At 37.4% G+C, this 144,179-nt stretch overlaps 8 protein-coding genes and 2 long non-coding RNA genes across 17 annotated transcripts in view; 9 read left to right on the top strand and 1 right to left on the bottom strand.

Annotated features, from left to right (window-relative positions):
- CYP97B3 (cytochrome P450, family 97, subfamily B, polypeptide 3) overlaps nt 1-4,111 on the top strand; it is a 10,917-nt gene extending 6,806 nt beyond the window's left edge. Inside the window, exons 11-14 of the mRNA XM_086649906.1 lie at nt 466-557; nt 2,134-2,195; nt 3,528-3,677; nt 3,785-4,111. Coding sequence (XP_086506032.1) covers nt 466-557; nt 2,134-2,195; nt 3,528-3,677; nt 3,785-4,009 — 529 coding nt within the window. The 3' untranslated portion in view covers nt 4,010-4,111. The remainder of the gene's footprint in view (nt 1-465; nt 558-2,133; nt 2,196-3,527; nt 3,678-3,784) is intronic.
- Nucleotides 4,112-6,826: 2,715 nt separating this feature from the next.
- Nucleotides 6,827-15,138, top strand: AAH (allantoate amidohydrolase). 8 transcript variants are annotated; one of them, XM_086649895.1, is made up of 14 exons: nt 6,979-7,239; nt 8,087-8,169; nt 8,521-8,644; nt 10,022-10,068; nt 10,608-10,711; nt 10,786-10,870; nt 10,964-11,080; nt 12,273-12,382; nt 12,468-12,573; nt 12,679-12,765; nt 13,493-13,735; nt 13,987-14,112; nt 14,191-14,352; nt 14,922-15,138. In XM_086649895.1, exons 5-14 carry the CDS (start codon nt 10,689-10,691, stop codon nt 15,042-15,044), a joined length of 1,182 nt encoding a protein of 393 aa, XP_086506021.1. In that variant the 5' UTR covers nt 6,979-7,239; nt 8,087-8,169; nt 8,521-8,644; nt 10,022-10,068; nt 10,608-10,688; the 3' UTR covers nt 15,045-15,138. The 8 variants fall into 8 exon arrangements, with proteins under 8 accessions (XP_086506009.1, XP_086506027.1, XP_086506007.1 ...); XM_086649896.1 differs by having other exon boundaries at nt 8,087-8,177; XM_086649901.1 differs by lacking the exon at nt 8,521-8,644 and having other exon boundaries at nt 6,958-7,239; nt 8,084-8,169.
- Nucleotides 15,139-23,069: 7,931 nt separating this feature from the next.
- LOC147564768 (zinc transporter 1-like) lies at nt 23,070-25,648 on the top strand. The gene is made up of 3 exons (XM_086649875.1): nt 23,070-23,971; nt 24,803-24,952; nt 25,033-25,648. The coding sequence occupies exons 1-3, from the start codon at nt 23,084-23,086 to the stop codon at nt 25,336-25,338; spliced, it is 1,344 nt and encodes a 447-aa protein (XP_086506001.1). The 5' UTR covers nt 23,070-23,083; the 3' UTR covers nt 25,339-25,648.
- Nucleotides 25,649-32,261: 6,613 nt separating this feature from the next.
- On the top strand, nt 32,262-33,655 carry LOC147564767 (subtilisin-like protease SBT3.10). Its single transcript, XM_086666184.1, has 3 exons — nt 32,262-32,509; nt 32,590-32,687; nt 33,411-33,655. The coding sequence occupies exons 1-3, from the start codon at nt 32,325-32,327 to the stop codon at nt 33,482-33,484; spliced, it is 357 nt and encodes a 118-aa protein (XP_086522310.1). The 5' UTR covers nt 32,262-32,324; the 3' UTR covers nt 33,485-33,655.
- Nucleotides 33,656-39,774: 6,119 nt separating this feature from the next.
- On the top strand, nt 39,775-139,319 carry LOC147564761 (uncharacterized). Its single transcript, XR_015228104.1, has 2 exons — nt 39,775-39,809; nt 138,413-139,319. It is a non-coding gene; the product is annotated as an uncharacterized LOC147564761 (long non-coding RNA).
- On the top strand, nt 86,461-91,494 carry LOC147564766 (uncharacterized). Its single transcript, XM_086649869.1, has 2 exons — nt 86,461-87,936; nt 91,413-91,494. The coding sequence occupies exon 1, from the start codon at nt 86,506-86,508 to the stop codon at nt 87,706-87,708; it is 1,203 nt and encodes a 400-aa protein (XP_086505995.1). The 5' UTR covers nt 86,461-86,505; the 3' UTR covers nt 87,709-87,936; nt 91,413-91,494.
- On the bottom strand, nt 102,491-105,675 carry LOC147564765 (peroxidase 7-like). The gene is made up of 3 exons (XM_086666171.1): nt 103,914-105,675; nt 103,388-103,730; nt 102,491-103,190 (listed from the first exon to the last, which is right to left on the bottom strand). The coding sequence occupies exons 1-3, from the start codon at nt 104,304-104,306 to the stop codon at nt 102,787-102,789; spliced, it is 1,140 nt and encodes a 379-aa protein (XP_086522297.1). The 5' UTR covers nt 104,307-105,675; the 3' UTR covers nt 102,491-102,786.
- LOC147564764 (uncharacterized) lies at nt 112,668-116,175 on the top strand. The gene is made up of 2 exons (XM_086649757.1): nt 112,668-113,114; nt 115,533-116,175. Exons 1-2 carry the CDS (start codon nt 112,798-112,800, stop codon nt 116,017-116,019), a joined length of 804 nt encoding a protein of 267 aa, XP_086505883.1. The 5' UTR covers nt 112,668-112,797; the 3' UTR covers nt 116,020-116,175.
- Nucleotides 124,288-127,059, top strand: LOC147564763 (uncharacterized). The gene is made up of 3 exons (XR_015236964.1): nt 124,288-125,746; nt 125,880-126,075; nt 126,258-127,059. It is a non-coding gene; the product is annotated as an uncharacterized LOC147564763 (long non-coding RNA).
- LOC147564762 (putative prolyl 4-hydroxylase 9) lies at nt 130,072-136,431 on the top strand. The gene is made up of 9 exons (XM_086651301.1): nt 130,072-130,098; nt 130,198-130,254; nt 133,932-134,042; nt 134,162-134,319; nt 134,540-134,642; nt 135,171-135,266; nt 135,628-135,693; nt 135,768-135,887; nt 136,327-136,431. Exons 1-9 carry the CDS (start codon nt 130,072-130,074, stop codon nt 136,429-136,431), a joined length of 843 nt encoding a protein of 280 aa, XP_086507427.1.
- Nucleotides 139,320-144,179: the final 4,860 nt, after the last annotated feature.

Raw genomic sequence — 144,179 nt, 5'->3', positions numbered from 1 at the left:
GTAAGGTGTTAAAAGAGTTAAAAATGCACGATGGTAATAAGAACTTGTTAGGACCATCCTGTGAGTCCAGTTTTACTAGAATATTATTAACTTGCCTGGTATGGTGTGTAGAAAGACCACTGCGATTTCTTCTTGAATTCACCTCTTACATGTTTACATAGTTATTTCGTGTGATATGAATTACACTAAAGGAACACTAACATAGATACAATACTGAGCCACATATGTAAGATCACCGTGTTTGCGTGTATGCGTCATCCTAACAATCTTAAAGCCTCCTACTTTACCTCTGAGGCACAATATATATTATATATATACACATACACGCACAATATATGTAAAGCGTTTTTAAATAGTTTTACCCCTGGGTCTCTACCTGATCTAAATTGTTCTGTTTGATATACCCCGCGATACAATCAAAATTTGCAGGGTAAAGTACTTACCTATGATTCCGTTTGGCCTCAGGTACATTAGACTTATTGTTGTTGAATCTCTCCGTCTATATCCTCAACCCCCACTCCTTATAAGGCGTTCTCTCAAATCAGATGTATTGCCAGGTATTGTTTCTCCTACATGTATGAAACTATTTAACTTTGGAAAACTCAGTTTCATGAACTTTTCTTTAAAATAATGGGTGTAAGATAGATTTCGATTCCAATGCCATGTCATATGAATTGAAAATAGTATTGTCAAAATCTCAATTCTTTGTTTATTTTCAAAGTCGGTATGCTAGATCTGGGCATCTCTAACAAAACTGAGAATCTAGGACTCTTCTTCGTTGGTAAAGATGAATAGCAATAACAACCAGTAAAGTTGTACCGGATACGTCAAAAAAGAGTTTAAGGCGAAATTCTGATTTAACATGTCCTACATGAAGGGCCCAAAATCTGATTTATGGGTGTGGACTTTGGAAACATAGAATTCAATAACATCACAAAATGGGTTTTGGGAACTAGCAAGAGCATTATGTCACGGCCATAAATTTTTGGCTAAGTAATGGGCTAGGCCATGGGCACATGTGACATCCCCTTCCTTGGTGGGGGCCTTTGAAATTGGCTAGAGAACTCAAAGACATCATCTTGGGCCTAACAAATGGACTTGGACTTACACACTAACATAGTACAAGTCATGCAGTTGTGGGTGTTGCGGTCCAACAACGTTTGCGACGTGGGGTCATTAGGTGTATAACGTGTTGGCCTAGCTCTGCTGCCATGTTAAGTTTGTGGTCATCCGACTCAAAACCAAATGGCAATAAGTGAAGAGGACCTAGATATTATATTCTTGGTTACTGGAGTGCTCTTTTCCCATACGGAACTATTCTCACAAGAATAATCATATAATATTCATAGCATAAGTTTGTTATGCCCATCTGTTGTTATACTCAAGGAATGAAATTTCGGTTTCGGTGGAAATTTCGGTCGGTCCAAAAGTGGAAACGTTTCGTAGAAATGTTTCGGTCAGTGTGGAAATCTTATAAATCTACAGAAATGATAGAAATATGATGCAATTATGTATAACAAGATTATTAAACCATAATGAAGCATAAAAATGATTTTTAACATTATCTATTAGTTTGAGGGAGTATTAACAATTACACTTCCGGTGGGTAAATTGAATAATTTATTGGCTATAACACCCAAAAGATAACATTCTTACTGATAATAGTTAATAGTTAACAAACAATGTTAGTTTGAGAAGGTATCGTCAATTACACAGTTATATCAGGGGTGTTACTAAGATAAAATCAATTTAGGCAGTTAATCAAAGCGTAAATCATTCAAATAGATTGAAAAATCATTAAAAACGTAATGTAAAAATCAAGAGAGATCTAAGAGAAATAAAGATGAAAAAGACGAAGGAAGGGGATATGTTTCTAGTAGTAGTTTCTCCGGTCTTTTTGCTAGATTTCTACTATGTCGGTCAAAATTTCCATCATGTCGGTGGAAATTTCGATATTTCCAACAATTTCGGTGGAAATTTCGATCATGTCGGTGGAAACTATGCAGGAAATAGTTGTAAGTGTTATTTCGTGCACCTAATCTCATTTTAGGAAACGTTTCGCGAAATTTCGGGAAGTTTCATTCCTTGGTTATACTTATATATATAAATCCTTGAATTAGCTCAATTTTGCAGGAGGATACAAGGGGGAAAAAGATGGATATGTGATACCTGCTGGGACTGACATCTTTATTTCTGTAAGTAACACTTTCCTATACCATGTGTGAATTTTAGGATATTAGTTGACCATATATGCCATATACTTTCTTCATAGAGAAATTTGGTCACATCTCCATCTGAATTTTTTTTTCTTGGTTAAAAAGGATCCATCAAAATTTTCTTCTCTTCAGCTCCCCATCGCATTTTTGTAATTATACACATAAGGGTAAAGAGAAAAGTGCTACTGAATGTGAAAACTCAGATTCATCAGGAATTAGTCATTGAGTTCGGATACAAAGCAGATCAATTAGAACATTAGTAGAAACAAAGATAGAAAAAGAGAGAGGGAGAGAAATATCAATCAATCGATAAGAGAGAGATTAAACCTTTACCCTTTACTGATATATCTATATTATCAACACAAGTTTCTGAATCATCAGGAAGAACAGGAAGATCATACGATGAAGAACCACTTATTCTACTTGCTCTTGTTAAAGCTGTGTCCGAATAAGCTGAGTAAAGCCAAACAGCTAAAACATGGCAACATTTTGATTTTGATAAATAAACTTCTTTGTTGTTTTTATCACAAGCTTGATTGGTATTTCGAAGTAGTTCATTAGGTAGGTCTAAAGGAAAACCAACGAGGTTAGATTGTTCTGGGAAAGATAGGATTATGGTGGGGTGTGGTTGGGGTTGGGAGAAATAATTGGATTGGAGCATGATCTGATTGGGGAAATATGGTAGAGAAGTAATTGGAACAGAGTGGTGGTGGTGGAAGAAGAAAGAAAACATTATCACGGTGAAGATCCGATTGGGAGTCAGAGATGAGGACGTAGAACATTTCTCTGTTTGGGATAGTGGAGGAGGGAGGTCAGGGGTTGCTTTAATACGGCGAAAGGGTCCTCACAGGCCAATGAAGTTAGGGTGGAGTTGGGTCGTCGAGTTGAAACTTTAGGGGTCAGGGAATTCTTGATTAGTCAATTTTATAAAGTTTTTGCGTTGGGTTTGCAAAGGTTGTCGTGGATTTGTAGAAGGATTGCATTGTATTGGGGGGGGGGGGGGGGGTATAATGGTCCATCAAAAAGATATGTGGGTTGCATTTGTAGAAGGATTGCATTGTAACAAGTTTCTATCCTCGAGGATCATTCTCATGAGAGATGGTTGTGGGAGTTTGTGTTCACTCCATCCTGAAATCATTACACTACGTAGTTTCCTCCACCTACTTGTTTGCATCACAATGCCATCATTTTGCCTTTTGGGCCTAGGAAAAATCATCATATGCTGTTCATACCTTTCTTCGGGAGATATCCATTATTTTTTTGCTTGAGAAGCGCACAAAATATGTGTTTTGAATCATACATTCCATCCAGGTCTACAATCTTCATCGATCCCCATATTTTTGGGATCGACCAAATGAATTTGAACCAGAAAGGTTCTTAGTGCCTAAGCAAAGCGAAGGAATCGACGGTTGGGCAGGTTTTGATCCTTCAAGAAGTCCTGGAGCAATGTACCCGAATGAGGTCTACCCATTACTAAATCCTTTTATAACTCCGAAAATTTTCTCGCCATGAGAGAACGGTATCTTCAGTATATGTTTAATTGTTGTATTTGTTATACTAATTTTCAGATAGTATCGGATTTTGCCTTCTTACCTTTTGGAGGAGGGCCACGAAAGTGTGTAGGAGATCAATTTGCTCTAATGGAGTCAACAGTAGCATTGGCGATGTTGTTAAAGAAGTTTGATGTGGAGCTTAAAGGATCTCCAGAGTCTGTAGAATTGGTCACAGGAGCTACAATACATACAAAGAATGGTTTGTGGTGCAAATTGAGGAAAAGATTCAGCAATCACTGAATTTAGATTCTTAGTGGAATTTCGCTTCTGTCTGCTAAAATATACAGTACAAGCTATGTAAATCAAGACAACGTTATTTAATGAGAGGTTGGTTCTTTCGAATTGGGAGCGTATTGTCTGAAATAACCTAAAATGACTACCCTGAACAAAGCAGATACCACCTAGGGCAACTAAAGCTTCTTTAACAAGATCCGTAGTGGAAGCTTACTATTTTTGCAGCTAAACAAAAATCAGATCGATTTGATCGGTCCTATTGGTTTGAGTGTAAAAAAAGAATATGAAAGAAACAACTAATTTAACATTATCCCTAAATTTGTTGAAAAGAAAATACCTTCAGTTGATCTATTGGTGGACCTGAATCATGATCGCTTTATCAGGTTTAAGTAAACCAGTGTTTATGGAACGATGGTCATAATAAAAAAAAGCAGCAGTTGTTCATCCCTAGTGGTCTCCTGCTGGACTTCATTACACTCCTGGTCCATGTCCCACTCTTGATCTTTCTTTGCTTTGTATATTATTGGGTTGACAAGAGATCCAATAAGAACAACAAAAGCATAATTGTGTAGTTTCGCAGTCGGTTTCTCCTTTCGTTTTTGCAAGAGTAGATGATACCTGTTCTAGTTGATACGTTCTCATGATTCTGCTTAACTTTTGCCTTGTGGTTTGTCTCCATCCAAGTAGGAAGGTTTAATGGTGGTGTAACAACGGTTCTTTGGTGTGCTTATTCTTATTTCCAATTTCATATCCTCCTATTTGACTCTGAACCCTACGAGCCCTCATGCTCCCAGTAGAACGCACACGTTTAACCATGAGCGAAATAGAAACTATTAGGAAAAGGAAAAAAGATTTGTAAGAAAAAACAAGAAAAATAAACCGTACTTATAGTTTTGGACGGGAGTGGAGAGTATGAGAGGTTCTGAACTTGACTTAGCCGGAGAGTTATCTTAAAGACATGAACTGGACGATTCGAGACCATTCTGATCGTCCACTCCGAAAGAGCTCAATCTATTTCACTTTCGTCTCTCCTACTGAGAATCGACTGGTTATCCATTCTGAATGATGTCGAATTTAAACTAATGTGTGTGTTGTGGCATCATGACGGGCTGACCACTGTGGGATTGATTGGACTGGAACAAACCCGAAATCAATCAGAAATTGATCGAACTCAGTCTAGTGCGTTGATAGTATTAAATGACTCAACAATACTCGATAAACACTAAAAAGATAAAAAGACTCAATCAGATTAACATTATGTATACATTTAAAGCACTATATTAAACCAACTTAAAAAAATAAATCATCAATAAGGGTAGGACTTGTAAATCTGACCTTTAAGAAGGAAAAGAGGTAGTTCAACAGAAAAAAGGAAGAAAAGAGGTATTTTTAGCTATTTCTTCATTTTCTTTCTTCTAATAATGCACTAAGACAGTACTTACACCCTCAACAAGTTTTATAGGCCACGCCCAAACTTGTTGAAGACAACGTGTCAAATTAGTTAAAAAGAAGTTGACAGTAACGTCAAGAGTCAATTCATTTTCTAAAGGTGTTTATCAGCATTGTCTTTAACAAGTTTGGGCGTTGCTTATAAAACCTCTTGAAGGTTTTTGAAAAGAAAGAGAAAGGAAGAAGAATACTGAAGGAAGAAGGGAAGAGAAGTGACAGAAACTTTGGTGCTGTTTGTTTTTTCATTTTTTTCAGATCTGAAATCTGAATTGGATTCCAATTCAGATTTCAGATGTTTGTTTTTAAATTTAAGAAAATCTGAAAATTGAGCTGAACTGGAACTTTGTCTGAACGAGCTGAAAAATAGCCCATTAATTTCAGACTTCAAACAAGTCTGAAAAAATATCCAACTTCTGAATTGCTATGAAATGACGTTTATACCCTCTAAGAAAATCTTCTGTCCGATTCTAGACATTTTACCACTACCGTCGCCGCCGCCGCCGCCGCCGCCGCCGCCGCCGCCACACCACAAGTCACGCCCCGCCATCACCACCACAAGTCACGCCCCGTCATCACCACCACCACCACCACCACAAATCACAAACAGTACACCACCACCACCACCACCACCACCACCACCACCACCACCACCACCACCACTACAGCACCAGTACACCACCACAGCACCAGTACACCACCACAGCACCAGTACACCACCACCACGAGTACACCACCACCACCACCACCACCACCACCACGAGTACACCACCACCACCACCACGAGCCACACAAAAAATAAGACCACATAACACCGATTACAAGCACATCATAACACACCACCACCGCCACTTGAAGGGTTCGAAATCCTTGCCAGATCCGGCGTCGATCTAACTCTGACTAACATCTAGAGAGAGAGAGGAAACAGAATAGAAGTAGCTACTGTTACCCCACTCCATTAATGGCAACATCATTGCCAGATCTGGATATTATTGTCTTCTTTTACTAAAAATCACTCTCCCCCTCTACGTTGATCATCTCTCAACTTGTTGTCGCCATGATGATTTTGGATGAGAGGATCACCAGCCGTTTGGAGAAAAAGAGGGCAGGAGAGAGAAGGAGAAAGAGAGAAAGTAAAAAGTTAAAAGCTAGGGTTTTCTTCTATTTTCCCTTATAAATATCAATGAGGGCATAAATGTAAAAAGAGCAATTCAGACCTAATGTTTAAGATGTTGAAAACAAACATCTTAGTTCTAAGATAATTCACCCAATTCAGATTCAACCAATTCAGCTCAACCAATTCAGATTCAGCCAATTCAGATTCAGATGCACAAAAAAAAAAACAAACAGCACCGAAGTTGAATAAGGAAACTGAAGGAGAGATCAACTTATGACTTCGGGCGCCAATGAAAAAAATGGGTGAAAGCACGGGGCGCCTAATGATTAACATGCTAAAAGCAAAAACAAGGGGGGTCTATAGAGGCACCCTATAGTGTATTAATGCAACCATCTCTTCAGATTCCAACAATGAGTGGTAGGCGAATTTGGAAGTTTGTGAATATTCATTCATTCACTCTCTCTCTCTCTCTCTCCTTTCATCCCCTTCTTTCAGAGTTTCTTCTGTCAATAATCAGCCATGGCGTTTCCTCTCCATCAACCTAAAATTTATTCCAGAAGAAGCTCAAAATCAACTCAACTCATTGTATTTCTCAGAGTTTCATTGATCTTCTCTCTACTTCGATTCTTTACTCTACATGTTCCTTCTATCGCCTTTGCTTACTCTTTTACTGGTAATAAGCATAATCTCTCGCTCTCTCTCTGGATTTACTTTTTTTTTCTCGATTCTGATTGATTTGATATTAATTTCCTGTTTGCATATTGATTTCTTCTAGTTATAGAGATAAAACTATTACTCACAATTTTGATAAAAAGAAAATGAATCAACACATCACTTTTGTTGATTATTTGAATACTCTCTGGATAATCTATTTGGTTTATTATTAGGGATTGTTACTTCTAGATGTGAATTAATAGAAAGGAAATTGTTCATTCTTATGGGAGACCAGATTAAATTGCCTAGTAATAAGTTTGTAGTCATCCAACTGAAAACTAATCGGTGATGAGTCTAAGATTCCCCCTCATGTGTGATGAGTATCAGATGTCCCCTCACATGTGACGTTCTTTGAGCCTAACACATGTCTTTTTTATTTTCGGGTGACGTGGAGCACATGCGGCTTTTATGCCTATTACGTGTGGGGCTAGCTCTGATACCATGTTAAGTTTGTGGTCATTCAACTCAAAACCAATTGGCAATGAGCCAACAAGTGAAGAGGACCGAGACATTATATTCTTGGTCTAGATCCCCCTTATCCCATGTGGGACTATTCTTACACTCAGAGATGAAGCGAGTTTGACCCTTGTATGCTTCAGTAATAGTAAGTTTCCAAGTTAGCAAGAAAGCTTCATCAGCGAGAGATTGTTGAAACTTGGTCAAGAAATCTGTAGAAGCAATAATGGCTCTTCTTTTTGCTGTTGTTTTACTGTCTCATGTGAAGTTCACTGTTTCAAAAATCAAAAAGAAAAAGTAGCAGGATTTCTGATGAGTTTTTAAATATTGTTTAAATACATTTCAAGTAGGGATGGATGAAGGAAGGAGAAGTGATTTGTTTCAAGATATCCTCAAAAAAGAGGCAGTATCCAGACTGAACGAGTTAGGGAAGGTATGAAGGTGGATTTACCCCTTTAATTTCAAATAACAGTATAAATTTGTTCGGGTAATTTTGTATACTAACTGTGCTTAACCAAGTAAAGTATGATAGTCTAGTTCATTTGAGAAATCAATATCTGGCTTTTTAATAACCATGACAGAGTTCTTACTTCTTAGTAATATTTCCTCCCTTACGCATTAATCTTATTCAGAAAATCAATATCATTTTGTATATTTTCTCGTCATTATTCAGCAGATACAGAGCATTGTTGTCATTAACATGGTATGGATACATTCAACTGAGTTCTTTATAGAAATAGTATGCTCTTTTAAGGCAAGTTTGTCAACTGTGTTGATGTCGCAGATCCACTGCATTCTATAAATTACCATCATTCTACTGCATCATCTTCCTTCCTATGGCAACCATAGGCTCCCTTCTTTTGGGACATAACACCTCAGTGGTTTCCTATAACTTTTCAGTTTTAGGGGTAAGAAAAGTTCCCCATGTGTAATGTTTAAAAAAGCATTTTTTTGCCTCAAGGCAGTGCACTCTTAAGATGCGAAGCGGTGCCTTAAGGTGTATGCCTCGATGCGTGAAAGGCATTAATTATTTTTTAAAAGGAAAATTCCTCAAATTCATATAAAAAGAAAATTCATGTTATACTTATTTGTTACTTTGTTATAATACTAATATCTAAAGTTTTAAGTGTGTGATAGGCAAAAATATCAACATTATTACTGTTGCATGATGATAGACAAGTATGTTATATGTTAATTATTAGAAAAAAGAGAACTGCATACAGTGATACAAGTGTAGCAAGTATTATCTTTCCCTGGAATTTACATCCAAAAATTCACAAGATGTTGAAAAGAACATTAGATGTAAAGTTGGGAAGAGTGTGAGACAACAAAAGCTGAAAATATTATTTTTCTCCTCGTTTGTCCATTAAAAACTTGCATTAAAATCATCTAACCAGAACCCACACAGAGAGGAGCAGAGAAATCTGGAAAAAAGATCAGAAAACAACGAAAAAAAAGTAGCGTTTTTGGAAGCATTGACCAAGACTCGAAGAAGAAACAATTAGGCAAACAAACAATGAAACGAAACCAATTTTTGTTTGTTGAAAGAATTCCTAGTTTTATTCCTTGAGAAGAAGAAAACTTTTTCAGATTTGAAGAAAAGGAAGAAACTTTTAGTTTTGTTGTTTCAGATTTGCAAACCGAGTTGGGAAAATGTGCAAATTGAGTTTGTATTCTGCAAACTTAGTTTGCAAGATCTGCAAATTGGGTTTGCGTTCTGTAAACGGACTTTTCAAGAGCGACAAATCGAGTTTGCAAGATCAGCGGGCCGGGTCTGCAAGATATGCAGATTGACTTTGCATTATGCAAACCGAGTTTGCGAGATTTGCAAAGTTTGCTGTTTTTTCTAGATTTCTTTGAGAAAAATTTATTATAAGTGGATCTTATTGAAAAGATAATGATAAATCATTGCTAATATAAATTTTATCGAAATCCGACATGTAATGAAAAAGTTATATGTATTTAGAGTTTAAAGAAAAAATTAACCTGAATTTGAAGTCCAACGGAAGTATTTACTTCTTACTTGGTTTCCTTCAACTGTCCATTTGTGGAGCTAATAGAATTCTTGGTTTTGAGAGTTGGAACTTGGAATCTGTTGTTGCCAGATGACCCCGTATTCTAAAATTCTTCACTTAGATTTGTGTAGCTTGAATTAACTTTTTATGTAGAAAAAAGTTTTGACCCAGTAGCTCTTAGTTATAGTGAAAGAATCTTCATCTAATTGTTCTCGTCGACTTTGTTATGCTGTATCGGTGACATGTCAATGCCTGCCTAACTATTTGTAGGATTGAAGAGCATGAGTTCAGTCAGGAAGTAGTATTGTTGGTTCCAGGTATACACTTTTATTTTATTTTGACAAGAATTTGACTAAGGTGGCATTTTTAATAAATTAATATGGACATAAAAATGACTAATATTTACGCGTATCATTATGTGTTCTGCATGAGTGATATGCCTATTTTATCCTAACCAAATCAGATCTTAATTTTTTTTTCCCAAATTCAGATGTAATTTTAACTGAGAACTTGTGTAGTTGAAATAAGAACTTGTTCTAAGATCCAACTTTATATGATAGGTGAAAGAATATAAAAGGTTATCACCTTTAGCAGAAAAAAATCTATTCAAATTTCAAGTTCATAAATTAGAAAAAGAAACACTACCTAAGTTCTTGGTCGTCAGTTGCCCATCGACAAGTTTTCATATCTTTCACCTTTATAATGAGATTTATCAAATGGTAAACCTATATTTTCTTTTACGTTTGTTTGTACTTCCAAAAGAAAAATGTAGTTCTCCCTAGTTTAGTAATTGTTTATTGATATAAAGATAGCATTTGCCCCCTCTTTTTTTACTATTCAGTTGTCTTTGTATTAGGTAAGTGATACTGATGGTCATCTTGAGCGGACATTCTTGAGTCCAGCATCTATAAGAGCTATTAATCTCGTTAGCAGTTGGATGGAGGATGCTGGTTTGAGAACGTCAGCTTTCTGTACCTCTTAGATTTCCTGCATTGCATTTTGGGTACTTGTCTCATATTGATGTTGACTTTCAGATGGATGGACCAGATGGGCAATATACATGGTCGAGTAGAAGGAATGAATCCACAGGCTGAGGCTCTATTGATTGGTTCACATTTGGTGATGCCCAACATCTTTCCTTTTTTATTAGGCAAACTCACATGGATTGCGTGTAAATTCTAGTTGTTGACAGATATTATCTTCTTCAAACAGGACACTGTCATTGATGCAGGAATTTTTGATGGACCTTTGGGAATAATTTGTGCAGTGTCAGCCGTGAAGGTGTTGAAGATCAGCGGTAAGCTTGGAAATCTAAAAAGACCAATTGAGGTTAGTAATTCACTCTGACACATACCGTTATATTATTGGCTCAAACAAGTGGTGATCATATTAAATATATCTTTATATGGATTGACTTTATGTAACCTACTGCGTCAAATGAGGAGATGAACTATACTAATGATTTAGAGAGAGGAAGGGCTACTTGAACTTATGCACTTAAAGAGTTGATTTGTTAATCTGGAATTCTAAAAAAGGAACTACAAATAAGTCTCAATTCCAAGACTCGTATATAAAGTCAATCTATACATCTATAATGAGTCGCTAGTGCACTGAATCAATCCTATAAACTTGTCTGGTCACAGATATAGTCTAAGCGCATAATAGAAAGCAGGCCAGATCTTAACTACTGTTATGGTTACTACTTATCTTACCACACCCCTTTAACATTTTGGCTACTACATTTAGAGGGCTCACTTTCACCCTGGGTCAGGCATGGGTCTTGGTGTTCACCTTCTTTGCTTGGTCGGTGGCATCCATTGTATGAGAGCAATCTGATTCTATTTTTCTGTTCGAAATTAATTGCCCTCTCTGGGAATATTTACTGAAAAGTTAATCACGAGTCATGTAATTTCGGTGAAACTAAACAAACTGGATATATCTTCAAAGAACAGATACAGTATATCGAATAGGGAGTATCGGATGAAGTCTTAACACAATAGCACCTGTTATCATTCTGTCACTCCACGAGTGAAGAATCTTCAGAGAGTGGACTTGTTGAGATAAAAAAAAACGTGCTACTACGATCATATGAGGGTAGGGGCATAACTCGATTAGTTGGGATTTCTTAATTAAGTTGTTTCTCATCCAGTACTAGGCGTTTTTATGTATGATAAGTTTCTATATCTTGATAGATTATTTATTTATTTATTTCCATAGTCTGGTATGCTATAAGAATTACAAGCATCATTTCTCTAGTACCTTGGTTTGTTAGTTATATTCTCTCTACCACCTTATCCACTACATATTGCAGAGTTAACAAAATGCTACTGAAAAATTCTGTTTGGGAATAATGTTTAGTAGAATCATATATTATATAGCAGAAAAGCTTGGTTACCCTAAAAAGAATGCGTATTATATGACTTGTTCTTACTTTACCAGGGTTAATGTCATTATGTTGTAATTCATTACTATCTACCGAGAATTTCTCAAAAAACTTAACAACTTCGCGGTTAACTTGCAGGTGATCGCCTTTTCAGATGAGGAGGGTGTTAGGTTCCAGACAACCTTTTTAGGAAGTGCTGCTGTAGCTGGAACTCGACCAGCCTCAGCATTGCAAATATCAGACAAGAGGTATAGTTTAGTAACTATATTCTTTACATCTAATTTAACTTACCTTGTTTTCCTCAAATTTCTGTTATACGTATACCATATTCAGTGGTGTAACCGTAGAACATGTTCTTAAGGAGAACTCTCTTGATGCTACCGAGGAAAGTTATCTTCAGCTCAAGTACGATCCAAAATCAGTCTGGGGTTATGTTGAGGTACTCTGACTTACCATAGTCATTTGCGTCGTTTAGTTACCGAAGTTAAATATCTATTCTTTAGTGTTTCTCTTCTTACTTCTTACATGTCTCTGACAACTAAAGGTCCATATAGAACAAGGCCCTGTACTGGAATCTCTTGGTCTTCCTCTTGGAGTGGTAAAAGGGATTGCTGGACAGACACGGCTAAAGGTATTTGATCAACAATTCGAGATTCCATAAATTCTTGTTTCAGCTATCCTTTCCAAGAGGTATTGCAACATAAATACTCAATGATAAACGAGAGGGGTCTTAAACAACTTGAAATATGTTTATGCTAATTCTTGACAGATACTTTTGGCTTAGAAACTGCGTAGTTGAGTTTTTTCTCCTGACGAAATGGACAACTAATCGCTGTCCCCCTGAAAATGATGTAAAACTGTAAAACAAATAAAAAAAGACTTTCCATCCACTTCTTGCCAAAACATTTCAATGTATATGTAAACTTGATAAGGCGATAGAGCAATTTTTGGAATGGAGGTAATGTGTAAGTAAATGTAGTGTACTAGAAGGATATTAAAATAGCAAGGTTAAGTTAGATTTCTGGTTTCTCTGATACAGAGCTTAATTCGATTAGCAGTGATATCCGAAATGGGAACTTCAAGAAGCTTGAATGCACATATGTTGGTTAATTTGTGGTGAAAGGTGAAAGAAGTTTGGGACTTTTCAGTTTTAACTTGAGTACCAGATGACATACAACTTGCAAGTAATAAAAGCTTTATTCACTCCCCTTAAGGTTTATCCTTGAAGAAGGGCTAAACCTATGGACTAAACACCTTTCAGGGATAAACTGTTAAACCCTTGGGCCAAAAACTATCAATCTTTTCCTTCTTTTGTTAAAAAGAGTGAAGCTCATGTTTCCTTTTAATTATTTTTATAGGTGACTGTTAGAGGCTCCCAAGGACATGCTGGAACAGTCCCAATGTCTATGCGTCGGGATCCAATGGCTGCGGCCGCTGAACTGATTGTATTGTTGGAAAGTGTTTGTAAACATCCTGAGAATGTCATATCATATGACGACCATTGCAATGGGTTTGCCGCTGAATCTCTTGCAGGATCTCTTGTCTGTACAGTAGGAGAAATATCCAGCTGGCCAGGTGCAAGTAATGTCATTCCGGGCCAGGCAAGAACCAATATTCACAGCACTTCTCTCTCTCTCTCTCTCTCTCTCTCTCTCTCTCTCTCTCTCTCTATATATATATATATATATATATATATATATATATATATATATATATACCAATGTATATACATAGGGATGTAATGTATTATGTATGTATATATATATTGATCTAGGACAAGGATGCTTTCTTATTGTTCTGGTGGTTCTTTCTTTCATCTACCATACCGTTAACACACAATTACTGGTTGCAGGTAACCTTTACAGTTGATGTACGTGCAATGGATGACACGTCACGTGAGGCTATTATTTTTGAACTCTCTAACCGGATGTATCAAGTATGCGAGCGGCGTTCTGTCTCTTGCTCAATTGATCGCAAGGTCTGAAGACTTTTATTTAATTTTGTCATTTACTGCTTGAAAGCTTGAGTTGTCATTGACTAGGTTTAGCTGTTTCAGCATGATGCTGGAGCAGTAATCTGTGATTCAGGACTAACTTCAATGCTGAAATCGGCAGCTGATTCAGCATTAAAGAGAGTTGCAGGTGAAATTCAAGATGAAGTACCAGTGCTTATGAGTGGGGCAGGACATGACGCAATGGCTATGTCCCATTTAACCAAGGTTGGTTTTCTTTTACTTGTTTGGATGTAAAACGCAGAAGTTTCAAGTCCTGCTGTAATGCTGTTAATGCCAGTTAATAGCAAATAATCACAACCCAAGTGTTCTTCAGTATTGATGCTGAACTGCAACTAGTTTATTCAATTTTGGTTTGTGCCCGTGAATTTGGGAGAAGAGGGTGTTAATATTGCAATTCTTTTGGAATTGCTGATACTCAAACTTCTTCTAGATTCATCTTAATGGACTATCAAGTCGGTTAATAAGGTTGGACGGAAACACGTGATGAACAAAGTAAACTTGGGTTGTACGGTTATAACGAAGTCGGCGTTGGAGCATATCAGTATTCAGTAGGCCTTCAAGGCTTTCTGACGTGCCAAAGTCTTTGTTATGAAATGAGGAGCAACCACCCTTTATCCAAATGGCACATTTGATTGAAATTTTTGGTATATTCAATACTCCAAGTGGACGAGGATGGTTGTTCCTCAGATCCACAGCTTTGACGTTATTGAGCAAAACAGTACAATTTTTTCTTCCCTACTTGCTTAGTAATGGAAATGCTATTAATGGAGCAGGTTGGCATGTTGTTTGTTCGCTGTCGCGGAGGTATTAGCCACTCACCTGAAGAGCATGTTATGGATGATGATGTTTGGGTTGCAGGTTTAGCAATACTGTCGCTTCTAGAAACAAACTTGTAAGTCAACTTGTACAATTCACCTTGTTCAACAAAACTCCTATCAATTGTACAATACATATTTTAAGTGCGCAAATAAAATCCATTTAACAACGAAATGATTAATCTATCGGTTGATATATGTTCAAATAGATGACAAGATATCAGTCCTTGATACGAACTCTTGAGTATTAAAATGTCTATAGATCTGTAATAAGTAGAATTACGGAGCCATTTTAGTGTTTCTCTGCTATAGATGATGTCAAACTAGGTCAGCACTGTCTGGATAATTCAGAGATACATCAAGATCCATTAATTGAATAAACACTATAGCTGTCTGATTTAGGTCCTAAAGGCAATATATATTTGGCTTCAAAGGTCATCATCCTAAGGGGTCTAACGTCCATCTAATCTACCTCTCCTCTACTTTATTTATCTCCGAGTTCAATAAATCTTGGATTTACACTTCTGTGAGATCAAACCAAAGGAATACACCAAGCGGTCCCCCAACCATTTTTGCCCTATAATTTCATCATCATTTGACAGCAACATGTGAATTACCATTGTCAATTTCCAAAACCCAAAAGTCTAAAGGGGAAAATATCACAATGCCCCAAAAGAACAAAGGAATCAAAAGTTGAAAGCACTTTGTATCCAATTGACCTTTTGGGAGAAGTTTCTATAGGAAATGACAATGAGAATAATTTTCAGAAAAACAAAAGACGACGAAAAATATATGTCGACACCAGAACTTAAAAACCTAGAGAAAGAGGGGAGAGAGTGTGTGTAATGTTTGTTTAGAAAATGCAAGGACCAAAATTATTCTGTATCCTCGTCCCTTCTTTTTCTTTCAAATTCTATATCTTTTTGTTTGACAGTCAAATTAGCAGAGCATATTGAGGTGTTCCCACCATATCAATTCTTTCTTAGTTTAATCTTCTCTCAAAAAAAGCAGATTTGGATTCTATCTTTAACCAAAGTTCTTCATCTCATGGTAGACCTCATGTATCAGTTGCCATCAGTCTTTTTTTTTTCTCTTTTTGTTATTACCCTTTGAACATGCACTTCCAATGGTTGAAATTGATCAATACCCTTTCTCAACACAAGTTGTATTACTTTGTCATTTTCTTTCTCTTTTGAGGTCATATGATTCTAATTCGAGTTATGTGACAACTCGAACAAGGTGCAATATATCATCTATTTCACATATACTACAGTTCACTTTCAAAGAAGTTTGGTCTTCTCCCTCGAGGTCTCGAGAAAAACACATGGTCTCTTCCAATCAAAACTGGCTTCAGGGGCGTGAGGGTCGTGGTGGGGGTGAGGGTCGTGGTGGGGGTGTGGGTCGTGCGCCTATCGATAAGGATCTGACACTTTTGGGGTTCCATTCTCAAGAGCTTGACTTGCTTCTAGGCTTACGAAAAAGGCAAAAACTCTTGGATTCTTTCTAGCGCCTACCGAACTAACCTAGCACGAAGGAACCGCTGGTGATTTCTATTCAAGAAAGGCACCTTTTGGAATCATCTTAAAGTTATTATTTATAAAAAGCGAGGTTGATTTTGCTTCAATTGATCCAACAAGTTGTTCCGCTGTTGCACGAAATGTTCAGGGAGATTTCTTTGCAAGTTCTAAATTCTTACCTTCTAATATATCGGACCAGATTTGGTCCAAGCTCATGTTGTTCTTTTCAGAATGGATTTGACAATTACAAGAAGATAGGGTAAAGTTATAATAGAAATGTATGCAAAAGATCTCATCCACAACATTCCTTCTATAATAGAAACCATTTCTCCTCTATATCTGAAACGAAGAAGCAACGTTCAATTCCATTCCATTTATTTTCTGCACCCGATCGTAAATAAGGTGGCGCACCAACTTGCAGCCTTAGCTGATACATTAACAAATAGAATGCTATTTATTAGTCTACTTGTACTCTTCTTGATGTTACTCATATACTTGTATACTTTCTGTTATGAACTAATGAATGAATAGTTCAACAAAAAAAATAAAAAAACTAATTAATGAAATGAAAAGTTCTCTTACAAGAAAAAGCTACCATATAGGTTAGCTAGATAACTGAAATGTAATTAATTAATATTTAGTGGGTTAAATTTTTTTAATGGAGATGATCTTTGTAAACATCATCAAACTAATCATATCACATCTACAAATAATTTACCACATCAAAAGCTCTTAGGGCATGTCGAACGTGATGGGGTTGGGTCTCCCACATTCAAGTTTGGGAGCCGCAACTCCCATCCAACGTGGGAGCCCTGGGGCTGGGTTTCCGGTGGGTGCTGGGAGTTCCACTTTCCCGGACTCCCAGTTCAAATAATGACTTTTCATAAAAAGGGATCCACCCAATAGTTTCCCATTTTTTTGGAACTTTTTTTAATTATTTTTTTTTTAAATGTTAATTGTTTGAAATCATTTCTTTTTCAATTCTTTCTCCATTTTTTTTAATCATTTCGTAATTCTCCCTCCTTCTGTCTCTTGCTCTCTAGAATAATATCAAATTTTATTTTGTATTTGAAACTAATAATTTATAGCCGAAAATTAAAATTAAAATTCCGCACACGTACATAATTTAGACTTGGGAGCCCGACATTGGAGTTGAAAAAATTCGAAGGCTCACAAAATTGGGAGCCCAAACCTCTACATTGACTTGCCCTTACCAACCTAGAAAACGGATGGGTTTACAATCTCCACGTTAAAACTTTAGATTTAAGGGTCCACGGGTTTTAGGCCAAAAATAAAATTCAAAAAGGGATTAATGTTCAATCTTCCCAGAGAATAGGATTTTAGTCTTTTTCCCTTTTGGAAGAAACATCGTTGATACATAATGTGTTATGTATGACACATATAAAAAAATGAAATAAAGTATGAAACTTTAACAATAAATAACACGTTATTTATGAAACAAAACAAGAATGAATAAACAAAAATACACTGTAACTTTGACATCTAGACATACTTTAACTATAGTAAATGTGTTTTGTTGTAGAAATGTACGTAATTGATACTAAATAACGTGTGTATTGCGAAACAGATAGTAAGTTTGAAATCAATCGAAAAAATCTGAGAAAAAAAAAGAAATAGAATTTTGGGGATTAGTTTTCAAAAGTGGGTTTTTTTCTTATATAAAAGGTTATAATGGGTATTATGATCAAATAGAAATGATAGAGATATGTTTTTTCTATAGAGATGGGTCAATTTGGACTAAATATTCATTATAATTATTGTTTTGGCTTAAAATCTTATATTAATATTAGGGTGGGCTAAATGTGTGTTTAGGTGTAGATTTTTGGATTAGGAACCCAAAAATTATAGATCATCTATGACCGTTTAGTCAATTTTTAAAGACTTTGCTCAAAATATTGTCTTTCTTTTTTTCCTTTTTGCAAATAGAAAGGTTCCATTGGTTTGGAAGCTCACAACTGAGAGCGTTTAATAGCAAAAGCACCTTATTGATGAGCTGTGCATTACAATCGCAAGTTCAAAATGAAAAATGAACCGAGTTGATCTCATGCATGAGTGAGATGGTGTCCAACATGAAATTGCGGATGCAACATGATACTTCTCCCTTCGGATTTCGAAGATGGCCCACTAGTTTCCAAGAGTCCCCCTCGATAATGATGTCTCGAAGTTCCATTAGTATTATCTTTCCACTGCCAATGGGAAGGCTTCATCTTTACTCTCTTCCGGTGATTAGGATTATAAAACTTTTCCCACCCCATCATGAATCGACCTTTGGTGGCTTGAACCATTGAGAGGTTTTGTATGCCCCATCCACTTTAATCTTTTACTCATCCCTTTGGTGGTGTTGTCCAACCCCATTGTTGTCGAGCAACAATTGTAGGCGGTACACTTTCGACGTTTGTCTATATCGTTCCTAAGTTCTGATAGTCATGTTGGACTTGAAGAATTACTGTTTCCTAAATTGCTTCCCATTTAAATGCTTCGCATTCATTCCTTGGCAAATATTTCGCAGTAGACATGTCATTTTGTTAAAGCTCATAAATTGTCCCCCTCGCCAGGTTTCAGTTGACAAAGAGAGATTACCATTTGTGATTCATGTAATCCCGCAAAACTCCTTTGATGATCCAAAAAATGGTCATCAGTTGACTATAGTCAATAAGTTAAGAAAAGATCAAAAGCCCGACGGGTTAACACGTATTAAGTCAACTAGAAGGTTGAATCTGAAAGAGGTATGTCAAGAAAAGAAAAAAAGCCCTACGGGTTAACCCGTAGTCAATTAGGAGGTTGAATTTGAAAGAGGTATGTCTATCAAGCCCAGAATTGGGGGATTGGTCCAATCATCTTAGGCGCCTAAGTCCTGCCTTGGCTCAAATACAATTAGGTCTGCCCTGGATTTAAGAGAAGACTATGGATTCTGCTTAAGTGGGGTCGATACCTCAATCCCGAAACATGTGGGTGAAAGCGTGTCTAACGCTTTACCGACTTAATCGCGAAATCCTATTAACGATCCCAACAGTGAGGATCTTAAGTATTTATCAAACTTGGACCTCAAAAGTCTTGCAAGGAAGAAATTTCTACTACAGAATCTACAAGATCGAGAACACGATCTATTAACGTCTTTGAATATGGTAACTTGTATTTATCAAATATGAGATAATTCTTAAGAGGAATCTTAATATCTCACAACTACGAAATGGTAGTTTCAATCCAACAGAGTGGATCTCAACCTCCTCATCAACACCGCCTGTCAACAGTCGGTCAAAGAACTCCATAAAAAGTAATCAACTCCTCTCAAAGCGGACAGAACCAAATCTGCGAGTAAGTCACAACTCCATAAACTCAAATCAACTCAACATTCACTATTTTAACTACACAATCTGATTGTCTTGAGCGTCGGAGAAGTTTCCGAGTTCCTTGTAGCCCCTTAGATCATAAAGAGCGTAGACGCAACTGTCTCGATATCTTAACCGATTTCAGGAAGAAATTTTTTGACATCAACAACTCAAAACAGAATGTGTACCACATTCTTCTAGTCAATAAGATACTACACCTTCATAAACTCGCAAACCAAGTGCAAATTCATAATTCAGGTCATCAGATTATGAACCAACCAACCATTCTTGAACAAGTATGAACAACAGTGTGGCGCGCTTGGAAAGACAAATGTAATATAATCTTAAAAAACAAACAGATTCACAGTCTAGCACTAAAATCCCAAGTAGATGATTATATATACTTCAATCCAAAGCCTTCCGCCTACGCTTAGCACACACACACTACAATGGAGGCATCTCACTGGAATCCTTCACCTCATCCATACATAAAATCAACTTTGATTCTGCTTTTATACATCGATTATAAAAGCGTCACCTATTACCATTATGGTACATGACTTTGCAATACAAAAATTACAAAAGGACAATATCCCACTTCGAGAAAGTGGATGAAGTAAGCATAGCAGAATGTATAAGACTTTTTTGGGCAACAGACATGGACTGCTAATGGTCACATTAGAGACATAATTCAAGCACCCACTTCTTTTGAATCTTCAACTTTTGTACGTGTAAAAGGAAAACTCAACTCTAGTGCTCAAAATCTTGCCTCCATGATGAGAAAAAATAAAACACCTCACTTCTTTTAGTTTCCCATCTTGTCACATTTCACACCACAACAGGGGTCTAACAAACTTTGAACATGAATGAATAGATGTTCTAGTGTCAAAAAGAAAAAAAACCTAGAAAAATGGATAACCTTTATTTAGAAAAAGTGAAAGGATTTTATACTACTCCATTTCTTAAGTTAACTCTAAAGAAATCTAAAAAGGTGGAAGTATTAAGTGTCACTAGATACATGATGTCGAAATATTGCCTATTAAGTGGGGAGTTTGGAGGTAAAAAGACCTATAAAGCCACTCTGTATATAGGTTTCATAACAACATAATGACAACATAATGTCAACACACTTAAACACCTTCAACAAGTACAATTTCCCACGCTAATTATTAGTACCAAAATCTAAAATTTCTGGAAACCACTAACTTCATCTCAAAAATATCCTCATTATTACTCTTATCATCTAAACTCTCTCTCATATTGACAGATTTACCCTTCACCCGTTTACTTAGATTTCGGGTTAGGGTATTTGGTCCAAAACCAAACAAAGATTCTGCTTGCATCCTGATTCTCAAGTTCAACTAAAAAAAACTTTCTTTTGTTCTCTTTCAACAAAAAAAGGAAATTCTGTAGTTCTCTTTTATATATTATGATTATGATGATATGTGGGTTTTCTTAATCATTAGAAGTTGCTTAAAATTGTTAATGGGCAGCAGAACATACTTTTCTTTGATGAAAACCAACTGACATTAGGTTGAAAAGCTTCCTTCATTCTACTAGGTCTAGTTTTGTTACTTGTGTTCGATGATTTTGGACTTCTCTCACTCAAAAAATTGGATTTGGAGGTGAAAAAAATTCTGACACTTATAAACTCACTTCATGTCCCTTCCACAATTAATATGAGATTATCCTGACAATTTCCTCCTCACATAGGTCATGTTTGGCGCGCGGGAATACAATGTGATTCCTATAAATCACATTCCTGTGTAACGTGATTCTTGGGAATCAGATTACTGAAGTTTGATGTTTGGTTTGACTAGGAATGGAAATTTGGTTCCTGACACATTCCTAATGTTTGGTTCGTAAAGGAATAAGAATGTAAATATTTGTAAAAGTTCACTTTTACCCTTACTTCAACTACATAAAATACACTTGAACTTTGTTATATAATAAAATCAGTATTATTTATTCAAATTGGTAGATATGAAATAATAACACGATACATCAAAGGGATAGAATTTAAAGATAATAAATAAAAGTCTTAATAAAAATTTATCTAAAATAAAATTATGTTCGTAAACCTAAATAGAAGTTTATCTAAATTTATATTTTGTTCATAAACCTTAGTTTAATCATGATTTATATATCACATGGTAATTTAAAAATTGGTAATTCAATATTATGTTAAGGATATATTTGTCAATAAATATTAATATATGTGATTCCGAGGGAATGGGAATCACAAACCCATCTCCCCTTGGGTTTGCTATTACCCTTTTTTGAGGGAATCACATTCCCGGACCCACGCTATTCCCACAAGCTAAACAATGATCTAGAATGTGATTATCGGGAATCAAATTCCATTCCCAAGCCATTCCCACACGCCAAACATGGTCATAGTGTCTTTTAACTTTAATAGTTATTGGGAAACTTTTTATATCCCGACTCTGATATTAGTGATGGGTGATTTTGAGCCTCTCTCACTCCAAAAACTAACTCAAGAGATAAGGTTTTTCTCATACTTATAAACTCACCCCATGCCCCTTCCACAAAGAATGTGAGATTATCCAAAGGATTTCTCTCTCGCACATTGATTATTAACTTCAACAGTTATTGGACTGACACTTGTACTCTGATACTCCCTCCATCTCATATTCATAGTCCATTATCCACCCGATTTATTTTCGTTTTGTGTGTTCCCGTATTTTCCTTATTAAATAAGAATGCTAGCATTTATTGTAATTCAATCTAATGAATTTTATTGGACAAAAGTGGTGCATGCATTATCTTTCTTAATAAATGCTCTTGATATTGATAGAATTAAGGAGGGTAAATTTGTCAAAATATTGGATAATATAGGTTATATATGGTATGGGACTTTCATTTTGAGACAACCCAAAAAGGAATAATGGACTTTCATTGTGAGACGGAGGTTAGTGTTTGGTGATTCTTAGTCTCTCTCTTCTAAAAAGCTAGTTCAAGAGTTAAGCTTTTCACCACAATTATATACTCATAATAAGAAAATAGAAGAAAAACGATTAAGATTACACAGACATTATGTTTCCACTTTATAACAAAATAGGAACATTGCTTTAATATCACAAATAAAACTCATTTTCAAATTTCAACCCGACACGACCCGGATCCATTTCATGCCCCAGAACAAAATTCCATAATTTCCACTAATAAAGCACAAAAACAAACAATTACTCTTTTAGTAACTTTCCAACTTCGAATGTTGCTTTTATTAATTATGGGTTGCCGATTGTCATCCATATTTGGTTCTTCTTTTTCAATCAAGCAGAAAAATTCTAACAAGTCTTCCTCTCTTCTACTATATATGAAGTCCAAACAAACAAACAACACACTCTTCCTTCACTCATCCCAATCCTCTCTCCCTCATCTTTCTCTCACTACAATTTTGTTGTTTACTCTTTTTTTTTTCTCTCAAGACAAATATTTCACAATGATCAATCTTCATCCCTACCCATCATCATGCAAACTCCAATTAACAACTAGTATTTCCTCTAAATCAAAACCCAAATTACTAATTTTAATGATCTTATTTATCAGCATCCCAATTGATTTTGTAAGTGGGGAATGTTCATGTGATCAAGAAATCAGTCAAGGAAGAAACAAAAATGAAGCTTTGAAGTATAAATTAGGAGCAATAGGATCAATTCTAACAGCAAGTTTCATAGGAATTTGTATACCAATAATGGGTAAGAGAATATCAGTATTAAGACCAGAGAATGATATATTTTTCATGATAAAAGCATTTGCAGCTGGTGTTATATTAGCAACTGGATTTATACATATATTACCAGATGCATTTAAGAATTTAACATCACCATGTTTGAATGAAAATCCATGGGGGTTTCCATTTAGTGGGTTTATAGCAATGATGTCTGCTATTGGTACATTAATGGTTGATACATTTGCAACTAGTTATTTTAAAAGATCACATTTTGATAAAACTTTACCAGTAAATAGAGATGAAGAACAGAGTGGTGAACATTCTGGTCATGTCCATGTTCATACTCATGCAACTCATGGTCATGCTCATGGATCTGCTTTTGTTTCTCATGATGATGATTCTTCTCCTTCTTCTGATCTCATTCGCAATCGAGTTATTTCCCAAGTAAGATTTTCTTTCTTTAGCTTTTTTCCTTCTCTTTGGGTAGAATAGATGTAATTCAATATCAAGAACAAGAAAAACTAGGCAGACTCTTCACATAAATTTTAGGTTGTTTGTTGTGATTCATGGTTAGAACAATTTTGATCTATTAAATCGCGAATCACGGCAAGACACATAGGATGTCTATCTGTCTGTCCAGTTTTTCTTGTTCCCTAACATTACTCGTAATTCTGTTTCTATATAATATACATTATTCATCAATGGTTAAGATTACACCTCCAAAGGTTGAGATTAGGTCCCCAAAATTTATCTCTGAGAGTTGAGATTATACTTGTCGAATTTTTCTTCATTTAACCTTATGAAACTTATCTCTAACATTTGATTGAAATAATTGCTCTTTCAATTGTGCTTTAGGTATATCCAAAAGAGGACTATTCCTTTCTACAAAGACTGCTATTCTGTTTGTTTGTGTTTTAGTCTCTCTTAAATATATACATACTTGCAATGAAACAAAAAGAATAGGGCCAACGAAATTCAAACCCTAGTCCAGAGAGAAACTGAAATCATCGGACTAATTTCAGGCTTAACACTCTAAATTTGTGTATTAGACCTCGAGGAAATTTTGTTTTCTCTCCAACGTTAGTCTAAAGATTTCTCTCTCCACGTGAATGAACATGTGAGAGGAGAAAGAGACTTCGCAGGCAGTTCAAGTGGGAGGCTCAGGAGCCTATTTGAGTATACTTTTTGCTACTCTGAAACCAAAACCTGGCTTTGTACCTTAGAGTTTGAGTCGGATAGTGGTTGATGTTGATGGGGATGGGGATGGTGATGTAGGTTTTGGAGTTGGGAATAGTGGTTCATTCAGTAATTATAGGGATAGCCTTGGGTGCTTCTCAAAGCCGATCAACAGTAAAACCACTGGTAGCCGCCTTGACTTTCCATCAATTTTTTGAAGGCATGGGACTTGGTGGTTGCATCTCTCAGGTAAAATATAATGTGTTTTATGTGGTATAAAGTTGACATTGTAATGGATTAATTAAAAATATAGTAAATGTATTTTGCAGGCAAAATTTAAGAATCGAGCCGTTCTGATTATGACATTTTTCTTCTCCCTAACTACCCCAATTGGAATCGGAGTTGGTTTAGGAATATCAAATGTATATAAAGAGAATAGCCCAACTGCGCTTATAGTCGAAGGAGTTTTCAATTCAGCATCGGCCGGGATTCTAATATATATGGCACTAGTTGATCTACTTGCAGAAGATTTTATGAACCCAAGAATACAAAGCAATGGTAGGCTTCAATTAGGTGCTTATATTTCACTTCTTTTAGGAGCAGGTTGTATGTCACTTTTGGCTAAATGGGCTTAAACACTTCTGCTTAAAGTTCATAAAATATTTACTTGTACTACTTCAATATGAGCCAGTACGGGTAAAAAGGGTTTATATTAAGGTGCCGTTTAACATCACAAAAATAAGCAATTTTTTTGCTTATTTAAGTCTAAAAGTAAAAATGTTAGTTCAGTAGTTCAAAAAATTTTGACTGTGTCTGAATTAAAATGCGACCTTTTTTCCGTTTATATTTTTTTGCTTTTGACTTTAAACTTCAATTATTTAAGTTGACAACATATATGTATATCTACGAATTTTAGTTGACTGATTTTTTGAGTGCTTGTGGTGATAGTGGTGGTTGCATTTTGATGGTAATTGTGGTCGTGGAGAGTAGTTTGATGACGGATGGTTACGGAGCCCCTATTTTTTTTTCTGAGCAAAATTTAATCAAATTAAAATGCAGCCAGATTATGGGGTACCCATAATGCAGTCAGATTATGGACGGTATGAATGCAAACTCTGAATCAGTAGAAAGTTGACACATTTAGATTACTAGAGCTCCTAGTTTAATAAGTGACCCAAACAAACATAAAATTTTGTAGGCTTGTGGGATATCATCCAAGCACCCGACTCCTCTACAACTCATGTTAATGTCGGCCTGCCCCTTTGATTTTCTCTTTATCCCGTGCCTCATCTTCGGTTACCCATTTATCTCTTCTCTTATTTTCCAGCACTTCTTTCTTCACTTATTTTTATCCTCCTCTCTTTTTTTTTCCCTCGTATTGTCTCTTCTAATATGAACTCGGAGTCACCTAGACCTAGGCACCTAGTTAGTTGAGTAATAGACCAGGAAAGACACATACAAGTACACAACCCCCATTTGCTTGTTAAAGATTGATTTAGAAATCCGTTATTTCTAAGTAATTTCCCCTTTATATGGTGTATGAATGCTTTAGGACGTGAATAATATCTTATAAACTATCACTTATGCTTTTTGGTTTTTTTTTTAAGGAAACTGCAATATCATTAAACGTCACCAAAGTTAGACATGAGATTGTTGCAGCTGAAAATTAAAGACTTGCTTGAACAACTATAATCTAGACATTTTATGCGGACCACTTAGCAAGTTTGTCCGCTTTTATATTAGGGTTATTTTGCGAAAGGGTCGTACATAAGTACTGGGTTTTGCGAAAGGGGCATGACCGTTTATTATTTTGCAAAGGGGTCGTGGACTAGGATTGACCAGTTAAGTTTTAACGCCGTTAAGCTTTAACACCGTTAAATTTTAACCCCGTTAATTCTATCTACATTACTTAAAAATTTATGGTTATATTTAAGTAAACTTTATACAATTTTGACACTAATTCGCAAAAGTAACAAATTAAGACATTCACTATTATTTTTATTAAGAACATTTACTTCTATTAAGAACTTAAGTAACTTCGAATTTCTTCTAAATTATTAGATCAAGTCAAACAAAATGATCCCATTAAAATGGCTGATAAATTGGTCATTTTAGTGCACTGACAGTAATGTTGTGCCACTACAATGCATTGTAGTCCCTTCCAGTGCAATCATCTAAAGGGTTAAACAAGTTATATCAATCGGCAACACCTATTCATTATCCGGTGAAAATCAAAAGTTAGAAGAAATAAAAAGGAAGAAAATGAACTGAACAAGTTATTTTCTTATAAAACAAATGTGAGATTAGACAAGTTTTATCAATAGATTTTAGCCATCTATGTGGAGGAAGAGATTCCATCGGATTTAATTGAAGTAACACCGTTACATTTACATAACAGCGTTAACTTTTCATCTAATGTGAAGTTAAATCTAACATTTATTTAACAGTCAATCCTAGTCCACGACCCCTTTACAAAATAATAAACGATCATGCCCCTTTCGCAAAACCCGGTACTCACGTACGACCCTTTCGCAAAATAACCCTTTATATTAACGGAACGATTTACATACATAAACTTTACATTAACAAAAGTAGTAATAAGACTCTTAATATTATCCAAAACATGAACCAATGTCCAGTGTAAGTGATATGTTCTTCGATCCTTTTGGTTCAACATGCTAATAATATTCTTGGAGTCTCCACAAAAAAGCGCCCTTCACTGTCCCTTATCGACGGCCCATCGTACTGCCCACAAAAGTGCCATCGACTCTCCTTCATCTATTGATCGACATCGGATGGCCTTTAATTCTCCGACAATACTTTTACCTGTATTATCAAATACAACAAAACAATTCCAGCATCTTCAGTAGTCTGTATAAAAGATGCATCAAACTTTATACATATATCGAACAACTAATATTCCGAAGGATGTGAAATCGAAGTCGGACTATATATAGGTTTTTTTTATCATTTGTGTTATCATCCACTTGGCTTGGTTGAGAACTCTTTCAATTGAGGGGTTAGTATTTGAAAGACCTTTGAGCAACTTTCCTTCTAACAATACCATATGACAATCATTAGTTTCGACGTGGGGGATTTATCAGTTGGTGAAACATCACTTTTTACCACTCCTAGTTGAGTAATCCCGTCTTTGAAAGAGCTTCCTTCCATTCTATTTGTATGCAGCCCATTGCTTATCTCATATATGATACCTCTAGTAAAAGAGCATCCTAATACAAAGTGTCGCCATGTTTCGTCCGTTTCGTTGCACAAAGGGCATAGTATAGATGGCAAATTCATAGAAGAACTATCCAGTCGTTAACTTGGAGGGAATATTAGTGATGAAATGAATAGTTCCCTAAAACTTGACCTTTAGATAGGTCCAGTCATTAGCTTGTCCTAAATGGACTATCCAAATCATCAATAAGGGAGAAAGGTCAGACTACCTTGTTTCAAGGGGTTTAAACTCTGGAACTTAAATGTCCATGAGCTAAAGCACTTATATTGGACCAATTTGACTAACAAAACAACCCGAGTTTTTTTTTACAAACTATCGAATATAATAGTCCATGACCTAAGACAACCTTCCGGACTGGTAGTTGTTTGAGACCTACTGGATTAGACAATCTGTGGGTTTTGTGCTTGTCATTTTTGTCGTCTCATATTTTTACCTTTTATTCGAAATAAGCGATTATAGTTGCACGTATTCCTCCTACTGCAGTGAAAATACTCTTTAGCAACAACGCAAAATAGAAGACGATAACCCGAATGAAAGGAAGAAACTCATGTTTCGGTACCATCTCTTGACCTTTCTATTGGAATAGAAAGGAATCGCATACGATAAGGTAATAATTTTTACATGATCTCTCAACCTCTAGAAGCACCTCAGTGGTTACACAAACATAAAAATCGAGAATATCTTCTTTTGCAAGTGAGGACCCTCATTATGGAGGTCTATCTGATTGTTCATTGTTGAAAGGCTTCGACAAACACAGTTCCTTCCAAATATGGACCAGTGAATCTACAACCACTGTTTAATATTTTTGATTTGAAATGTGTTGTGTTAAAATTATAATGAATTAATTAAAAGGTTTAAATCTTAATTTAACTCTGTCTTAGTGGTCAATTGACCAAATATTTTGGGACTCGGCGACTCGCACCACCTACTTTAGTGGCATGCGGTAAGCAATGGGAAAACAATGCTAAAGGAGATATGGTGTTTGAATTCCCTTTCCCATAATTGACTTACTGTTTGGACCCCCTTATTCTAGTGTTCTACTTTGGACTCCCTTTTTAATAAATATCTCAAGAATATTCCTCCTTTAAAGTTATATTTTAAAAAAATCTCATTTTATCCTTACATAATCAATATTATAGTCTGGACCCCCTAGTTTATTTAACTCTTAGTTGCTCACAAAAAATCAAACTCAAATCAATTCTGTTTAAGACATTTCATCAAGGGAGATTTGTTGTTTGGTCTCCCTCTCCTATAATTGACTTGCTGTTTGGACTATCTTTTTCCAGAATTGCATTTTGGACTCCCTTTTTCAAAATAAAAAGTTTAATATAACAGTTCCAAAATAATAATAGGTGAAAATACTGTTTTACCCTCTTCTTGAACTCTTCTTTCTCTCACTAGACTTCTCAAAATTGAATTAGATTGAAGATGTAGAGAAAGATGAAGTTATTGTTTCTAATTAACCAAAACTAATACCATATTAGGAAGTCTGAGATCCCAAAAATGATTTTCTACTTCTGAAATTCCACAACACAAACCCTAGTTTCTTTCTTTTCTCACCTAACCAACAACTACTACTAGTCTCAAATTTCCCCAATTTTAGAGAGAGAAACAGTTCTTGTTCTCCTTCTTGTTCTAGAAAGAGAAAGTGAGTTCATTGCCAAGAATTTAAGATTTGACAAAGCATTAAGATTTGACAAAGCTATGGGTTCACCTGTTCCAGTCTGAACCACTCTTTCATTTCCAAGAATTAGTTTAAGATTTGGCCATCTCAATATCACCTTGTTGATTTGGATTCAAAAGCAATTTTGAAACTAGTAAGTCCCCACAACAATGACTCTAAGTAGTAGGAGTGCTAATTAACTGTTAACAAAGTATAATATCCTACTAACCTAATCAAATTTCAACAAAAAAAAAACTAACCTAATCAAAAGTGATTTTACTTATGACCATGTTCTCAAGGGGGTGTCCAAACTAGATTTCTATTATTATAGTACCATATTATAAAAAGACTCCAGGAGAATGATTTTACTAGCTTTTTCAATTAATAAAAGAAGATCAACCAGAGAACTTCTTGTTCAACAAAAAAAAAAAAAACCAGAAAACTTCCAATTGAGCATTAAATATGGTATTTTAGAGATTTGATTTTTACAGTTAATTTCTTTCTTAATATGGTTTAAGAGAAAGATGAAGTTATTGTTTCTAATTAGCCAAAACTAATACAGTATTATCCATGATAGTTACTCATCTTCTTATTTTTTGGTAATTGAGTGGTTTTGGGTATTAGGGTTTGTGTGGTGTATGTTCTTAAAATGGAAGAAGAACATGAATTAATAAACTAGGGAGTCCAAACTGCAATATTGATAATGTAAGGATAAAGTTGGAATTTTTTTAAGTATAACTTTAGAGACGGAATATTCCTTCATGATTCCGTCAAAAGGGAGTTCAAAATGCAACTCTGGAAAAAAGGAGTCCAAACAGCAAGTCAATTATAGGAAAGGGGGTCCAAACAGCAAATCTCCCTTTCATCAAACAACACATGTAAACACAAAACAATCAAACTCTTACGCGGTTTTAACAATGAATCCATGAATCTTTCTTCCCTTTGAAATCCATCTTTAATAATCCAACTGATTTGAGAACAAAAGGGTAGGTGAAATTATCAAAGGGTAATTTAGAAAGAACTGTTTTTCTTTTTAATCCCTAGAGTTAACTACTTAGGTGGGGTGTGGTCAAGTAAAAAGTAAAATAGTTTTTTTTTATTGTCATTTGTTTTGGAATGATAATATTTAAAATTTTATTTTGAAAAATATAGTCCAAAGTGCACTACTAGAATAAGGAATTTTGAGTCAAAGGTCCAAAATCTGGGGGTTAAACCCAAAAAAAATCCACTCTTACCCAAAAATTAGTTGCAGGTCCAAATGTCAGTTTTTTTATTTTTATCCCCCTCTTGCCCTTGGACGGGACATGCTGACGTTTTCCTTAAATAAAAAACTGACTGGTAAATAAAATAATTTACTAGTACACGAAAAATTCAAATTTTTAAAATTTTTTGAAAATTTGAAAATTTCAAACGAAATTTCAAATTGCCGCCCAGCAAACCATCTCTTCCCGGTAAATAAAATAATTTCTCGTACACAAAAAATTCCAATTTTCAGTTTTTTTTGAAATTTTAATGTTCCGTCTAAAATTTCAAATTTTTTTGGACGAAGTTTCAAATTCTCGCCCAAATTTACAGTAAATAAAATAATTTCCCGGTCACAAAATTTTTTTTTTTGAAATTTTCAAACGAAATTTCAAATTCCCGCCCAAATTTTAAATTTTTTGTACGAAATTTCAAATTCCCGCCCAGCAAAAGTGTCTAGTACAGAAAAAAATTTCCAGTAAATAAAATAATTTCCTGAAAAAAATTTCGTTTCCCGGGAATTTTTCGGTGGCAGATCCGTAAATTTCTGAACAGTACAGATTCTGATGGACGGGTTGTCAGATTCTTTTTCAGAAAAAAAAATCGTTTCCCGAGAAATTTCGATGGCAATTTTGTAATTTTCGATGGCATGAACCGTAAATACTTTGTTTTCCAATGGGGATTTCGTCATTTTTTTTCCCAACCTGACACTTTGGACCTGCTTTTTATTTTTTGCCTACCTAGGATGGGAATCCTATTAAGGGCCTCCTTTTGGACCCTTCACCCAATCCCCCCTAGAATAAGGGGGTCCAAATAGTAAGTCAATTATAAGAAAAAGTCCAAAGAACAAATGTCTGCAATCTGTAGAAGACTCAAGTTGCTGCAATTAATGGAAGAAACCACCGACAATGCTAGAAAAGAACTCATAATTGGCAAGGAACAACTACAATACAAAGAGGAGTTCGTACTTTTCCATTGAGGGAGGCGAGAACTCGTTCTACATGCCGACGGTTGATGACTGACAGCGACGGTTTACGGCGACTATTGACGGCGAGAAGAGAAGAAGGTGGAAGAAGCAGCGGTTAGAAAACCACCCATAGATGGGCGTGGTGACTGCACCAGACAAGCAGCCCACTAGTTGGACCAGACGACTCTAAAGACACCCCAAGTAAACATAACTTGACCTGTTTTTCTGTATTGGTTGTGTCTTTGTTTTTCAACCTCATGATGTAATTCTCATTAGCCTTTTAGGCTTTAAATGAAGTTTGATTAAAAAAAAAAAAATCTGGAAGTCACATTGTGAATAGACAATCCAATTGCTTATAGATCGGACGGTTAAAATCATAGCGTGGACAAATGTCACTCGTACGCCAGTATCACTCTTATAGTAACTCATTTAAATAGTCGGAGATCCCAAAGCGAGAGAATACTTCATGAGAAAGTAATTCTGTGATTTTAAACTGAGAAAACATACTTTCATGCCTAGGGTTTCAATTTCATCATCTTCGTTGATCCTTGTAGTTTTGTTGGTATTAGTTCTTACAATTATGGCAAACTCTGTTGAAAATGAAGAATCTGCTGTTCACATCGTTTTCTGTGAGAAACCTGAGGGTGAAGAAGCTGAAGCTTTTCATATCAAAACCCTAAGTTCTGTCCTCGGAAGGTTAATACTAATATCAGAACCCTAAGTGTTGAATTGAATGTTGTGGATTACTAATTTGATTCGTGTATTTGGGTTTTCAGTGAGGAAGCTGCCAAGGGAGCTATAGTTTACAGTTACAAGACTGCTGCTAGCGGATTCGCTGCCAAGCTTACTCCTGAACAGGTTTCACAAATCTCAAGTACAATCTCTCTCTCTCTCTCGCTCTCTCTCTCTCTCTCTCTCTCTCTCTTTCAAGTTGTTATGATTTCAATTTGTACAGGGAAATTAGATTTGAGTAGGGTATTTTGATAATCCAAGGTTACATTATTAGTTTTCAGTTTAGTAATTGTTTGTTTTGGAACATGTCTCTAGCTGTGAGAATAGTCCCACATGGACAAGGGTAGTCTCGTGATAACCTAAATAATGTCTTGGACTGCGAGACTCATTGCCTCATTGCCTATTGGTTGAGTTCGACGTCGGCAAACTTGATATCTTAGTGGAGGTAGCCCGCACAAGATATAGAGACCCAACCATAACACAAGCTGAATGAAACCCAATGAAAAGAAAAGACATGTGTTAGGCTCAAATAACTCTCTGTTTTAGTCTGAAAATGACAAAAAAAGATGAATGGGGGACTTCATCAGACTTTTAGGTAGATCTCATCTCAAGTAGTTGGGACTATCCATTCGATGATTTCCATCCACTCGTGGACCGCATCGGGGTCAGTGGTAACCTGAGATGATCCTATGCTGACACTCGATATAGTTATGTGTGGAATTTTCACTTTTGGTATGCATCTATGTATATATGTAGATGTATGTATTTGTTTAATGGATCCCAAGATCCTTTAAATTACCGTTCACAAAGTTGGGGGCTATTTGGGAAATAATCCTAAAATAATAAGGTAGTTTGTTATTTGCAGAGGAACCAGGCGTCGTTAAGGTGATACCTAGCAGGACCTACCAGTTGCATGGTGGGGTGAGCCGGATTAACTAGGAGAGAAGAAATAGTGCAGGACCAACTAGCGGCAAGTAATCAGAAACCCACCATTGAAAAGTGCGATGCTTCCTATGAAAAGTGTGTGGTTATATATAAACAACTAAGCATATGGATGAGATTTAGCATGTATGAACTTCTGTTTCTAATATAATAAGGTTTGGGTTGCTCGATTGTGACTTTTACTTCTGTTTTTGTCATGTTTTTTGTTCTTGATCTATTTTCTGTCTTCAAATCTTGGGAGTTATTTCATATCCGCGTGATAAAAATTACTACATTTACGTTTTAGTATTAAGAATACGGAAGAATGTATCGGTTAAAAGAGGTGTAGAGGGTCTAAGTGTCCAGCATGAGAGTGTTACGACTACGAATGGTTCAAATGAATATGTCCGGAAAATGATAGAGTGACTTAGAATTTGGTACTTAGAGGGTGACATGTTTCCTCATTTGGAAACAAAAGCGGTCCACACGGTAATCAAACTCTGAAAATATTGTCTTTATATGTATTCCACGTCATTATGTCACCTTCTAAGTCATTGTAGCATCTCCCCAAATCTATTCTTATAAATAAAGGATTAACGACAAGTCAGTTTCACAACGACGATGATTCAAATGAGTATGTCGAAATAAATGATTAACGACAAGTCAATTTCAGATTGAAAATTTACTTAACTATACAGATTGCATAATCGTCACCGATCCAATATCCCTAATCTCAATTAAAGTCTAAAACCCAGGAACTGCAAACAAACAAGATAAATTTAAGGAACTGCAAACAAACAAGATAAATTTAAGTTCTAGAGAAAGTGTGTGAGAATTGCCATCTTTGTTCCTCTAAATCGTGCCTTGCAAAGAGTCTCTAGAAGCAACCCAAGAAAATCACCTCCAAGGTGCAGCAAAAAAGTGTCCTTGTCATGGCTAAGACACCACCCTGCTTGCGTCCTTGCCCGACTGAGTGGCCGTCTTGGTTGCATCCTTTCCGACACAAAGCCCTGCTCGCATCCTTGCCTTGGCCCAACACTTCCCTAGACAACCACTCCTTGCCCTTGTCCAAGATGCGTCCCTAGTGGTCCGAGTTGTTGTTCGTTCCGGGGGAAAAATATAGTGGTGGCTAACGGGTCGTGCCATTTTATTGTCGTGGCGTGTTCGAAAGGATGCAACCAAGGGGTAGGCACAATTTGAGCCGTGCCGTCTGGGCATAGAAACGCCCCATAGCAACGGCCTAGCCGTTGCCAGGCCGTTTCTGTGGCGGGTCCGTGGCTAATGGATCAGTTGTTGCCGGTCCATTCACAAACAATTTATTTATTTATTTGTAAACTTGGTCAAAGGAGAGTTAATTTAAGAACAAAAAGTTAGTCTCACATCTAAGAGGGATAAAGACGAGACCCTATAAAACAAATATAAGAACAAACTTTGTAGGCGCATTTACTCATAATTGGAAGCATGTAGCTAAAAAATATTTTGGTAAAATTAGTTTCAACTTCGACTAAACTATTTTCTTTTATTAATTAGTAATTACTTTCAACAAGGTGGGTATAATATTTTGTGAACTAAATAACCAGTTGCTAACGGGTGAGCGTGGCGGGTCGTGTTCCCGTTCTTAATGTGTCGTGGTTGTCGGGTCTGGGACCCTGCTTGACCTGTGAGGGGTCGGCACAACACAACCGGCGTCGTTCCATGTCGTCTTGCCTTATAAACGGATTGTGCCGGTCCGTTTCTTAGCCGACACGCCCCATTGGCCACTACTAGAAAAATCCTAACCTTCTTTTTCCAAAGAAGAAAGAACTTAGCATGTACGACAAGCTACTAAACCACTGGATTACTTTTGAATCTGATGGAGATTGTTGCGGAAGCGTAAAAGTAATGGAATCCACCATTGTTATTAAACTAAACTAATGAAATAAAGCTGATGAAATAAAGATAAAAGGGATAAAACGATAAACTTGATTAATAATAAACGATAAACTTGATTAACAATAAACTTGATTCATAATATTCTCTGATCTGGTTAACAAAAACAGACTAGACTTCTCTTATATAGAGATTGTACTTTCCTAGATAGACTCAAATAAGGAAATAAGATAACTACTAATAATACTTTCCTTGATTGCTAAGACTCATAATTATGGAAACCCTAAATACTTAATTATAGAAACTACGCTAATGTAGATTCTTGACTGTGAGGCCCACTATCACCATGGCCGTGAGGCCCAATAAGAAGATGGTCTCCATCATACTCCCCCGCTGCGGAACAACTTGCCCCCAAGTTGGTGTTGTCATAAAGCGGATCGTCCAAGTAATGAGGATATATATCAGCGATGTTGAAGGTAACTTCGGCGACGAGTTTGAAGGCAATCCTTAGTTCCCACTTTTCACGAAAATTGCCGAAAATCCGAAGAAGAAAAATATTGACAATATCACCAATTATAATGTGAAACATATATTGCCAAGATACTCGCGAAAGCAATACCAACGTAGATACGTCTAGTATTGCAACATCGCCTGTCGTCTTTTAGTTTGACGAAAGAGGTCACATATACAACCTGTCTTGTTCTTGGAAAAACAATGGATGGCCATGAAGATTTGTTTGTATGATTCTTTGAAGTTGAAAGCCATGAAGAAATCAATGGAGGAGAAAGTATTTTATGATTTGACACAACTAATTCGTCTCCCGGAATCATATATGGATCAAACAACTTATTCGAGCTTGTGTTAGTCAGTTGAATTTCTTCTTCTTGATCTGTGTCATCGAAATTTTCTTCCTCCAATATTGAAAAACTAGGATTTTTTTTATCAAAAACCTCTCCTTCAATAATATTGACCATGGTAGTCGAAGGAATTTCGGATAATAATTTGTTCGATTGGATTTGAGATTCTATAAAAGATAAGTATTCATGTAAAGGGAGAAAAGCATATCGAAAAATACTTTTCACTTTATTCCAATCATCTACGAACGATTTTCCTTCATTAACGAGTCTCCATTGCATCTCGTTGTATTTTTCATACACTCTTGTAGACAAGTGTTGTTCAAGAATAAAAACCTTATCTTCATCACAAACCTCTTGGTTTATAAACCAATCTTCCATCTGTTGAATCCAAAAATCTATATGATATTGATAATCAAACATAGGAATTTTGGAATCGACATTAATTTTGTTTTGATCTTTTCGATCAACATAGAGTTGTTGTGCATCTCTTAAAAGATCCCAACCTAAACGCGGAAGATTATTTCAACATTCAAGATGAGAAGTATTTAAAAAAAATTATCTGTTCCCAGATCCTTAAAGCTCTGAATACCAGCTGATGTAGATTGTTGCGGAAGCGTAAAAGTAATGGAATCCACCATTGTTATTAAACTAAACTAATGAAATAAAGCTGATGAAATAAAGATAAAAGGGATAAAACGATAAACTTGATTAATAATAAACGATAAACTTGATTAACAATAAACTTGATTCATAATATTCTCTGATCTGGTTAACAAAAACAGACTAGACTTCTCTTATATAGAGATTGTACTTTCCTAGATAGACTCAAATAAGGAAATAAGATAACTACTAATAATACTTTCCTTGATTGCTAAGACTCATAATTATGGAAACCCTAAATACTTAATTATAGAAACTACGCTAATGTAGCTTCTTGACCGTGAGGCCCACTATCACCATGGCCGTGAGGCCCAATAGGAAGATGGTCTCCATCAGAATCAAATATTGGTCAGGACCAGTGAAGTAGTCAACGGATTGACCTAGGTCGTACGTGTCGGTGTCCATGCGCAGATGAGTAAACCTTGACACCAACTCTAACCAGAGAGATTGTTGAGTGGTCGACGTGAGTCTCGTATGCATCTTTAACCTTGTGCTGGTCTAGAGGCAAACAAAGGAGTGAACCGGAGTTAGCTCTGCCCCTGAGCCTAACTGGATCTTCAAACAAAGTAGGGAGGTCTGCAGAGGTCGACTCGACACCTTTAGCTTTGGCCAGTCTCGAGGCAAGTGAAAAGGTGGATCAGAGCCAACTATTCCCCTGAGAGCAGTTTGATTAGAGAGACGAAATTAAGAGGTCTATAGAAGTCAGATCAGCTCCATGAGGTATGCTTTGCCCAAAGAGATGTACTCCAGGACGGAGGAACGAGCAAGAAAAACACAAATTAGTTGAGAGTACTCATGCCCGTCCTTCCAACGCCTACCAAAGGTTTGAGGAAATGCTCGAGGGAACTTAGAACTTTGCGTCCCAGCCACAACATGCTCCCCCCCCCACACCACCATACCAAACTCGGTCTCTACTATGTTTGCCACGATATGAGCTTATTAACCCCTGACTTTTTGGGACTCGGACCAATAAATTTATTTCTTTAAGCTGGATGAGGAGTAGCAAATTCAACTGACACGGAGTATAATAGCCGAAATCAAGTAGGATAAGGTGGGTCAGACCAAGCATGGACACAAAGACCCATCACACCTCTGCTCGGGCTTCTATCGTGTCAGAAAACGACAAATCCAAATACGATAAAAGTAGCACAGACTATTTTGTAGTAAATTATTCATCAATTCAATGTTGGTGAAGATTATTGTTACATGTGAAAGTAGAAATGATTATAATGAAAAGTATATAACTCTAGGGTACAAGAATAACCACACTAAGAAACATAGCACCAACATTAAATAATTGAGAAGTATTATGGTTGATCCGATACTATTCTGGTAAATCAGTTTTTTACACTTTAATGTATTCATCCTGTTAAATAATTCATTATGTTCGTACTTCGATTTCTCCCATGTTTCTCTAACATGTCATCTTCTTCTTTTCTAGCCCGATCCTTATACTTCTTGGTGCTATAAAACACAAACTCCATTAATAACTTATGTTGCAGCTGGACCTTCTTGCTCTTTTGCTCCTTCTCTTGGAGAAGAAAGAAGTTCGTTGATCATGCTTTAGGAGTCGTCCACTTGATATTTTACTTAAACATCTAAATTCAAACTTAGAAACAAGATGTAATTTACCAAATATTTTGGACACCATTTCGTCACAAAATATGGACTGGTAATTTGATCAGCCTCCCTATAATCATTACGTAAGTTCCATTGTAGATCTTTTACATAATTCCATATATTTTTTTTTAAGTAAGTTTCATTAGAAATATTTTAAGAGTAATTTCCTTCTTGGCCTAGTACATCGTGACCAGTTTCCTTTATGACCTCAAGTTTTTCGTAAATTCAAATTTGATCCCTTCTATTAATACCGCAAGTTAATTTTTTTATTTCCACAATTACCCTTATTATAAAAATAATTGCAAATTCAAATTTGGCCCCCTTTTAAATATGGGTTGATTCCCAATTTTTTTTTATCTTATTTGGAAAAAACTAGGATGCCAAAATGAAACTGCTTTAAAAAACATTAAAAAAACTTCTCTCACGTCCATCTCATCACTTCTCTGTTACACGTCATCACTCAACTACCACCTCATCATCTTCTCCGATGATGGTCACCAGCCGGTAAAAATTTCCAGCGACCATCACTGGAGAAGATGATTAAGTGGTAGTTGAGTGATGACGTAGAAGAGAGAGGTGATTAGAGGGAGGTGAGAGAAGTGTTTTTAATGTTTTTTTAAGCAAATTTTATTTTGGCCCCCTAGTTTTTTCTAAATACGTTGAATTTTTTTTGGAATCAACCTATATTTAAAAGGCCACTGTTTTGGGGAAAGCATTAAAGTTTTCGGGGAAGATGGTGGAAAACAAAAAAATTAAACCAAACACTCCTTTAATGTTGCCGGAAAAAGTCGCCGGCCGGATGTTGCCGGCGACTTCAGCATCTTCTCTTCTCTTTCTCTCTCTTTTCTTTCTCTCTCTTCTCCCTCTCTCTTCTCCCTCTCTTTTCTTTCTCTCTCTTCTCCCTCTCTTTTCTTTCTTTCTCTTCTCCCTCTCTCTTCTCCCTCTCTCTTCTCTCTTTCTTCTCTCTTTCTTCTCTTTCTTTCTTTCTCTCCAGCGAAGGGAAGGAGCCCCTTCGCCGAAGCTCGTCTGGTTGTTCAAACCAGGCGAGTGGTTTGAAGATCAAACCAGACGGGATCTGGTTTGAAGAACAAACCAAACCGCCGGCGAAGGGGCTCCTCCCCTTCGCCGGAGATGGAGAGGAGAATAAAAAAAAAAAAAAACTTTGTCGCCGGAGATGATGGAGTCGTCGTAGATGGTGGAGTCGCCGGAGAAAAGAAGAAGAAGCTAAAAAGGATTTAGTTGTTTGGGAAAATAAAAAAATCAATTTTTTGTGTTTCCACCCAAAACTTCAGACCCATATTTACTATTCATCATCTTCATCATTCAACAACCAAGAAGCAAGATAGAGAGAAGAAGGAGGCTAGCAACTTTAGGGTTTTTGGTTCAAGAGCTTGAAGGGTTGAGAGTTAGAAAGAGAGAAGGAAGGAGGAGGGCCGGCCTAGCATAGGCCGGCCAACACACTAGGCCGGCCTAGCCTTGGCCAGCAGCAGTTCGAGCTGCTCGGGAAGCCGGCAGCAACATGCTCGAGCTGGAGCAGCAGGCCGAAACGGGAGCAACCACAAGCAGGCTAGCACGGGTCGTTCTTCATAGCAGCTCCAGACGCAAGGCAGCAGCCCGAGCTCCATTGGAGCAGCTCGGGATTTCTTCTCCCAAGATGGGATGCGACCAGCTCGGGACGGATTCGACGGGACATGTCCACAACTCGAGCTGGAGTTACAAGGGCCGGGAAGGAGCTTTCTTGGCCGGATTTGCTTTTGGCCGGATTTCTTCCAACTTTGGCCGGATTGCAACCTTCTTGATCCGAAATCATGGGGCTTTTACTTCTCATGTCCTTGGCTTGCTTCTCATGTGGTTTGATTTGATTTTGGACTACAATTTCTAGAGAGAGAAAGCTTGGGTTTAGCTTTAATGAAGATTGTGTTCTAAATGGAGAAGATGATAGTGGTCGCTATGGGGAACCCAGAATTTTCTAAGGGGAGATCGGCTGCACCTTAAAGACTCATATTTTCTAACGATCTTAGCCTTGAACCACAACGAAAAAGGGGGATTCTCTCATCATTTCCTTTCCATTTCTTATTCAATCACCATGTTTAGCTAACTTTAGTGTGTCGATTATATGATATGAAATGTGATGAATTCGTGATTATGTTTAATATGATTTGATGTTTTGATTATAAATTGATGTTCATTTATTTCGATTATCGTTTTGATTGTATTCTCATGTGTCTTGTCAAACACTTCGCATAGTTAATAGACGAAACGAAGTATTCGATATCGATCGTAGTCTAAGTCATAATTTCATGTGTCTTGTCAAGCACTTCACATAGTTAGGCGACTAGACAACACTTTTGTTGACTCGGGATTAACCAATTATGACGTTTGTTTGACTAAGTATGATCCCCGGATATACGTAGTGCTTATGGACATCAGCTTAGGAGTTGAACATCGATTATACTTAGGAACATTAGATCGGACCATACATAGTTGTAGATTTATCATTATGGATTTCTGGTTCGACACCTCTCTCATTTATTTATCTCCCGACTCTTGTTGCCTCCCGACTCTTGTTCCCCCGACACTTCTCTCGAATCTCTCTCGCCCGTTTTACTTTGCTAATTTATTTTAATTTTATTTGCTTTAATCTCTTAGTGCTTATTCATCTAACCCCCCATTTATCTTTGTTTTTCTCCTTTTAGTCTAAGTTAGCTTTTAATATCTAGACCGAGGGATAAGACCCTTCGAAATCCAAATTGCCTTCCTATCCTTGGATCGATCCCGGCTTTGCCGGATTACTACTTGATACCTCTGCTTGGGTGTGCAACCTTTTCGGGTGCATCAACGGTGTTAATAAAAGGGAGTCAAATTTGAATTTACGAAAAAACAAGTGACCATAAATGAAGTTGGTCACAAAGGTTGCATAAAACCTTTTACCTAATAATTCAGGGTCATGGTTGGACTCATTTTGGTTTTATCTTTGTAACATTTGGTTTAATTTACTTTTAGTATTTGGTAAGATTTTAATTTAATTTATATATCTTTTTTATCTACAGGATGACTAGTTCTGGCCTGACCCCATAAGCACCACTAATCTCAATTGTCTCATCAACGTCGTCTATCGACAGTCGGCTAAAGAAGCCCTTACAAAAGTTAAGCTTTGTCCTAAACTGGGCAACCAACGAGTAAGTCGCCAACTCCTAAACTCAGGATCACTCAATTATTTAACTGCGCGGACAATTTGACTGTCTAGAGCGTCGGATCGAGAGGAGCAAATAAAGATTCAACATTTCGATCTTAACATCTTAAATGGTACCAGGCGAACAAAATTTGACATCACCAGGTTTTAATAGTTACTCCCAATGTATTAAACCTCTGAATCAAAATATTAATGTATGGTGTTAGAGTATAAATTAAATGAAAAACTTCACCGACATTGAAAAACTACTAATCTCGGTTGAAATGATTTACAAAAACCTTCATCGATCATTATTTGCCTGATTTGAGGTTGATACTTAGGAGGTGTGTTGATCCAAAGTATGGTCAGCTAAAGAAGCCCGTAACAAGGTTAAGATTCGCCCTAAACTGGACAACCAACGAGTAAGTCGTCAAATTCTAAACTCGGGATCACTTAATACTCAATTATTTAACTGCGCGAACAATCTGACTATCTAAAGCGTCGGAGATTTTCAAGTTCTTTACAAATTTCGCTTTCAGATCGAGAGGAGCAAATCGAAATTCAACATTCCGGTCTCTACATCTTGAATGGTACCAGGTGGACAAATTTTGACATCACTAGTTTTTAATAGTCACTTTCAATGTATTAAAATCTGAATCAAAATATTGATGTATGGTGTAAGAGTATAAAATAAATGAAAAACTTTCAAAGACATTGAAAAGCTAATCACAATTGAAATGGTTTACAAAACCTTCATCGATCATTATTTGTCTGATTTCAGGTTGATACTTAAGTGGTGTGTTGTTCCAGAGTATGGCCTGCTTTGACCAAGTCAAGAGAACTCAACAAAAGACTAAGAAGCAAATATGTCAACTCGTGTCCATGTCATCAGGGATGTATCTGAAAGAACTCTACCACTTAACCCCAGAACTGGGGGATCGACATGAGTTTCTTAGGCGCCTTAAGCATGCTCTGGGTCTAAAACTAACCAGGTCAGCCTTGGTTAACCTCTTCTGTGAATCTTGGAGCAGTAAGAGAGGTTTGTAGAAAACAACTCGACCCTTTAGCTTGTCTGGCCTCGAGGCATGGGACGACAAATCGGAGTTAAGGTTTACCCAACCCTTGTCTTGCAAGATCTAAGGTCTAGGGTGGAGATATCAACAATTTTAAGTGAAGTGAAAGGTTATCCAATCCCTGATTGTGGTTCTTTGAATCCTAATTCGATTAAGATTCTGACTTTTGAAGTCTTTATGGAAGAACATGATTTAATAAAAAATTGTGTGAAAAATTCACATAAATTTTATCTGAATACATGACCGATAAACTAAAAGTAAGCTTCACAATTGTTACATATAGGGATTCTTAGTTTTCCAATGAAAATTAAATCTTCAAAGAAACATAAAATTTCTTCAGTTTGAAACATATTTTAACTAAAAATAGATTTGTGGAAAATGAAGATTTATTTTAAACTTCAACCCCAAAAGACATAGAAGTACACATAAACTCATAAACTTAACTGGACACATATCTTATTGATAAATGTTTTCTCAAAAAGTTTTAATCGAGGGAGATTTGCTGTGTCTACCCCCTTTCATATAAGGGTTATTTCCCAAATAGCCCCCAATTTTGTGACTAGTTTTCTGCCTAGCCCTCTATTTTATAAAAAATACCTAGATAGCCCCCTTTTTCAGTTACCGTTATAATTATGTTAACTAGTCATCAGCTCTCTCTCCTCCATCTCATCACCTCTCTCTGCCACCTCATCTTCTCACCACCTCGTCATCTTCACCGGCAGAGGTCGCCGACTGGGAACCTTCAAACACAATTTTTTTTCTCTTTCTCTCTAACACCCTTTGCCGAGGTCTGGTCTGGTCTGTTCGCGAGAACAAACCTTCAAGGTCTGTTCACGAACAGACCAGACCTCCGGTGAAGGTTTTCCTTCGCCGGAGTGTTAGAGAGAGAGGAAGAGTGAATAAAAAATGTGTTTGATGGCTGCCGACCGAAAAATTTGACCGGTCGGCAACCTCTGCCGGGGAAGATGATGAGGTGGCAGAGAGAGGTGATGAGATGGAGGAGAGAGAGCTGATGACGAGTTATAACGGTAACTGAAAAAGGGGGTAATCTGGGTATTTCTAATAAAGTAGGGGCTAGGCAGGAAACTGGCCCACAAAGTTGGGGGCTATTTGGGAAATAACCCTTCATATAACTGACTTGCTGTTTGGACTCCATTTTTCCAGTGTTGTACTTTGGACTCTCGTTTGACAAAAAAAGTTCAATACTCCGCAACAGTTCAAGAGAGGAAAATACTATTTTACCCTCTACTTAACCTACCCCGACCTAAATAGTTAACCCTCGAGTTAACTAACCCCTAGTTTGTGCGTTTAATTCGTCTGGTGCAATTGAAGAATGTAAAACTAAAGGGTATGGATTTTGTTATATTCCAATCCAGAATTGGAGTTGAAAAAGCCCTAAAAGTGTCACTAAAGAAGATCAATAATTGATTAATTTCCTGGCAACTAGCTTCAATTGGCCCTGTCCCACAAGTACAACAACAAGAACAAAATCACCAGGATTTTTTTCTTCCAAATATTTTCATTAGAAATATTAATTTTGATGCTGATCTAGAATTGCTTTGAAATTCCTTTGAGAGATTTGGGGAACTTGAAACAGGGACATTAATGTTTGATGCAGTAACTGGGAATTGGGAAATCATGGTGTTTTGCACTTTTTGTCTACAAATCGGAGGAAGAAGAATCTAAAAATGCACTGAAAGAACCCTACACAATTTCTTTGAAGGCCATCAATTAAATTGCCAGAAAGCTAGTGATTATAAAAACAAGTCTTCTTCATCAATTCAACAGCTTGTTGATCAACCACCTCTTTCTGCTATTGCTTCTGCCAAGAATTTGACAATTTCTAAACGACATACTAATTTAAATCCTATTTATAGTGGGTTAGTTGCTAACCTAAATCATGGGTTATTTCCACGTTCTATTAGCCATTAACGGCAAGAAGTTTGATCCCTATTTTACCTCGATTGCGGTCAGGAAGATATGATGAGATTTCTGGTGTTAACCCTTTGATTTTAGGGAGTCATGCTTCTCCACTGAATCCAGTTTTTCATGGTTGCAAACTTATCTTATACTGGATTTTACCTATGGTGTGTTGTTGAATGGAGGAAGAAGATGAGTTAGAGGAAGAAGATGAGTTAGAAGAATAAGGTGAGGCCAAGCTACTTCAGTTAAATAAATTAGGGGGTCCAAACTGCAATATAGATCATGTCAGGTTAAAGTAGGAATTTTTTAAAGCATAACCTTAGATACGGAATATTCCCGAGTGATTCCGTCAAAAGAGAGTCCAAAATGCAACACGAAAAAAGGGAGTTCCAACAACAAGTCAATTATACGAAAATGGGTCCAAACAGCAAATCTCCCTTTAACAATCAACAAAGAAGTGTTATTAGACTGGTTTCATGGAGAAAAACTCTTATTTTCTGAGGTCCATTTTAGTGTGTCTTCATGGACTAGAAGAAAGAGTTGTGTTTGTTTTTTTTTACTTTTCAAATCCGAAGTTGTTCCTCTAAATGGTGCCTTGCAAAGAGTCTCCAGAAGCCATCGAAGAAAATCTCCTCCAAGGTGCAGCCAAAAAGTGTCATTGTCATGGTCGAGACACCGTCATGCTTGTGTCCTTGCCCGAATGAGTGGTCGTCTTGGTTGCGTCCTTTCCTTGTATGACTCAAAGGCCTGCTCGCATCCTTGCCTTGACCCGACACTTTCCTAGAAGCAGTTCCTTGCTTGGGCCAAGACGCACCCCTAGTAGTCCGAGCTGCTGTTCGTTGTGGTGGGGTGGGGGCGGGGGTGGGGGTGGGGGGAGGGGGGGAGGGATCCTAACCTCCTCTTTCCAAGGAAGAAGAACTTAGCATGTACAACAAGCTATTAAACTACTGGATTACTGTTGAACCAAATATTGGTTGGGACCAGTCAAGTAGTCAACGGATTGACCTAGGTCGTACGTGTTGGTGTCCATGCGCACATGAATAAACCCACGAACAAAGCTATTACGAGGGGTGGACATGATAGAGCTCTAACACTTGGATCCCAATTCTAACCAGAGAGATTGTTAAGTGGTCGGCGTGAGTCTCGTATGCACCTTTAACCTTGCGATGTCTACAAGCTAAGAAAGAGGTGAATCCGAGTTAGCTCTGCCCCCGAGCCTGACTGGGTCTTGAAACAAAGTAGGAAGTCTACAAAAGTCAACTTGACACCTTTAACTATGGCCTGTCTCGAGGCAAGCGAATAGGTGGATTTGAGCCAGCTATTCCCTTGATACCTTCTTGATTAGAAAAACAAAGTAAGAGATATGTAGAAGTCCACTCGGCACCATGATGTATGCTTTGCCCAAAGAGATGTACTCTAGCAAGGAGGAACAAGCAAGAAAAACACAATGAGGTAAGAGTGCTCAAGCCCGCACTTCCAACACCTACAAAAGGTTTGTGGAAATGCTCGAAGGAACTTAGAACTTTGCGTCCCAGCCACAACATGCTCTCCCCATACCAAGCTCGGTCTCTACTATGTTTGCTGGGATATGAGCTTATTAACCCCTGACTTTTTGGGACTCGAATCAATAAATTTATTTCTTTAAGGAGGATGAGGAGTAGAAAATTCAACTGACGCGGAGTATAATAGCCGAAGTCAAGTAGGATAAGACGGGGTCAAACCAAGCATGGACACACAGACCCATCACATCTCTGCTCAGGCTTCTAGAGTGTCAGAAACGACAAATTCAAATACAATAAAAGTAGCATAGACTATTTTGTAGTAAATTATTTATCAACTCAATGTTGGTGAAGATAATTGTTACATGTGAAAGTAGAAATGATATTAATGAAGAATGTAGAAACCACACTAAGAAACCAGGCACATGTTGCAATAAAAAAAAAAAGAAACCAGGCACCAACATGAAATAATTGAAAAGTATTATGGTAAATCGTTGATCCGATACTATTATGGTAAATCAGTTTTTTACACTTTAATGTATTCATCCTGTTAACTAATTCATTATGTTCGAACTTCGATTGCTCTCATGTTTCTCTAAAATGTCATCTTCTTCTTTTCTTTTGCAATTTCATCTTCAGTTCCATTTCCCCCTAGTACATTTAGCCCGATCCTTATACTTCTTGGTGCTATAGAACACAAACTCCATTAATAACTTATGTTTTAGCTAGATCTTCTTGCCTTTTGCTCCTTCTCTTGGAGAAGAAAGAAGTTCATTGATCATGTTCTAGGAGTCGTCCACTTCATGTTTTACTTACACATGGAAAGTCAAACTTAGAAGCTAGAGGTAATTTACCAAATATAATTGAGACAAGATCCTCGTAAAGGTATGGATGGTAATTTGATCAGCCTCCTCCTTGTCCTCCTTCTCCTCCTTGTTAGATGGTGCAACGTGGCTAAAAGTATCCATCCCAGTTAGATCACCTTCAAATCTTCAATGTCACTAGCTTTCCACAATAAACAAAGCCCATAATGTGGCCCTCCGAAACCTGATTTTGGGGCATGGCCAACAATAAGTCATGGGACAAATCTCATTTATGTTATATTGCATTGTCTACAAAAAAATCTCTGTTTGGAGTACTTGTAGTTATGTACATATATAATACATTTAATGAGCAACTCTTGTACCTAAGTAGGTGGCTAAAATACACTCACATTTTTTTTCAACATGAAATTGGGTACAATATCACACGCCTCTCTCTCTGTCTCTTATAAAATCCAGAGATTATAACTTCAAGATCACTATAGAATTATTGGTCAGACAGGATCCCCAATGGTCGGCACCAAAAAGAAATCTTCGCCATTTGGTATTTTCAAATTTTTGAACTGAGTGACAAAATTGTAAGACTCCCACCAAAACAATATTCATCACACTAAATTTCATTTTTATCATTTTTTTATACTCATTTTTTTACATAAAATAAAATAAAAATTAATTTATTAGAATAGTAATTGGAATTATAAGATTTAAATTATAAAAACCATTACGACATTTTATTATTTTGTGGGGACCACACAGAAATATTTTATGAGGATCAAATACAAACATTAAAGTAAATAGAGGGATTAAAAGAAAAAAAATCATTACGACATTTTATCATTTTTTGATACCATTTCAGTGGGTGTCCAACCCCCTCCATAAAGCCAAATAATATCGTTACAGAGGGCAGCTGGAAATGCTCTTGGGGCCTAAAAATTCAATTGGACAAAATAGAGGCCAAAGGGTTGTATCATTAAAATGTTATGGTCCATTAGGGTATTATCCTAAATTAATTGTACATCATCAAAAATATAACAACTAAAAGCAGTTCAAAACCTGGTGAAAGTTAGATCAATCTAGTATAAGTGAAATTTAAACATGTGAAGATAGAAGTTAAAGGTGAATAAATAGAACTTGGAAAGTAATTATACCGACAGTAAGAAAGCACGCCTCAATCTCCAAATGTTAAGTGATAATATGGTAAATCGTTGATCCGATAATGATAAATCATTGATCCGATAATTGATTGTAGCCCTTCCATCTCTTGGATTAATAGAGAGGGAGGTCTGCCCTTCCATCCCTTGGATGGATAGAGAGGGGGGCAGCTCAGGCCTTCCATCTCTTGGGAGATTCAAATTAGGCCTTCTGTTTGACTTAGAAATTTTGACAAAAGAGAAACTAGATCAGCACTTGCATACTTAAAGAAAATCTGCACTTACATCTGTTACTTAAAAAAAAAAGTCCAACAAATTAACCAAGAAAACATGAAACTAAAAATTGTCAAAATAAAGTCATTTCTCAAAATTCTCTAATACCATTTTGTCATCATCTTCTCAATATTTGATACCTTAAAAATTTCGTAAACAAGAAAAACAAAAGAAATTTTTGGTGGAAGGTCTAAAATACGGACCTTAATAACACACAGTAAGTCCACTATCAACATAGAATAGACCAAAAGTCAAAATCAAATACAAATTTTGAAACGTATCAAACAAATTATTATTGCACATACCATTTTTTGAGATTCACCCAATAAATCATTTCTGCAAGACATGTTTCTTCTCTGATAACATGACAACAACAAAGTATAGACTATACAAGGAAATTGAACTGAATGGTAGCGACGGCTGCTCTAAGAGAACTTATAACCTTATATTTATAGTGTCGATTTAGGGCATCACTGATAAAGAAGATTACGTGGTGCACGTTTAAACCACACAAAGCGTTTTTGTAATTTAGGAAACTAAATCCTAGTGAATCATTTTGGTATTAGTTCTTAACAAATCGCGCCTTATCAAAGGAAGGATCCTTCTGTGAAAAACTACAAGATTTCTTTTCTGTCCTGGTATAATAACCAACATATCCGAAAGATATTAGAGCATCTCCATTGCAAAACCCAATCTTAGAAATTTAGAGTCCACATAGGACTTTCTGAGTTTTTATTGAAAAATCATCTCCAATGCAAAATTCAACTAAGATCTCAAATATGATGTGTCGAGGGTGGAATAAATATATCTCAAGAGGACACTATATTTCTAGAGTGACCTCTTGAGATATCTCTTGTTGTCTAACTCATCAATATTTAAACATCAACCGATAAAAATCAAGTCTTCGTATATTTAAAAAATAACTGATTTTTCTTTTTTACAGAAATAACAATGTCACATAAGTAAAAGAACAAGTTTAGAGTTTTGTATTGGAGACATACAAGAATTGAGGATTTATATTTTCGCCACTTCGGAGTCAGAATATCAATTGAAACTCGACTAATAAGACCAACAATTTTTTTTTTAACTTTTGCATTGTAGATGCTCTTAAGCCACCATATTCTAGAGGCCTGACATCGTTAAAGACACCAAAATGAACAAAGATTTCCTGCATAACCATCCACGTATGTGGCTTCTTATCAACAAGAAATCATCGCGAGGGAGGACTGTGAAAGTTCATGTTAGTTGGTAGATTAGAAGACATAAACTGAAATAAGTAACACAATAGTTTACGTGGTTCGGTCGGAGGATCACGACCTACATCCACGGAGAAAGCCCGAACGGCTACATACTTTATTATCCACAATTGTGGAGATTCGTTACAATGATTGGTTAGTAATTGAATGCTTAAACTCCTAGAACCCATCTCTTATTTATAGGGTTTAGGGTTTCCTAGTTTCTCGTAACTAAACTAGGAAACAATATAATCTCTACTCAATATTACTATTAAATAGTTACAAGAGATATCCTAAATATATCTTCGATATCTTTCATATCTTGGACTCATCTTGGTCGTCGGATCTCTTGATGTCGATCCTCCTCATCTTCATATATCTCGGACGGTTGATCTTGGTCCATATATCCTAACACTCCCCCTCAAGTTGGACTGCGGAACATGTGAAGTATCCAACTTGAAGATAGAACTTGGAAAAGATGAACGTTGCTCGTGTACAATCGGATTTTGCTTGCATACGATTGATTCAAAGCTTGAACTTGGAACTTGAACTTAAAGACTTGGCAGCTTGGTAATATGAATAGGCTTGAAGACTTGAAATTCTTCAACTGAAGGAATCTTGGCACATCGTTGGGAAAGATGTTTGGAAATTGTGAAAGTTTGAATGTAGATAAAAATCCAACTTAACGGAGAACTCAACGTACATTGAGATAGAGAAGGAAAAAAAATGAAATTCGTTAATCTCGATCTTGATATTGATAATCACAAGATATCTTGGAAAAGGAATAAAAATCGACCTAGCGATTTGATTAATGATTAAATCATAACGATTTAAAAGACTTCGAAAATAAATGGAGTTTGTTGAAAAACAACGGTGCATACGCCAGAGAATAGAGCATATGTAAAAATTCAACTGACAGGATTTAATCACAACGAGAAAAAGAAATCGTCGGAAATAATAAAGCCGGAACGACAAAAAAAAAATGAAGTTCTCAATCCAATTTCTGGTGAGCTGGAGAGACGAAGTATATCGAGATGAAGCAGAAATTATAGTAGTATATCCTACTAAATATGATTTGAAGGTGGTGTAATTGATGAGATTAGAGAGCGACCATCAATGATGTGTGAAAATTTGTCACTCTTCATTAACAAATCCACGACAGTGATGATTGAACGATAAATACAACAAAAATTGTTGGAACTCGCGGAAGCTTGAATCCGGATGCAAAAGAAACGATCGGCAAAGACTGTTTTGAGAAGAGAGGGAATGACTGAATAAGTCTAATTCATCGCAGCCGATAGAACGACAATATCAAGGCGATTAAAAAAGAAATTGATTAACTTGCTCATACGAAGCAAGTTGAAGATGATTGGACGATTATTAAACGATGAGGAGATGTCATGTGAGCAGTTCCTTTGGATGACCATGTAAGCAGTTCCTTTCAATTTCAACATAAGGCCATTGAGATGGTCTCTCCCATTGAAGTCAATACATTTAGCTAGAGAGAAAAGGAAAGTACCAACCAAGAAGAGGAAAGGGTACTTGAAAGATTAAGCTGAACCATTGGAGCATGTTACTGTCAACACATCACCACCCTCAGTGACAAGGGTATGGTGCCGTGATATCTTGGAGATTTAACAAAGTAACTTCAACTGTCCAAGTGAATAAGGAAGAAGAATGGGAAACACAAGATAATCTTGGATATAATTTCTTCCTGAAAATCCATAAGAAGATGAACCGAAAAACGCAAGAATGGGAAAAATAGACCGAGTGGTCGATTGATAACGGAATCATAACGATTAGAAAAAACGTCGGAAGTGCGGAAGCATGAATAAGGGTTTATTAACCTGCTCAGAGAATCACAAGAATAACTTGGACAAAAAATATCAACAGAGTGATATTGATTACTTAATCACAAAGAAAATATCGTCGATAATAGCGAAGCTAAAAGAATTCGATAAAACAGGATTGATGAACCTGATCAGGAGAATTTAATCTATCAAAAAAAAGTCGAGAATATGAATAAGTTTGATCAGGATTGATTAACCTGCTCTTGATACCATGTTAAAGTTCATGTTAGTTGGTAGATTAGAAGACATAAACTGAAATAAGTAACACAATAGTTTACGTGGTTCGGTCGGAGGATCACGACCTACATCCACGGAGAAAGCCAGAACGGCTACATACTTTATTATCCACAATTGTGGAGATTCGTTACAATGATTGGTTAGTAATCGAATGCTTAAACTCCTAGAACCCATCTCTTATTTATAGGGTTTAGGGTTTCCTAGTTTCTCGTAACTAAACTAGGAAACAATATAATCTCTACTCAATATTACTATTAAATAGTTACAAGAGATATCCTAAATATATCTTCGATATCTTTCATATCTTGGACTCATCTTGGTCGTCGGATCTCTTGATGTCGATCCTCCTCATCTTCATATATCTCGGACGGTTGATCTTGGTCCATATATCCTAACAAGGACTATAAATGAGAGGGAAGAAAGGGTGACACATAGGCTGGTTGAAGAAAATGAAATCCAGCTAGCAAAGTGATTTGATCTTAAAAATAAGTATCCCATTTAGCCTTTCAGGGGGTTTCTACTACTGGGTAGTTAGTTTCAGATAATAGTGTATGCCCCGACAAGAAATTGGAGTCCAAAGACACTGCTTCTTCTGAACAAAGGACCTCGGCCATGAGAAGGTTTGTATATGGAATGACTTATTTTTGCTCTGAACACTGTTAGTAATCAGGTTACGAAGAAACGTTGTTCCAACTTATTAAACGGCTGTTCATTCATGCCCAAGAAAGAGGGGGATTCGCTAGAGTTTCACAGTTGTTGTCCCAACTTTCGCGTATTATTTTAACGTATAAGAAGTTCATAGTAAATATAGATAAAAAAGAACTCTATTTGAGGAAGTATTAATTAATAAATAATAAATGTCTGGGTGTGTTTTCTAGAGAAGAAAATGTATTGAAAAGGAGACAATAATATACTATGCTATGTGTGCCATTTAAAAATCATTAATTGAAGCTTGCATCAGGGTTTTGATGATCCTAAAAATTGTCATAAGTTGGCTACGATCAATATCAATAGAAGGCAAAAATTTTGACGGGTTAACCCATATCTAATTAGAGCGGATGTTAAGTCCGAGAGAGGTTTACCGTTTAAGCCCAGAATTAGGGAGTCAGTACGATTGTCTTAGGCGCCTAAGTCCCACTTTGGCTCAAATACAACCAAGTCTGCTGTAGGATTTAGGAGAAGATGATGAAGGTCCACGTAAGTGGGTTAATACCTCAATCCTGATATATGAGGTCACTGAAGGGTGCCTTATGATTTACCGACTTAATCGTAAATCTTACAAAGATCTCAGTCGATGAGGATCTTAAGTATTTAATGAATTTGGATGCAAGAACCCCGTAAGGAGGAAACTGCCCCTACAAACTTTACAAGATCAGAAACACGATTTATCCTAAATACGAGTATCTTTGAGTAAATAAACTTGCATATATCAAATATAAAGGATAATCGCAAAAAAGAATTTTATATCTTACAACAACGAAATAGTATTTTTAAATCCAACAAGGTGGATCTCAACTAAGTGTGCTTAAGTTCAAACAAAAAAACTAAGTGTGCTTAAAATGCAAGGTCGGGCATGGGACCAACCCGTTTGGTAGAGGCCCGACCCGACCTATATCCATAAAGAAAATGGGCCAGGTCAACCCAGGTCTACTCCCGGTCCCGAGTTGGGCCCGACTTTATTTTTTACTTTTTCTTTTTTACATTTCTTTTTTGAATTTTTTATGTTTTATATTTGTGATCTTTTTCTTCTTTTCAATTTACTTCATGTTACAGGAAATATCTTTCGGTATGTTCCATTAGAAAACTTCTAAATAATTTCCTCCGTATCTTTTTAGGTAAGTTCCATAAATTGTTTTAGATAATTTTCTCAAAATCTTATAGGTAAGCTTCTTTAGAGATCTTTTAGATAAGGGATATTTTGCGAAAGGGGCAAAATAATGTTCCAAGTGATGACTTCGGAGCACAAATTTAATTTCTTTTGAGTTTAGGGCATTGACTAACTTTGACTTAATTTTCCATCCAAAGATAACAAAAACTAACTTTTAACTTAACTTTCCATCCAAAGTTAATAGGCTAAATAAATGTTCTTGTTTAAGTTTCCATTACCGCATCAACGACTCACATTATTTTGCATCAAACGGTCGGAATTAATTCATACTTTTACGACCATAACTTTTTATTATGTAAAAGTAGTCCACTTTTAAACTAATAGAAACTCAATTCTTTTCACAAAAACTTTTATAAACTATTAAGTTTTAATACAAGTTATACAAACCACTAAAAAAATTACATGATTTATCCATTGATTTAGCTTGTATTAAAACTTTTTATTCTGGATAAATAATGTAGTTTTTTTTAGTGTTTTGTATAGGTTGTATTAAAACTTAGTAGTTTATAAAAGTTTTTATGAAAAGAATTGAGTTTCCATTGGTTTTACAAGTGGACTTCTCCTACAAAATAAAAAGTTATGGTTGTAAAAGTATGAGTTAATTCCGACCGTTTGATGCAAAATAATGTGAGCCGTCGATGAGGTAATAGAAAATTAACAGTAATATCTGTTAGTCTATTAACTTTGGATGGAAAGTTAAGCTAAAAGTTCTGTTATCTTTGAATGGAAAATTAAGTCAAAATTAGTCAATGCCCTAAACTCAAAAAAAATCAAATATGTGCTCCAAAATCATCACTTGGAACATTAATTTGCCCCTTTCGCAAAATATCCCTTTAGATAATCTATACAATATCTTTTAGTTAAATTTCATTAGGAATCTTTGAGATAATTTTCATGAAATCTTTTAGATAACTTCCATTACAAATCTTTTAGATAACTTCTCTACAATCTTTTATGTAAGTTCCATTATAAATCTCTTACATACTTTCCATATCTTTTTAAGTAAGTTTCATTAGAAATATTTTAAATAATTTACATAAAATCTTTTACCTAATAATTAAGGGTCATGCTTTGACTCATTTTCGTTTTATGTTTGTAACGTTTCGTTAAATTTAATTTTGTATTGTGGACGGTAGAAAATCACACAATTAGTAGATCGTCGATTGATGGGCCACCGACAACTTGGGCTTTAGACCTCGAGATGGACGAAGTTCCGGTTGGACCTGTAGACAGACAAAAACAAGTAAAACCGTGAAGTCTTGGGGACACCGGGATGGTGTCTTGCCAAGGGCACTCCGACGGTCAAGTCAGCAAACTATAAAAATAAGTATTTAAACGATTGAATGCCGAGGGTGTCACCGTGTTGTATCGTCGGAGGGTGGCTAGACTCGTAGAGTGGTCGGAGCTTCGACTCTACGGGATAGTTGGTCGGATTGATCTCCTGGAGCAGGTCAAGAGGTCGTCTCGATCGGAGATTCTGGATAAGGAAGAAGTGGGATGTAACAGGGACTTGAGAAGGACTTCGAGAGTGATGGAGCTTGAAGATGTAATATCGCCGTCTAGAGTGATCCCCTAGAAGATTATCCTTCAAGTCTTCTGGAATTCGAAGGTCGATTATCGTCGTCTAGAGCACTGAAGATACTAAAGATGAGAGAGAGAAGAGTGTTCAGTCGTTTTCTAGCTGGGATTCGATGTCTTTGGAGTCTGAGCCTCCTTCTATTTATAGGCGACTGATGGACTCGTGGAGTCTGTTAGATCCGAGATAATTGGGGTCGAGGGTGACCCCAAACCCTAAGGGAGACTCGTTCTCGGCCGTCGATCTGTCACCTGGAGTAACTCGATCGTACGATTACGCCGCCTCGACTTTAGGCTCTTCGTAGTCTGAGATCGCCTAACGGTACTTAAGGCGACGTGGGGTTTTAGAGCGACTTCGTCAGATGAGTACGTGGCGAGGTCTCCGGAGTTGAGGTTGACTCGGTGTCCGGCAGGCTCGGTTGAGGGCGACCAAGGGGTGCTTGGAGCATTATAACTTTTAATGGGTTATTGTTCGTCTAGATGGACGTTCACAAGGGCTTAGAGCCATTTGGACCTTTAGTGGGCCGAATTCCACGTTGGAGAGCGTCCAACTAGTAGGCAAGTGGGTCGGGCCCAAATGATATTTGTTCGAAGTAGGCTCGGTCTAGGCGACCTTTAGACGAAGTGGGCCCAACACGATTTTTGACCACAACAAGGAGAGTGTCCTTGAGGCTCGCATTAGTTTGCTTGAGGAAGAAATGTCGAGGTTGAAGGTTTCTCATGAGGAGTTGAAAGTTTCTTCCGAAGGATTCAAGGCGAAGCATAGTGACTGTGCAACAAACCTTCTCAAGATGGGAGAATCCGCGGCACTGCGTGCTCGAGCCGAGATGGCGAAGGAGTACCAGAGCGGTCTCCATACAACCTGGGTCATAAACGACGAGTTGGAGAACTGGAGGGAATGGCGAAGGGAGAACGGGTACGACTCTCATGATGATACTATAGATGGACCAGATGCTTGATCAGGTCTTTGATGTTGGGTGGTTTTTTGTTTAGACGTATTCTCGATGCCTTTGAGGCAAGTCGTGTCGTCTCGGTGCCCATGGGGCTTTGTTTTTGTGTTCCAGACGTGTATTAAACGCCCTCAAGGCATATGCAACTTTAGACGCCCATGGGGCTTTTTGTGATGCCTTGTTGTTCTAACTTTCCTTTACTTGGTTTTTATCAGTAGAATTGTAGTCTTGACATTCAAATATTTGTAAGGGCGATGATCTCTTTAATGAGTTTTATGACTCAAGTCACTTCAATCAAACGCTCAAAAAACCAAAAGGTACTCATAAGAAAATGTAACAAAAATGAGCTGAGTAAGAAGTATTACAAAGTAATTTAGACTTGAGGTTTGTAATCCCGAGCCTAGTGGATGAAAATTTAGGGTGCTCTTTTTGAGCCTGACCTTCGGGATTGCGTTGTTGTCTACAGAGCTGTCCATGGGATAGCATCTTTGAATGCGTTCTTCTGGAATGGTAGAATTCTGAGACTTTGTAGTTGGAGTCGAGCCTTGAGGCGTAGTTCTGTCATGTAGAGCTCGAGGTCGTGTTCTTTCGGGAAAAAGATTGTATCATTTCAAGTCGTTTTATTGCTTTGATGATCTCGATGGACTGAGCTCTTTTGTTGTTTTTAGGTAACATCCGAGGCATTAACATTCCTCGGGTTGTGTTTATCTCGAACCTTCCTTAGGCGGGGTGGAGTCTGGGAGACGTCTCGGCCCACATGAACTGCAATGTGTAAAGAGAGTTAAATAAAAGCAATTAATAGAGGAAGTGAGATAAGTGGCGTCTTGTGTATTGTGTGGCTGAAATGGGGGTGTAAGAAGGTGTATGATGTAGTAGGACAACCTGGAGATCGAGTGTGAACCACGTCGCTTCATTGAAGTGACAGTAAGACTCTAGAAATAATTGTGCTTTCATCGAGGTCTTATGTTCTTCGTCTAGAAGTTTGAGGTTGATTGCTCGGGTCTCTAACACGGCTATACTGGAAGTTCAGCTTGCATTTTGGTGTCACGTTGTCCCTGTGAGGCCAATTAGAGTTCGAGCGTGGACCTTGTTGCCTCGTTGAAGTGACAACAAGATTCTAGGAAGTACTGATTTCCCGTAGAAGTCTTGTGTTCTTCGTTTGAAGTGTAAGATCGAAGCTCTAGTCTTGCTTTGGCTCTGAGGGAATCCGAGGCACCGTTTATCCCCCCAGCCTAAGTGTAGAAAAATAGTTTTTCTGGACTTAGGTTGTTTAACGGTCGGTTAGCGTCAGTGGATGAGTGAAGGTTGTGCTTCTCCTGCTTGTCCCTGAGCCGACCTGTACGCACGCAAAAACGATGGTCGATGGCAGCGCCATCGACCCTCCGACGCTCAAGTTAGCAATATTCTATCAATAGAGGGAAGGATAGAAGTAAGTAGTGAATACATTCAGTACTTCATGGAAGTTGAGATGAACACTGTTTGACCTTATATGGAGTCTTGGATTGTGCAAGACTTGATAATGGTTTGGTCCGTTCGTGCTTCCGAGGGATCATTGATAATTTTTGTGTCCCTGATTGAAGGTGGGGAATGTTTCACGCCTTTTGGTCTAGAAGTTGAATCAACTTTTCCAGACTGTTATCTTTTGAGTCGACTGAAGCTGGTGGATGATGGAGGTTTGGTTTTCTACCCATGCTTGTCCCCCTGTCGTTCGTGGTCGCTCTGCAATTGGGTGGGAGGTCGATGGTGGCGCCATCGACCCTCCAGTACAAAAGTTACTTAGTAGAGTTTTTAAAATATAAACTTTCGAGGTGGAGTTTTGGAAGGTTAGAGATACACCTCTGGCGAGACATCTGTTTGTGTGGGTAAGATGCTCTAACCTGCAAAAAATCAAGCTAGAGGGTTAGTCGGTGGCGTAGCCACCGACTCTCCGATGCTTAAGTCAGTAAGGTATTTGAGGAAAAAATTAAACAAAAAGTTTAGAGTTTAGAAGTGATACGACTTAAGATGTGTCGCATTCCAGCCGTATGCTCTATCAGTTTAAGATGTGTTACATTCCAGCTGTATGCTCTACCCTGCAAAAAGTCGAGCTATAGGGTTAGTCGGTGGCGTAGCCACCGACTCTCCGATGCTTAAGTCAGTAAAGTGTTTGAGATAAAATTTAAACAAAAAGTTTAGAGTTTAGAAATGATACAACTTAAGATGTGTTGCATTCCAGCTATTATTGATGTTGAGTCCATCTTTGGCTTGTAGTTTGTATGCACCTTGCCCTACTATTCTAGTTATTAGGTAGGGTCCTTCCCAAGTTGGTGCTAATTTTCCAGCCCCAATTTCTTTAGTGTTCTGGAATACTTTTCGAAGTACCCAGTCACCCACTTTGAAGGTTCGAGCCCTGATATTTTTGTTGTAGTGGCGAGCTGCCTTCTGTTGGTAGGCTGCATTTCTGATTACTGCCAAGTCTCGTAACTCGTCGATAGTGTCTAAGTTATGGTTGAGTTGTTCCCAGTTCCCTTCTTCACTAGTCCACTGGGATCTAGTTGATGGAAGTCCTGCTTCGGCTGGCAGAACAACTTCTGAACCATATGCAAGGGAGAAAGGTGTTTCACCAGTTGGAGTTCGAGCAGTGGTTCGATACGACCAGAGGACTCCAGGTAGCTCGTCTGCCCATGCTCCTTTAGCCTTTTTGAGCCTTTTCTTCAAAGTTTTTATGATAGTCTTGTTCGAAGCTTCTGCTTGGCCATTCGATTGGGGGTACCTCGGGGTAGAGAAGCTGAGTTTGATCCCCCAATTTTGACAGAAGTCTTGAAAATCAAAACTGATGAACTGAGACCCGTTGTCTGTGACAATCTCTTTCGGGACTCCGAACCTGCAAATAATATTTTTCCAGACAAAAGTTTTTACCTCTCGGTCTCGAACTTGGTGATAGGCTTCGGCCTCGATCCACTTGGTAAAATAGTCAGTAACGACCAGCATGTATACTCGTTGCCCTGGGACTGTTGGAAGTTTGCCTACGATATCCATCCCCCACTTCATGAAGGGCCAAGGTGATAAAATGGAGTTTAGACGTTCAGGTGGCAAATGAGAGGATTGGGCAAATCGTTGGCAACTATCACACCGTTTAGAGAAATTTGAAGCGTCAGTTCTCATGGTTGGCCAGTAATAACCAGCCGTGAGGGCTCGGTTAGCCAGACTGCGACCACCTGCATGATTACCACACTCACCTTCATGTAATTCTGCTAGTACGTACCTGGCTTCGTTAGGAGTGACGCATTTGAGGTATGGGCCAGAGTATAATCTTTTTAGCAACTGGCCTTCAAGTATAGTGAACCGCGCAGCTTTGGCTCGAAGTCTCCTTGCCTCATTTTTATCTTCTGGAAGCTCATCATTCGTTAAGTATCGGAGTATTGGAGTCGTCCAATTATCAGCTAGATCTGTACTGGCCACTTGGGAAGTTGGAGACTTCCATACAGCTGGCCACTCGAGGATGACCAGAGGGATAGTCTGAACTGCTTTAGTCTGGATGGAGGATCCCAAGTTGGCCAGTGCATCGGCGTGCTCATTGTCAAGTCGAGGGACTTGGGTTATACAAATTTCTTCGAATTCGACTTGCATTTCTTTTACATGGGCCAGATAGGCTGTCATTTTGGCGTCTCGGGCTTGGTAAGTTCCTTGAAGCTGGTTCACCACCAGTTGGGAGTCTGACCTGATTTCAAGATGTCGAATACCCATGTCTTTGGCAAGGGCTAGGCCAGCAATAAGGGCCTCGTACTCTGCTTCGTTATTGGTCGCTTTGAAGCTGCATCTAATGGCACGTTGGATCAGGTCTCCTTCTGGAGATTGGAGGACCACGCCTAGACCGACCCCGTTCATGTTGCTTGAGCCGTCTACAGACAAGATCCACTTTTGTTTGCTTCGATCTGTAAGACACAAAAGTTCCTTCTCGGCCTGTGGCAAAGTGTTAGCTGAAAAATCAACGATAAAATCGGCTAATGCTTGGGACTTGATGGCAGTCCTAGGCCGATAGGTTATATCATATTCACTTAATTCTACGGCCCATTTGGTAAGTCTCCCAGACAACTCTGGTTTATGAAGTATGTTTTTCAAGGGAAAGGCTGTGACTACAACTATTGAATGGCATTGGAAGTATGGTCTCAACTTCCTAGCTGCCATGACTAAGGCCAATGCGAGTTTTTCAAGCTGACTATAGCGAGTCTCGGCGTCGAGCAAAGTTTTACTAACGTAATAAACAGGAAATTGCTTACCTTCTTCTTCTCGAATTAACACAGCACTTACAGCAGTCTCAGAGACCGCTAGATATATGTATAAATTTTCACCTTCTTTAGGCTTCGAAAGTAAAGGTGGAGTGGTTAAATACCTTTTCAAATCCTGAAGTGCTTCTTCGCAAGTTGGAGTCCAGTTGAACTCTTTGGACTTGCGTAAGGTGGAAAAGAAGTGATGGCACTTCTCTGACGATCGTGAGATAAAGCGACTTAGAGCAGCTACTCGACCAGCCAGTTTTTGGACGTCCTTGACACAGGAAGGAGAAGGGATATTGATGACCGACTGGATCTGGTCAGGATTTGCTTCAATGCCTCTCTGGGTAACCATATAGCCTAGAAATTTTCCTGATGACACACCGAAAGAACATTTAGTGGGGTTAAGTTTCATGTTATACCTTTTTAGGACATCAAAAGCCTGCTGGAGGTGTTCGAGATGTTGATCAGCGATCAAGGACTTGACCAACATGTCGTCGATGTAGACCTCCATGGTGTCTCCTAACATGTTGGAGAACATCTTGTTGACTAGCCTCTGGTAGGTTGCTCCAGCGTTCTTGAGCCCGAAGGGCATAACCTTGTAGCAGAATATGCCTCTATCAGTGATAAATGCAGTCTTCTCTTGGTCGGCTGGGTGCATCAATATCTGATTATATCCCGAGAAGGCGTCCATAAAACTCAACAACTCATGACCAGCAGTGGCATCAACCAACATGTCGATGTGAGGTAATGGAAACGAGTCCTTAGGGCATGCTTTGTTGAGGTCAGTAAAGTCTATGCAGACTCTCCACTTCCCATTCTTCTTTCTCACTACTACCACGTTGGCCAGCCAGTCTGGATAACTAACTTCTCGAACTGACCCAATGTCAATTAACTTCTGGATTTCTTCATTAATCACCTTATTGCGCTCTGGAGCGAACTTTCTTCGTTTCTGTCTCACTGGAGGGTGGTTAGGGTCCACTTGGAGTTTATGAACTATCACCTCTGGATCGATACCTGTCATGTCAGAATGCGACCAAGCAAAACAATTATGGTTAAGAGATAAGAATTCTATGAGTTTGTTACGCAATATAGGATTGAGCCTTGACCCAATCTGCACTTTGTGGTCTGGAAAGTCAGGGTGTATCTGGACTTCATCCAATTCTTCCATGCTCGGGTGATCAGGGTCGTTAGGAGGCTTCTCGTTCTGTAATTGCTATAATGGAGACTTCGGGGCCTTCAGAGTGTTTTTGTAGCAATTCCTCGAGGTGCTCTGTTCCCCTTTGATATCTCGCACTCCCCAAGGGGTTGGAAATCTGACTACTTGGTGGAAAGTGGAAGGGACAGCCCTCATGCCATGGATCCATGGTCTTCCGAGAATCAAATTGTAGGCTGAAGGGCAGTCCAACACTACAAACGTCGTGCTGAGATTGATTCCTCCTGCGTAGACTGGTAAAGTGACCTCTCCAAGTGTGTATTTCTGTTCACCACTAAAGCCGATGAGGATGGTTGAGCGACGACAGATGCTAGATTCCTCCAGACCCATACCTTTCAAGCCATGTAGAAACAAAACGTTAGTCGAAGACCCATTATCTACAAGTATACGTTTAACTAAACAGTTAGCAATTGTAAGTGAAATAACGAGGGCATCATGATGAGGGTTAATGAGAGTAGAAATTTCATTGTCCAGGAAGCTAATAGTTTGCCCAGTATAGGAGGGCCCTATGGTTGAGCTGACGATTGGGTTGACTGCAGCTCGAGCACTTCTTTTGGCGGCTGAGTGACTGACTCCACTCACTTCTGATCCTCCTGTTATGACTAAGCATGTTTTCGAGGGTGTAGGTTCCTCTGGTTCTCTAGGCAGCACATCTCTTTGAGCTAATGTGTTCTTTCCCTTGTCGGTTAACAAGTCAGTGAGATGACCTCTCTTCAGTAACTCGGCCACCTCGAGTTTGAGGGCGATGCATTCAGCAGTGGTATGTCCATGATCACCATGGAACTCACACCATTTAGAGTTGTCTCGTTTCTCGCTTGGGGTCTTTGTCTTTCCTGGCCATCGAACATTGTTTCCCATGCCCTTCAAGATTGCTACAACTTCAGCTGGTTCCACGTTCAAGTTGTACTCTGGAATTCTGGTGCGAATTGGTCCTTGTGGCCTTTCGCCAGTTCGACCTGGTGGGTCAAGTGGTTTTCTGTTGTCTCGAGGTTGAGGTCTCCTTGAAGTAGTGTAAGGCTCTGAGTATCTACCATCTGATCTACGATCTGTTCGTCTCAAGCGACGTTCTCGGGATCGCTCATCGCTAAGGTAGTGTCTGCTTCGATGGTACTCGTCTTCTTCCCAACGGATCTCTACCCAAGCTCGAGCAAGGACATCCTCCATGGTGGTGCAGTTGAACTTGGTGAGTTCTTTGTAGAGTTCACTGTCTGGAAGTAACCCTTTTCGAAACGCATCCACTGCCGTCTCTTGGTTGCAATAGGGGATCGAGACTTTTTCTCTGTTGAACCTCCCTACATAATCTCTAAGTGGTTCACCTCGCCTCTGGCTAAGTCGATAAAGGTCTCCAGAGAGCTTCTCTAACTTCTTACTACTCGCGAACTGTTCAACGAACGTGTCTGTCAGCTGGGCAAATGAGGCAATGGAGTTGTTCGGCAGGTTGGTGTACCACTGGAGAGCTGGACCAATGAGGCTCGACCCGAAGCTTTTGCACATGCAAGCCTCTCTAAGGTCCCTGGGTATGGCTGCAGTGAACATCCTTTGCTTGTAGGATGCAATATGGTCGTCTGGATCTGAGGTGCCATCATACATTCTCATACTTGGGAATGAAAATTTCTTCGGCATCTCCACTAAGGCGATGGCGTCGACGAAAGGGGAGTCTGCATAACTCTGTGGTAGACTCTTTCTAAGGGGGGTTGGGACTCCTGGAATGCGAGTGATCAGAGCCTCCATCTCTGCCAATTTTTTAGCCATTGCCTGCTCCAAGGGGGTTCCTGCAAAGCCAGAGTTCAGACCGTTAGTCAACAGACCAAAGGGTACATTAGTAGGTACTATAGTAGGAAGAGTAAGGGAGGATGAGAAAAGGGGGGCAGTCATCGACTGCGATTGTTGATTGATTTGAGCTGAGCTTTGGAAAGATGGTAATAACGTAGTTGTCGGAGTCGTAGTATTAGTCACTGGATTCGAAATCGAGACGCCAATGGTGCCAGAGTGGACAGTTGGTTGGCTAGAGGAGTTTCCTGCTTCAGGGGTCACCAAGGATTGCATCGGGTTGACTGGAGTTCGAAACATAGGTCCTGTTGGATACACCATGGCGAGTTCAGTAACTTTTTCTTGAAGTAGTTGATTTGCTGCTCGAACCAGAGCATTCTCCTCCTCCAGGGCTTTAAGCTTTTGGGAGTTTTCTCGCATCTGAGCTGTGAGTTCGGCGATCTGGGTCGAGACATGGTTTGGTGAGGCTACCATTCCTTCTTCCATTGATGAGGTCGTTTGAGATGTTAGTTGAAGGGGCCCCACGGTGGGCGCCAAACTGTGGACGGTAGAAAATCACACAATTAATAGATCGTCGATTGGTGGGCCACCGACAACTTGGGCTTTAGACCTCGAGATGGACGAAGTTCCGGTTGGACCTGTAGACAGACAAAAACAAGTAAAACCGTGAAGTCTTGGGGACACCGGGATGGTGTCTTGCCAAGGGCACTCCGACGGTCAAGTCAGCAAACTATAAAAATAAGTATTTAAACGATTGAATGCCGAGGGCGTCACCGTGTTGTATCGTCGGAGGGTGGCTAGACTCGTAGAGTGGTCGGAGCTTCGACTCTACGGGATAGTTGGTCGGATTGATCTCCTGGAGCAGGTCAAGAGGTCGTCTCGATCGGAGATTCTGGATAAGGAAGAAGTGGGATGTAACAGGGACTTGAGAAGGACTTCGAGAGTGATGGAGCTTGAAGATGTAATATCGCCGTCTAGAGTGATCCCCTAGAAGATTATCCTTCAAGTCTTCTGGAATTCGAAGGTCGATTATCGTCGTCTAGAGCACTGAAGATACTAAAGATGAGAGAGAGAAGAGTGTTCAGTCGTTTTCTAGCTGGGATTCGATGTCTTTGGAGTCTGAGCCTCCTTCTATTTATAGGCGACTGATGGACTCGTGGAGTCTGTTAGATCCGAGATAATTGGGGTCGAGGGTGACCCCAAACCCTAAGGGAGACTCGTTCTCGGCCGTCGATCTGTCACCTGGAGTAACTCGATCGTACGATTACGCCGCCTCGACTTTAGGCTCTTCGTAGTCTGAGATCGCCTAACGGTACTTAAGGCGACGTGGGGTTTTAGAGCGACTTCGTCAGATGAGTACGTGGCGAGGTCTCCGGAGTTGAGGTTGACTCGGTGTCCGGCAGGCTCGGTTGAGGGCGACCAAGGGGTGCTTGGAGCATTATAACTTTTAATGGGTTATTGTTCGTCTAGATGGACGTTCACAAGGGCTTAGAGCCATTTGGACCTTTAGTGGGCCGAATTCCACGTTGGAGAGCGTCCAACTAGTAGGCAAGTGGGTCGGGCCCAAATGATATTTGTTCGAAGTAGGCTCGGTCTAGGCGACCTTTAGACGAAGTGGGCCCAACACGATTTTTGACCACTACATGTATTAAGATTTTAATTTAATTTTTTTTAATTTTTAAATTTATCTACGGGATAGCTAGTCCTGGCCTGGGTCAAGTCCCGGCCTGACCCGATAAGCACCACTAATCTCAACTGTCTCGTCAACGCCGTCTATCGACAGTCAGCTAAAGAAGCCTATAACAAGGTTAAGATTTGCCCTAAACTGGGCAACCAACGAGTAAGTCGTCAAATTCTAAACTCGGGATCACTTAATACTCAATTATTTAACTGCGCGAACAATCTGACTATCTAAAGCGTCGGAGATTTTCAAGTTCTTTACAAATTTCGCTTCCAGATCGGGAGGAGCAAATCGAAATTCAATATTTCGGTCTCTACATCTTGAATGGTACCAGGCTGACAAATTTTGACATCACCAGTTTTTAATAGTTACTTTAATGTATTCAAATCTGAATCAAAATATTGATGTATGGTGTAAGAGTATAAAATTAATGAAAAACTTTTACCGACATTGAAAAGCTAATCACAGTTGAAATGATTTACAAAACCTTCATTGATCATTATTTGTCTGATTTCAGGTTGATACTTAAGTGGTGTGTTGCTCCAAAGTATGGCCTGCTTTGACCAAGTCAAGAGAACTCAACAAAAGACTAAGAAGCAAATATGTCAGCTCGTGTCCATGTCATCAGGGATGTATCTGAAAGAACTCTGGCACTTAAGCCCAGAACTGGGGGATCGACATGAGTTTCTTAAGCGCCTTAAGCATGCTCTGGGTCTAAAACTAACTAGGCCAGTCGTGGTTAACCTCTTATGTGGATCTTGGAGCACTAAGAGAGGTTTGTAGAAAATAACTCGACCCTTAAGCTTGTCTCGCCTCGAGGCATGGGAAGACAAATCGGAGTTAAGGTTTACCCAATCTGTCTTGCCCGATCTAAAGTCTAGGGTGGAGATATCAACAATTCTAAGTGAAGTGAAAGGTTATTCAGTTTCTGATTTTAGTTCTTTGAATCATAATTCGATTAAGATTTTGGCTATTTAAGTCTCTATGAAAGAACATGATTAAATAAAGGGAGATTTGTTGTTTGGACCCCCTTTCCTATAATCGACTTGCAGTTTGGACTCTCTTTTTCCAGTGATGCACTTTGGACTCATTTTTTCAAAAAAAAAAAAAAAAGTTAACTATAGCAATTCAAATGGGCAAGGGATATAAAAATACAATTTTACCCCGACTAGATGGGAAAATACTATTTTACTCTCTACTTAACCTAACCTAATCTAAGTAGTTAACCCACAATTTAACTCAACCCAAATATACAACCCGCGACCCGGCCCTGGAAAATTGATTTTCACCTAAGCCAAACAAAATCCATCGAGCTGGCCCTGGAAAACAAAAATTTATTTTAACCTAACATTGTTCGAGGGAGCTTCATCTTCTTCCTACTTTCTTTCTCTATAGCTTGCAAACCGATTGGGAGGAACCATAAACCAAACAGATAGTATGGCCAACAATATATGACTAAGAGGGTGTTTGATTTTTTAGCACTTATAAGTGCTAGCACTTACTAAGTGATTTATCACTTAGTAAGTGATATCACTTGTAAGTGCTATGGAGTTTGTTTTCCATCATTTCTAAGTGTTTGATTTTTGTTTTTATGTTAATTTTAAATGTTATAAAAATGAGAAATTGTCTATTTTGACCTTAAAGTAGTTACATTTTAGCATTTCATGCTAATTCATTATGCTCGCGAGTTTGGATACAAGATAATTACGATTTATAAATACTTTGTGTTGAAAATATTAACCTCAAATAATTAAGAATTATGAAAGAGAAAAAACTTACGTTGCGTCATGGAGTTTGGGTGATTCCATGATTAAGGAAGGAAGAGATGCGAAAAAAATTAGGAGAAAAGCTTAGGTGAAGGATGAGTGAAGATGGAAAAGAGTCATCGCTAGTCATAAAAAGATTTTTTACTTATCAATTGTTTAAGATTTTCTTTTTAGTTATAATTAAATTGGTAATTATTATATTCGGAGAAGGATAAAAATGTCTTTTTTAACACTTAGAAAGTAAGTGCAAAAAAGTAAGCTCCAACAATTGGAGCTTACTTTTTTGCACTTACTTTGACCCCACTTACAAGTGATATTCACTTATTAAGTGAAAAATGAAACGGCCTAAAATTGTCGGCCCGCACTTATTAAGTGATTTTCACTTAATAAGTGCGAAAATCAAACACCCTCTAAGTCCAACTTTCCCTTCTCAATCGTCTACTTCCTCATAATTTTCAGATTCATGATCAGTGAAGAACACTCAAATGTCACGTAGAAACATGAATAACAAATGATCAAAATTTTGTTCCTGTGTCTTTGTTGTATAGGAATCAAATGATAGGTTAATGTCGAGAAAACAAATTACATAGTTAACAACATATTAGAATGAGTAATAGTAAGTGGGTTAGTAAGTGGGGAAGTTGGAATTGACCTGGTTTGCCCAAGACTCTAATCCACCAAAGATATCCTTTGCTGATGTGAACCCATTTTTGAGAATGGAATATTTATGAATTTGGGCGTAAAAACAATCGGGGAGGACGAACATCGATTAGTATTTTGATGGTAATTGTGGTCGTGGAGTTTAGTAATAGCAGTGGTGTCGTGGTAATAATGGAGGTGGTTGTGGTGTGGTTATAATGGTGGTGATAGTAGAAGTACAGTGACAAAGGTTTAGTAATTTTGGTGGTTGTGGTGTGGTTATAATGGTGTGGATTTACAATGGTGGAGATCCCAGGTTCGATCTCATGGAAGTGCAAATCCATGAATATTGAACTTGGGTATAAATACAGTAGTTTATGCAGGCTTTAGGTCATTTAATTCGTCAGATTATAGGCCATTTAATTCGTCGGACTTTAGACCCAGTAGTATTTTAGCAATTATCGTGCGTATCGCACAGGGGCGGCCCAAGTGTTTCGGGGGCCTAAAGCGAAGTTAAAATCGGGGCCCTTTTATGTGTAATGAGAAATAAAAAAAATTGTAGAGCAAATTGAAGTTTTGACCAACTGAACATGAACCTTATTCTTAATAGCTAAGCTACATTCTAAACTTTGCACAAGTTTTACTCAAAATATTTGATAAAAATAAAGAGTCCACACTAGTCTATAAATATTAGATTATGAATGAAAGTAAGTATTATCAATTAGGGATCAATATAATGCTACAATATTTTCAACTCATATTTGAAATAAATATAAAACTTGTAAATGACATGGAGGAGATTTTTTTGACGCAATAGTTTTTCATTCATGTATTGGAAGTATATTTAAATATGGGCCGGTAATTATAAGGCCCAAAATGGGGAAGTTAAAGAGAATCAGGCCCAATACTAAATAATAATGAGAAAAAAACCCAGTAGGTAAAAATACAATTTTACCCTTCAAAATGAAAATTTCCGCCCAAATCAGCGTTCTGAACATTTCTGAACAATTCTTGGTTTGCTCTCGACAATTTTGTAAATTTCTGAACAAATCTTAGTTTGTCTCAACAATTTGTAAATTTTTGAACAAATTCGTTTTTGCTTAGACATTGTTTTGCCAAAATATTTCGCATTTTTTTCTTTTGCATTTTACATAGACAAACAAACACAAACATTTTGGCTACAACATTTTTCGATTTGTTTTGTGAAAAAATAAATGGTTTTCGCATTTTCTGTTTTGCTTTCGACATAAATATAAAGACTAAAGCATTTTTTATTTGTCCTTTACAAAAATTAAAATGTTATGCATATTATCCTTTGTATTTAACAAATCCGTTAACGAACAAATAATATTTTGACTAATACATTATATATGTTGTTAAGAACATAATTATATATGACGCCAACATTTTATAATAAGTCGGGACATTATTATAGATATTGTCAACATTTTATAACAACACAATGATATATATGTTGTCAACATATAAGGGTAAAAATGGAATTATGAAAAAAATATGTTGCCTTGTTAACAACATAATTACATATGTTGTGAACATTTTGAAAAATGTTAAAAAAAATGGGTTTTTTTGACATTATTATTTTTAAGTGGGTTTTTTTCTTATTAGGGTCTACATTTTTGGGTCTACATTATTATACATACCATATAAGATTATGTGGCTTATATAATGACGCTTTAAAAGATGGCGATACGGTGACAACCTAATATTGCATATCAAAGTATCACATAGAAAGAAGAAATGGTCATATCAATTTGGACGCAAATAATTTTACATAACAATTTTATATAACAAATATGATGGAGAACCAATTTTTTTTTTTTTGGCACTTCTTCTTTCATGTTATTGGGAGATCAATAGAGTTTTGAATGAAACTAAAAGGGACTAAACACTTATGTACTGAAAAAATGAGAGGGCGGTGAGTTGAACTTGGGACCTCTCAAGTCATGTATTGGCATGTAACCAGTTGAGCTAGTTTCTTCAATTGCTATAGTTTGTGTGATTTATTTTTTAAAAACAAAATAGATTTGGGGCCCTTATAATTACCAAAGATAGATGAGGCCCAAAGCCACCGCTTTGGTGGCTTTGGCCCTAGGTCGGCCCTGGTACTATCACATCGTCTCGATGTATCAATGCCTTGTAACGACTAACGTAGATCGTAGTCGATTTCTCACAAAAAAATGGTGGAGGTTTAATCGTGGTGCTGGTAGAAGCGTCAACTAAAATGATTGAAAAAAAATACAATTTAATGGTGGTGGTTGTGGTGTTGAAGTTCAGTCAGGGTGGTGATCGTGGTGGGGATGGTGGTGATCGTGGTGATAGTGGGGGGTACAATGGTAGATGTTTAGTATATGTGGTGGTGGTAGTGGAGGTACAATATGGAAGTTTAGTAATCGTGGTGGTGGTAGAAGTGGCGACTAAAATAATTTAACAAACACAATTTAAGAAGGACGAAATGCTAATGCTTCAGATTGAAATTGGGTTATTCAGACTCTGTAACATGCTTTCTACCAATTGAGCTAAAGTGTGCTACTTACTGCTTTTGGTGACTTTTTTTATAAAGATAAAATAAAAGAGTCACTTCAACAGACCAGATTCCGATGAAGGGAAACCCCCTTCACCGGAATTTTTAGAGAGAGAGAGATGAGTGAAAAAAAAAAAAAAAATTTAAGTTTGAAGGTCGCCGGCCGGCGACCTTCATCGGAGAAGAGAGTGGTGACTTGGAGAGAGAGAGAGAGGTGAGTTGGAGAGAGAGGTGACGTGGAGAGAGATGAGTGGTGGAGAGGGAAGTGAGGTGGAATTTAGGTTTTCTTTTTTGTTTTATTTTGAAAATACATTAGTAAGAGGGGTAGTTATGGCATTTTTGTGAAAATAGGGGGTCATATTTGAATTTACAGAAATTTGGGGGTCATATTTGAAGCTGGTCACAAAGTAGGGGCCAAATAGGAATTAACTCTTTAAACCATTATGTCAAATTCATGGCTCAGAGCCTCAGATTTACCATTAAACTTTAAACGGCCGAATTTATTTCCTTACGTTTTAGTTTGATTCTATGGTCATTAGTATAGAACTAAATATCTAGTAATATACAGTTATTGATTCTCATTTATATATCTTTTTGATTCTCATTATTACCATCTAATTTAAAATATAGGATTCCAGTTTTTTCAGAATCCAATAATATTGCATTTTTAGTCTTTTCATTAATTTTGGATCCTACATATATTTTCAGATATATATCCTCCAAGATCCTGCAAGAAAAATATGTCAAGGCCTTTCTCTTCTTGATTTGCTGCCAAAACTGTACAATTTTAAAGTCTTTTGGCCTAAATCTTTCAAGATTTATTACTATAAAAGCAATAAAGGTTACTTTTTCTGTTTCTATAACTTTATGGAATTAATGGTGGCATTGCAAAGACCTCTCTGTCTATAAAATGGATCAAATTATGCTTTACTTGTGAGAACAAATTACAAATCCTAGAGAGGCAGAGAGAAAGAGATTATGGAATTTTGCAAAATGAAAAGTTTCTGTGTGATGTTATTGATGATTATTAGCATCATGGTTTTGCTTCATAACGACCTTGTCGAAGCAAATAGGTATACGACAGGTGTGGTAGAACTAACCAAAAGCATACCAGCAGGGAGCAACCACCATGAAAGGGATGTTGGGATTTTGCAAAAAACTCCTTATGTACCAGTACCTGCAAACCCATACCATAGAGGATGCTCCAAGATATTGCGTTGCCGTGGCGGTAGTCCACGACCTCCTCGTAAATGAAGATTTTATTCTAGAGACTGAATTATAGGAGGAGGATTAGATGTAGCTCCTAAGTAATAAGTATAAGGGATGATTTTATGGTTAAGAAGTAATGATATATGAGAATTAATGTAAATTACATATGTTTTAATTACATTCTATGCTATGGTTGCAGGAGCCAACTTGGAAGAAATTATGGTAGTTGAATGCATTTTCAATCATCTTTCATAATTTAGTTATCTTTACTTATATGTCTCTGTGTGGATGTTTAGAAAGTTAAACAATTTATCATGATACTAGAAAATTCTACATAGATGCCTTTTCATTTCTTGAGTTTGATCTAGTAATTCTTAATATCGGGTAATCAAAGATTCCATCTCTGTTAGCCGCTACGCTGTAGCCGGTTCGGAGGGGTGTCTCCGCCGCGGATAGGCGGAGTAACTGATAAGCCTAAAGGTCCCTATGTCTCTGGAATCTAAATTTTTATTCTCCAGACCGACCTCCGTGAGTTCTGTAACTTTCTAAAATAGTTGTTCGTTTTGCATTTCAATTTAGGCGTTTTCTTCCTCCCAAATTCTGAGCCTTATGATGTTTTTGTGCATCTAATTTGCTGAGCTAAATAATGGTCAACTTTAATCAAGTTAAGAAGTCAACAGAATGACCCGAGTACAAATGGGTTGACTCAAATTGAAGTAAAAAAGGAGGTGATCCGGAAAGAATTCTGCCACCTAAGCATAGAACTGGGAGGTCAGTATGAGTTTCCTAAGCATCTTAAGTCATGCTCTGACTCTAACGTAATCCAAGTCAGCTATGGTAAGAGCTCCGCTCTGGATCTTGGAGCAGTTAGGGATGTTTGTGGAAATCAGCTCGGCGCCTTAAGCTTGTCTTGTCGAATGGCACATGAAGGTAAATTCAAGTCACTTTTACCGAACCTAAGCCATGACATCATCTGAGGTCTCGGGCAGAGAGATCAACCAAACAAGCATAGTCCACCCGAGCTTCAAGCAAAGTCTAAACTGAGTTAAGTTAACAAGCTGAGCGACTCATCAAGGTCTTATCCATTTTTAGTTCCGATGATCCAAAAATTAGTCATCAGTTAACTGAGGTCAAAAACTCAAGAATAGACTAAAATGTTAGAAAATTTCTAAGTTTTTTTTTATAGAGAAAGTAAGTTTTCATGTGTAAGGCTATTTTGGGAACCAAATAATTAGAAAATGACTTAGTTGCTAATTATCTATATTACTTCAAACTTTATGTATCATTACCAATAATATTTTTGCAATTTATAGTTAATAGAAAAATTACTTGCTTTTATCCGCGACTTGGGGGCAGAAAGAATAATCTCTAGAGAATACATTCTCAATGGAATCCATATTTTTTTGTACATTTTCGGGGGCATATTATTTATCAACCTAAAAACTAACTTGATCAAACATTGCCCCTTAATCTTCATCACCTTCACCACTACAACTTCCCACCACCACCATTGCCACCTGTTCTGTCTCCTCTCCGTTCGTCTCTTACTCACTGTTCCCCTCTCTCAATATCTCCTTCTCTCTCTCACTATCTCTCTCTATTGCTCTCACTACCTATGTCTCTCGATCTCTCACCGTTTCTTGCTTAATCACTCATTGTTTCTTGATCGATCTCTCGTTGTTTTTTTTCTCTCACACACACACACAGACATTGTTCCGGTGAAACCTTTCGGGCATTTCGTGGCTGACCATTTCGAGGCACAAAACGTTCTGTGACCACAAAACTTTTAGTGGCCATGAACTCTGTGATCTCCACAGAGAGATTTTATACAGACCGCAAGAGAGAGAGAGGGAGAGATAAAGACTGAAAGAAAGAGAAACTAATCTACATAAAGATATGTCTACATCGAGAGATGAGAGTGATCTACAATGAAAGAGAAAGAGATTTAGAGTAAGAACTACAGAGAGCGCCAAAAACTTGATGGGCCTAGAAAGTTTCCTAAATAGGTCACCACCCGCAAGTATACGGGTGTCAAGTAGTAAACCCGGTAAGACCGGAGTCGATCCGCGGAGACTAAGTCAAACTCACTCTTAAACCTAAACGGTTATATAAGCCGGTACCGAGGTTAGGGTTAGACAAACCTCTTAAGCATTACGGGCAGGCAAATGTGGTTGAATATGCACTCTCGGTGGAAGACGACGAGCCGGTCACCTTCAAACAAGCTATTACCGCGGCAGAAAGAGAGAGTTGGTTGGTTGCTATACAAGAAGAGATGGAGTCTCTTTACAAGAACAAGACATGGGAGGTTGTCCCATTGCTCGAAGGTAAGTCTGTTATTGGTTGTAAATGGGTGTACAAGAAGAAAGAGGATTCTTCCGAGATCAAGGGTACAAGGTATAAGGCAAGACTAGTGGCCAAGGGTTATGCACAGAAAGAAGGGGTCGACTACAATGAGATTTTCTCCCCGATCGTGAAACATAATTCTATTCGGGTGCTATTGAGTATTGTTGCTCACAGTGATCTTGAGCTGGAACAACTCGATTTTAAAACCGCCTTCTTGCATGGTGATTTAAAAGAAGAAATTTATATGGCTCAACCTGAAGGATACAAGGTTGAGGGCAAAGAAAATCAAGTATGTCGTTTGAGGAAGTCTCTTTACGGATTGAAACAATCTCCTCGCCAATGGTACAAACGATTTTATTTTTTCATGATAAAGCATGGTTTTCGCAGAAGTGGCTATGATTGTTGTGTATACATCAAGAAGCTTCGCTAAGGTGACTTTATTTATCTCCTATTGTATGTGGATGACATGCTTATTGCTTCTCAAAGCATGGTGGAGATAGATAAGTTGAAATCTCAACTCAGTCAAGAGTTTGAGATGAAAAACATGGGCGCTGCAAAGAAGATACTGGGAATAGAGATTAAGAGAGAGCGATCAAGTAAGAAACTGTACTTGAATCAGAAAGGTTACATCGAACGAGTAGTTTCTCGGTTCGGGATGCAGAATTCAAAGGCGGTGTCAACACCTTTGGCACCACACTTCAGGCTCTCGGGAAAACAATCTCCCACTACTACGGTGGAGAAGGATCAAATGGATCGTGTACTGTATGCTAGTGCAGTTGGCAGTTCGATGTACGCTATGGTGTGTACTCGTCCGGATATTTCACAAGCGGTCAGTGTGGTTAGTAGGTTTATGGCAAACCCGGGGAAGACACATTGGGAAGCTGTGAAGTGGTTGTTGAGGTACTTGAAGGGTATCGTTGATACGGGTTTGTGCTTTGGTGGAGACACATGTCAAGTAAGCGGTTATGTTGACTCGGATTATGCTGGCGATCTAGATAGAAGACAATCTACTACTGGTTATGTATTTAGGGTACATGGTGCTCCAGTTAGTTGGAGATCGATGTTACAATCTACAGTTGCGTTATCTACTAAGGAGGCCGAGTATATGGCTATAGTCGAGGGTGTGAAGGAAGCATTGTGGTTGTGGGGTTTTCTGGATGATCTAGGGATTAAGCAGGATTGTGTAGTTGTATGGTTTGATAGTCAAAGTGCAATCCACTTGGCGAAGAATCAGGTTCATCATAGTCGTACTACGCATATCGATGTCAAGTATCACTTTGTACGAGATGTCATAGAGGAAGGTGATGTTTCTCTCATGAAGGTACACACAGATGAGAATCCCGCGGACATGTTGACTAAAGTGGTGACGTGTAGCAAGTTTCAGCATTGCCTGGAATTGCTACAAATCGGCTCGTGTTAAGTTGCCCGAAAGGGCGTAATGGTGACAAGGTAATCTTTATGTGAAGGGTTGGTAGAACTACGGTAGGCTTGATCCTATAAAAGGGTACGTAGGTAACCATGGTCATATGGTGCAGTCGGATGAAGTTACAAGAAGCAGATATATCTTACAAGGAGTATCCTGGTGTTCGTCCAAAATTTGAAGAGTATCAAATTGTGTACGAGGTGGAGAATTGTGAGAGGCAGAATCCAATTTGGAAGGCGGTTTGAGAAGCATAGGCGGTTTGAAATTGAAATTGGTTAGTTTCTAAATTTTAGAAACCAATTCCTATTCTATGTCGGCTTATATTAATTATAAAAGGGGTCTTGAGTGCTTGTATTCAATATCACCAACAACAACTCTTCTTTAGAGAAAGATAGAGAGAGAGAGCAAGTGAGAGAGAAATTTTGTTCATAGTTTTGAGCGGTGTTTAATTTCTCGGTCGTCGAAGATTTAATATAGAAGGTTAATTTCTATACGGTACCATCTTGGGACGAACTTGCGGGTTGTGTGAGTCGTCTTCATCTATCCTTCAATAAAGATTTCTTGTTCGCCCGAGGACGTAGGCTTTAAAGTCGAACCTCGTTAATTCTGTTCACATATGTAGATTTTGGCTTAGCTTTTCGATTAATTTTCATAATCGGATCAATTTCTAGGATAGGTTCGATAGCTTCCGCGACTTTTATTACTAACAGAGATGTACTCTAGCAAGGAGGAACAGGCAAGAAAAACACAATGAGGTAAGAGTGCTCATGCCCGCACTTCCAACACCTACAAAAGGTTTGTGGAAATGCTTGAAGGAACTTAGAACTTTGCGTCCCAGCCACAACATGCTCCCCCCATACCAAGCTTGGTCTCTACTATGTTTGCTGGGATATGAGCTTAAAAACAAAAGAAATTTTTGGTGGAAGGTCTAAAATACGGACCTTAATAACACACAGTAAGTCCACTATCAACATAGAATAGACCAAAAGTCAAAATCAAATACAAATTTTGAAATGGATCAAACAAATTATTATTGCGCATACCATTTTTTGAGATTCACCCAATAAATCATTTCTGCAAGACATGTTTCTTCTCAGATAACATGACAACAACAAAGTATAGACTAGACAAGGAAATTGAACTGAATGGTAGTGACGGCTGCTCTAAGAGAACTTATAACCTTATATTTATAATGTCGATTTAGGGCATCACTGATAAAGAAGATTACGTGGTGCACGTTTAAACCACACAAAGTGTTTTTGTAATTTAGGAAACTAAATCCTAGTGAATCATTTTGGTATTAGTTCTTAACCAATCGCGCCTTATCAAAGGAAGGATCCTTCTGTGAAAAGCTACAAGATTTCTTTTCTGTCCTGGTATAATAACCAACATATCCGAAAGATATTAGAGCATCTCCATTGCAAAACCCAATCTTAGAAATTCAGATTCCACATAGGACTTTCTAAGTTTTTCTTGAAAAATCATCTCCAATGCAAAATTCAACTAAGATCTCAAATATGATGTGTCGAGGGTAGAATAAATATATCTCAAGAGGACACTATATTTCTAGAGTGACCTCTTGAGATATCTCTTAGTGTCTAACTCATCAATATTTAAACATCAACCAATAAAAATCAAGTCTCCGTATATTTAAAAAGTAACTGATATTTTTTTTTTTACAGAAATAACAATGTCACATAAGTAAAAGAACAAGTTTAGATTTTTGTATTGGAGACATACAAGAATTGAGGATTTATATTTTCGCCACTTCGGAGTCAGAATATCAATTGAAACTCGACAAATAAGACCAACAATTTTTTTTTTGACTTTTGCATTGTAGATGCTCTTAAGCCACCATATTCTAGAGGCCTGACATCGTTAAAGACACCAAAATGAACAAAGATTTCCTGCACAACCATCCACGTATGTGGCTTCTTATCAACAAGAAAGCATCGCGAGGGAGGACTATAAATGAGAGGGAAGAAAGGGTGACACATAGGCTGGTTGAAGAAAATGAAATCCAGCTACCAAAGTGATTTGATCTTAAAAATAAGTATTCCATTTAGCCTTTCAAGGGGTTTCTACTACAGGGTAGTTAGTTTCATATAATAGTGTATGCCCTGACAAGAAATTTGAGTCCAAAGACACTGCTTCTTCTGAACAAAGGACCTCGGCCATGAGAAGGTTTGTATATGGAATGACTTATTTTTGCTCTGAACACTGTTAGTAATTAGGTTACGAAGAAATGTTGTTCCAACTTATTAAGCGGTTGTTTATTCATGCCCAAGAAAGAGGGGGATTCGCTAGAGTTTCACAATTGTTGTCCCAACTTTCGCGTATTATTTTAATGTATAAGAAGTTCATAAAAAATATAGATAAAAAAGAACTCGATTTGAGGAAGTATTAATTAATAAATAATAATTGTCTGGGTGTGTTTTCTAGAAAAAAAATGTATTGAAAAGGAGACAATAATATACTATGCTATGTGTGCCATTTAAAAATCATTAATTGAAGCTTGCATCAGGGTTTTGATGATCCTAAAAATTGTCATAAGTTGGCTACGATCAATATCAATAGAACGCAAAAGATTTGACGAGTTAACCCATATCTAGTTAGAGCGGATGTTAAGTCCGAGAGAGGTTTACCGCTCAAGCCCAGAATTAGGGAGTCAGTACTATTGTCTTAGGCGCCTAAGCCCCACTTTGACTCATATACAACAAAGTCTGTTGTAGGATTTAGGAGAAGATGATGAAGGTCCACGTAAGTGGGTTAATACCTCAATCCTGATATACGAGGTCACTGAAGGGTGCCTTATGATTTACCGACTTAATCGTAAATCCTACAAAGATCTCAGTCGATGAGGATCTTAAGTATTTAATGAATTTGGATGAAAGAATCCCGTAAGGAGGAAACTGCCCCTACAAACTTTATAAGATCAGAAACACGATTTATCCAAAATACGAGTATCTTTGAGTAAATAAACTTGCATATATCAAATATACGGGATAATCGTAAAAAAAGAATTTTACATCTTACAACTACGAAATAGTATTTTTAAATCCAACAAGGTGGATCTCAACTAAGTGTGCTTAAGTTCAAACAAAAAAACTAAGTGTGCTTAAAATGCAAGGTCGGGTCTGAGACCAACCCGTTTGGTAGAGGCCCGACCCAACCTATATCCATGCAGAAAATGGGCCAGGTCAACCCAGGTCTACTCTCGGTCCCGAGTTGGGCCCGACTTTATTTTTTTACTTTTTCTTTTTTACATTTTTTTTTTGAACTTTTTATGTTTTATATTTGTGATCTTTTTCTTCGTTTCAATTTACTTCATGTTACAGGAAATATCTTTCGGTATGTTCCATTAGAAAACTTCTAAATAATTTCCTTCATATCTTTTTGGGTAAGTTCCATAAATTGTTTTAGATAATTTTCTCGAAATCTTATAGGTAAGCTCCTTTAGAGATCTTTTAGATAATCTATACAATATCTTTTAGTTAAATTTCATTAGAAATCTTTTGGGTTATTTCCCATATGGCCCCCTACTTTGTGACCAGCTTCCCGCCTGGCCCCCCACTTTACGAGAAATACCCATATGGCCCCCTTCCGTTATAACACCGTTACTCTCTCTCTTCCATTTCTTTTCTCTCTCTTCCAACATGTTTTCTCTCTCTGCCACCTCGTCAAAACCAGCCACCTCATCACCTTCTCCGGCAAGGTCGCCGGCCGGCCAAATTTCCGGCCGGCGACCTTCAAATATAAAAAAAAAAAAAAAATTCCTTTTTTTCTCTCTCTCTCTAAAAAAAAAATTTTTTTTTTTTAAATTCTCTCTCCCCTCTCTCTCTAAATTCTTTCTCTTCTTCTTCTCTTTTCTCTCTCTCTTCTTTTCTTTCTCTCTCTCTTTCCCCCCTCTCTCTCTCTTTCCCCCCTCTCTCTATTCTCTCTCTCGACCTCCGGCGAAGTCGCCGGAGGTCGAACAGAACGGATCTGTTCTGAACAGATGAACAGAACAGAATCTGTTCGACCTCCGGCGACTACGCCGGAGGTCGAGAGAGAGAGAGGGGGGAAAGAGAGAGAGAAAGAAGAAGAAGAGAGAGAAGAGAAGAAGAAGAAGAAGAAGAAGAAGAGAGGGAGGAGAGAGAATTTAAAAAAAAAAAATTTTTTTTTTTTAGAGAGAGAGAGAAAAAAAGAAATTTTTTTTTTTATATTTGAAGGTCGCCGGCCGGAAATTTGGCCGGCCGGCGACCTTGCCGGAGAAGGTGATGAGGTGGCTGGTTTTTACGAGGTGGTAGAGAGAGAAAACATGTTGGAGGAGAGAGAAAAGAAATGGAAGAGAGAGAGTAACGGTGTTATAACGGAAGGGGGCCATATGGGTATTTCTCGTAAAGTGGGGGGCCAGGCGGGAAGCTGGTCACAAAGTAGGGGGCCATATGGGAAATAACCCAAATCTTTTAGATAATTTTCATGAAATCTTTTAGGTAACTTCCATTACAAATCTTTTAGATAACTTCTCTACAGTCTTTCATGTAAGTTCCATTATAAATCTCTTACATACTCTCCATATTTTTTTAAGTAAGTTTCATTAGAAATATTTTAAATAATTTACATAAAGTCTTTTACCTAATAATTAAGGGTCATGCTTTGACTCATTTTCATTTTATGTTTGTAACGTTTCGTTAAATTTAATTTTGTATTAAGATTTTAATTTAATTTTTAAATTTATCTACGGGATAGCTAGTCCGGACCTGGGTCAAGTCCCGACCTGACTCGATAAGCACCACTAATCTCAACTGTCTCGTCAACGTCGTCTGTCGACAGTCAGCTAAAGAAGCCCATAACAAGGTTAAGATTCGCCCTAAATTGGGCAACCAACGAGTAAGTCGTCAAATTCTAAACTCGGGATCACTTAATACTCAATTATTTAACTGTGCGAATAATCTGACTATCTAAAGTGTCGGAGATTTTCAAGTTCTTTACAAATTTCGCTTCCATATCGGGGGAGAAAATCGAAATTCAACATTCCGGTCTCTACATCTTGAATGGTACCAGGCGAACAAATTTTGACATCACCAGTTTTTAATAGTTACTTTCAATGTATTAAAATCTGAATCAAAATATTGATGTATGGTGTAAGAGTATAAAATAAATGAAAAACTTTTACCGACATTGAAAAGCTAATCACAGTTGAAATGATTTACAAAACCTTCATCGATCATTATTTGTCTGATTTCAGGTTGATACTTAAGTGGTGTGTTGCTCCAAAGTATGGCCTGCTTCGACCAAGTCAAGAGAACTCAACAAAAGACTAAGAAGCAAATATGTCAACTCGTGTCCATGTCATCAGGGATGTATCTGAAAGAACTCTGGCACTTAAGCCCAGAACTGGGGGGTCGACATGAGTTTCTTAAGCGCCTTAAGCATGCTCTGGGTGTAAAACTAACCAGGCCAGTCGTGGTTAACCTCTTATGTGGATCTTGGAGCAGTAAGAGAGGTTTGTAGAAAACAACTCGACCCTTAAGCTTGTCTCGCCTCGAGGCATGGGAAGACAAATCGGAGATAAGGTTTACCCAATCTGTCTTGCCCGATCTAAAGTCTAGGGTGGAGATATCAACAATTCTAAGTGAAATGAAAGGTTATTCAGTTTCTGATTTTAGTTCTTTGAATCATAATTCGATTAGGATTTTGGCTATTGAAGTCTCTATGAAAGAGCATGATTAAATAAAGGGAGATTTGTTGTTTGGACCCCCTTTCCTATAATCGACTTGCAGTTTGGACTCTCTTTTTACAGTGTTGCACTTTGGACACCCTTTTTCAAAAAAAAACAAGTTAACTATAACAATTCAAATGGGCAAGGGATATAAAAATACAATTTTACCCCAACTAGATAGGAAAATACTATTTTACTCTCTACTTGACCTAAACTAATCTAAGTAGTTAACCCACAATTTAACTCAACCCAAATATACAACCCGCGACCCGGCCCTGGAAAATTGATTTTCACCTAACCCAAACAAAATCCATCGAGCTGACCCTGGAAAACAAAAATTTATTTTAACCTAACATTTTTCGAGGGAGCTTCATCTTCTTCCTACTTTCTCTCTCTCTATAGCTTGCAAACCGATTGGGAGGAACCATAAACCAAACTGATACTACCTAAGCCAGCCAACAATATATGACTAAGTCCAACTTTCCCTTCTCAATAGTCTACTTCATCATAATTTTCAGATTCATAATCAGTGAAGAACACTCAAATGTCACGTAGAAACATGAATAAAAAATGATCAAAATTTTGTTCCTGTGTCTTTGTTGTATAGGAATCAAATGATAGGTTAATGCCGGGAAAACAAATTACATAGTTAACAACATATTAGAATGAGTATTAGTAAGTGGGGATGTTGGAATTGACCTGGTTTGCCCAAGACTCTAATCCACCAAAGATATCCTTTGCTGATGTGAACCCGTTTTTGAGAATGGAATATTTATGAATTTGGGCGTAGAAACAATCCGGGAGTTAGTATTTGGATGGTAATTGTGGTCGTGGAGTTTAGTAATGGCAGTGGTTGTGGTGTCGTGGGAATAATGGAGGTGGTTGTGGTTGTGGTGTGGTTATGATGGTGGTGATAGTGGAAGTACAGTGACAAAGGTTTAGTAATTGTGGTGGTAGTGGATTTACAATGGTGGAGATCCCAGGTTCTATCTCATAGAAGTGCAAATCCAGGAATATTGAACTTGGGTATAAATACAGTAGTTTATGTAGGCTTTAGGTCATTTAATTCGTCAGACTATAGGCCATTTAATTCGTCGGGCTTTAGACCCAGTAGTATTTTAGCAATTAACGTGCGTATCACATCGTCTCGATGTATCAATGCCTTGTAACGACTAACGTAGATCGTAGTCGATGTCTCACAAAAAAATGGTGGAGGTTTAATCGTGGTGCTGGTAGAAGCGTCAACTAAAATAATTGAAAAAAAAATACAATTTAATGGTGGTGGTTGTGGCGTTGAAGTTCAGTGAGGGTGGTGATCGTGGTGGGGATGGTGGTGATCGTGGTGATAGTGGGGGTACAATGATAGATGTTTAGTATATGTGGTGGTGGTAGTGGAGGTACAATATGGATGTTTAGTAATCGTGGTGGTGGTAGAAGTGTCGACTAAAATAATTTTAAAAACACAATTTAAGAAAGATGAAATTCTAATGCTTCAGATTGAAATTGGGTTATTCAGACTCTGTAACATGCTTTCTACCAATTGAGCTAAAGTGTGCTACTTACTGCTTTTGGTGACTTTTTTTATAAAGATAAAATAAAAGAGTCACTTCAACGGACCAGATTCCGGTGAAGGGAAACCCCCTTCGCCGGAATTTTTAGAGAGAAAGAGAGATGAGTGAAAAAAAAATTTAAGTTCGAAGGTCGCCGGCCGGAAAATTTTCCGGCCGGCGACCCTCATCGGAGAAGAGAATGGTGACATGGAGAGAGAGAGGTGACGTGGAGAGAGATGAGTGGTGGAGAGAGAAGTAAGGTAGAATTTAGGTTTTCTTTTTTGTTTTATTTTGAAAATACATTAGTAAGAGGGGTAGTTATGACATTTCTGTGAAAAATAGAGGGCTATATTTGAATTTACAGAATTTGAAGACCATATTTGAATCTGGTCACAAAGTAGGGGGCCAAATAGAAATTAACTCTTTAAACAATTATGTCAAATTCATGGCTCCGAGTCTCAGATTTACCTTTAAACTTTAAACGGTCGGATTTATTTCCTTACGTTTTAGTTTGATTCTATGGTCATTAGTATTGAATTAAATATCTATTAATATAAAGTTATTGATTCTCATTTATATATCTTTTTGATTCTCATTATTACCATCTAATTTAAAATATAGGATTCCAGTTTTTTCAGAATCCAATAATATTGCATTTTTAGTCTTTTCATTAATTTTGGATCCTACATATATTTTCAGATATATATCCTCCAAGATCCTGCAAGAAAAATATGTCAAGGCCTTTCTCTTCTTGATTTGCTGCCAAAACTGTACAATTTTAAAGTCTTTTGGCCTAAATCTTTCAAGATTTATTACTATAAAAGCAATAAAGGTTACTTTTTCTGTTTCTATAACTTTATGGAATTAATGGTGGCATTGCAAAGACCTCTCTGTCTATAAAATGGATCAAATTATGCTTTACTTGTGAGAACAAATTACAAATCCTAGAGAGGCAGAGAGAAAGAGATTATGGAATTTTGCAAAATGAAAAGTTTCTGCGTGATGTTATTGATGATTATTAGCATCATGGTTTTGCTTCATAACGACCTTGTCGAAGCAAATAGGTATACGACAGGTGTGGTAGAACCAACCAAAAGCATACCAGCAGGGAGCAACCACCATGAAAGGGATGTTGGGATTTTGCAAAAAACTCCTTATGGACCAGTACCTGCAAATCCATACCATAGAGGATGCTCCAAGATATTGCGTTGCCGTAGCGATAGTCCACCACCTCCTCGTAAATGAAGATTTTATTCTAGAGACTGAATTATAGGAGGATTAGATATAGCTCCTAAGTAATAAGTATAAGGGATGATTTTATGGTTAAGAAGTAATGATATATGAGAATTAATGTAAATTACATATGTTTTAATTACATTCTATGCTATGGTTGCAGGAGCCAACTTGGAAGAAATTATGTTAGTTGAATGCATTTTCAATCATCTTTCATAATTTAGTTATCTTTACTTATATGTCTCTGTGTGGATGTTTAGAAAGTTAAACTATGTCAATTTATCATGATACTAGATAATTCTACATAGATGCCTTTTCATTTCTTGAGTTTGATCTAGTAATTCTTAATATCGGGTAATCTAAGATTCCATCTCTGTTAGCCGCTACGCTGTAGCCGGTTCGGAGGGGGTGTCTCCGCCGCGGATGGGCGGAGGAACTGATAAGCCTAAGAGCATCTCCAATGCAACGCTCAAACTCTAAATCTTAGAGTGCCACATAGGATCTTTTTCAGTTTTTCTCTAAAATCCATCTCCAATGCAAAACTTAACATAAATCTCTAAAGTGATGTGTCAAGATTCAATTTAGAGATCCTTAAGAGGAGTTTCTCTTAGTGCCACATAAGCAAATCAATTAGTTTTAAACTAAAATATAAGTTTTTAAAACTCTTGAGTGTTGCATTGGAGATGGTTTTGAAATAGAGTGTCTCTAAATGGCCAAATAGGAAAGAGACCATTTAGAGATCCATTTTTCACACTTGACACATACATAGGATTTTTTAGAGTTTTTCTTGAGTCTTGCATTGGAGATGCTCTAAAGGTCCCTATGTCTCTGGAATCTAAGTTTTTATTCTCGACCTCCGTGAGTTCTGTAACTTTCTAAAATAATTGTTGGTTTTGCATTTCAATTTAGGCATTTTCTTCCTCCCAAATTCTGAGCCTTAGGATGTTTTTGTGCATCTAATTTGCTGAGCTAAATAATGGTCAACTTTAATCAAGTTAAGAAGTCAACAGAACGACCCGAGTACAAATGGGTTGACTCAAATTGAAGTAAAAAAGAAGGTGATTCGGAAAGAATTATGCCACCTAAGCGTAGAATTGGTAGGTCAGTATGAGTTTCCTAAGCATCTTAAGTCATGCTCTGACTCTAAAGTAATCCAAGTCAGCTATGGTAAGAGCTCCGCTCTAGATCTTGGAGCAGTTAGGGATGTCTGTGGAAATCAGCTCGGCGCCTTAAGCTTGTCTTGTCGAATGACACATGAAGGTAAATTCAAGTCACTTTTACCTAACCTAAGCCCTGACATCATCTAAGGTCTAGGGCAAAGAGATCAACTAAACAAGCATAGTCCACCCGAGCTTCAAGCAAAGTCTAAACTGAGCTAAGTTAACAAGCTGAGCGACTCATCAAGGTCTTATCCATTTTAGTTCCGATTATCCAAAAATTAGTCATTAGTTAACTGAGGTCAATAAGTCAAGAATAAACTAAAATGATTAGAAAATTTCCAAGTTTTTTATTATAGAGAAAGTAAGTTTTCATGTGTAAGAGTATTTTTGGGAACCAAATAATTAGAAAAACTTAGTTGCTAATTATCTATATTACTTCAAACTTTATGTATCATTACCAATAATATTTTTGCATTTTATAGTTAATAGAAAAATTACTTGCTTTTACCCGCGGCTTTGGGGCAGAAAGAATAATCTCTAGAGAATACATTCTCAATGGAATCCATATTTTTTTTGTACATTTTCGGGGGGCATATTATTTATTAACCCAAAAATTAACTTGATCAAACATTGCCCCTTAATCTTCATCTTCTCTGTCACCTTCACCACTACAACTTCCCACCACCACCATTGCCACCTCTTCTCTCTCCTCTCTGTTCCTCTCTTACTCACTGTTACCCTATCTCAGTATGTCCTTCTCTCTCTCACTATCTCTCTCTATTGCTCTCACTATCTATGTCTCTCGATCTCTCACTTTTTCTTGCTTAATCTCTTATTGTTTCTTGATCGATCTTTCATTGTTTTTTTTCTCTCTCACACACACACAGACATTGTTCCGGCGAAACACTTCGAGCATCTCGTGGTTGACCATTTCGAGCCACAAAACGTTCTGTGACCACAAAACATTTAGTGGTCATGAACTTTGTGATCTCCACAGAGAGATTTTATACAGACCGCAAGAGAGAGAGGGAGTAAAAGAGACTAAAGAGAGAGAGAAAGAGGAACTAATCTACATAGAGATATGTCTACATCGAGAGATGAGAGTGATCTACAATGAAAGAGAAAGAGATTTAGAGTAAGAACGACAGAGAGATGGTCAGTGAGAGCGAAAGAAATAGTGAGAGAGAGAGAGAGCGGGAGAGTGATAATGCGAGACAGTGGGAGAAATAGTAAGTAAGAGAACTAGAGAGAGAAGAGGAAAATTTGGGGGGGGGGGGGGGGGCAATGTTTGATCAAGTCAATTTTTAGATGAAAAGAAGAATATGCCCTATAAATCAATGTTTATTGACTAATTCTTTAAGCCCCTGAAATTTTTCTTTATCCCCCAAAGTCCCGACCTTGTTTATTTAGTTATTATGAATAATTTTTTGACCTGAACAACTATTTTCCATTTCTTTATTGTACAAACTCTTATTCGTATAAATACATATTGAAGTGAATGGTTTTCCACACCTAAAACCTAATAAACTGATATTTATATTTGTTCACACACAGATTAATGTTTTTCAGTTATTTAAACCTAAAGATACATATTGTGCAATCAATTTTTATTTGAGTGGTGAGTTATTGTATAGCATTTCTTAATAGTCAAACAAAGCATAACATAAAAACAGGAAGTAAACGCCCTTACCCATACCAAATAAACAAGTCTTTATATAGGGTTCCACTTAAAAGGTTATTTTTGATCATGGGGATCACTAAATAAGTTGTTTGAAATCATGGTAGACATGTCTTTCTTTTTCTTCTTTCAATTCTCCAAATAAATATTTCAACAACAGAACAAACTCCAGAATCATTTCATCTGCGTTTATTCGTTATTTGGACGAATACAATAAAAAAAATGTCTGTAGCAATGGCAACTTCAGCAAATCCATCAATTTCTCCCACTCAACAAGAAGAAAAGAGAGGGTTCTTACCGGAGTTTGTAGACGAGAAAGAAGAAAACAACAATACTATACCCGATCACATCAGTTCAAAACCCTTCACGGTTACGAAAGAAATATCAGTTGACCCCATTTCAGTTTTAGAATCAGTTCCAACTACAAAGACAGCTGCAGAAGGCGATATTGCTTCAGTTTATGAACAGAACGCGTCAAATTCAAAACTCGTCTTGAATTATCCACCACTGTTATTGCCTATACGAACTTCGAAAGCTAATAACAAGTTGTTGAGTAGTAGTCTCCCAAGTTCAGCAGCGTCATCGCCTAAATCTGGTCCTCCTCCTTTGGCTGAATGCAACAAAAATTGGAGAAACCAATGTCCTCCTAATCTTCGACATTCAATCAGTTCTCTTGCTCGCCAACGTTCTTCAATTGTTTCTCCTCTCACAATACAACCCGCCAACTTAACTAATAATAGTAATTTGGCTAGAAGTAAGTCATGTGGTGACGGGAGGGCATCTTCGCCAACCGATAAACTCGATATTTATTCTAATACGGTATTGAGTGGTGGGAAAAGTAAGAACCGGAACAAAGTACATGTGGAAGACGGAAGGACTATTAGTGATGAGGCAAATGATCCTAAGCAGAAGAGTAGAGAAATGGTAAATACTTATAATGATAATTTCAAATGTGGTGTATTATGCTTGTACTTGCCTGGATTTCGCAAGGGAAAACGAATTAGACAGGGAAAGAAAGAAGGACAAGAACAAGAAGAGATAATGGCAACAAGAAATGTCATATCAAGGACAGTTTCCTTGGAGCAATTTGAATGTGGGTCATGGTCAACCCCTGGCATAATTACAAGTACCGGTAATCACCATGTCGGTTCTACACGTTATTACGATCTACCGTTAGAGTTGATTCAACCCTCAGGGGATACAGATACACCAGTTGCATCTGCTTTTGTTTTCGAAAGAGAGATAAAGGGAGTTCTGAAGAATAGCGCGTCGAGAAGAGATCAGACAAGGAACTCGTGTGAATCATCGACTACTCCTCGTCATGTTAGGTTTTCAATATCGAACCCACCAGCTTCTTGCATTACGCCTCGATTGCGCAAGGCTAGGGAAGAGTTCAATGCGTTCTTAGAAGCACAAGGGGCCTAGCTATACATACTTTTTTTGAAAGTCAGTATAAGTGGTAGAATCTAGGTGGCCGATTTTAAGTTCTATTGTATTTTATTGATCTTAAGATGTGAAATCTATTTGTTAGAAAATGGGGTGAAGTATGACCGGAGGTCCTTTGAAGGAGCTTTCCTCTTTCGTATACAACCGCACCGCTAAATGCTTACTTTGTTATATATTGAAAGAATTAGATTATTGATGATTTTCAGTGTATGTGAGGCAGGGGCACCCGGCGTGGACGCTTTTTGCCGTGGCCTAACGGCCACGTAGGCCAATCGGCCATAATGATTAGATTTAGGAAACTCCCAGTTTTAGTGTGATTCGTATTGAATCTAGGTTTAGGAAGTTACATTATTTCAGTATTTCCATTAATTGGGAAAGTCTAGTTTGAGTCTATCTAATTAGGAAGTTGCAGTATTTCAGTATATCCATTTTTCAGGAAAGTCCAGTTTGAGTCTAACTAGGAAAGTATGATATCCTATAAAAGGAGGTCTAGTCTGTCTTTTATTTTCATGTTGAAGAGAAAATCCCCTTGAGTTTTATAAAGTTTATCAGTTTTAGAGTTATTTTAATCTTTCTTTTAATCGTTCTTCGTTTATTTTATCGTCTTCTTTATTTCCGCTGCGTTCTACATCATGTGGTATTCAGAGCCACCAAAGTTTTGGGCTAATGATTCCGGTAATTTTTTTCCAGACCAATTAAATCAGCATCAATCGTATTCTATTCCTCAAGAAGATTATAATCAATCGGATTATACTCATCAAGGGATAACGAATCGATGCTTATGCGCATCATGTTTGTATGCGAAAAAAGATTCGTACGATTATCATTGAAATCCGGGAGAAACCGTACGAGAAAACCCATCACAACCCCCATCTTATTATACACCACCACCACCGTATTCACCACCACCGTATTCACCACCACCGCCACCACAACCGTCTTTTTGTCTAGAAACGCTCCAATCGAACTATTATCCAACACAACCGTCTCCTTGTCCATACCAACCGTCACCACCACCACTAGTGTGTTATACACCATCACCTCCATCTTATTACTATCAAACACCGGAAACAACACCACCACCCCCGTACTATTATTATTCACAACCTCTTTTACCATCTTCGGCACCTCCACCACCAATACCACCATCTTCTCTTTACTATTCTACACCACCAACACAACCAACTCTCCATCAACATCAAATTGATGCACTTCAGTTGGATACAAGTAATCCAAACGGTTTACCTCCATACACGATTAACCTCTCATCTCAATACTTGGATAATGATGATTGGACGCTTCAATCTAGTCAATCTTTGGCTGGATTGGAGAAGCCTCTTATTTCCATCAACCATGAAGAACTAATAAAAGAAGAAGAAGATTCGGAAGAGCATGAAAAAGATGAGCTTGAGGTTGCTGAACCATACTCCGAAGAAGACAAAGACGATTTCGAAGAAGTTGAAACTGCAGTAGAAGAAGATGAATCTTCCTTCGACGTAGAAGAAGAGAAAGTCGAACATAACGAAAGCAAAGAAGAGGTTGGTCCTAAGCGAGACAGTGTACGGAAGCTTTTCGAATCGTTTTGCGAAGGTGAGTCCATTCTTGATAAACCAAAGTCAGTTGATATTCTATGTTCTAGAAACATTCTGGTTATGATTCAAGTGAAGAATAAAGCAAATATGGGTGCTTATATCTCTCTCCTTGCGTTAATTTTGATTGTATGATTTTGTTTTCTACACTCTCTCGTTGTCATATTCGTAGCGTGAGTAGCTTGTTCCAGGTAAGACGTCAAGAACCTGTTATGGTTCTTACGGTTGGTAAAGAAAAAGGTTATGTCGATCTTCGTAAGCGAAGAGTTGCGGAAGAAGATATTCAGACTTGTGAGGGAAGGTTTAATAAGAACAAGCTTGTTCAATCTATTATGCGTCATGTTGCCGAGACTCTTTCATTCGATTTAGAGGATCTCTACATCCATATTGGTTGGCCTTTGTTAGCTGAGTTTGAAGCAATACTAGAAGTAGATAAGAATAAGCTAAGTGAGGGGGTGTTCGGAGAAGTGTTACGAGCCACTCAAGAGGCATTAGTTTTACCTCCATGGGTTGCACTTGCTATTCGTCCAATGCCGGGAGTTTGGGAATATATACGTATGAATGTGAAGGCTCTAATCACAGAGAAACTCACTACTTCTGAATATTTGGAATTCAAGGAACTTGTTAATGGGAGTTCTAATGATTCTTTCATGCTTGAGTTAGACTTTGAGCCCTTCAATCCTTCCTTCCCAACAACCACACTTGCAAAATCCATTGGCAACGGTATACAGTTTCACAACAAATACCTATCTTCGAAGATGATTCATGAGAAAGATAGCATGGTAGCATTGTTTGATTTTCTCCGAAACGACCACAACTGTGACCATCACCACTCCTCTCCTATCAACTACACTTTCGGCATTCTTGCTATGCATTCTGAAATAGTTACTTTAGTCTTACTTGCAATCTTTACCATCCGACCTCAAGTCGAAGATCAAGAAAGTCTCATAAATTATAGACAAATTCATCCTAGTGCTAATGGCCACTCAATTCCTGTTAAAGAATTTGTTCAAGGTATTGTTGAAGGTAACACTAGGGTTCTTATTGCATCAAGATCTAGAGAAGAAGTTTTCAAGGGCATTAAGGATTTCAAGAAAGAAGTTTTTGATAAAGTTCAACTTGAACTTAATAGATTTGGGTTGCTACCTTTTAATGCAAATTTCAAAAACTTCGTTGGCATTCCGGGGCATGAATACTTTTCTTACCTAACTCAAAAGGTTCAACCTAAAGCAACCAATCAAGCCAAGTTGAGAGGTGAGGTCATGCAACATATAACAGAAAGTATGATTGTTCATCTTCGAGAAATTTTACGATGCCTTGCAACCTTTTTTGGCTCTTCTCGTGATGATTGGATGATGAATTTGAAGGCTAATTTTTTGGTAGAGGAAAATATAGTATTTGCAAGCTTCTTCATCAAATTTCAAGATGATGGAAGATGTAGAAATTTATTGGACTTTTCTTCACTGATATCGATTCTGCGAGAATCGCCGCATCATGGGTTTCAGTTTATAGTTGGTAACTTAGTCCCATTCTCTATTCTTCGGATTTCGGACACCTTTCGTGCAAAGTGGGAATTACGGATCGCCATGATAGAGTTCATCGTATGTGGGTGCATCAAATTAATTTCTTCGTCGAAACGGTTCGGGACGAACCTCGTGGGAGAAGGGGAAGCAGATGCAGGGGCACCTGGCGTGGACGCTTTTTGCCGTGGCCTAACGGCCACGTAGGCCAATCGGCCATAATGATTAGATTTAGGAAAGTCCCAGTTTTAGTGTGATTCGTATTGAATCTAGGTTTAGGAAGTTACATTATTTCAGTATTTCCATTAATTGGGAAAGTCTAGTTTGAGTCTATCTATTTAGGAAGTTGCAGTATTTCAGTATATCCATTATTCAGGAAAGTCCAGTTTGAGTCTAACTAGGAAAGTATGATATCCTATAAAAGGAGGTCTAGTCTGTCTTTTATTTTCATGTTGAAGAGAAAATCCCCTTGAGTTTTATAAAGTTTATCAGTTTTAGAGTTATTTTAATCTTTCTTTTAATCGTTCTTCGTTTATTTTATCGTCTTCTTTATTTCCGCTGCGTTCTACATCAGTATGAATCTGATTCACCTTGCATCATATTGTAATGTAGGTATCCCATAAAATATGAAAACATACACTCCCTCCATCTCCATCTACATTTGTGTCACTTATTTTGGAAATTCGACTTTTTAAGAGAACGTCGTTAATTTGTGTAATAACTGTTGTTTCTCTGGTTATCAATCGAGAAGTCGATTACTCTCTGTCTCGGCTTAATTCAGACAGAGTTTCCTTTCTCTAACTTATAGAGAGATAGACTATTTAAAGAATAATGATTTATCAATATTTCTTCTTTCGGACTAACCGAGATAGGTGTTAATGTAGTCGAGGCAAGAATAAATTCTCTTTCCTTAAGACATTTTACACCCCCGTAACAGTACCAAACGTTAGGGTGTATGCCTTCGGGATACAACGACTTTCCTTTCAGAGTTTTAAGATGGTACTTCTTTATTCTGAAAGCGGACGAACCTTTGTAAGTATTATGAGCTCTTGGACTAATGCGGATGATCTTCTAGATGCTTCGGAATTTCAAACTTCACTCGAAACTTCTTTCTTCTTTTTCTAGATATTCTAGTCAAACCAGAACCTCTAATTGTTAGAAGGGAAGAGAAGAAGAGAATTAATTGAATTGATGTTCCGGAGATTCAAACTTCACTCGAAACTTCTTTCTTCCTTTTCTAGATATTCTAGTCAAACCAGAACCTCTAGAATTACTTCCTAATTAGATATTCTAGACAAACCAGAACCTCTAATTGTTAGAATGGAAGAGAAGAAGAGAAGAGAATGAATTGATATCAAATGGAATGGTTTTGGGTTGTTTATATAGGAGTTGAATGGATACATGTGTCTGTTGGATTATAAGGACATATCTGTTCGGAACTAGGGACTAAACGTGAAGTCAGAATCAAGTTTAGAGTCGGTTAAGATATGGGACGTTGGATTTGGCTCAAAAACTCGGGTGGAACGCCCACCGTATGATGGAGCAAGATACAGCCCGAATTTGTCCCAACAGATCAAGAAAACAATGGCCAGATTAAAAGATTGGCTAATCCCACTTGGTGCCCAACTCGGGACTAACGCGGGTCGTTGGATCTTGATAGATCCAACGCTTCTGGGCGAAACCCGAAGTTGTCCCGACAATCTAAATGTGCGACCGTCCGATCTAGCGCAATCCCGCGGAAGGAACGCCCACCGTTCAGATTTGAAAGCGTTCTCTTCGCTCAAATGCCCCCTAATCCGACTTGTCCGGTTTGACACTTTAATCCCTATTTCAACCGATCTTCGTACAAACTTTAAACTTGAATTTCTCATTCATCCGGAATCGGATTCGAGTGATTCTTGGCTCTAACTGGAAGAGCTCGACGAGACGAACGCACTGCTGTATTCGGTTTTTGAGTTTGACGAGTCGGGTTGAGCCAAAATCGGCTCTGATTCCAACAATAACTTGAACAAATATTGGGAAACTATATTAACATTAGGAACAAATCTATGATAATATTGATTTCTTCTTTAGAGTTAGATTTCTCTTCCTCTGGATTTCCTTTCTCTTTTGATTGTCTTACTTTATTTCCGTTGCACAAATTGAATGGGGATTAAACCGAAAGTTCAATTTGGAAAACAACTTCATGCAGAAAATCTTTGATACACTTTTCATCGAGGCAACCTTGGAATTGGTTGTTGAACAAGCCTTTGTTTGGTGTAGATTGGTAGAAATAGTAGGACAGTAGTAACGACCAAATATGGCATAATGACAACTGCGGATCCAAATATTGGTTAGACTCGACCAGTCAAGAAGCCAACCGACTGACTAGTGCGGCACGCGTCGGATCCCTGAAAACGCACTAGGGGAACTTTGACAAAACAACCAGAGGGGTGGACCTGAAAGAGCTCTGCCACTAGAGACTAAGACGGGAGGTCGGCATAAGTCTCTTACGCACCTTGAACTCTGTCATGACTCAAATGCCAAGAAAACATGGATCTCAGTCGTCTCTGCACCATAAGCCCTGGAACAGGAGACCTGCAACACTATACTCGACACTTTTAGCTCTTTTCGATCTGAAAGAAATGTCAGTTACGCGAATGGCCAGATAGTATCGAATATCCGCTTTCCATATATAGAGATACAACCATATCGACTATTATCAGAAAGATTCCATTAACGACCCTTCCACGTGACCTCCATTAAGTCGGTGACTTACAATTGTCATACAAGCCTATATAAACGAGACAGGTTTGCCCTGAAAAGGGATCCAATTAATCATTACCCTTAGCTTCTTATTGACCTTCAACCTACTACAATTAGCTGACTTGAGTGTCAGAGTGTCTTTGTCGGTACCCCCATTCAGTTATCGATAACAAATAGGAACAATCAAATCAAAAGTAACAAGGATAATATTTTGGGACAATTTCCTGGAACGCCACTTTCCGACATCACTTTGGCGCTAGAGGAAGGGATTGTAAATTGGCAACCCCACACTTTCATTATTACAAATCCAGCACCAAAGAACACTTGGGCACTCGAATGTGTTGTCACCATGTCCGTAAACAGAGATCTAGTAGAAGAAATAGCCCTGCTAATAAAGGAAAAGTAACGTGATCACGTGGACACTTTGGCTAGGATGCAGACAACCCTCTTGAAGGTACATCAAGAGTTATATTACTTAAGAAGACAGAGGGAGGCCGAGAATAGGAAAAAGCCTCCTTAATCCTGGTACGAAATCTGTTTGCCACACCAATTCCCCTGGTTGCTCCCTTCACCATTAGTGATGGTGACCTAGAGGATATCGAGAAAATCTGATAGAACGGGGAAACTACGAAAGATAAGAGATAAGAGGGAAAGGCAAAAAGAGGTAGAAAGACTTTCAGAAGAAAAACAAAGAGGCAACGTCTACTGCAAGAAGGAGGGACGTAAAGTTGTCTATGAATGACAAACAGATGAGAGGATCCGCAACCTCACACTCTAGAAGAGCTCAAGATTAAAGTGCAATCCTCGATTATATAAGATGAGAGGATCCACAAAATACAAGGAGAAAGCAGGGCAGACCAAATAAATCGATATACGAAGATGAGGTTGACTATGGCTAATACAAACCTTTGCCTCACGAGCGGTTGAAACCTTGGAAGCAGAGGATGGTGTAGTTGCCAAGGCAAAACTCCAACAAGCAGGTCTGAATGTCAAAGGATATCTCTGTTTATTGTGCCTACTTGAACAACGCTGGTAAGAAGAACATTTCTAATGGCACTTTGTCTGCCAACAAAGGGCCGTCCTCACCATTGTGAGAAGACCAACAACAGGATGAACCTCCAATCATGCTCGGGAAAATATATGTTAAGGAAGCCTGAGCTCCCTAATCATGAAGACGATAATTGAGACTCCACGAATCATCTTCTTTGATGATTTTTTTATTCAGTCTGATTACCCCTTATGATGACCCATTGGTCACATAAGCGTATGCCGCTAATTGGTTTGTGCAAAGAATATTATTGATTGCAGTAGCTCGTCAGAGATCATGACCTAGGATTGTTTCGGTAAGTTGTAAATCAGTACCAGTTCTTGAAGTCGCAATCTTCCCCTCTGCTAGGATTCAACAACAATCAGATCAAAGTAGAAGACTTAATATACTCCAAGTGAAAATAATGTACAAAAGAGAGGTAAGGTTAGAAGTCACGTCCCCTTAGCCTATAATGTCATAATGGTACGATGATTCCTTCACGCGTCAGGGGCTATAATCTCGATACCTTCTTTGATGTTAAGGTATCTAATCCCCGGTACCAGCTTTGAGGGAACAGTAGAGGAGACGAGTGAATAGCTAAGGAGGGATAAATTGTCTCAGCTAGAGAATTCTTGATGATCACAACATCAATGATGTAGAAGGCGAGTTAGAGCCAAAGATCGACTTTAGACACATGAACCTTTATGTGTCAGAGGATATGTCAGTGTCAAAAGATAAGCACTCATTAGATATTATCCTCCAAAAGACCTATGTTCAAGATACTTTCAACATTTGTCATTTAGGTGTATAGTATTAGAGGTCATGGACCCGACCTGTTAGGGTTCGGCCATGCACACGTCCAAGGCCATGAAACCGACCATAATGTCGGTCTCCACCTCCTTCTAGTTATTTGTATTTCACCTCATTCTAATTATTTGTATTCCACCTCCTTCTAATTATTTGTATTACGGTTACTAATAGATTATATTTAGGACTCATGTTTTCTATATATACCCACATTGTAAACCAATATCAATAAGCTAAGTTAATTGTATCTTAATCTCTCTTGGTTATCTTCTCTTTCTCTCTCGTTCTCATCTTGCTCTGGGTGTATTAGAATATTCAAGTTCTATAACTTCACATGGTATCAGAGCCAAGTTATTTTTTGAGAAACGATATCATGTATCAATGGCGTTAACTCTGCTGCTACTACTACTCAACTTAATGCACCTTTTGATGTGCATCACTCGGATTCACCCACCACCATTCTCATCACCCCACTTCTTTCTGGGGATAATTATGCATCTTGGTCTCGTGGTATGAAAATGGCACTTCGTGCCAAAGATAAACTAGGTTTTGTTGATGGTTCCTTCCTAAAATTTCTCAACTCAAAATTCACATCACCCCACTTCTTTTTGGGAATAACGAAGATATTTCGTTCTGATGATGGAATGGAATTCCTCAACTCAAAATTCACACAAATTTTTTTTTTTTCTGATAATGGGATCCTTCATCAACGAAGTTGTACCCATACTCTTCAACAAAACGACGTTGTTGAGAGAAAATATCGCCACATCCTTGAGGTGGCACACTCTCTTCATCTTCAGGCACAACTACTTCTCTCTTTCTGGGGGGAATGTGTCCTCACTTCCGTTTATCTTATTAATAATCTCCCAACACCGATTTTAGACGGTGTGTCTCCTAATGAGAAATTACTTGGTTCTCCACCTAATTTGTCTCATCTTCGTATTTTTGGATGTTTGTGTTATGCTAAACTCACATCCACTAAAACTAAAGTTGACTCTCGGGCTTTTGTCGGCGTATTCTTTGGTTATCCTCACGGTCAAAAGGGATACATGGTTCTTAATCTTTCTACCAATCGTATCATCACTACACGTGATGTTGTTTTCAAGGAAGATACTTTCCCGATGACCGGTCTTCACTCTCGTTTACCGACCACTCGTGCACCCTCTCCGTCTATTTCCATCTTTGACGACGGCTTGTTCACCTCCTGTCGTCCCGACGATGACGTCATTGACCGTTAGGTCGCCGTTGCTACGACAAAAGGATCTTCTTCTCCGACTGACCCTGTTGGTCAGTCTGATTCACCCATCGATGTTGTTGTTCCCAGCTCACCGATGCCTCAGTCTGTGGGTGCCCCTAGAGGACCTGACAGTAATAGTTGTCCGTTGGATTCTGCGGGCACCCCGACTTTACCAGCACCGGTTTCGGTCCCCAAGGAACAGCAGGGATGTCCGACCCGTACCTGTGCTCCTCCGAAGCATCTTTCGGAGTATATTTGCTCTTCTTCGGTTAAATCGGACGTCAAGTTTTCTCTGTCATTATATCTCCGTCTCACAGATTGTTTATCGATTCTGTGCTTTCTAATACTGGCCTCCTCCTTCACTGAAGCCATGGAATCTTCGCATTGGCGTGATGCCATGGTAGCCGAGATCAAGGCTCTGGAATCTAATAATACCTAGTCTCTTGTTCCCTTACCGCCAAAAAAGCGCCCCATTGGCTCCAAAAGGGTGTACAAGATTAAGTATCCTTCTGATGGTTCAATCGAACGTTACAAGGCCCGCCTCATGGCAAAAGGGTACACCCAAATCGAAGGGCTTGATTATCATGACATTTTTGCTCCCGTTGCAAAATTAGTCTTTGTCTGTGTCCTTCTCTCCCTTGCCTCCATTAAGGGTTGGTCTCTTCACCAACTGGATGTCAACAACGCCTTTCTTCAAGGCGATCTAGATGAGGAGGTTTTTATGAGACCACCTCCGGGATTTTTGCGAAAGGGGAAGCAACTTGTTTGTCGTTTAAACAAATCCCTTTATGGTCTAAAAGCCTCTCGTCAACGGTTCACAAAATTTTCTTCCACACTACCTCGGCATGGATTCGTTCAGTCCCTTGCCTACTACTCCTTGTTCACCTATACATCTAAGAATGTGTCTCTCTACGTCCTTGTCTATGTTGATGACATTATCATCACTGGTACCGATGATTCAACTATTTCTCATTTAAAGTCTCTTCTTCGTAAGACTTTCTCTCTCAGAGATCTAGGTCGTTTACAATACTTTTTGGGTATTGAAGTTTCCCGTTCCTCTCAAGGAATCTTTCTAAGTCAAAGAAAATATACACTTGACATTATCGCCGATTCTGGCCTCATTGGTTAAAAACTTTCTCCCTTTCCCATAGAACAGAAGGTTAACCTTCACAATTCCACTAAGGATCCCTTTCCTAATCCCTCTATTTATCGCCGCCTTATAGACCGTTTTCTCTATCTCATGGTGACTCGGACGGATATTACTTTTTCGGTAAATTATTTGAGGCAGTTCTTGCAGTCACCAACTTCCTCGCATCTCGATGCCGCTCATAGGGTCCTTCGTAATCTCAAAGGTTCTGTTGACAATGGTCTTTTTCTCTCGGCCACCAGTCCCGCAGTCGTATCTGGGTTCTGCGATTCTGATTAGGCTGGTTGCCCGTCATCCCGTCGTTCCACTACGGGATATATTACTTTTCAAAGGTCCAACTCTCTCTCTCTTGGAAATCCAAGAAACAAAGTATTGTTGTTCGATCTTCCGATGAAGCTGAATATAGAGCATTGGCTTCACTGACTTGTGAACTCCAATGGCTTCAATATCTACTTAAAGACTTCGGTGTCCCTCACCCTTCTCCTATGGAAGTCCATTGTGACAACTGTGTTACCCTCCATATTGCTAACAACCCGGTGTTTCATGAACGCACCAAACATATTGAGATCAACTGTCACTTGGTTCGCGAGAGGATTAGGATCAAGTTAATTGAGCCTCGTTTCACGCCATCCAACGAACAACTTGCTGACATATTCACCAAACCACTTGGCGCAGATGTTTTTAAGAGGATTACTTGCAAGTTGGGAGTCCTTCCCCTTCCCTCTCCAACTTGAGGGGGAGTGATGGGCCTAAAAATAGGTCTATTCCCGCAAGTATACGGGGTCAAGTTATAGTATTGAAAATAAGATCGAATATCGTCCCAAGAGATAGGTGGGTAACTTCGGATATTGACGGCGAGTTTAGCCCAATAATCAAAATGCCAATAGCTAACTTAAACTAACACACACACCCCACTTTGTAAGTTTGATGATTGATTAGTAAGAAATAAGAAAACAAGTGAAACTAACTAAACTATCTAAGAGAGGTGAGAGAATATCTAAGGTTATAAAATCCACCACATAATTTCACTTTATAAAACAAGCACTTAATCACTTAAATCTCTTTTGTATTTACTCGGGATCCAATATAATGAACTATTTGGATTCCGGATGATATTCTAGATAAAACAATTTTATAATTAAGAATGTATGATTGACTACCATATAAAACTAATTTCCTACACTATCATTCAAGATCTAAAAGGCATATCTCATCTAATAAATCAATAAAAGCATGAAATATCTAATTATAATACATGAATGATAATAAGGTTATAGAATCAACATGAAATGACAATCAATAGGCATTGAAGCACATCAAAGGATTTAATTAATCAAGAACAAGTATTATAAAGATCCAAAATGGGTTTCATTCACAACCTTAGATTGCTTAATTAACTATACATGGAATCTAGAATAACATCCATTGACATTGTAAAATAAATGAAAATACTAAGAAATTAATGGAAAGAAATCACCAAGAATGCTCAAATTCCATATCCCCATGTATCTCCAATTTGTCCAAGATTTGCTCCATTTATGCTCAAGAATGTTACTCCAAGGAATCCAAGTAATAGCTATTTTATTGCCACCCAAATAAGAAAAAGAAAGAGAAGGAAGAAAGTAGATCTAGAAAGAAGTTGGAAAGAAGAGATGAAGAGGGTTAGAAATGGTGGAAGAATATGGAAGAAAGGAGATGACTATTAATGGTAGAAAGAATAGTGGTAGAGAAGAAGATAGAAAAAGATGGATTTAATAGAAGAGGGATTGAGTAAGAAGAAAAGAGAGAAAGAAATAGGTGAGAAGAAGTAGAAGAAAAGAATGGAGGATTAGGGTTAGAAGATAGAAAGAGAAGTGGCTTAGAAATTAGGTAAGGAAGCCATTTGAGAGGGTTGTTGAAGTCTAGGTTTTAATGGAGGAGAAAGGGACTTATTTATAGGTGGGTTTTGGTTTTGGTTGGTTAAATCGGTAGAAAGTATGAAAAGAAGGGGTTATTTTGGGAATTAAAGGGGTTTAAAATGAGAAACCCTAAAATTACACAAGTGTAATGGCGGCTAGGGTTTCCTGGGGTTAGGGTTTGGAATTCTCGGCACTAGAGTGCTTCTCAGCTAATGAATGGGCGAACGGCAGCAGCTAGTGACCGTTAGATCTGAGGAGGCGCGGATCTGGAGGGACGGTATATGGCCACGTGTCCGGGAGTAGTTTAATTAGGAGGCTTCGGGTAACACGGGATAAGAATAAGGGTCGGGACTCACAGCAGCCGTAGATCTTGAAAACGCGGGAACGACCGGCTGAGATTAAAAGGTTGCTTCCGGGTGCACGGAGTTAAGTTGCTACGGGCTACACAGAAGCATCAATTGAGAAGGACGCTCAGCAGCCGTCGATCTGGGACACGCGGAAGCGGACGGATAAGATTAGAACGTGGGACTGGGATTACCGAGTTAAGCTGCAACGGGATGCATCGGATCATGCGCTAAGGGTCCTATTTTGTTGCTTAGCGAGAACACTGAATTAGATGCAACGACCTCCGGAACGCGCCACCTGTTCCTTGGTGTACCGCGTGCCAAGTCTGTTCCCGACACTGTCCCGCAAGTCAACCCTCTTTGACAAAACTTTGACCTTGATTTATTCCTTCGTCCGGACTCCGATTTGACTTCCGTTTTCTCCTACGGACTCGTCTCGACCTCTACTTTTCAACCACGCACTGACCTTGGCCAAATTACCAGATTGTCCTTGACTCCAAATGACCAAAATACCCTTCATGCATTTTTTCCTCGTTTTTAACCGTTTTTCACACCTAACTCTCCAAAAGACACCTAATCAAGAAAACCAACCATTTTATTATAATAAAGACTCGAAATCGACTAACTCGACTAAATTAAACGACTCTGATGGGACATTTTCATGACCCATCAGGGAGCATTAGAGGTCATGGACCCGAGCCGTTAGTGTTCGGCCATGCAACCGACCATAAGGCCGATCTCCACCTCCTTCTAATTATTTGTATTCCACCTCCTAATTATTTGTATTAGGGTAACTAATTGTATTATATTTGGGACTCATGTATTCCTATACCCATAATGTAAACCAATATCAATAAGCAAAGTTAATTGTATCTTAATCTCTCTCGGTTATCTTCTCTTTCTCTCTCGTTCTCATCTTGCTCTTGGTTGATTAGAATATTCAAGTTCTATAACTTCACATATAGCTTTAGTTCTATCTTCGCTTTTGTGGATAACATCCGACCACTAAACTGAGCAAGCTATCCTTGTTCATCAACCCCGGCCTTGTTGGGTACTACTTGATTCCTCCCCTAGGATTCTCACCTTTTCAAGTGTGCCAATCAAGTGCATTGGTGTTGGTATGATCGCATACATTAGCGTTCTGCAATGGTTACTATTTGTTCTTATTGTCGAACTCATAATTCAAACGAAGTGATGAACGTTACATAGTAGGAGACAAATATGAAAATAAGGAAAACTCTTTGTATTTATGTTTTTCTTGTTTATTTGATCGTTTGATTTACGTCCTAGGGGAAAAGAAAAAAAATGTAAATTTGGTAGTCATTTGCACACATTATAGAAATTGGCCTGTAAAGATTTTTGGAAGCCGACTTGGGAAATGGACATCTCTGGGTAAAATGTAGAGAAGACGATTTCCTTTCAGCCTGCGGAGTTTCGGAATGATCAGGGCCGGCCCTGAGGAGCAAGCGAGCAAAGCCTCGCTTCGGGCCCCCAAGGCCAAAGGGCCTCACGAAAGGTAAAAAATTAAGAATCGAAAGGGCCCCGATTTTTTGTATTTTTATACAAATAATGATCAAACTTGACAAGAAATTAACATCAGCTCAATTGGTAGAAAACATTTTAAGCAGTCCAAACAACCCATGTTCAATCTCAAGCATAAGCAATTTTTTTCTTATTAATTTTTCTTTTCTACTTTAGTTGATTTCTACCACCACCACAACTACTAAACCTCCACATTGTACCTCCACTACAACACCCACGGTTATTAAACCTCTATCACTATCTCTATCATCACCACCACCATTAAACTGTAGATTTAGAAAAAAAAAATTACTTCGGTTGACACTTCTACTACCACAACGATTACTAAACCTCCACTACCACCACCACAATCACTAAACCTCTACTATTGTAGCTCCACTACCACCCCCATCACAACCACGACTACTACCATTACTAAACCTCAACACCACAACTACCACCATTATAAAACCTCCAGGGCCACAATCACAATCAAACCACAATCAACACTATCCCCTTAAACACAAAAAAAGAAGGTTGAAACTTATTAATTTTTTTGGAGAATCATTATCTAATATATATTTTTTCGGTTTAAAAAAATACTAAACAATATATTGATTCACCGAATTCTGAATTCGCTGAACCACTTAATTGTGAGGTCGTTCATAGACCGACAAGGGCTCTCCACGAACCCATGCCGATTTACGAGTAACTCAACCAAATCATTCAATTCAGAGTGCAAATTAATTGTGAACACAAGTTTCATGTTTAAATCTCACATTATGTGCAAAGAAAACACAAAAAGTTCTGATGTACAAATTTTTTTTCTTGTGAAACGCGTATAGGCCCTATTTTTAAAACTCGCTTCGGGCCTCCAAAATCTCAGGACCGGCCCTGGGAATGATTAGACTAACGGAGTTATGAACGTTCTACAGTTAATTTATCATAAGAAAAAATCAAAAGGGGAGTAATAAAAAACCTAAACATGTTTTTTTGGCTCTGTATATATTTATGATTGATTTATGTTTTCTTCCGAACAAACATCGCTTCAAGTTATATATGTTTCAACCCCCTTGTTATAAATGAGTAGAAGAAACAAACTTGAAAACGAAAACGACCAAATTAACATTTTACAACTCAATTCAACTCAAAAACTGAAAATGCATACCAGAAAGTAAAGGATCACAAAGATGTATGAAGTATATAAATATATATAGTAGTTCTAATAGTTGATAGAAGAGCAAGTAGTTCTGATCTCCCCTTCAGATTTGCCTGTAAGCACTTGAGTGTTACCAAGCTTCACCATTGACACAGAGAATTGTTGAAGGAAAAGCCATGGTTCAGTTGCCATTGAATCAACTAAAGGTCCAGTCCTTGAGTCACTGTGTAATAATTGATCTGTTGATAGTAATCCCATTTTATGTTGCAGATTTGTGTAGAACATTGAGTCGAACTTCTTAGGGGTTTCTCCGTCTAAATCCACGTACTCTGTCGGCACTCTGCATTTTCTCTTTAGATAATTCAAGTATCTTTCGTCGATGGATGGATCTGCTTTGCCCGTTCCGTTGAAGTTGTAGAGCCTGTATTGAATCATGCCACATGCGCTCCTTCCAATCGTGTGCGCTCCTAAACATCAATCACACTATTAAACAACTATTTTATCTAAAAAATTGGAATTAGTTCGCGCTATTAAGCTACAACTTAAATCATATAATGAATTTATTTAGAATTATTCCTAAAGTGACATGCAGAATTCAAAACAAGGGGCCTTTGATTCGGCTTTGGACTCAAGGCGCCCATGAATGGCATGTATATATATATACCTGAGAGGATAACCAAGTCAACAACATTTAGGCCTCGTGCTTGAAAGAATTCGATCAAAGTGGTGACACTTTCTCTGCCATTGGGAACTTCGTCGGCTTCCTTTGCAATAGATACTCGTCCATCTTTCCTACCGAACTCAACCTCCCAGAAAGGACCTCCAATAGCGATTGTAGCGTCACGAGCAACAGCTGTGAGTATGTCTGCACATGACACAATCTTGGGGCACTTTTTCTCTACTTCGGCTTTGATCTCATCTATCAGTTCGAATCCTCTCAATGTCTTGCTCGCTTGAGCCTTCCTTTCGCTTCCCTCGTGATTTAGCAAAATTGAAGCATCACATCCCTAAATATATTTAACATTGTCCATTTAAATGCAAGCTTAAGAGTTAAGATAACATCAGACTGTCTATGACACAATATTCAGACGAGTCAGAGACACAAATCAAAGTGGGAAAATAAGGAAAAAAAAATCAAATACGCACAAAGTAAAAAATGTAACTTTATATTAGCTAACTAATGTGCTTACCCTGACAGCACAATCGTGGAAATGCAATCGAATTAGGCTAGCTGCAATGGTCTCATCCTTCTTTATCCAAGCAAATACTTTCCTATGAATAATTGCTTCAAGATCCGGGCAGCTATTCTGAGGCGATGATCGATAATAATCCAACGATAGAAAGCTTTCGAGGTTAGGCAAAAAAGTAGTTGGTTCTGGTATGGCTATAGACGGAATCGAAGTGATCAATTGATCAAGTGGGTCTTCTTGGACTCCTTCATCATCATCACCTCCTTTATTATGGTAACTTTTAGGACCATGATTATCATGTTCTTGATTATAATTAGCTGCTAAGACTACCACTGATGAGATTAGCAAAACAAAAATCACAAATAGAAAAGAGAGAGATGTAAAAGACTTCATGTTTTTATTTTTGAGTAGTATTAGAAATGAAGTTTTCTGCTCAAATCGAATTATTGTTTTCCTATTTATATCTTTATCTCTCCAAAATATAGAAGATGGAGGTGCAGTCGGATGGAATAATTTGATGTTTAATTATTGAAGAAGTTAGATTACGTGAGAAGCACTATTTAGATAACATTGATTAGAATAATTGAGCTGACATGCAAGCACGTAGCTAGGTAAAGAAGTTTTATTATTATTTTTGAAGATCTGCAATATAAGTATTAGAACAGAAGAGAAGTGCAAAGATGCCTCTACAAGTCAACTTTTTTAACAAAAGAAAAAAAAAACTAGAGTCAACATGACACTTATGGCTCCACTACTTGGAAGCATTGTGTTGCCCTGACTACTTAGCTTTTTTTTTTTTGTTGAAGGTCCTGACTACTTAGGTAGTTTGTCTTTTTTCTTATTAAGGGATCAATTTACATGAGAAAAAGAAGAAGACCCAAAACAAACACATAAAAGTTGTATCTTCTTCAAAAGATGGAATGAGGTCCAATGAGCTGAGAGATTTGTCCATGGATCCTCCTTGAAGATGTAAAATGATATTATGGTGTGTTTGGTTGCAGGATTCCTAACTAGGATTCTTATCAAAAGTGGAATTTGGTAGGAATCATGAATCCTTGGTCTGTTTGGCTACCAAGAATCCTAGGACTCTTGAATCCTAAGGATTCCTAATTCCAAAATTTGTATTGGACCAAAATCTCACCCTACCCCCTAGGATTTGCTAGGATTTTGGATTAATAAACTTAAATTTCAAACTAAAAATCAACAAAAAAATATTTCCTTCTACAAAATCATTATTTTTTTTCAAAATCATTGTTTTTTTCAAAAATCATATTTTTTCTAAAATATTTTTTCTAAAGACGTTTAAAAATACTCAAATAATAATAAATCATAGGATTCTTAGTTGCCAAACAAGCCAAAAAATATTACTTTGATTCATGAATCCGTGGAATCATGAATCCCAAGGACTCATGAATCCGCGGATTCATGATTCCGCCATCCAAACACACCATTAGTTGAATCACCAAGAAAGACCACCTTCTTTTCTTTAAAGGCAATCGCCCATTGTATAGCCTCCATGAGAGTCATTGTCTCACATTCATCTACAATTCTGCATCTTGATGTTGTTGTTAGGTAACGAAGTTGAATAATAAGTACTAATAATGGAGCGAGGGATTCGTTCGTTAGGTGGGGGGAGGTAATGGTGGGAAAGAAAAACGGGTGTGTCCAGAGTCTGCCCGCAGGAACTCGTAAAAGAATGGGAACAATAACGCTTATAGCTCGTGGCCGATAAATCTAGCGGCAGAAAAATGCCTTTTCTGGCAGTTCGACGGTGAAACAACCAGCCAATAGCCTAAGGCTTAAGTAAATAGCGGACCAATTTCTGACCCTTAGATCTTGCATTTGGAGTTGATCAATGAAGACCATAGGATGTAGGGTTTCTCCAAATTTATTCTTCACCGACTTTATTTCTTAAATCACTTTCCTTTTTTTTCAAAATTAATTAATGACCCGCTGTTAAACTCCCTTGGTAACCCCCGTCTTGCCTACGTGGAGAACAAGACAACATGCATTTTGGTCCTTTCACACCGGTAAAAGGCGTGAAAACACCAAAATATATGGGGAATGACCCAAGCACGGGTCACCTGCCAATCTTGTTTTTTTAACTTCAAAAGTCATGTTTGCCGCGCAAGAATAGTGGGGGTATAGTTGTGATTCCCATGAATCACAAATCAGATTATTGTTTGGCTTTGGAGAATGCAGGGGGATCGTATTCCTCCGAAATGTGCAATAACAAATCACAATGATAACATGCGTCTTCACGAACTTTGAGAGACGAATGAGTCTAATCGTGTACTTTGTCAGGCTTTCTTGCTGCATTATTCTTAGAAATTTTGTCCTTTTTTCCACTTCTGGTGGCAAACGGTTTGTCGTTATTTCTTTCTGATTTGTTCGTGTGGGGTGCACGTTAGTGGTTTCTTGTGGAATCACGTTTCTCTTTGTAATTTTGTTTTCTTCCGTGATCATCACATAATATTGCATGTGCTTCTGGCACAAGTGCATACCATTTGGTCGAGATTCATGGTTGTGCAACAACAACTAGTTGTTTTGTTCGTTGACCAGACTCAAGGTGATGTAGAAACGCAGCGGAATTAAAGATATGAAATAACTAAATAAGAACAATGAAATTAAAGATCAAATAACTCTAAATAATAAACTTTATTAAAACTTCAATGGGGTTTTTCTCTCAAATCTGAAAATAATAGACAAACTAGATATCCCTCTTATAGGGTTTTGGACTTTCCTAGATAGACTTGAATTAGAATTCCTAAATAATTAAATACTGCAACTTGCCTAAATAACTGGACTAACTCTGGACCTTTCCAATTATTGGAAATATTAAAATAGCATAATTCCTAAACCAAAATTAATTAATAAACATACTAAAATAAGAACTTTCTAAGTCTTCTCTCTTTGGCCGATTGGACCATGACCGGGTCCGGTCATGGAATTAGTCTCCATGCCGGGTGCCCCTGCATCAGCATCCTCTTCCCTCAAGAGGTTCGTCCCGAACCGTTTGTGAAGAGAATGTAGTTCCTCCGATCCATCTTCAATTGGTAATAATGTCACAATCTTCTTCTTCCATGGAAATTCATAAACATTCGAACGACCACGGTAAGTGGCATCAACATCAGATTGCCATGGCCGTCCTAATATGATGTGGCATAAATCCATATCTGTAACATCACAATTAACTGTAGACACATAAGAAGAACCAATAGAAAGATTAATAGTACACATAAGATCAACTCTTGTAGTAGTACCGGACTGAATCCAAGCTGTTTTATATGGTGTTGATTTAATCACTGTAGGAATACCCAAGAAATTGACTAGTTTAGTAGAAATCAAATTCTCTACACAACCATTGTCAATCACAATAGTACAAACTTTATTCAGTACTGTTCCCTGTGTAACGAACAAATTCTTTCGTTGAGATAAATTCCTCTTGAAAGGTGTGAAAAGAACTCGTCGAGTGAGTAACATAACCCTATCACCCTTGTCGGGAATAGTGTTAATTCGTTCAAATTGATCCTCATCTGTATCCGAATCAGCTTTCTTTTCTACCAAATTAGCTTTACCGCGAGAGGGGCAAGCATTAGAATAGTGGCCTGTTTCAAAACAACGATAACACTTAACTGGTGGAGGCTTTTTATAAGGATTTTCTGTTAGTGATTTAGTACCGTCTTCCGCCTGCTTTGATTGATCTAATTCATCTGGTAGAGTTCTGACTGTTTGATTTCTCGTACTATGTCCTCGAAAAATTGAACGTGAATCAGATTCAAAAGACCGAGCTACACTAATACATTCAGAAACCGAATTAAAAGCTCTCAAATTAACCAAATCTTTAATATCATTACGAAGTCCGTCCTTGAATTTTTCTACTTTCATTGACTCTGAATCTGGGAGATTAAGTCTAGTAATAAGTCTTTGGAATTCCGAAGCATATTCCTCAACGGAACGTCTTCCTTGGCGGCAACGTAAATAATCAACACATAGTTGGTTCTCATAATCCGGAGGGAGAAAACGGGAGAACATTAATGGTTTCAATTCTAACCATGAAGAAATAGGTGGAAGGTTTAATAATTGACGATTCTCAGATTCCTGTTTCCACCAAGTAAGAGCAGTTTTAGATAAATAACCAGTTACACAACGTACTTGTTCAGGGCCTTCAACTTGCATAACATCAAAAAATATCTCAAGTCTAGAGACGTAATCCAAGAAATCTTCAATATTAATCGAACCATCATATGAAGGTACCTCCATTCGAATACGGTATGATGAACTAGGATTTGGAGATTCGATGTCGGTGGGTGGAATGTAGTGATCACGTTCGGTTTGGTTGCTTTGTACCCCCAAAGTTTGTCGTTGTTGTATGTTGGTTGGACGGGTGAGAGTGGTAGTAAGGTCACGGTTTAGAGAATTGGTGGAGAGGTGGTCTCGGTTTCGGTTGACCGGGTGGTTTTGATGACGTTGGTTGGTAGTGTTGTCGGGTTGGAAAGGGAGGTTGTGGTGTGGTTCGGTTTCAAGGAGGCGACGGTGTTGTGAAGGTGGTGTGACCGGATCAAAAGGTGTGGTGGTTGATCGTGTTTCGGTATGAGGGTTGTATTGGTAGTGATGTTGATGGTACGGTGGGTTGGTTTCGATTGGGTTTGTTGGGAATGATGGGTATCGGTTATACGGGTAAAGGGTACGTGGGTCTTGATGGGTTGTAACGGTTCCTAAAGGGCCAATTGGTTGGGTTAGGTTGGTGATGTTTCGGTTGTTGGTTTGTGGAGTGGTGAGGGTATTGTGATCGGCCGAGAGGTGGCTCTCGGGTGGTGGTCGATGTGGTGTTGTCGTCGGCTCGGGGAAGGAGAATGATGGTGGTGTTGAAGAGTGGGTATAGGGGGGTAGCTAGGTGTTGGAAAAAATGTGTCTGGTGAATAGGAGGTGGTGAAGGGTGGTGTTATAATCGGTGGAGGGTGGCTAATGGTGTGGCCGAAGAGTGGTGTCGTCGGTTCGGAGGAGAAACCTAGAGGGGGAAACCGAGTGGTTGTGGTGGTGGTGGTGCCCGTTAGTGGTGAGGGTTGATGTGTGATAGTGGTAGGAGGTGGAGTTTGGTTTTTACACATACCTTCAAGTTGTTTGGAGATGATGGTGATTGAGTCATTGAGTTGATTGAATCTTTTATCGATTTTGTCGAATTTTTCTGTTGTTTCCTTCTTGTACTCATTGAACCCTTCTTCCAATTTTCTTCCTGCAGATAGCCCTTCTTTAATGTTGTCCCATTCAGAAGAGAAAGTTGGTGATTTCTCCTTAGTTGGTGTAGTAGTAGTAGTATTAACCATGATGATAAAAGTGATGAAGAAAAAAAAAAAAAATTATGGCTCTAGATACCACTTGATGTAGAAACGCAGCGGAATTAAAGATATGAAATAACTAAATAAGAACAATGAAATTAAAGATCAAATAACTCTAAATAATAAACTTTATTAAAACTTCAATGGGGTTTTTCTCTCAAATCTGAAAATAATAGACAAACTAGATATCCCTCTTATAGGGTTTTGGACTTTCCTATATAGACTTGAATTAGAATTCCTAAATAATTAAATACTGCAACTTGCCTAAATAACTGGACTAACTCGGGACCTTTCCAATAATTGGAAATATTAAAATAGCATAACTCCTAAACCAAAATTAATTAATAAACATACTAAAATAAGAACTTTCTAAGTCTTCTCTCTTTGGCCGATTGGACCATGACCGGGTCCGGTCATGGAATTAGTCTCCATGCCGGGTGCCCCTGCATCACAAGGTTTTGTCAATCATTTGCTCATCAGTAATGATACCACCGCCCACTTTCAATCGTGAAACAATTTTACAGAGGTTAGAGTTATATGCAGAAGTTGACACAAATCCTGTAATCGGAGATTCACAAAAGCATTACGGAGTACTTTTGGAATGATGGTCATCTTCTGGTGATCATACTTATCTTTCAATATATTCTATAAGGTTAATGGTCCTTCCACAAATATTCTGACTTCAGGTCATCATGCGCGTAACACCGTAAGTAACATAAAGTTGAGTTTGTAACATTTCGTCCACATTATTCCCTTCAGAAATAGTATTCAGAAGTCGTTTATGTTTTAAAGTTAATAGTGCTTCCACGACCCGCTTCATGTAATTCTTTCCAATTATGTCTAGAGCTGTAAATTCATGTCTAGAGAGTTTAGACGCCTGGAAATAAGAATGAAACTATACCTTTCATCGACATTGATGTCGAAAAGCGAATGGAGTAACAGTTTAGTTTATTCGATCTGGATGGAGGAATAACGTAACGACTCCTCATTTAGCTGGGGACTCGTTCTAATTTATTAACAGCTGGCGAAGAAAAAAGATTGAAATATTAGTATCCTCTTGCGACCTAAATAATTAAGAGATAATTCAAAGTATAAGTAAAGAGGAGAGAAAGATGCAAGTTCATATACAATGGGTATAAGGGTATTTATTAGGAAATGGTGAGGTGAGGAGATGAGTGGTAAGGAGGTGCCTCTAGTCGACAACCCCTTCTCAAATCGTCTACAGCATACCTTCAATAGAAATGTTATATACACTTACCACTTTTACCTGCCACACACATCTCCTTTGACTTTAACAAAAATTACCTTTGATGTGGGTGTATATAACAAATGGTGAGTGCAGTTAAAATTTCCCTACCTTCAACCAGAAGTCACCCTTATCATTTCATTTCAAATGACTGGAGGTTTAAGTGGTAAGTAATTTTGTGCTAAGGGCACCCATAAACCTTAGGTGTTGTTTATTTTTTCGGAAGTCCGAAATCTGAACCAAACTCTGTGTCATTTACATGTATATTTTGAGTGTTTACATATGTAATGAATTCAGACCTTTTAACAACTCTTATTGGTCAAATTAAGACTTGTTTTATAAGCTGAAAATATATGCACTTGATACATATGTTTGTTTTAAGATCTTATGATAAAAGCATGCAAAACAAATGAAACTACACATAAAACTAATTCAAATTGAAAAAAACAAACGGTACCTTAGTCCGCAACCAACTAATACCTATAACAAGTTCAATGTATTTTCTATTAGAGAGAGAGATCTGATCCTTTCAACAAAAAAAAAGAGAGAGATCTCATGATGGACAAAGGTCAATAGATGAATGACTAAAAGAGGTTGTTGCTATTTGCAGAGCTCCTAAAAGCTATTTAGAGGGCTGATTATTTGTAGATACACTTTTTGCTATTTACAAATAATTTGATCTTATCACATCTTGTTAGGTATTTAGAATTAGACCCCTATTTTGCAGATAGGTCCTTCCCTCCATGTAAAACCCTTGATTTCTTCTTGGGTTTTTTGAGCTTACCCCCTCGTCACTAATTGGTGATTGAGTTTACCCCCCTTAGTGATGGGTAATTGAGTTTACCCCCTTAGAATTACTATTATTGACAAAAATAAAAAGATTGTGTTTGGCGTGCGTGAAATAATTGTGGCTACCAAGAGCAATTATTCTTCAATATGATTCCTAGTAGAGATTCTACCTTACTTTATTGTTTGATTTGGTCGGGAAGATGATTAGTAAAGATTGATTTTGTTTATATATTATTTAATTTGTGATTTTATTATCACATGCCAAACATGTCCTTAACAGTTTTGACAAAAAATCTAAAATCAAGGGGGTAAGTTCAATTACCAGTTACTGAAGGGGGTAAACTCAATCACCAATTAGTTTTGAGGGGGTAAGCTCAAAAAATCTTTTCTTCTTTCCAAAAATTCTTAAAGCAATTCTTTCAATTAGGGTTTCAAGGTTTCTTTAGGTAGTTTTCAAAGAAATCTTGTTATAGATTTATCTTGAATCATAGATACTCTGGAAGTAGATTTCCCTTTAGCTTTTTAGGTAGTTTTCAAAGAAATCTTGTAATAGAAGAAGATGAGATTTTGTTGTCATATCTTGGTTGATGTTTTGGAGAAATAAGAATGTTTTCTAGGGTACAAAATTTGGGTAGAAACAATTTTATTTTGTTTCTTCCAAACAAGTTTTGGGAAAATAAAAAAAAATTCTTGTTCCTCCCTCTTCCCTTCCACACCACCATTAACTCCGGCGATCATAAATTCCGGCGACCACAAACTCCGACGACCCTCCAACACTAACCGACCGATTGTCTCTCTCTCTATTTTTGTATATTCCGGCGAAGGGGAAGCCCCTTCGTCGAAACCTCGTGGAAAACCAGACGAATCTGGTAGGATCAGACAGCTTCGCCTGGATCTGAACTCCAGATCCAGGCGGCTCGTCTGGATCGGACTCTAGATCCAGATGAAGGTTCCCGCGAAGGGACCATTTCCTTCGCCGAGATTTAGAGAGAGAAAGGAGAGAAGAGAGAGAGATAGAAATTGGAGATATAGAAGGTGATGAAGTCGCCGGCCGTCGCCTGCAACAGCCGGCGGGCGACTTATAAGGTGCATTTAGTTTGCGTGTTTTTTATTTTCCAGCAACTTCTCCGGAAATTTTTCTGCTTTCCTCAAAATGGTGGCTCATATTTTTTGTTGGTTTTTGCTGAAAAATTTCGGTTTAAACCCCTAAATTCCCTACCGTTGTCTAGTGAAGATTTGGAGTGAATATACCCACAGAGACATATTCTCTAGAAATTCTTTATGCCCGAAGCGGCTGCCTGCTAAAAAATACAAAGCTCCAGACGTTTGTCAACTGTAAACCAACCAAATCCAACCCCTTTCATCAAAAAAAAAAAAAAAACCAAATCCAACCCTCTCTGTCTTCTCTTTGCCGTGGCCATGAAAGATTTGATTTATTGGAATTGACGAGGAGAAACTAATACTATTAAAAAGAAAAAACTTCTTCTTTTTCTTCAACCCACTAACAAATATGGCATTTCAGCTCCCCAATCTCTCTCACTCACTTCTTCTTCTTCAATCCACTAATAAATCCTCCAAAGATAAACTTCTTCTTCTTCCCACCACCATCCACCAATCAAATTGTCTCCCAAAGTTTCACTCTTCTTCTTCTTCTTCTCCTCTCATCAAACTCGAATCTCCTCCACCCCAACGTACTACTACTGATGATAAAAACGATAATAATAACCAGAAGAACGACTTCTACGTTAACCTAGGGCTTGCTGTACGGACTCTTAGAGAAGACTTGCCTTTATTGTTCACTAAAGACCTTAATTACGACATTTACAGGTACCCTTTTCTTCTCTTTTCTCAGGTTCTCTTTATTTAGGTTTCAATTTTATGGTTAAATTCTGCTTATTTTGTATGCTTTTATTTTGCTCTTGGTAAAGTTATTTTTTATTCGCACAATTTTATCAAGTTCGTGACCTAATTGATATTTTTGAGATTATGTCCCCAAATCTGTGAAAGTAATATGATTTTTAGTTAGGGTTTGAAATCGGAATGACGTTATAATCTTTTGTGAGGGTTATGTTTAACTCTGTTATTGGGAGTTCCTCATTTTGTGATGCGGGCCGGCTCTGTAAGCATTTACTCTGAGCCAGATTGAGAGAAAATAAGGCGAATTAGAGAAAGAAAATTTAGCCGGACAAGTGGGAGAAGATTGGCGAAGTAGAGGAGAAAAGGGAAAATTAACTCGGTTTGAGAAAAGATAAATCTGCCTGCTTGGTATGCCTTGGAGCTTCACCGAAGTAAAATTTTGTGGTTTAGACTTTTTGTGTAAACGGTGTGAATGAAAGTGATGAGGTTTCATGGTTGCTTTGTGATCAACATAACGAAAAACTTGGAGGAGTAGATGCGTTGGAGAGGTATGTCCAGTTACCCGTCGTCGTAGCTTTCTATGTGAATGCGTTTCTTTTAGGTCAAACTTGGAGAGATTGTTGTTTTTTTTCTTAGACAATGTATGATAACTTTATTAGGATACGTGTTGAGTGATAAGAGTGTGTTGGATAGCACTTCCTCAATTAGAGTTTAGATACTGCAGGACTAGTTGATTATCTAGACTAACCAATTCTAGATAGAAATAATGTTAGGTTGGTCATGTGGTTGAAAGCCACTTGACTAGGAGAAGTTTTTCCAAGCTGGACTTTGTCTATCACGGATGCGAACTTTAAACTGTTTTGACTAACAAAAAAAATGAAAAACATGAATTTTCATCATTTCACAAGACCATGTTGTCATGATAGAGAATGTAAGCTTCCAATCATTTGAAACAAAATGGGAGGTTTACCGAAAGGGTTGACAATTAAGTGCGACTCCTCAAATCTTAGGGGTAAGTTTTACTTCTATTCCCATTGAAACTTGTTAGTATAGGAACTTTTCAAATCCTTCTACTTCATTTTGGTTGCTTGAAACTTCTTCTTCTCATACTTCTTATTGTTTCTGAAAACCAAGATTTGTTCTCGACTTTATGTCCATTCCAAGTTATGAAGCTATATTTTCTCCCAGGATTTGTGATATACAGAGAAATATATAGTGATAATTTGATGTTTTCTATTCTTAACTTTACGGATTGCCGGTGCCTAGATCGAATGAAATCTATATCTGGGTCATGATTTCTAATACTACATGTAATTATCCTTCAGTTTTTAATGATTTTGAAATATCTTCCTTTTAAGTTGTTTTTTTCTGATCTGGTTCTAAACCTACTGAAGATGAACTTTCTTCTCAGACCTCTTAAACTATAACAGTACTCAGGGCCGTGTGGTGGGGGGTGCGGGCCGTGCGCCCGCACAGGGCCCCCCACCACGAGGGGCCTCATTTGCTTCACTTTTAAGGGTGTAGCAGTTTAGTTAACTAGGACCAATTTAACAATGGTAACGCCGAAACTGTAGTAGCTTTGCTGGTTTGATGCTTGGCTACCGCACAAGAGGTCTTGAGTTCAAAACTAGCTACCAACAATTTTGTTTCTTTTTCACAACACAATGTTTATTTGCTTTTTCTCTAATAGCACAACACTTGGTGCTTTTTGTCTTTTTTTCTTTTTCTAAGAGCACAATATTTGTGTGGTTGTTAGTCGATTGTACCATACTCCATTTTAGTTTGATTTTGATATTTTTTTTAGTTCCTAAGTTCTTACCATACAAACTTAAAAGTTAATTCTTTATTCTCATAGTTTAATTTTCATGTCTTAAATTTGTAAAGTAATGTTTTATGAAAATAAAACATTCGTCAAAACAGATGTTTTGCATGAAGAGTGTTACGTCAATCATATATTAACATCATACATTGAGTTTGGATTCGTCAATGATTCAATCTTTTTTAATAGTTAAATCATTTCAAAACATAAAATTCAGGTAAAATAACTCTTTCAACTCTTGTGTTTTTCAAATAAAGGGGCCTTGTTTCAAGTTTGGCACAGGGCCCCTAAATTGTCAGGCACGGCCCTGACAGTACTGCAGTTGGTATTAATTAATTTCCAATTTAAAGATGAAGTTCCTTTAACAGTTTTAACTCTGTCAGTTTCATGTTTGTGGAACAACCACGCTCTCTTTACTATTGTATTAGTTTACGTATGATGTAATTACGTATAGATCCTTTGAATATGTATTATAACCTAAAACTGCATATAATCTGTTATAGGTTTAATTTATTGTTTTTTGTTCTAACCCTTTTGATTAAGGAAATTTTGCTGTGTTATATTGGCAGAGATGATATAACATTCATAGACCCATTGAACACATTTACTGGAATTGAGAAATACAAATCAATATTCTGGGCTTTACGTTTCCATGGTCGAGTTTTATTTAGAGAGATATCTCTTGAGGTCTTGAGGGTTTGGCAGCCGTCTGAGAACGTGATCCTGATCAGATGGAACTTGAGAGGCGTCCCAAGGGTTGTTTGGGAGGCAAACGGGCAGTTTCAAGGGACATCAAGGTATAAACTTGACCGACAAGGAAAGATTTATGAACACAAAGTTGACAATTTAGCATTTAATTTCCCTCGGCCATTAAAACCTGCAACTTCAATGCTGGATTTAGTTGTTGCTAGTCCAGCGACTCCAAACCCGACATTTTCATGCAGTGCAACTGATGATTACTCATCCTCGTGGCTGGAGTTTTATCGTGCTGTCAGGGGGACTTTGAGTAGTGAAGGGTATTTGCTTCAACAAGAAAGGTTAGTTACTTGTTCATAATTACAAAGAAGAGAACAGGTTAGTCTTGTCATTTCTGTATTATATATACACATACATTGTACATATCGGGTGAGTCTTTGAGCTGAATATCAATAGTTTTACATATTTGTATGTATTCCTACTGTTAATGCTTATAATGGCAAATCTTTAGTTGTATTGTGAATTGTATTTAATTTTGAAAAGTACTATTCTACATTGAAGTCTCGAACAGTAAGATTGTTTTTACCAATACGATATGTATGTGTTTATGGTGTCAAAAATTTGCACTAGTTGAACTCTTTCGTATCTTAATATGTTATAACCTACTAACCTCTACCACAAACGCAATTTAAAGGATTTGAACTGATTAAGAGTAGAATGACGAAGAGTAACAACCCAATATAACTTGCGATTACACAAGTAAACAAGTGAAAGAATCGTGAATTTCGGCTCACAAGATAGTGTGTGGGGTTAAAGGCTGGAGTCTTTTCGGCTTCTCATGGATTGGAAATATGTCCCACCTCCATTAGAAGTGAAAACGTCCCTAGGAGGAGCCCGTTGCACCAAAGTAACTTCTACAAAAACACCGAATTTTCTGAACGAAAAAAAGATGTTGACCCTAAGATGTGTATCCAAAAGTTAAGACCAAGGAATGTCAGAGGAGTAGATATGTTGCTCAAGGTTGGAACATGAAGTTTGAGTATGCTACAGCCAAGATCATTATGTGTGAATATGATGTTAATGCAGATGGTTCTTTAAGCAAGGATACTGCAGGTCATGGCAGTGTCTTGAGAGACCATAGAGCCAATGTGACCGCTGCAGCTACACCTGTTTCTGTTTTGCACCATGAGTTGCAGGGCGTGGAGAAAGGGTTGGTTCCGTTCAGAATCTTTTTTTTTTTGTTGAAGGTTCCGTTCAGAATCTAGCATCAATATTATTTGCACCATAATATATATTTTTGCTTAATTTATGGCGTTGGTTTTGTTCAGAATCTAGAATCAATATAGTTTGCAAAAGAAGGAAAAAATGTACATCTAGTGCTCGGACCTTGGAATTTCAGGATCAGATGCTTCTAGTTAATTCTGACGACTTGAATATTCCTCATTTTGACTATTTTTCAAATGTTATCCCTCTTTAGAAATATGATTTTTGTTGGAGATGGTCTATAAATAATCTTTGTAGAAGTTTATTGCAATGTAACGTTTCCTTTGTAAAAGAATGGTATGTCTTTATCTCTTCTTCAGACAACTTTTTAATTCATCTATGGGCAGAGAGGGAGGGGGCTCAAATAGATAGTAAGGTCATTTCCTAGGCTGTGTGGTTCATATATATATATATATATATATATATATATATATATATATATCTATTATATAAAACAGAAGGGAAAACGATGACTGGGACAAACATCCTTATTTAATTATGTATATTGTTTAGGAGTCCCTCCCAAATTTAAAATATAGTCCTTCGTAGAAATAAAGTTACCTATTTAAAAAACAATAATCGTTTCCTTCTTAGAAATAAAATAACTAATTTAAGAAAAAAAGGATCAAAATAAATTTCAAGGGTTAAAAAAAGAAATTAAAATCTCTCTCTCTCAATAAAATAATAACTAATTAATTTTTTTATATGGACACCAGTTTCTAAGGGGACAACTCTCTATTATTTTCACTCAAGTCCTCTTAGAATTAGATGTATTATTTTAACACCTTTTTCTTTGAAAATTTTGATGAAAGGCCCAAATTTTGGGCCTAAATACAAAAAAAAACCCAACCGGGATTATTAACCCACCCAAAACCCAATAATCAACTAATATCTCAAATCAAACCCAAATACACATCCCTATGCTCAATCCGGACCCAACTCGTATCTCTAAGACCTAATAGTTTCTTCTAATCCCTCTTTTGCCCTCCTATATATATCCAACAACTCTCTCCCTCTATAAGAAACATAAACTTTCTCTCTCCTTAATATCTCTCTTTCACAAACTAAACATTTTTCTCTCTCCATAATCTGTTTCACTTTCTCTCTCTACCTAACACAAACCCAAACCCTCTTTTCTCTCTCGAATCTCACCGACCATCATCTTCTTCAAACATCATCTTCATCTCTCTACAGTCATCATCTTCTTCAATCATCATCTTCATCTCTCTATAGTCATCATTCTTCAACCCTCTTTATTACCTCTTTCTCTCTCTAAATTTTTTTCCAGATTTCTCTCTCTACATAAACCTAAACCCTCTTCAAGAACATTCATTATCTTCCTTTATTTTCAATCATCTTTAATCATCATCTTCAGTCATCATCTTTTTCGTTTGAGCGACCTTCATCATCTTCTTCGTTTGAGCAACCTTCATCATCTTTTATCTTCAATCATCATCTTCTTTAATGGAGGTCAAATATATAGATTTGTAGATCTACTTATTTGTAGAGAGTTAAATCTGGTTTGTGGGATGTTTTCATGGTGTTTTCATAGTTTTGTAGAGAGTAATATATAGATTTGTAGATCTACTTATTTGAAGCTTCATTGGTGAGGTTGTTCTTGGTTTTAGGGTATTTTCATGGTGTTTTCATTGTTGTTCCATACAGATTTGTTAATATTAGCAACCACTTCTCGTTCTGTAAGCAACACTTTACAGTTTGTCTAAACATTTTACGGGATGTGTTAACACTATTCCGTACAGTTATGTTAACAGTAGCAACTGGTTCTCGTTTTGTTAAAAAACACTTTACAATTTGTATTAACATTTTAAAGGATGTGTGAACATTTTGAAAAATGTTCACCATAATTTTGTATTAAAGATGTTCAGATCAGTCTAACGTTTTCTAAGCATTTTAAGCAGTGCCCAAACATTTGTTAAATTGCAAAGCAGAAGTCGATTTAAAATACCTACACTTCTTCGCTGATGAGAGAACTTTTGATTTTGAAACGGACATACTCCGTCGTTGTGTAACATTTCCGAATATATTCTGAAATGGATGAAGATTAGGTAACTTGAATGCTACATTATACATAATGTTCGACGAACAATTTCTGCAATTCTTAAACATTCTTGATAATGTTCCAACATTATCAATAATGCTCTAACATTATTCGAATTGTTTGAGAAACAATTGTTGTTATTACCTTGCACCCCTAAACATTATTTACAATGCTAGAACACTGTCAATAATGCGAGATCATTTTGCAAATTGTGTACCAAAAAAAACTGATGCCACTGGTTTCCATAACTATACACAGAACCCTAAGAATAATGTAGACAACATTCTCCAAAATGCCTGGACACTACCAATAATGCGAAAACATTATACTTAATGCCAGACCACAATCAATAATGAGAGGACATTTCAAAAATCTGATGCCACTCTTTTTCCCAAATTTTAACTTTTTTCACAGAACCTTATGTCATTTCGTATGCATTCTTAAACATTATGCAAAATGTTTAGGAATGCATCTTACCTTGGTCTGTGATTCAGTCACCTTTAATATTTTTTTGTCTTTTTTACTAGGCCATACAGTTGTTGTCTCTTCACTAGCCCTCTTTCTAGAGCTAGCTCTTTGTACAACCTATTGTCTTGCTGTTGCTGCTTCTCTTTTTTAAATGTTTTGCACAAAATGTTTCTACACAACCCAAAATGTCAAAAACATATCAATTTTTACTCATTAATAACCACAAAATCCATCAACACCCCACCAAATGTTAAAACATAAACCAAATTATCTGCCACATTGACCAATAACATCACTGTAATAACCAAGTAAAATTCCCAAAAATCATAAACAAAGTACTAAATGTCTCAACATAACCCCAATTTCTTGAACACAACCCAAATTGCTAAAACAACCCATTCATTTCATCAACATTCTAGAGAACAAAAACTGGACTACAAATGCTTCCAAATTGTCCCTTGCTACTTTGTGAACTGCAATTTTTCTTCTTTTGCTCCCTTGACTCTATACGTTGAGCCTCCACCATCTGCTCTTTCGATTTGGATGTCGCAGATCGATGCTTCAAACACACAGTAATAGATATGTGAGATCATTCAGCAAAATGTTCCAACACGACTATAAATGCTACAACACTGTAAGTTGATGCCAATGGTTTTCAGAACTTTTCACAAAACCCTAGGAATAAGAGTAGGAATAAGTGAAGCAACATTTTACAGAATGACAACACACAAGAAATTATGCCAGAACAGTATACGAAATGCGAGACCACAAACAATACTGAGAGGACAAACTCCAAAATGTCTCGAAATTATGTAAAATGCTTAAAAATGGTTTGAAATATTTATAGAATATTTAAAGTAGTTTTCTTCTTAAAACAAAGAAGAAATTGAAAAGAATTTGGGGCAAAAATAGTTTTCTTCTTCTGCTCCCTAGCCTCTGTTGGTTGAGCCTCCACCATTGGCTCTCTCGTTTTCGATGTATACGATCGATGCTTCACACCAACAGTAACAGATATGTCAGGGCATTCAACAAAATGTTCAACACTACACTGAATACTACATCACTATAAGTAATGGCAAATCATTTTGGAATGTGTCTACACAATAAGCCTAGGCCAATGGTCTACACAATAATGACAGTTCACTAATTGAAGCAACATTTTACAGAATGACAACACACGAACAAATATGCCAAACCATTATAAGAAATGTGAGATCACAAACATTAATTACAGGACATTGTCAAAGATGTGTATATAATAACATACCTTAGCCTGTTTAGGACTAGCAACTTTCTTGCCTTTTTTGCTAGGCCCAGCAGATGATGGCTCTTCACTAGCCCTCTTTCTAGGGCTAGCCCTCACTGGAGTCTGTTGTCTTTTTTCAGGACCATCTCCTTTCTTTGTTGAAGCTTTAACCATCTTTGTAATCTGCAAAATTTGTTATGTTTTGTATTAGACACCCACATGTTTCAAACAAACACAAAATGTATGTACACAACCAAAATGTCTAAACATATACTAATTTCTTTTACACAACCATGAATGTTAAAACAAACCATTCATTTCATCAACAAATACAAACACCCATAAATCCAAAACAAATGACTAAATTCCTCCACAGAAACCTAACTTTCGTATCATACACAACCAAAATGTCTAAACATATACTAATTTCTTTTACACAGCCATGAATGTTAAAACAAACCATTCATTTCATCAACAAAGACAAACACCCATAAATCCAAAACAAATGACTAAATTCCTCCACAGAAACCTAACTTTCGTATCACACCCCTAAATGTTAAAACAAACCTAACCTAGAAACTTGATGAAGATTCATAAACACCCAAATGACCTTTCTGTGAAGATGCATGCTTCCGAAATCACAAACAACTATCAAAATGTCTAAACATAATCCTACATTTCTTTAACACAACCAGAATGATAAAACAAATCATTCACTTCATCAACAAAGACAGACCCCCAAAAATCGAAGACAAAGTACTAAATGTCTCCACAGAAACCTAACTTTCGGATCACAACCCTAAATGTTAAAACAAACCTAACCTAGAAGCTTGATGAAGAACCATAAACACCCAAATGCTTCCGAAATCACAAAACAACAACCAAAATGTTTTATCACAAACTCAAGATCAGAGTACTGAACTTGAAATAATAAACCCTAATTGTTTGAAAACACCCCCAAATTTTCGAACACCCCTAAAACTGTACCAACAGTCCTAAAATATTACCAACAAACAAAGATCTGAAACCAGAAACCCCAAAAATGTTCTAACAATCCAAATAATTTACCAACAACAGAGAGAGGATCAAGAGTTAGAGGAAGAACAGAGACGTACCTGTGTTTGAAAGAGAGCGAAATAGAGAGAGAAACACAAGATTCGTTGAAAGAGAGAGAGATGAGTAGATCAAGTTGCTTAAATAGCTTTGATAGAGAGAGAGAATCGCCGGTAACATTTCGATTCTAGGGTTAATGGCCGAAATCGTTTCGCTTGAAAAAGAGATAGAGAGAGAGACGGAGAGGCAGCGTTTGAATGAATGAAGAGAAATAGAGTTTGATCGAGATAGAGAGGAGAGATAGAGAGGAATCGTTTGAATGAAGAGAGAGAGATGGAGAGGGTTTGTGTCTAATCAAGAGAGGGTTTGAATGAGGAGAGAGAGCGCGGAGACCGAGAGAGAAAGAGAAAGGCTGGCATGGGTTATGTCTTATCAAGTCAGGGAGGGAAAGGAGAGAGGCTGATTGGCATTTTTTGGGCGGGAAATGAGTGAGGGACATGAGAGGGAACTATTTCTTTTGGGGGGATAGGAAGGTAATCTAACATTTTGGGTTTTTTTTTAGATATAATTCCCTATTGGGTTGGATTTCCTATTTGGGCTCCTTTTTTGGGCCTTAGATTTATCCTTTCTTTTTCTTTTCTCCATAAACCCTAAGTAAGTTTGGTCTTCTTCTACTACTTCATCTTCATCATCAACTCAAAATTCTAGAGAGAGAATTTTTTTTGAAGAAGATTATGACATCAAACAAAGGGAATGGAATTGTTGAAGGATATTCCTAACCAGAAAGATCAGATCTAAAAATCCTAAAATCCGTTAAACTTTCAAAACCTAGAAATTAAAAATTTCAAAACCCTAGATTTTTTTACAAACAAGTAGAGTTGCTCGTGCTTTGTGGAAAATCGACAAAACACGAGAGATCTTAACTTTTTTTTTTTTAAAAATTCTGACTTGCTAATTTCGTAGATTTCCCACGAAAATTTGGCAAGACAGAAGGAAACTTGCCAATATACAAATAAAATTCCCTGGCATATTTCCGTGAATTTCCCACGAAATTCTGAGAATTTCTTCTTCATTTCGAATTTTTGCCTTGAAATCGTTTTGTGTTTTTTCAAACTACCCAAACGAATATACAAATAAAATTAAAAAAGTTAGAGTTTTACCTCATCAATGTAGGGTTTGATTAAAACCCATCTAGGGTTTGATAAAAAAACAAAGGGAAGTAGTAGAATCTATAGTTCACTAAAAAAACAAAGAGAAGTGGTAGAAACTATTATTTACTAAAAAAACAAGGGAATTGGAGGTTGATGAGTTTTATCTTCTTCATTCATCTAGGATTTGATAAAAAAAATAAAAGAAAGTGGTAGAAACTATAGTTTACTTTTAGTAGCAGTAAAAGAATAAGAATAAGACTAAGAAGAAGGAAGACGAAGAAGATGATGAAGAAGAAGACAACTTAGGTTTTCAAGTTTGAACTATTATTTTGTTAATGGTCCACAAGTTAGTAACTGTTAGTATTTAAGGCTTTTTGGAGTTGTCCCCTTATTAAATCAAAGTCCACTAAGGCAAGCATAATTGACTCGCACCGGGCCCAAAAATAGTTGTCCACGTATTGGCCACCATAAAAAATTTTGATAACAGTCATTAACTTATAAATGTATGAAGCATATTCAGACTATCGGCGCATGATGAACACATGGCAGAGGAAATTATTATCCAATGTGCTCTTGCTGTTCAAGGGAAGCTTACTGTTCATTACCAGGTCAAATCCTCGACTAATTTCCTACATGAAGTTGTTTTGCATTGAAAAAACCTCATAAATGTGCCGACTCCTGAAGAACTCTGTCCGCAAATTATGATATCAGATCTCAAATTTTGTTGCCAAAGTTCTTTTAACGTACCACTTCAAATGTTCCGGTTTCTTAGAAGTGTTGAAATTGTTTGACAAGAGCTCCATAATGGAAACTCATTTTACTTGCAGGGTGTCGAAATATGTCTAGAAAAACCTTGGAGAAGGGAAAGCATGCACAATCTTGTCAAAGAATCAAGCGGAATCGACTTCAGTGAGTTTGGCAATGATGTCGAAGCGCATTGGAAAGCAAGGACAAGTCACTACAAAACAGACGGGTTTTAGCTACGCCCCTTTTGTTACGAAATTCATATACCATAGCTATTAAACAACATTTGCTATGGATATTTTTTAGTCGTAGCAAACACTGACTAATAGCTACAGATTTCGTGTGTACTTGCTACACAAGGGTCCGTGTCAACTGTGCCACACGCATAATTTTTCAAAAAATCAAGAACTCCTATTTTGCTACGGTGCGATAGGCATAACAACTAGTGGACATTTGCTACGAGAAATCCATAACTAGAGAGTCAAAATGGTAGCAGATGTTGATTAAGATTGCCACGAAAATATTGCGCCAAAAATTTAGATTACCCGCGTAGAAGGAATCAAAATTTTGGGTCGGCGGTAAAAAGGGGAAAAGTTTAGGTGCGCCAAATCCCCAAATAAGTTCCAAAAAAAGAGTACTCAGCTAGGGCAAAAATCGAGATGGAGCAGGGATAGATATAGAGAGAGAGAGACCGACTTCGAGTAGGGACTCAGGGAGAGGAAGAAAGAGAGAGAGAGAGAGAGAGAGAGGTAAAGAGAAAAAGAGGGAGAAAGAGAGATTAATGAAGGTCTGAATCAAAACGAGATTAATAACCATCGTGAAGAAGTTCGAGCTTTGGAGCAGAATAAGGTATCATTGTGCTGTAGGGGTTCGAGGTAATTTTATTTTGAATAAAAGACAAATAAGGTATTTCTGAATCAAAAAAGAAAATAAGATCTTAAAATCAAAATGATATTAGGGTTTGAGGTTATTTTTCTTTTGATTTTATTTTCATCAATATCCGTGTTGTAGGGGTTTGAGATGATTTTAATTCTACTCTGAGAAGTGTTCGATTTTTAAGATATGGAAACTTGATTTTTTTTCTTCTTAATGGTTAGTTTCGGACGATTTCAATTTGAAGTTTGTAGATCAAAATTTTCCACTTTTTGGATTTAGTTCTTCATCGTTCTGTTAGATTAGAAACTCAACAGTGTCTGCTAATTGCTTGTTTCATATTTTTTTTTTTTTGAAGTTTCTTCCTTTTACCTACATTTGTGGATCTCAGATACCTCCATGTCTGAACTAATATGTCTCATCTTTAATTCTTTACTGCAGCCTGGTGTTGACACTGTAGGCTCATATAGATAAACATTCTATAGCATATGCATCATATAATACTACAACCCAAGATAGCATAATGAACATGTATAAATCTAGACGTCAATACTTGCAGAAGTTGACATGATACTGGACGAAGCCTAAGTATTTTGTTAAGTTAATGTAATTTATTTAGGGGGATTGGGGAACTTTTTGGTATTTATTTGGTAAAATTTGAGTTCCATCTTGTGGGGATCAACTGGATGCTAGTTTTATGTCTTTGGGGAACACTTTTTTATGCAATTTTCAGGTGTAGAATTTGTTTTTTTTTTTTTGTTCTCAATCTCTTCATTATTGCACAAGTTGGAAGCAGTTATTTGACGGAGTCGAGTTTCTATATAATTTCATTTGTAGCGACAATCTTCAGTGCAACACTTGTGGCGGGTGCCGTTCTTTTCATTACTATGATGATCACTTTAACCAACATGTTGCAAATTTGTCAAAACTAGAGTGTTGCAGTTATTCAGCAAGAAAACACAACTGAGTCATATACTTATTAAAAGGTTTTCACGTTATATGTCGAGCTTAAAAATTTGGAGCCAAACGAGTATACTAGCATTTGCTATGTGCATGTTATTAACTACATTGCTGAAGCTCGACATTTAAGTGATCTGAAGTTCACTGTTTCAATGGCAAGAAAATATTTCAGTACTTCGGCGCCTACTGACAGTTTCGATATTGTGTTGATTGATATGGATCATATCTTTCACACTATAATCTCCTCGACACCAGTCTACCTTTCTTTCGGTATTTCTCAATGACCTAATTACTCTCATTCTGGTTCAAGTCTAGTGATCTTTTCTAGCCATTTTAAAAAGTAATTGCTGGGACTAGAGACGTTTACAAGCTTCCATTTTGCATCTCTTGTCATACATATTAGATTCTTATGATCGTAGTCACTTGGTTGAAGAGGTGAAGCATTCCATCAGAACACTTCTCCATGAATTATGTACTACGCTTAGAGCTAGTGGCTGGTCATTGGTCTACATAACTATGAAACCTGAGAAGCAGCGAAATGCCACAGAAGTGACTCTTGTTTCTGTAGGATTTGGAGGTTAGCCGTCTTTGATAATGAGGTAAAAACTATATACATTCTAACTTCTTTAAACCACAAGTCGAATTAGCCATTAGTTAATCCTAGATGATTTTTCATCGATATTTAGTGGGTAGTAAACGTAGTTCATGACTTAAACTGGACCTTCTTGATGTATCGAACAAGTTTATCTTATGGAACTCCGATTTTATGGTATTCGTGCAGATTAGAAGAGGAAATGAGAATGGAGAGCTGGGAATACTTCTCGGCGAAGAGAACTGCACTCTGCCACCACGGATTCTGTATCAAAGTTGTGATTAGCAGCACAGCACAATGGATGCTTTAACCAGGTCGTGCTTAGGAAACAGAAATTTCAAACTTCCAAACCCTATTTACAGGTTAGGCCAGATGTCAAAGAAAGGGTACATCTCTATCATTCATGAACACATATTCTACAAATTCTCTTTTTACACTTAAACTAATTTGCATGCCTAATGTTAAGTATTGAACATATAATACAACTAATGATAAGCTCGGTGCAAGTCATCTTGTTGCTGCCGCTTCGGTATATAAACTTTTTGCCTCCCCTATAACTTACCCTCACGAGGTATGTCCTTTCCATTATTTCCGCACTCACAGTACTTGTACTTTTTAAGAAATAAATGAATCATTTTTTCTTTACCCATTTTTATCATCATTGCCCGACAATTTTATAATTTATTTTGTTGACACTCTTTACATGTCGTAGGTTGTCAAGGTTGCAAGAACAATGCCAAGATCGTAATCATGTTGTACGTTGCAGACGTGTTACGGATGGCATTAAGAAGGTATTATAGGAGATAACATCGGTTAGACCCCGGTTTGAACTTGTTTCGAACATAGGCAACTATAATCACTAAAAGTTCATTGCACTTTTTTGGATCGTGAATTAGTTGTGTTAGCCTATTGGATATATGTAAAGCTGCGGAGGCGTATTCTATGTACAAAGAATCTTTAATGAATGAATGGATGAAACGAATTATTGATACATTTGGTTGTATATGCTTTTTAGTTATATATTAATAGATGAAGGTTGAACAGTAGCTACCGGTTGAATATGGTAATGATCAATGAATGTTAACGGCTATAAAGATTTTAAAATGCAAATTTTTTGCATGGATTTTCTGTAGTTTATGGACGTACCATTATAAAAAAAATTTCAAAATAAATGACTTTTTGCTACGCACAACTCCATAACTAATAAGCTGGGAACGGTCCTATATTTTTGAACATTTAGTTACGCCGAAATCCATAGCAAAAACGTCTGACCAGTAGTTATGGACGAAACTCGTAGCAAAAAGTTCGTAGCTAAAACCTATTGTGACGGCAATATTAGTTACGAGGTGGTGATCGTAGCAATAGGTCTTCTGCTACGGATATTTGGGTAATTGCTATGGCTGGGGTCCATAGCCAAAGCCCGTCTGTTTTGTAGCTTCTATTGAAGCATGTCCATCTGTTGGCAACGTTCTTAATGAGGTTAGCTGTACTTTGAGCTTGAATTTGATTGTAACTTTTTATACTTTCTTACCGCTAGGATTTTCTCTATAGTGTTAATTTTAGTGATCAGAGTAAAAGTTATCTATGAATAGAATAAAATATATTTTTTTTATACTTCGAAACTCATCATGCTATCTGCTAAATCTCCTCTTTTACTGATTCACAGTTTTTGTCATTGTTTCAACATTTACAACTTTTCTGTTTGAGATTCAATACCTCGTCTAAAGGTGGACAATATATGGACAAACAAATTTTTTATGTGGACAATTATATTGGGCTGAAATATACTTAATTACTATTTTTAAAGGGGACATTTTGTTTCTTGTAAATTTCTTTGCCGATGCTTTCTCCCCTCAACAACCACCACCTTGATGGTATTTCTCTTGATCAACATTGCCAAACAACAGAAACTCTAGTTATCTTATTATTTGTTCCTATAATTTGATAAATCAAAAAAATACTAAAACCCTAACAAGAATAATATTCTTCACTAGTTCATCTTATTGGTTTGCTTCTTCTACAATTTTCTCCTTAATAAACCAGTGGAGGAATAGATCATGATATAATCTAGAGAGAGAAACTACCCTTACACAAATTAATCTGGTTGTCTATCATAAGTAAATATGTTTGATTTGATTTCCAAACCCTAGATACCAAGTAAATAGGAAGAAGACCTGCCCAAATATGTTTTATTTGATTTCACATAAACATAAAAGATAAGAAATGGGTAAAATCTAAAATAGGTAATCTAATAAGATGTTATCTCTCAAAAAAAAGAAATTGATTAGTGGTTGTGCAGAGAGTTTTTATTCCCCACTCTCATGGATGGCTGTAAAGAGTATGAACTATAGAGAGAGAAAGAGATTTGGTTGTCCACTTAAAACTAATATATTATTTTTACACCCAGGGAACATTTTGTCCACATAACAAATTTGGTTGTCCAGTTCAACAAAAAAAAAATTGGTTGTCCACCTATTGACAACCCATCTAAAGGATAAATGTACTTATTTACTCACATTTTTCAATGTGCCAGAACTAGAATAGTTAGTTACTGGAACTCTTCCCAGCTTTAGTTCTTGTGAGGATGCAGGTCTTTGAGACTGTTGTTGAACCCACCCTTCTGTAAAATAAGGTCTCCACAAAGATTTAACTTTCAAGTTAATTCTTTCATCTCAATTTTCATTAGATAAATAAAGTAAACATTTCTTATAGCAATTTCAAGAACGGATTCCTTTGATGTTCAAAAGACATACAGGCATAACTATACCGGAACGATGAAATAGGGAACCCCTTGCTTCTTTACTGCTAAAAGTAAATTGAAATAAAGATCAAATATGTAAGATTTAGGTAGGCCTGGTCTAAAATAATTCCTATGTTTCTTTTTTTTGTTCCTTTTTTTTTATCCTGGTAGTTATTTATTCCTATTTTTGCTTGCTCTCCATAGGGCTTATAAAAGGTCGAAGGATCTTAGTCATCAACAAAATGAGTTGCATTTGCATATAAAATTTGATGAACGCCCTTCTCTCTCATAATCCACAGGGGGGATGGTGGCACTGCAACTGACGTTTCTTTCAGTTGGTATCTGATGATTCCTCTTTGTTTCAAGAAACCATGGTTGACTTAAAGATTTAAGTTATTTGTTTGTGGTCGTGAACTAGCCAATGCATTCTCATAGAGGATCAAGTAAGCAGATAACCCTATGGATCTTTGCATTCACATACTTTTATAAAAAATTTGGGAGAGAAACTGGGAACGAAGTTAGTGCACATGAACATGGTAGATGGGGTTGTGGACCTTGTGGTGATCTATGATAAACTTCTTGTGTGGAGTCTTACATAAGAAAGTTCGACAAGTTTCCATATTCATGAGCAATTTCAGATTTTTTTTCACCAAACTAATTGTTCAAATTACTATTAAACTAGATGAGTACCAACCCAGGATGCCTTCTTCAAACAATAACTCTTCTTGGTGATACAAGATCCTTTTGTGGGTTATGGTAGTTGTTAACCGTTATGTGTGAAACCCAACTTCAGTTCCACTAACCTGTTTTTCATGAGCATGTTTGTGTGTTAATGGCAGAGGGAAACACTTAGTATAGCATGTAAAACAGCATAATGAGAAGAAAGAAGCAATTAAAGAACAGAATGATCCTGCGGAAGAGAAAGAAATGAGAAATGATGATGAGTTCTACGAAATGACTAGACGAAGATTTTCTAACAGCCTTGGAGTATGGAATACCACCAGCTCCAGGAATGGTATGAAACCATGAACTAATTTGTGTAATTATGTACGCATATGTTCATCACTTCACACAAACATGAACACCAGCACACATACATATATGTATGTAGATAAATACGTTCTTCCTGGACAGATACTATTCACAGTAAAAAAAAAATTGATGAAAAAACCATATACTATTCACATGTTTAACTCTCTAAACCTAAGAAACAAGTTAGACTCTTTCATAAAAAAAAACAAGTTAGACCCGCACCCAAATAAAATGGCTTGGATTAGGCCCACAGATTGGGTAGTCGAAGGGAACTTGGACATGACCTAATCCATGTTGGCCTTGAACATGGCGGACTTTTTTCTTTTTGTATCTTGTCTCTTGGTCTTCGTCTTATAGATTGATTGTGTCATACCAAAGGAAATGAGCAAAGAAACATTGAAGTTTTGTTTAATGGTATTAATCTCTCTTACCAGTGTGTTTCTATGGTGACAATTTTGCAGCTTTGTTAGGTGCCCATTGATTCAAGGAAGCTGCTCGGCTTTCAACACACAACTTCTTGATCGTGAACAAGAAGACACGAGATGCTTGGAGTTGATTCTTAATGAGATAGCGCATACTCTAAAAGGGAAATGATAGAGTGACTTAGAAATCGGTACTTAGAGGGTGACATATTTCCTCATTTAGAAATAAAAGCGGTCCCCACCGTAGTCAAACTTTGAAAAAACCTTGTCTTTTAGTGATTCCACATCAGCTGGGCATTAAAATGCCCAAAAAATTTGGGCTCTCTAGCATCTCCCACTCTAAAATAGCTAGATGCAGCAATATTGAAACAAAAATATTGTTCCGCGAGCACTTTTTCAGCTCAATAATCATATTAAATTAAATATTGCACGTAAACCAGATTGGGTTGATGTTTAAGACTAAGAACTTCCCTCACACTAAGTTATAAGAAAACCGATCAGGAAACAAATCAATTCACTCTATACCAAAAATGAAGATGTGGCATGGCGTATAAATAACATTATCACACTCCATTACCAGTTTCAATTTTATATATTGAAAGACGCAGCAACTAAAAATGTAGGAATGTAAGAAATAAGCCGAGAAGAACAAATAAACTCTTTTAAATTTATACTTTTTAAAAATTTATACTTTAAAAATTTACAGTATACTTTTAAAAATTTAAAAAAATTTATACTTTTAAAAATTTTTAAAAGATATACTTTTAAAAATTTATACTGTTAAAACTTATACTTGTTAAAAATTTATAATTTAAAATTTTATACTTGTAAAAATTTATAATTTAAAAATTCATACTTTTAAAAAATTAAAACTTTAATCTTAAGAGTTTAAAGTTTTTTAAATTATAAATTTTTTAAATTAAAAGTCGTTGAATAGCATTTCAAAAGGCGTATGTATACTCATGAAATGAGTCTAGGTGACACTATAAAATTAATCAACGAAGCGATGGTACTCGCTAGTGTTCCAACACGAGGTTCTAATGGTGTGTTCCTCTAGCAAACTAGAGGTCAGATAAACAAGAATGAATGTGATATATCAAGGAGGTTGAAATCTTGATCTTTCTTTTAATTCCTTTATAGTCACTTTTTAGTATTAAACTAAATTCTCATATTATTTTAAAGAATTGAGGAATGAGCGGAGTGCAAGAGATCCTAAAATACTTACAGTATTCTTCGCAAAACACGAGGCTGGATCGTCGTACAAACCCGTTTTAAAAATTTATACTGTTACAATTTATACTTGTTAAAAATTTATAATTTAAAAAATTTATACGTTTAAAAATTTATACTTTTAAAAATTTATACTTATAAAAGATTAAATCTTTAACCTTAAGAGTTTAAAGTTTAAATTTTTTAAGAGTTTAAATTTTTAAAATTATAAATTTTTAAGAGTATAAAATTTTAAATTATAAAACTTTAAATTATAAAATTTTAAATTATAAATTTTTAACAAGTATAAATTTTTAAAAGTATAATTTTTTTAAAATTTTTAAAAGTATAAATTTTTGTAAAGTATAATGTAAATTTTAAAAGTATAAATTTTAAAAGTATAAATTTTTAAAAGTATAAAATTTTTTTAAAGTTTAAATTTTTTTTAAAGTTTAAATTTTTAAAAGGTGGTTGTTAAAGTATAATTTTTTTTTAGTTGGGATATTAAAGTATAAAAAAAATTTAGAGACGAAGACAATTACCAGGACTTTATATTCTTTTGAATTTGGGCATAGACTAATGTTGACTACACCTTTGAATTTAACTAACTGCCCATATAATTAATTACATTAATTTTTAGCATTTCCCCTTAAAATTTGTTTAGGTTAATCAAACGGACAGAGAAGGAGAACACATCAGTTTATTCTTCTATTAAGGTTCACTACTTGAATTCATTTTTAATTTTGATTTCAAAGCATTAACTTGGGTTTCTATTAAAGTAACTTATTCAGAAGTTACAGCTTCAAATGTATTACTCATAATGGTTGATAAAATCTATAATCCTGTATTTTCAATCCAACACCATCCCTGTTTTACAAATTTTAGGTTATCTTAGTATGGGTTTTTTTTTAATTTCTCATTTGTATTTCTGTAACGCCTGAACTGATTGTCTTGTTAATGTCTGTTAGAGAGAGATAGACATCTAAGTTACCCAAAGAAGTAACACCAACTAAGAATGAATGCAAAAAAAAATGAGGTGTTTAGAGAGAGAAATAAAAATGAATAATAGGGGAGGTGTAACGCCCCAAGCCTTAGCAGTTGCCGATATTGTCCCCGCTTTAACCACCCAGGCCCATTGTAATAGTCCCACATTGCTCACAAGAGTGTCCAGAGACTGGGCTATATGTGTAAGCTCAAGTTTAGTAAGTACCGAGGCCTCTTGGGAAGGTCTGTGGTGCCTTCGCCAAGACAAAACCTCACACCACGCTGTGTGGTGGCTAAGTGAAGACAAAATCGTGTATGTGGGGGGTCCACGATGTCGCTGCGTGCTCTGATAGGTCGGGCGAATCGCGTGTCTTCGCCCAATACCGAGGCCTTTTGGGTGGGCTTGTGGTGCCTTCGCCAAGGACAAAACCCCGTACCCGTGTGGGCTTGGGCCTGGGTGGTTAAAGCGGGGACAATATCGGCAACTGCTAAGGCTTGGGGCGTTACAAAGTGGTATCAGAGCCGAGGGCGACTCTTCGCTGAGGGTGGGGGATTGTAATAGTCCCACATTGCTCACAAGAGTGTCCAGAGACTGGGCTATATGTGTAAGCTCAAGCTTAGTAAGTACCGAGGCCTTTTGGGTAGGCTTGTGGTGCCTTCGCCAAGAACAAAACCCCGTACCCGTGTGGGCTTGGGCCTGGGTGGTTAAAGCGGGGACAATATCGGCAACTGCTAAGGCTTGGGGCGTTACAAAGTGGTGCCTTCGCCAAGAGGGTGGGGGATTGTAATAGTCCCACATTGCTCACAAGAGTGTCCAGAGACTGGGCTATATGTGTAAGCTCAAGCTTAGTAAGTACCGAGGCCTTTTGGGTGGGCTTGTGGTGCCTTCGCCAAGGACAAAACCCCGTACCCGTGTGGGCTTGGGCCTGGGTGGTTAAAGCGGGGACAATATCGGCAACTGCTAAGGCTTGGGGCGTTACAAAGTGGTATCAGAGCCGAGGACGACTCTTCGCTGAGGGTGGGGGATTGTAATAGTCCCACATTGCTCACAAGAGTGTCCAGAGACTGGGCTATATGTGTAAGCTCAAGCTTAGTAAGTACCGAGGCCTTTTGGGTGGGCTTGTGGTGCCTTCGCCAAGGACAAAACCCCGTACCTGTGTGAGGTGGTTAAAGCGGGGACAATATCGGCAACTGCTAAGGCTTGGGGCGTTACAGGAGGTAAAAGGACTAATAGCTTACTCAGGATTCTTAGGGAAAATAAGCTAGGGCTTCCTTATGTCTTGGCATCTTGCTCCATTTTCTTTCTTGTTGGATTCTTAGGATCCTTCCACTTATTTCAAGTTAAAGTAACACTTACTTTTATCTATTTGAATGAGTATTATTGAAGTTTCTTCGTGCGATCAATGCATATGAATGCGTGCTCGTCTTTGTTTATGTTCTTTTTTTCGGTGTTGAATCGTTCGTTTGCTTTTACAGTATCTTAATTCTCATCAGAAAGCGAGGCTACTCGGATCGGTTGATGACGACAAAGAATGGGTATCATATGGAGAGACTGGAGATTCGTTTGTCTCTTCAATCCTATTTCAGGTGCTTCTTTAGCCATCTCTTAAGAATTAATCTAGTCCAGTGTTATCCTAAATGAGTTAATGATTAGCAAGGGGGAATGTGCTAAAAAAATTTGGTTGCTTTCTACGTCGAAAATGCAGGTTTTGAGTTGGAAACCTCTCGCACTATATTTTCCACAATTTGCTACTGAAGAACAATGTAGAACTATAATTGGTGTTGCAAAGCCAAGAATTGAACCATCTATGTTGGTTTTACGAGAGGGAGAAACTGTTGAAAACACCAAGAATGTAAGAACAAGGTATTTCTTTCCGGGTCTTATAAATTTGGAAGAACATAGAGCTATTAATTAGAAACAATGACCAATTTCTTGATAGTCCAAAACACATGTCTCAGGGCTCGGGGGAATTATCTGGTTGGGCAGATGTATGATATGTTCTAATAGTATCTTTAATTTACTTCTAAATTTTTTTTTTGTTCGTTTGGTGATGGTTGATCCTTGTTTACTAATGCATTTTCAGTTCAGGTGCATTTATTAAACCATCTGCGGATAAAACTGGAACTGTGAGCCTTATTGAACAAAAGATTGCAAGGGCTATAAGGATTCCATGGAAACATGGCGAGGTAATATTTTCCACGTTTTTCTTTCTCTAGACGTTCGTGTTCTTTTATAATCTTTCGTCAAGTAATGCCCTTGCTAGGTGCCTTCTTAAATCATGTTCATGTTCCGTTCGTCTTTTTATATAATTATATAAATTTGTTGATATGTGATATTTCATTCCTTCGACGGTGCTATTTGCCACTGTAAACCGTAACTTTGACCTTCGAGCTAAAATGAACACCGACGAATTGTTCATTGACGTTGTAATCTAATCAATTTAACAAGTTCAGTGTTTTATCGTATTAGTCATTGTAAAACCTATCTTTACTCAGTTTACTTTGTGTATTGAATGGTAATAACTTTTAGTCCTACTTTTTAAGTTTTTATACGAATTTTCATTTACAAGAATTATTAGCTCACAACTAATGTACTTTTTCCGCATCTATGTGATTAACAAAATTTATTTATACTTAGTTTCTTATCTACGAATGGACCATTATTTCGAGCATACTTTGCATTAGATTGAGTAGGGTAAATGTTACATGTTGCAGGAATTGTATGTCATCCGATACAAGGTAGGGCAGAGGTATGTTTCTCATTATAATGCTTTCAGCCTCGAAGATATGGCCGACCGAAAGAGTCAAAGGGTAAAATTCTAAGCAATAACATATTGGCGCATTGCTTCTTCTTTCTTATTCGAAAATGGTATTAACACATTTCACATTTCACGCTTTCACTGATATTTTATTTTCTTAATATCGTAACTTCCTAAATAAAAAGTTTAAGTTATATGTCGTAAGGTCTTGAAACTGTCGAATAATAGCAAAAGCTCGCATATTTAAAATCTCAATTATTTCAGAATGTTTTTTTGATTCGACTAGTAATCGGAAGAAAACATTGTTAATTAGTCTCAACAGTTTCTGGTGTTCAGATCTATTATCTTTAGGTTCTCTCCGTTTTACTAATCTTCAAAGATGATATAATTATATGTGAATAACATTTATCCAGATAGCTTCATTTTTGTTATATTTATCCGATGTCGAGGAAGGAGGAGAAACCGTTTTCCCTTTTGAGGTAAGATAGTAGGCCAGACTTGTACCGATGTATGTTATGATTATACTGATTTTGTGGCCATTTTGAATTTGCAGAATGGATCGAATATGAACTCTGATTATGATTTTGAGAAATGCATTGGTCTCAAAGTGAAACCGAGCAAAAGCGATGCCCTTTTATTTTATTCTACGTTCCCGAATGGAACAAGAAATGAGGTAATTAATCTTCTTTATGTTTTTAGTTGGTAATTAGGTACTTTCTAAATTAGTTCATTACACTTTTTTCTCATTATTTGAATCTGACTCGTCTACTCATCTAAATTTGAATCGTCCAACTCATATGGTTCCAAAATTGGCCAAAGTCAGTTATTCAGACGAGGAGACATCACGAGTCACATGAAAACGAAAAATCGAATCAGATTTCAGATCTAACTTGGGAAAAATTACGAACTGCCTAAAACGGGCTTTTATCCATAACCAATTTTCCATATCATATGCAATACTTTCGCCTTTGGTAAGACTAACAAGGGCCATATCGCTCTATAGTCATAGTGATGCTCTTATTTGATCGCTTCAACCATTTCTGAGCACCTCAAACTTCAGTTCATTCAATCGTTCATGCTTTAAACTTAATCTGTTTTGTGTGGTTTTGCAGATGTCTCTACATGGGAGTTGCCCAGTGATTAAAGGAGAGAAATGGGTAGCTACAAAGTGGATCAGAGATCAAGAACATATAGACTATGTTTTCGACTTGTTCTAGTCATATACTTTGGTGTTTCCAAAATGATAATAAAACCCACACTAAAATGGTATGAAATTAGTCGATTTGATGTTTTATTGTTTTTTTCTACTGCCAATTAGATTATATTCTCATCAACCATCTACAACCGTCACAAACCACCACCATAGTAACGTGAATCTAAATAATGCAAAAGTAACCAATCATTATAATAGTGTATTCATAAATGAAACTGATATTGATTGAATTTGTCAGTAAATTACTTGATTGATAGTTCAAAGAGAAATACAATTACAGTTTTACCTTCTTACGGGGGTAGTGGATTGGGACTTTCACAAACTTTCATAGACAAAATGTCCCGTAGGCATTTCAAGACATTTCAGATGACTTATTATAGACAACATGTCTTCATAGACATTTTCAAGACATTGAGTTTGTAGACAAAATGTCTTTATAGACATTCAAGACATTTGATCCATAAACAAAATGTCCTGGGGATATTTCAAGATTTTGAGTCCATTGGCAAAATGTGTAATACATATTATATTTGTACTAATCAAATATATATTTTTCGACTTTCATAGACATCTGTGGACATTTGGTAGACATTTATTATTTTAATAATATTATTATTGTTTAATCACATGAAATAATTTATTTATAATAACATTTCAAATATATATTTTTCGACTTTCGTAGACATCTGTGAATATTTGTGAACATTGGTGGACATTTGGTAGACATATATTATTTTAATAATATTATTATTGTTTAATCACATGAAATAATATATTTATAATAACATTTCAAATATATAGTTTTCGACTTTCGTAGACATCTGTGAATATTTGTGGACATTGATGGACATTTAGTAGACATTTATTATTTTAATATTATTATTATTGTTTAATCACATGAAATAATATATTTATACTAACATTTCAAAAATATATTTTTCGACTTTCGTAAACATCTGTGAATATTTGTGGACATTGATGGACATTTGGTAGACATTTATTATTTTAATATTATTATTATTGTTTGATCACATGAAATAATATATTTATACTAACATTTCAAAAATATATTTTTCGACTTTCGTAGACATCTGTAAATATTTTGGGCATTGATGGACATTTGGTGGTCATTTATTATTTTAATATTATTATTGTTGTTTGATCACATGAAATGTGATTAGTACATTGATCTAGAGAGAGACCTCCTCTCTCTCTAGATCTGATTAGAGAGAGAGAGGAGAAAAAAAAATTAATGTTTAAAGGTCGCCGGTCGGAAAAATTTTCGGTCGGCAACCCTTGCCGGTGAAGATGATGAGGTGGCGAGAAGATGAGGTGGAAGAGAGAGAAGATGAGATAGAGGAGACAAGGTGATGACTAGTATATATATAAAAAAAAAAAAAAAAAAAATGAGAGTATCATGTTAGTTATTCCATGCACAATGCCAGGAAGTAGAATAGCTATCCACGTGCTTTGTGATGTGACACGAAAATGTCACATTTGGAGAGCCTAACTTAGACTAATTAGTCCTTATCGAGTATTATCAATAATATTTTATGTGTTTTTCTTGTTAGGTACCATATTTGAAATAAAGAACTTAATTCGGAATAAAGGGAGCGAATTATCGCTATCATTCCATGTGCCCAAAATGAGAGAAAATGACTTCAAGCAAATCATATGAGAAGAGGAGTTAATGACGAGTCCGACGGTGAAAACGGAATTCAATTCGGAGTTCGGACGGGGAAGTTACAAAAGAAAGAAGCCAAAGTCTTTCCTTGAAGGCACTCCCCTTTATTTCTAGATGAGAGCCAAAGCCCAACCCATAACCAAGAGCCCAAAGAAGAGAAAGCAAGGAAGATTTCTATGAGCACCTCTTAAAGAAGGCTAAGTCAAAATAGCCCAAGACTTAGTCAAACTTGACTAAGTCTAGGGTTTGGGTATACACAAGTTAGAGAAAGGGAGAGGCACTATTCATCTTCTTCCCCAAGCAAGAGAGAGAAAAGGAGGCAAGAGAGCTAGAGTTTCTAGGGTTTTTGGTGTTCTTCACTAACAACCAAGGGTTTGAGAGCAAGAGAGTAAGAGGAGGAGTGCCGGCCAAGGCAAGGCCGGCCTAGCCTTGGCCGGCAGCAGCTCGGGCTGCTCGGGAAGCACTAGAGCAGCGACGGCCAGCAGCGACAGCAGCACAGCAGCAGCGACAGCAGCACAGCAGCAGCGACGGTCAGTACAGCAGCAGCGACGGTCAGTACAGCAGCAGCGACAGCAGCTCAGCAGCTCGGGCTGCAAGCTTCTCCGAGCTCGGGACGCCTTCACGGGATGCGGCTGCGGCTCGGACGTGCATGGGACGCGCGCACGGGGCACGGGACAGCTTGGAATAAAGGGACATGGCCGGATCTAAGCTTCCTTTGGCCGGGAATCTTGATTTTGGCCGGAAACCTAACTTTCTTTGATCGGATTTTTCGTGGTGTTCCGGCAACTTTCTTAATTCAAAACCTTAGGGCTTTTACTCCCCATGTCTTGATCTATCTTCCCATGTAATTTGATTTGATTTTGGGTGAAAAATCTCTAGAGAGAGAAAGCTTGATGAAGCTTTAATGGTGGATGTTCTTGAGATGGAGAAGATGATAATGAGTGCTATGGGGAATCTGATTTTTACTCGGGGACACCCAAAGTTCACTATTAAAGGGAAATCCAGAAAATTGCTACGGGGAGATCGACTACACTTATAGACTCATTTTTCTCGACGAACCTAGCCTCGAGCCACATCGAAAAAGGGGGATTTCTCATCATCTTCTTTTCATTTATTATTCAATCACCATGTTAGCTAAATCAAGTAATATATGAGATGAATTGTGATGAATTCGTGATTATGTTTAATATGATTTGATGTTTTGATTATGAATTGATGTTCATTTGATATGACTCGGGATTAACCGAATTAGGCGTTTGTTTGACTAGGTATGATCTCTGGATATACGTAGTACTTATAGACATCACCTTAGGAGTCGAACATCGCTTGTATTTGACACATTAAATCGGACAATGCATAGTCGTAGATTTATCATTATAGATTCCCGGATTTCGATACATGAACTCTCGTATTCGGATACCCTTGAAGCATGATTTGAATGTGATGATTGGCTTATTATTTGTTTACATGTGAGTTTAATTGTCTTCGTCTAGTTTTATAAACTAGAAGCCTTGATCGTAATCGTCTATTGACACGAACTTTGATAATGCGTACTTAGTTTGATAATCGATGCTTAGTGACGTTTGATCGATTATACTTAGTTTGACGTATTATGCTTATTAGTGTCATACTTGTTCATTCTCAATTCATTAGATGGTGTGTGTAAGTTTGATAGTCGATGCTTAGTGACGTTTGATCGGTTATGCTCAGTTAGACACATGATGCTTAGGATTGTCAATGTGGGTGAAGTTAATTACACTTTCATGTGAATAGATACATAGTATTTGTCATTGTCGATCTTGTGGATCGAAGTATTCGTCTCAATTAACTTTTACCCGAATCAACTCTTACCGTCTCCCGACTCTTGTTTCTCCGACTCTTCTCTCGAATCTCTCTCGCCCGTTTACTTTTATCGTTTCATTAGTTTATTTACTTTATTCTTTTGTTTCTCAATCAATCATCAAAACCCCCCCATGTTATCTTGTTTCTTTCCTTTTTAGTCTAAGTTAGCTTTTAATATCTAGACCGAGGGATAAGACCCTTCGACATCCAAACTACCTTCCTATCCTTGGATCGACTCCGGTTTTACCGGTTACTACTTGATACCTCCGCTTGGGTGTGCAACCTTTTCGGGTGCATCACTTTGAGCTATGCTCATTGTTCGAAACAGATTGATAAGCATAACCAAACCTTTCGCAAATCTGCAGCAAGTGTTGTATATCTCTCGTCAACATCTTTCCAAGCAATATGCCATAATACACCATATTTGTTGACCTCCTCTTGTCGTTACATATCGCGTGCAATTCAAACTCACATATAAAGTAGTAGTCCCAATTCCAATGGCAAGTGATGAAGTATTTTAACATGTGTCTTTTTTTTTCATCCTTATATTTAGACAAACCACACCTACATCATTTCTCTAGAGTACAAGTATCATTATTAAACAACATACAATCATTCTAGCATTCATCAATATAGTTTAATCCTATATCTAAAGCTTACTTTTTACATTCAGTAAAGTTCTCAGGGAAAGTACAACCATCTGGTAAAGATTTTTTAGTCTTTAGGCCATGTTTTGCGAGTGGGAATGGAATGTTATTCCTGAGAATCACATTCTCATAACGCGATTCTTCCGAATCAGATTATTTTAATTTGATGTTTGGTTTAACTAAGAATAGGAATTCGATTCCTAACAGATTCCTAAGTTGGTGTTTGGTTGGTACAGGAATAAGAATGTAATTTTTTTTTAAAAACTTTATTATATCCCTTTACTTGAACTACATAAATTACACGCTAACTTTACTCTACATTTTATCAATATTATCTATTTACTCCAACAAAATCTTCTCTACCCATAGAGATATAATCTTACATATAGAAATTAACTCACTACAAAAATATGGAGTGTTTGTGACGGGCTATTTATGATGGCTCCTGCAAAGTCGTCACAAGTAGTATATTTATACCGGTCGGGAGATAAAACCCGTTATAAGTAGATACTTATAACGGTCTCTCGAGGAGAACGTAACAAAAGCGAAAAAACACTAGGAATTCTATTGTTTTCAATTAGTTCGCCATTTATATTTCAGTTCACAGTAATCCATTTTGACAAAAACGTAAGTCCCCAAAGAATTTTGAGTAAAAACTTACCCATACTAAGACACTTATGAAGTCCTCTGTCGTAAATGGTCGGGCTGCTTCAACAGTGTGCTACTTTTTATCTTGGGACAATACGGTAGACCTATGGCAGAGGTTTGCACGTCTACATGATTTTACTGAAGGAGGCTATCAAAAGATGGATATTGAGACAAAGGATGAATCTTGGCATAAGATGTGATCCATTAACCAAAAGTCATAAAGGTACGATTAGTAAGGAGTTTATTCACCCAGGACGTCTAGGTTAGAGCCAAGGTCGAAGTCTGCTTAATCTTAGGGAAGTGGAATCTTAGAATCACCTTATTCAGTGAGGGACGATTTTCTAATGGAATGAGGTGGCAAATTTGATTGCATTAATAACAAATCTCAAATACTTGGTAATATCTTTCTCTATTTTCATGTAGTTTTTGTGGCAAAAGAAAGTAATTTCAACCTATATTCAATCCTTGAGAAGGATAAACTGAACAAAGACAACTTCTTTGATTGGGAGATAAATATGGCAATTATTCTCACATCTACAAACACAGAAAGTGTCCTAGACACCCCATTCCCAGTGTTGGCCACCACCTCGACAATAGAGTAACATGAGGTGAAAGCTATATGGATGAGGGTAGTATCGATGACATTTCTTATGTGGAAACCATGGAACTTCCTCTTTAAAAGAGATTTTGGAAAATGGATACTCATGCAATCGTTCAAAAGTTGAGCAACATGTCCCAGCAGAAATGATGGATGAGGAAGTACGAGACTTCCAGGCAATTCGAAAGGGCATCGGGGGATCTGCATCTAAGAAAGAGCTTCTGCTCAGTCAGAAGGATAAAGAGTTCAAAAAAGGAGCCAAAAAGTAATTAGCCAAGAGCAAAAACAAGTCAATTGTCAAGTCCATTGCTAAAGGTGTTTCTATTGATTGCAAATGTTTATATTGCGATGGTGCTGGTGATTGGAAAAAAAATTCCTCGAGTACGTGGAGGACAAAAGGAAAGAAATCATGAATCTCAATCGAGGTATTTATGTTATTGAGGTTAACTTAGCAAATACCGTAGATTTTACCTTATGAATATTTGGTATCGGATGTGGAGATCATATCATTAATGATGTATAGGAGCTAAAGGGGTTTACTTATTTCGCTAAAAGGGAGATGTTCCTAGGAGGAGCGAACAAAACAGAGGTTGTTGCAGTAGCTGTAAATATTGGTAGTCTTCCCTTGCAAACTGATCTTGTCTGAGAATTTAATAATTGAAATCATGTTCACTCGATTTCTAGAAACATCATTTCCGTAACAATTTTAGACAGAGAAGCATATCACTTATTAATAAAGAAAAAACGTTGTTATCTATATAAAGATGAGATGTTTTATACCAGTGTTAAGCTAACCTATGGTCTTTATGTTTCAATCACAGAGAGCGGAATCTTTAATACGGACACCAAAGTACCAAACGGCTGCAATCAAATGATTCAAACCCGAATTCGAAGATGACGATTTGAGCAAATTAGATTTGTTTCTCTCATTCTCAATGGAATCGGTATGTAGATATAGGTTTCCAAACTTTCCGTTTAACCTAGATCAATATTCTTCGTCTTCTTCATCTTGAGCTTCTTCTCCATCTCTTTTCTAAGGTTCAAAGATGATGATTTGAGCAAAATATATTTGTTAATCACTTTCTCTCACTGGAAAGTGGTTTTGTAGATGCAGGTTTCTGATCTTCTAACACAAAGAACAACAATCATAAGGAAACATAACGCGATGGTCTAGCCTTCAATAAGAATATTGTCTATCTAGACTTATTTCTTCTTCTTCACGTTGGTCTTTGTTTGCTCCGGCGAAGGGTTATCCCTTCGCCGGATTCTCTCCTGTTTCTTTCCTTGGTGTATCTTGTTTTTTCTTTTCTTTCCCTATATGTAACATCTTTTATGGAGAATCTCTCACTTCTTATCTCTTTTTTTTCCTTCTGATTTGGCCCCAGATCAAGAGAAGCGATCGTCTTCTAGGGTTTCATCTCTCATGGTTTTCTAAAGTTTTATCTTTCCAGTGAATTATGGTTTCCACATAATCCCCGTTTCGGTTTTGTCGGATTTGAAATTTTGTTAGAAACTGGAATCATGGTTTGAATCAAATTCTCATTCTAGATTTGGTTTGAAATTTTGAAAGAAGTTTGAAATCATGGGCGGTATGAATCCATTCTCATTTTGGATTTGAAATTTTGAAAGAAATTGAAATCACGGGACGAAATCAATGAAAAAGTAGATAAAAAGAGAAAAATTACGGATCTCAAGTATATGTTTGTTACTGAATTTTGAGGAGTCTGTGATGGTGGTTGTAGTGTGGGGTATTGGAACAAAGAGGGTTTTAATGGTGGTGGTGGTGGGTTATTTGATCTTTGTGTGGGTTATGGTGGTTTAGTCATGGTGGTGTGTTATTACGGAGGGCTCGGGTCAGTGGTGGTGGTGGTGGTCCGGCGAGAGGATGGAGGAAGATTATTTAGTTTCTTCAATATACTTTGGTAGTTGGACGACGACGATTTTTTCGGTGATGGCGGCGGTTTTCCGGTGACGAAGGCGGTTCTCCGATGACGGAGGCGATTTTCCGGTGACGACGACGATTTTCCGGTGATAGCGGTGGTGGTTCTTTTATTATTACTATAGTATTTGTCAGACCTTTAGGGTATTTTTTCACGATCTTTAGGATCTTTTGTTATCCTTTAGGATCTTTTTTCTCCATCTTTAGGATCAATGTGTCTAGTCCAATTTCTTTCCCTTCATGAGGCACGTTGCATTTAAAGGTATGTAACTCTCATGAAGTTTTCAGAGGAGAGAAATAAGAATTATTGTCCATGTAAAATCGTGATTTTATATCTTATGAATGGAAATGTTTCCCTTGGCTTAAAAAAAAGTAAGAATATTGCCTACTGGTG

The sequence above is a fragment of the Eschscholzia californica genome, unplaced genomic scaffold (genome assembly GCF_041429995.1).
Source record: "Eschscholzia californica isolate CP2 unplaced genomic scaffold, dmEscCali1.0.p SCAF_1, whole genome shotgun sequence".
NCBI classification, from domain to species: Eukaryota; Viridiplantae; Streptophyta; class Magnoliopsida; order Ranunculales; family Papaveraceae; genus Eschscholzia; species Eschscholzia californica.
This window is presented reverse-complemented; position numbering and strand designations above follow the sequence as displayed.

What these genes read in the sequence shown, in the direction of transcription:
- AAH (XM_086649881.1), top strand. Translation starts at nt 7,086, where the DNA reads ATGGCGTTTCCTCTCCATCAACCTAAAATTTATTCCAGAAGAAGCTCA. An exon ending in CTTTGCTTACTCTTTTACTG is followed by an intron (nt 7,240 to 8,083) that starts GTAATAAGCATA and finishes ATACATTTCAAG; the next exon opens with TAGGGATGGATGAAGGAAGG. An exon ending in CTGGACAGACACGGCTAAAG is followed by an intron (nt 12,766 to 13,492) that starts GTATTTGATCAA and finishes TTATTTTTATAG; the next exon opens with GTGACTGTTAGAGGCTCCCA.
- LOC147564768 (XM_086649875.1), top strand. Translation starts at nt 23,084, where the DNA reads ATGGGTTGCCGATTGTCATCCATATTTGGTTCTTCTTTTTCAATCAAG. An exon ending in GCAATCGAGTTATTTCCCAA is followed by an intron (nt 23,972 to 24,802) that starts GTAAGATTTTCT and finishes ATGGTGATGTAG; the next exon opens with GTTTTGGAGTTGGGAATAGT. An exon ending in TTGGTGGTTGCATCTCTCAG is followed by an intron (nt 24,953 to 25,032) that starts GTAAAATATAAT and finishes TGTATTTTGCAG; the next exon opens with GCAAAATTTAAGAATCGAGC.
- LOC147564765 (XM_086666171.1), bottom strand. Translation starts at nt 104,306, where the DNA reads ATGAAGTCTTTTACATCTCTCTCTTTTCTATTTGTGATTTTTGTTTTG. An exon ending in TCCACGATTGTGCTGTCAGG is followed by an intron (nt 103,731 to 103,913) that starts GTAAGCACATTA and finishes AAATATATTTAG; the next exon opens with GGATGTGATGCTTCAATTTT. An exon ending in TGACTTGGTTATCCTCTCAG is followed by an intron (nt 103,191 to 103,387) that starts GTATATATATAT and finishes ATTGATGTTTAG; the next exon opens with GAGCGCACACGATTGGAAGG.
- LOC147564767 (XM_086666184.1), top strand. Translation starts at nt 32,325, where the DNA reads ATGCCTAGGGTTTCAATTTCATCATCTTCGTTGATCCTTGTAGTTTTG. An exon ending in CTAAGTTCTGTCCTCGGAAG is followed by an intron (nt 32,510 to 32,589) that starts GTTAATACTAAT and finishes TTGGGTTTTCAG; the next exon opens with TGAGGAAGCTGCCAAGGGAG. An exon ending in ACAGGTTTCACAAATCTCAA is followed by an intron (nt 32,688 to 33,410) that starts GTACAATCTCTC and finishes TGTTATTTGCAG; the next exon opens with AGGAACCAGGCGTCGTTAAG.
- LOC147564766 (XM_086649869.1), top strand. Translation starts at nt 86,506, where the DNA reads ATGTCTGTAGCAATGGCAACTTCAGCAAATCCATCAATTTCTCCCACT.
- LOC147564762 (XM_086651301.1), top strand. Translation starts at nt 130,072, where the DNA reads ATGGCTTGGATTAGGCCCACAGATTGG. An exon ending in GGATTAGGCCCACAGATTGG is followed by an intron (nt 130,099 to 130,197) that starts GTAGTCGAAGGG and finishes TTCGTCTTATAG; the next exon opens with ATTGATTGTGTCATACCAAA. An exon ending in CCGACCGAAAGAGTCAAAGG is followed by an intron (nt 135,267 to 135,627) that starts GTAAAATTCTAA and finishes ACATTTATCCAG; the next exon opens with ATAGCTTCATTTTTGTTATA.
- LOC147564764 (XM_086649757.1), top strand. Translation starts at nt 112,798, where the DNA reads ATGGCATTTCAGCTCCCCAATCTCTCTCACTCACTTCTTCTTCTTCAA. An exon ending in CTTAATTACGACATTTACAG is followed by an intron (nt 113,115 to 115,532) that starts GTACCCTTTTCT and finishes TTATATTGGCAG; the next exon opens with AGATGATATAACATTCATAG.